Genomic DNA, 142,895 nt, shown 5'->3' with positions numbered 1-142,895 from the left:
GAGAGAGAGAGAGAGAGAGAGAGAGAGAGAGAGAGAGAGAGAGAGAGAGAGGGAGAGAGAGAGAGAGAGAGAGAGAGAGAGAGAGAGAAACAGAGAGAAAGAGGGAGAGAGAGAGAGAGGGAGAGCGAGAGAGAGAGAGAGAGAGAGAGAGAGAAACAGAGAGAAAGAGGGAGAGAGAGAGAGAGAGAGAGAGAGAGAGGGAGAGCGAGAGAGAGAGGGAGAGGGAGAGAGAGAGAGCGAGAGAGAGAGAGAGGGGGAGAGAGAGAGAGAGAGAGAGAGAGAGAGAGGGAGAGCGAGAGAGAGAGGGAGAGGGAGAGAGAGAGAGCGAGAGAGAGAGAGAGGGGGAGAGAGACAGGGAGAGAGGGAGAGAGAGACAGAGAGAGAGAGAGAGAGAGAGAGACAGACAGATAGACAGACAGAGAGAGAGAAAGGGAGAGAGAGATAGAGAGAGAGAGAGAGAGAGGGAGAGAGAGCGAGCGAGAGAGAGAGATAGAAGATGAGAGGTATGCAGATGCCAGAGAATGCACTAATGACCATCATTTGACCACCACATGTAAATAAGTCCTAGCGCATGTTCAGTCTATACTGAGTCCCAGCTGCTCCACAGCCCCCTGTTGTATTGTTAACTGCAACTGGTGTAGTTCTCATCCATACAGATGTGGGATCTTAATTTGCTCGCTCTTTTTTTGATAAAAAAAATTGAAAAAAATAATATTAATATTATAATTCATGAAAAAAAAATGTCAGACTTGATTTGACCTAACATAAAAATGTATTAACTCCTATTATAATCTGCATAACAATTCACATTTCCTGTTGCTGCAGGATTATTTTCCTGCTGTAGCAAACTGGCTTAAACTAAGATCCTACATCTGTGCTTGACTGAGCAGAGCGTGTCAGCCATTACACATTCAGGACCAGAGAGCTGTCTCTCTCCTTCAGAGCAGAACAACCTCAAGCATACCCCTGCCTACCTGCATAACTGTGTGCGTGCGTGTGTCCCACCTGGTTGCTGTCCACCTTGTAGCCGTGTTTCAGGCCGAAGGTTTTGCCCAAGGAGATGTTTATGGCATAACCCACTATGGCCACAGCAAACGCATCACCAACCACCGTACCCCACAGACTGACGTCAGGTAGACTGGGAGACTTCAGCCTAGGGATGAAGAGGAAGAGGAGGGAAAGGCCAAATAGAGAGGAGGATGGACAGAGGGAGAAGGAGGACAGATGGAGAGGGGAGAGGGAGGAGAGAGGAGGGGGAGAGGAGAGGTGAGAGGGGGAGATGGAAGAGAGAGAAGAGGGGGAGAGGGAGGAGAGAGAGGAGAGGGAGAGAGGAAGGAGAGGGAGAAAGGGAGGATAGGATTGAGGAGAGGGAGAGGAAGGAGGGAGGAGAGGGGGAAAGAGGATAGAGGAGAATGAGGAGAGAGGACAGGGGAGAGGGAGAACAGGGGAGAGAGAGGAGAGGGAGGAGAGAGAAGAGGGGGAAAGAGGAGAGAGGAGAGGAAGAGAGGGAGGAGAGGTGGGACAAAGGGGAGAGGGAGGAGAGAGTTGAGGGGAAGTGCCCCTGTACAGACCCCTTCCTCCATTACTGCCCCTGCTCCATTACTGCCCCTGTCCAGACCCCTTCATCCATTACTGCCCCTTGTCCAGACCTCTTCCTCCATTACTGCCCCTGTCCAGACCTCTTCCTCCATTACTGCCCCCTGTCCAGACCCCTTCCTCCATTACTGCCCCCTGTCCAGACCCCTTCCTCCATTACTGCCCCTGCTCAGACCCCTTTCTCCATTACTGCCCCCTGCTCAGACCCCTTCCTCCATTACTGCCCCTGCTCAGACCCTTTCATCCATTACTGCCCCTGCTCAGACCTCTTCCTCCATTACTGCCCCTGTCCAGACCTCTTCCTCCATTACTGCCCCTGCTCAGACCCCTTCATCCATTACTGCCCCTGTCCAGACCCCTTCCTCCATTACTGCCCCTGTCCAGACCCCTTCCTCCATTACTGCCCCCTGTCCAGACCCCTTCCTCCATTACTGCCCCTGTCCAGACCCCTTCCTCCATTATCCCCAACAAATCCCCTTGATTCCTGCCGCTGATGGTCCTCTAGGTCCTTCAACAGTGGTAACAGGTGTCGTGACAAATGTACACACACTCAATGACCCATATACAATGAATAATATTCTAGAGTTAATCATTAGGATGCCCCGGACCACATATTAGAGGTCATACAGTGCAGGTGCCTGGTCTTTCAAACACTGGCTGTGTAAACAGCGACGAGGGTGCTGTCTGTTGAGGCAGGAGGGTAAAAAACTACCTTCATTAGTCAGCATCTAAAGATTATGTAGAGATGATTAGCCAAACAAATAATCATTTGAAGGTATTTCATTTCATAACAATGCACAGGTATTGTGATAATGACTCAAATGAACCTAATTGATAGACGGTAAACCAAGTGATGATGTACTTGTAGGCTACTGGAGGTAAAACATCATTATAAAGAAAACAGTTTTACATTTGAAAGAATGAAATGATCAATTTAAAGTAAACCGTTGACAACTTGATCAAGTTGAATACCGATAAAATGCCTACAACAGCTGACCTGGATCAATAGAATTAGCGACTGCTTGACTTTGGTCTTTGGCAGTCCAGCAATCTGAAGACCAAATCAGCTAGTACACATTAACCTAAATGTCCCCAAAAGGCTAGGGCCGGCTCTGACTACATGTGTGGGTATGGATGTGGGTGGGTACACAGCCCCATGAGCCTTTGCGGTCCCTCATGATGAGTTCAGCCCCCACCCTATCAAAGTTGTCCATCCCTGCTCTAGGATGACTCCTTCTCAATGAGCTAAAGTACCTTCACAAAGTATTCATACCCTTCACTTATTCCACATGTTGTTGTGTTACAGCATGAATTCAACATGTATTAAATATATTTTTTACACACAATACCCCATAATGACAAAGTGAAAACATGTTTTTAGAGATTTTTGCCCAAAAAAGAATAGTAAAGTACAGAAATATCAAATTTATCCTGAACAAAAATATCAACACAACATGCAATCATTTCAAAGATTTTACTGAGTTACAGTTCATATAAGGAAATCAGTCAATTTAAAATATTATCCAAGGCCCTAATCTTTGGATTTCACATGACTGGGCAGTGGTGCAGTGGTAAGCCTTGGAGGGCAGTCAGGCTCAACCACTGGGGAGCCAGGCCCAGCCACTGGGGAGCCAGGCCCAGCCACTGGGGAGCCAGGCCCAGCCACTGGGGATCCAGGCCCAGCCACTGGGGATCCAGGCCCAGCCACTGGGGAGCCAGGCCCAGCCACTGGGGAGCCAGGCCCAGCCACTGGGGAGCCAGGCTCAACCACTGGGGAGCCAGGCCCAGCCACTGGGGAGCCAGGCCCAGCCACTGGGGAGCCAGGCCCAGCCACTGGGCAATCAGGCTCAACCACTGGGGACCAGGCCCAGCCACTGGGGAGCCAGGCCCAGCCACTGGGGAGTCAGGCCCAGCCACTGGGGAGCCAGGCCCAGCCACTGGGGAGCCAGGCCCAGCCACTGGGGAGCCAGGCCCAGCCACTGGGGAGCCAGGCCAAGACAATCAGAATGAGTTTTTCCCCACAAAAGGGCTTTATTACAGACAGAAATACTCCTCAGCATGGGGATATTTTATTTCAGCTCATGAAACATGGCACCAACACTTTACATGTTGTTGCGTTTACATTTTTGTTAAGTGTACTTAAGTATTCACATGCCTGAGTCAATACTTTGTAGAAGCACCGTTGGTATCGATTACAGCTGTGTGTAACATCTGCCCATTATTCTTTAAAAATTCTTCAAGCTCTGTCAAATTGGTTGTTGATCATTGCTAGACAACCATTTAAGTCTTGCCATAGATTTTAAAGTAGATTTATGTCAAAACTGTAACTCGGCCACATTCACTGTCTTCTTGTTATGCAACTCCAGTGTAGATTTGGCCTTGTGTTTTAGGGTATTGTCCTGCTGAAAGTTGAATTCATCTCCCAGTGTCTGAACCAGGTTTTCCTCTAGGATTTTGCCTGTGCATATTTCCATTCCATTTATTTTTTATGCTTAAATATCCATAACATGATGCAACTTATTATGTGACTTGTTAAGCACATTGTTACTCCTGAACTTATTTAGGCTTGCCATAACTAAGGGGTCGAATACTTAATGACTCAAGACATTTCACCTTTTTAAAATTGTATTAATTTGAAAACAATTTGAAAAACATAATTCCACTTTGACATTACGGGGCCACATACAACAAAAATCTAAATTGAATCCATTTGAAATTGTAGGTTATGTTTGATATCACCCTCCGATACTTTCTGTCCTTGCCCCTCCTTATGTTGTTCTGAGTGTAACCTTGACCAGGAGAGCACTCTGCCCCAACAGACCAGGTCACAGTCAACAACCTATAGCTACTGACACACACACACACACACATAAACACTCACCCTCTGGGGATCTCTCCAACCACGGCCACGTCGTATTGGCTGTTCAGGTTGCCGTAGTAGGAGATGAGTGTTGCTGCTACGATCTGTAACACACACACACACACACACACACACACACACACACACACACACACACACACACACACACACACACACACACACACACACACACACACACACACACACACACACACACACACACACATATATAGGTTGCCATGCTCACAACAACAAAGCATCTGCTGTTGTTTGCACGTGTAGGAACTTAAATGCATGCATGTGTGTAATTGTGAGTAAATCATTATCACAGACCCTGTGTGGGTTTGGAATTCAAGCAGAAACACAGGCCAATCATTGAACAGAGCTCATCACTTGAGAACATTTTATTGGATCAATGAGAAACCAAGCACTACCATGAACTGGAGGAAAACACACTAACTGGGTAGAATATTAACCCTTTGAGATGTACCAAGAGTTTCCAACTGAATCTAATTGATGATATCACAACAAAAATCTGGATCATTAAACTGAGAATAAGATGACTTCCTCTCAAAATGTTTAACAGGATGAGAAGACACTGTGTTCTGTTATGCTCCTTATATATATCAGCCATGATGACAGGATGCCCTCTAGTGGCTTTCCTTACAACACACATGTTCAGCGGACCAAAAGAGAGAGAGAGAAAGAGGAGGAAAAGACTTGACACGAGGATAGAAAAGACTTGACAGGAGGAAGGAAAAGACTTGACAGGAGGATAGAAAAGACTTGACAGGAGGAAGGAAAAGACTTGACAGGAGGATAGAAAAGACTTGACAGGAGGATAGAAAAGACTTGACAGGAGGATAGAAAAGACTTGACAGGAGGATAGAAAAGACTTGACAGGAGGATAGAAAAGGCTTGACAGGAGGAAGGAAAAGACTTGACAGGAGGATAGAAAAGACTTGACAGGAGGATAGAAAAGACTTGACAGGAGGATAGAAAAGACTTGACAGGAGGATAGAAAAGACTTGACAGGAGGATAGAAAAGACTTGACAGGAGGATAGAAAAGACTTGACAGGAGGATAGAAAAGACTTGACAGGAGGATAGAAAAGACTTGACAGGAGGATAGAAAATACTTGACAGGAGGATAGAAAAGACTTGACAGGAGGATAGAAAATACTTTACAGGAGGAAGGAAAAGACTTGACAGGAGGATAGAAAAGACTTGACAGGAGGATAGAAAAGACTTGACAGGAGGATAGAAAAGACTTGACAGGAGGATAGAAAAGACTTGACAGGAGGAAGGAAAAGACTTGACAGGAGGATAGAAAAGACTTGACAGGAGGATAGAAAATAATTGACAGGAGGATAGAAAAGACTTGACAGGAGGACAGAAAATACTTGACAGGAGGAAGGAAAAGACTTGACAGGAGGGTAGAAAAGACTTGACAGGAGGACAGAAAAGACTTGACAGGAGGAAGGAAAAGACTTGACAGGAGGATAGAAAAGACTTGACAGGAGGACAGAAAATACTTGACAGGAGGAAGGAAAAGACTTGACAGGAGGAAGGAAAAGACTTGACAGGAGGAAGGAAAAGACTTGACAGGAGGAAGGAAAAGACTTGACAGGAGGATAGAAAAGACTTGACAGGAGGATAGAAAAGACTTGACAGGAGGATAGAAAAGACTTGACAGGAGGATAGAAAAGACTTGACAGGAGGATAGAAAAGACTTGACAGGAGGAAGGAAAATACTTGACAGGAGGATAGAAAAGACTTGACAGGAGGATAGAAAAGACTTGACAGGAGGATAGAAAAGACTTGACAGGAGGATAGAAAAGACTTGACAGGAGGATAGAAAAGACTTGACAGGAGGATAGAAAAGACTTGACAGGAGGATAGAAAAGACTTGACAGGAGGATAGAAAAGACTTGACAGGAGGATAGAAAAGACTTGACAGGAGGATAGAAAATACTTGACAGGAGGATAGAAAAGACTTGACAGGAGGATAGAAAATACTTTACAGGAGGAAGGAAAAGACTTGACAGGAGGATAGAAAAGACTTGACAGGAGGATAGAAAAGACTTGACAGGAGGATAGAAAAGACTTGACAGGAGGATAGAAAAGACTTGACAGGAGGAAGGAAAAGACTTGACAGGAGGATAGAAAAGACTTGACAGGAGGATAGAAAATAATTGACAGGAGGATAGAAAAGACTTGACAGGAGGAAGGAAAAGACTTGACAGGAGGATAGAAAAGACTTGACAGGAGGACAGAAAATACTTGACAGGAGGAAGGAAAAGACTTGACAGGAGGATAGAAAAGACTTGACAGGAGGACAGAAAAGACTTGACAGGAGGAAGGAAAAGACTTGACAGGAGGATAGAAAAGACTTGACAGGAGGACAGAAAATACTTGACAGGAGGAAGGAAAAGACTTGACAGGAGGAAGGAAAAGACTTGACAGGAGGAAGGAAAAGACTTGACAGGAGGAAGGAAAAGACTTGACAGGAGGATAGAAAAGACTTGACAGGAGGATAGAAAAGACTTGACAGGAGGATAGAAAAGACTTGACAGGAGGAAGGAAAAGACATGACAGGAGGATAGAAAAGACTTGACAGGAGGATAGAAAAGACTTGACAGGAGGATAGAAAAGACTTGACAGGAGGAAGGAAAAGACTTGACAGGAGGATAGAAAAGACTTGACAGGAGGATAGAAAATACTTGACAGGAGGATAGAAAAGACTTGACAGGAGGAAGGAAAAGACTTGACAGGAGGATAGAAAAGACTTGACAGGAGGAAGGAAAAGACTTGACAGGAGGAAGGAAAAGACTTGACAGGAGGATAGAAAAGACTTGACAGGAGGAAGGAAAAGACTTGACAGGAGGAAGGAAAAGACTTGACAGGAGGATAGAAAAGACTTGACAGGAGGAAGGAAAAGACTTGACAGGAGGATAGAAAAGACTTGACAGGAGGATAGAAAAGACTTGACAGGAGGATAGAAAAGACTTGACAGGAGGATAGAAAAGACTTGACAGGAGGAAGGAAAAGACTTGACAGGAGCATAGAAAAGACTTGACAGGAGGAAGGAAAAGACTTGACACGAGGATAGAAAAGACTTGACAGGAGGAAGGAAAAGACTTGACAGGAGCATAGAAAAGACTTGACAGGAGGAAGGAAAAGACTTGACAGGAGGATAGAAAAGACTTGACAGGAGGATAGAAAAGACTTGACAGGAGGAAGGAAAAGACTTGACAGGAGGATAGAAAAGACTTGACAGGAGGATAGAAAAGACTTGACAGGAGGATAGAAAAGACTTGACAGGAGGATAGAAAAGACTTGACAGGAGGATAGAAAAGACTTGACAGGAGGAAGGAAAAGACTTGACAGGAGGATAGAAAAGACTTGACAGGAGGATAGAAAAGACTTGACAGGAGGATAGAAAAGACTTGACAGGAGGAAGGAAAAGACTTGACAGGAGGAAGGAAAAGACTTGACAGGAGGATAGAAAAGACTTGACAGGAGGATAGAAAAGACTTGACAGGAGGAAGGAAAAGACTTGACAGGAGGATAGAAAAGACTTGACAGGAGGATAGAAAAGACTTGACAGGAGGATAGAAAAGACTTGACAGGAGGATAGAAAAGACTTGACAGGAGGATAGAAAAGACTTGACAGGAGGATAGAAAAGACTTGACAGGAGGATAGAAAAGACTTGACAGGAGGATAGAAAAGACTTGACAGGAGGATAGAAAAGACTTGACAGGAGGATAGAAAAGACTTGACAGGAGGATAGAAAATACTTGACAGGAGGATAGAAAAGACTTGACAGGAGGATAGAAAAGACTTGACAGGAGGAAGGAAAAGACTTGACAGGAGGATAGAAAAGACTTGACAGGAGGATAGAAAAGACTTGACAGGAGGATAGAAAAGACTTGACAGGAGGATAGAAAAGACTTGGCAGGAGGATAGAAAAGACTTGGCAGGAGGAACGAAAAGACTTGACAGGAGGATAGAAAAGTCTTGACAGGAGGAAGGAAAATACTTGACAGGAGGAAGGAAAAGACTTGACAGGAGGAAGGAAAAGACTTGACAGGAGGAAGGAAAAGACTTGACAGGAGGATAAAAAAGACTTGACAGGAGGAAGGAAAAGACTTGACAGGAGGAAGGAAAAGACTTGACAGGAGGATAAAAAAGACTTGACAGGAGGAAGGAAAAGACTTGACAGGAGGAAGGAAAAGACTTGACAGGAGGATAGAAAAGACTCGACAGGAGGAAGGAAAAGACTTGACAGGAGGATAGAAAAGACTTGACAGGAGGAAGGAAAAGACTTGACAGGAGGAAGGAAAAGACTTGACAGGAGGATAGAAAAGACTTGACAGGAGGATAGAAAAGACTTGACAGGAGGATAGAAAAGACTTGACAGGAGGATAGAAAAGACTTGACAGGAGGATAGAAAAGACTTGACAGGAGGAAGGAAAAGACTTGACAGGAGGAAGGAAAAGACTTGACAGGAGGATAGAAAAGACTTGACAGGAGGATAGAAAAGACTTGACAGGAGGATAGAAAAGACTTGACAGGAGGATAGAAAAGACTTGACAGGAGGAAGGAAAAGACTTGACAGGAGGATAGAAAAGACTTGACAGGAGGAAGGAAAAAACTTGACAGGAGGAAGGAAAAGACTTGACAGGAGGATAGAAAAGACTTGACAGGAGGAAGGAAAAGACTTGACAGGAGGATAGAAAAGACTTGACAGGAGGATAGAAAAGACTTGACAGGAGGAAGGAAAAGACTTGTATGTAATGTTGTCTCTGACGCAGCCTTCTACTTGTAATGATCTAATAAACTCAATCAATCAATCAATCAATGATTGTGTGTCTAATGACACAGAGAGCGGTTAGGTATGGAGGACTTACCACTATGAGTTCTATGGGAATAGGCAGAGGTAGTTTCTTTTCATAACAGGAGTTGAGTTCTTTGACCACTATGAGGACCACCAAGGCCACTAGACTAACCACCAGGGCCCCAATGTTAGTCTCTGGCAGATGTCTACAGATGTCTATTAGGATCTAGAGAGAGAGAGAGAGAGATGGACAGTCAGACTGTTATTGCCTGCATCCACTAGGTGGAAAACTTGTACAACTTTGTCACGTCTGTCTGTGTCGGTGTGCGTGTGTGTCTGTGTGCTTGAGTGTGGATGTGTTGTGTGTACTCACATAGACCTGAGACAGTGGTCCGGAGAAGCGTGCAGGGTGGATACCAAAGATGTATTTGAGTTGTGAGACGACCACGTGTGTAGCTGCTCCTGTTGTGTAGCCACGTACCAGGGGCTCCGAAAGGTACGTCACCACGAACCCAAACCGCACCATGCCCAACAGGACCTGAAAGAGCCCACTCAGTACAGTGGTGCTGGCTGCTATCTGAACTCTGTAGGCGTCGCGGGCTGTCACATCCAGAACTGCTGTCCCGTTGGTTCCATTCAGGAATGTGAAGTCACTGTCTGGGGCCAGCCTCTCTGTCACACTGCCTATCATGATGCTGATCACAGCAAACGTTCCTGAGGAAAAACACCGCCTTAGTGAAACTCATTATTCCTCAGACCAATGATATTAAAACATTCACTCTCTAAAGTCTTTCTCCCTCTCTCTCTTTCTCCTCCTCTTTCTCCTCTCTCTGTCCCCACCTCTGGCTTCTCCTCTCTCTTTCTCCTCATCTCTCTGTCTCTGTTAAGGGAATTTGTATCAATAATGACTAATTATGTATACATTTCAATCAGGACTGACTAATCAGAATACTATTATATTACTGTATATGTATGAATTTTCTTTATAATCCTAGTACTGAATATAATGTGTGTAAATATAATCAAGAATTAGAACAATGACTGTCTGTTCCTTGGTAGAAATTACTGAACTTATAGCCAGACTGGCTAGAATGCTTATCTACACAGGCAGACCTTGGCTCTGTTCTTAAATTATCTTAATAGGGAGAGACGATGTGAGAACCATACAGCCATTGTACCGGAACGGAGATGACACAGGCTAGTACTAAAACTAATGACGTCATTTTCAGTTTATAACCTGTGGTAAAATGTATAATGGGCAGTACTCTCGAGAATAAAAGCTGCTGATTGACTTTAAGACTGGTCTCTGTCCATTTTATACAAATAAGAGCCTTACAAATTCTTATGAATTGACAGAGTGTTTAATTTCAATTGGGTATTAAAACAGAGGAATATTATTCATGTAACAGTCTCCCTCTCTCTTTCTCCTCCTCTCTCTTTCCCTCTCTCTCTTTCTCCTCCTCTCTCCTCCTCTCTTTTTCCCTCTCTCGCTTTCTCCTCTCACTTTCTCCTCTCTTTCTCCTCTCTCTGTCCCCTCCTCTCTCTTTCTCCTCCTCTCTCTTTCTCCTCCTCTCTCTTTCCCTCTTTCTCTTTCTCTCTCTGTCTCCTCCTCTCTCTTTCTCCTCCTCTCTCTTTCCCTCTTTCTCCTCTTCTCTCTGTCTCCTCCTCTCTCTTTCTCCTCCTCTTTCTTTCAATCTCTCCCTGTCTCCTCCTCTCTCTTTCCCTCTCTCTCTTTCCCTCTTTCCCCTCCTCTCCCTGTCTCCTCCTCTCTCTTTCCCTCTGTCTCCTCCTCCCCTGTCTCCTCCTCTCTCTTTCCCTCTCTCTCTTTCCCTCTCTCTCTTTCCCCATCTCTCTGTCTCCTCCTCTCTCTATCCCTCTCTCTCTTTCCCCTCCTCTCCCTGTCTCCTCCTCTCTCTGTCCCTCTCTCTCTTTCTCCTCCTTTCTCTTTCCTTCTCTCTCTGTCTCCTCCTCCCTCTTTCTCCTCCTCTCTCATCCTCTGTCTCCTCCTCTCTCTTTCCCTCTCTCTCTCTCTTTCCCTCTCGCTCTTTCCCCATCTCTCTGTCTCCTCCTCTCTCTTTTCCTCTCTCTCTTTCTCCTCAGTTTTCTCATCCTCTCTCTTTCCCCTCCTCTCTCTGTCTCCTCCTCTCTCTATCCCTCTCTCTCTTTCTCCTCCTCTCTGTTTCCTCCTCTCTCTGTCTCCTCCTCTTTCCCCTCCTCTCCCTGTCTCCTCCTCTCTCTTTCCCTATCTCTCTTTCTCCTCCTCTCTCTTTCCTTCTCTCTCTGTCTCCTCTTCTCTCTTCCCCTCTCTCTCTGTCTCCTCCTCTCTCTTTCCCCCTCTCTCTGTCTCCTCCTCTCTCCACTCTGTCTTACCTATGGAGATGTGTCTGGAGGTGCCAAGGATGCAGTAGACCAGTACAGGGTAGAAGGAGGTGTAGAGACCAAACACTGGAGGCACAGAGGCCAGGAGAGCATAGGCCATACCTAGGCAAATGTTACAGGAAGGTTATCATAGTCTTCACAAAATAGATAGTTATCATATATTCTCAAATAGGTCATGTAACTTTTAGGAATTTAACAGCCCAAAGAGATTAAACAATAACTTGAGATCAATTTATGTAAATCAGGCTTTTTCATACCTCAAACATTGGCATCAATCAATCAAATATATTTATGTAGTCATTTTCCATTAGCAGGAGATTTGGGAGATTTCCATGTGAGTTACACGTATTGCTGATCTCAAGGTATGATCGGGTCATGTGATCCGGCCCTGTTATTGGACCCTGTAATCTGGCCCTGTGACTGGACCACGTGACTGGACCATGTGATCAGGCCCTGTGACTGGACCACGTGACTGGACCATGTGATCAGGCCCTGTGATCGGGCCCTGTGATCGGGCCCTGTGATCGAACCCTGTGATCGGACCCTGTTATTGGACCCTGTGATTGGGCCCTGTGTGTGTGTGTGTTTGGTCAGACAGTAGATGTAGCACAGACCCTGAGGCAGGTGCATGATGCCAACGCTGATGCCAGAGATGAGGTCTCCCAGGCCGTTGTCTCTCACTGAGTAACGTGGCAACCATGACAGGACAGGCAAAGTGCTCAGCACAGAGCGCTTCAGCTTGGGCATGGAACACCTGACACCAGGGCGGAATGCATCATGGAGAGTTGGAGAAAAGAGGAATACAGTTTTGTTATCCATTTGTGACAACTGAAATGTGTCTGCTGAGTTTAACAGTTGGTGGAAAGGGCATGGGTATGCAACTCTTCTCCTGAAGCGCCACAGTGTGTGCAGGGTCTTGTTCTAGCCCAGCTCCAACACATATGATTTAACTAACCAGGATACTTAAAGCTAGGCTGGAACAAAAACCTGCACACACTGTGTCCCTCCAGGACCGGGGTTTACAGAGAAACCATGACAACTATCTGTACGGTTCTGTTTATCCGCCCAGTGAAAACAAAAGAGGTGTAATCTGTGTTTGGAATGTTCATCTGGATTATGTAGCTAAAGCTTTCTTGGCTTTGTCTTGTGTTTTTAATGTGTTCAATTTTTCTGACTTGATATATTAATATTTGGTGGCAGTGCAGTGTCATACTCTGTGATAGGTTAATATTTGGTGGAAGTGCAGTGTGATACTCTCTGATAGGTTAATATTTGGTGGCAGTGTAGTGTCATACTCTGTGATAGTGTTCCGCACTGTCACCAAATATTAACCTATGTTTCAGTTTCAAGAGGCCATCAGGGCTCAGGTCCAGAGGAAGATTAACTTTTCTCTTCAAGCCTCAATAGGTCACACGGCCTGGACCAGTCTGGATACAGTGCCTTGCAAAAGTATTCACCCCCTTGGCATTTTTCCTATTTTGTTTCATTACAACCTGTAATTGAAATGGATTTTTATTTGGATTTCATCTAATGGACATACACAAAATACTCCAAATTGTTGAAGTTGAAAAAATAACTTACAAATTCTAAAAAATAAAAAAGGGAAAAGTGGTGTGTGCATATGTATTCACCCCCTCTGCTATGAAGCCCCTAAATAAGATCTAGTGCAACCAATTACCTTCAGAAGTCACATAATTATTTAAATAAAGTCCACCTGCGATCTAAGTGTCACATGATCTCAGTATATGTACACCTGTTCTGAAAGGCCCAGAGTCTGCAACACCACCAAGCAAGTAGCACCACCAAGCAAGCGGCACTATGAAGACCAAGGAGCTCTCCAAACAGGTTGTGGAGAAGTACAGATCAGGGTTTGGTAATAAAAACATATCAGAAACTTTGAACATCCCACGGAGCACCATTAAACCCATTATTAAAAAACAGAAAGAATGTTGCACCACAACAAACCTGCCAAGAGAGGGCCGCCCACCAAAACTCACAGACCAGGCAAGGAGGGCATTAACCAGCCAGGCAACAATGAGACCAAAGATAATGCTGAAGGAGTGGAAAAGCTCCACAGTGGAGATTTGGAGTATCTGTCCATAGGACGACATTAAGCCGTACACTCCACAGAGCTGGGCTTTACGGAAGAGTGGCCAGAAAAAAGCCATTGCTTAATACCTATCTATGCTAGGTGGGACACTAGCGTCCCACCTGACCAACATCCAGTGAAAGTGCAGGGCTCCAAATTCAAACTACAGAATTGTAAATATTTATCATTCTTGAAAATACACATGCAATATGTCAAAATGAAGCTTATCTTCTTGTTAATCCAGCCGCGGTGTCAGATTTCAAAATGGCTTTATGGCGAAAGAAAACCATGCGATTATCTGAGGACAGCACCCCACCACACAAATGCATAACAGTCATTTTCAACCAGGCAGGTGGCGAGGAAAGTCAGAAATAACAATATAATTCATGCCTTACCTTTGAAGATCTTCTTCTGTTGGCACTCCAATATGTCCCAGAAACATCACAAATGGTCCTTTTGTTCGATAAACTCCTTTTTATATCCCCAAAATGTCCATTTATTTGGCGAGTTTGATTCAGAAAAACACCGGTTCCAACTCGCCCAACATGACTACAAATGATCTAATAAGTTACCTGTAAACTTTGTCCAAACATTTCAAACAACTTTCCTAATCCATCCTTAGGTATCCTAAAAGGTAAATAATCAATACAATTTAAGACGGAATATACTGTGTTCAATAGCAGATAAAATTAAAGTGGAGCGAGCTACAGGTCGCACGCCCCAAACAAAAGAGTCCACTAGGCTTGACTCTCATTCTGAATAGCCGTACTTCTTAATTTCTCAAAGGAAAAACATCAACCAATTTTTAAAGACTGTTGACATCTAGTGGAGGCCATAACTGCAACCATGTGCCTCATAAATCTAGTTTGCCATAGAAAACCAATTGAAAACACAGTGAACTCAAAAAGATTTTCCTGGATGGTTTGTCCTCTGGGTTTTGCCAGCCAAGTAAGTTATGTTATACTCAGACATAACAGTTTTAGAAACTTTAGAGTGTTTTCGATCCAAATCTACAAATATGCATATCCTAGCTTCTGGGTCTGAGTAGCAGGTGGTTTACTGTGGGCATGCTTTTCATCCGGGTGTCAAAATACCGCCCCCTATCCCAAAGACATTTAAAGAAAAAAATAAGCAAACACATGTGGTGTTCACCAAAAGGCATGTGGGGATTCCCCAAACATATGGAAGAAGGTACTCTGGTCAGATGAGACTAAAATTGTGTTTTTTGGCCATCAAGGAAAATGTCTGGCGCAAACCCAATACCTCTCATCACCCCCACAGTGAAGCATAGTGGTGGCAGCATCAGGCTGTGTTTCATCAGCAGGGACTGGGAAACTGGTCAGAATGGAAGGAATTCTTAATTTGTCCATTATTTTTTACCAGGTAAGTTGACTGAGAACACGTTCTCATTTGCAGCAATGACCTGGGGAATAGTTACAGGGGAGAGGAGGGGGGATTAATGAGACAATTGTAAACTGGGGATTATTAGGTGACCATGATGGTTTGAGGGCCAGATTGGGAATTTAGCCAGGACACCAGGGTTAACACCCCTACGATAAGTGCCATGGGATCTTTAATGACCTCAGAGAGTCAGGACACCTGTTTAACGTCCCATCCGAAAGACAGCACGCTACACAGGGCAGTGTCCCAATCACTGCCCTGGGGCATTGGGATATTTCTTTAGACCAGAGGAAAGAGTGCCTCCTACTGGCCCTCCCATCCAGGAACTGACGAGGACCAACCCTGCTTAGCTTCAGAAGCAAGCCAGCAGTGGTGTGCAGGGTGGTATGCTGCTGGCAATGATGGTTGGCGCTAAATACAGGGAATTTCTTGAGGGAAACCTCTTTCAGTCTTTCAGAGATTTGAGACTGGGACAGAAGTTCACCTTCCAGCATGACAATGACCCTAAGCATACTGCAAAAGCAAGGGGAAACATTTAAATGTCTTGGAATGGCCTAGTCAAAGCCCAGACCTCAATCCAATTGAGAATCTGTGGTATGACTTAAAGATTGCTGTACACCAGCGGAACCCATCCAACTTGAAGGAGCTGGAGCAGTTTTGCCTTGAAGAATGGGCAGAAACCCCAGTGGCTTGATGCGCCAAGCTTATAGAGACATAACCAAATAGTATTGCAGCTGTCATTGCTGCAAAAGGGAGGGGGGGTGAATAGTTATGCACGCTCTAGTTTTCTGCTTTTCTGTCTTATTTCTTGATGGTTTCACAATAACAAATATTTTGCATCTTCAAAGTGGAAGGCATGTTGTTTAAAATAAAATGGTTTTAAGGTTTTAAGGCAACAAAATAGGATAACTGCTAAGGGGGGTGAATACTTTCGCAAGCCACTGTAAGTCACATGGTATCCCTTGATCATGTAGTGCTTACTATATCATTTTGTAATATACTGTAGAATACTGTACTACACACTGTAGTATCCCTTAACCATGTAGTGCTTACTATAAAATGTTGTAGTATACTGTAGAATACTATATTAAATACTACAATATTATCTGCCAAAAACACTGTAGTAAATACTACGGTAATGTCCAATAAAACATATATTTTTTTAAACTATACTAATACTACATTATTCAATTTGCATATGCTCCACCCATACCCATCCCCCATGTCCACAATTGTGCCACCCATAAGTAAGAAACCTACATGCCAATTATAGACCATATATTGTGTTCCTTACAGGTTATGGAAAAGAGCAGAAGTGTTGAACTATCTGTCCAGACTCCAGTCCTACCTTCAGTTTATGGAGTATTTGCTCATGGTCTATCTTATATGTCAAAGATAATAGAACATAAAACACTAGTAAATACTAAAGTAATACCTGCAATAACACTACAGTAATTACTATAGTATTTATACTGTAATACACTGTACTACAGTCAAGTCCACAAAACCATATAGTGAACACTACATTAACGTCTGCAAAACACTACAGTGAATACTACAGTAAAGTCTGCAAAACACTACAGTGAATACTACAGTAAAGTCTGCAAAACACTACAGTGAACACTACAGTAAAGTCTGCAAAACACTACAGTGAATACTACAGTAAAGTCTGCAAAACACTACAGTGAATACTACAGTAAAGTCTGCAAAACACTACAGTGAATACTACAGTAAAGTCTGCAAAACACTACAGTGAATACTACAGTAAAGTCTGCAAAACACTACAGTGAATACTATAGTATACTAGTTTGTCCTCAAAAACACTACAGTGAATACTATAGTATACTACAGTCTGCGAAAATACTACAGCACATTACAGCAAAAAACACTACAGTGTAGTATACTTCCGCAAAAGCACTACAGTGAAAACTATAGTATGCAAATATAGGTTTACTACAGTATTTAGACCATAGTATACTGTAGTATTTTTCATATGGACAGCTGACCTGTCTTATCTTTCTGCACCTTTATCTGTTCTCTTCTTTCTCTCTCTGTGCCTCTCATTATCCTTCTCTCTTATCCTCTATCTGTTTTCTCTCTAATATTCTCCCTCTCTGTCCGACACAGACTGTCCCTCTCTGTCCGCTACAGACTGTCCCTCTCTGTCCGCTGCAGACTGTCCCTCTCTGTCCGCTACAGACTGTCCCTCTCGTTCATTCTGCTTCTATCTTACCTCTCCCTGCGTCAGTGGGATTGCATAATGAAAGATCATCCATTGCAACCATATAAAGGAGCACATCACACATTCAAACACACAACACACACACACACGCTCATCTACGTGCCTTACTCAACTGTCCTCAAATAACCTGGGCAGTAAATTGTAAACTGAAATCAACACAGACACATCCAAAATAGCTTTTGTCAATGCATGTTATTCATCTGCAGAATTAGTCAGCAAATAGTGAAACTGATGCATGTTCCTGCTCCCCACGTGCACTATCCTCCCTCCTCCCCCTCTCCCATCCCTCCTGCTCCCTCTCCTTCTCTTTTACCATATCGTACCTGAGGGAATCTTTCACCCTCTCCTTCAGGGGAGGTGTGGTGGAGTGTGTCCGTCTTCGGGCCACCTGGTCAAGGCAAAGCTCGTCCAAAACATCCCTCTCCACGTAAAACTTCCCAGCTCTCTGTTCTTCAACACCCATGGTTGTCTGCCTGTCTGTCTTCCAACACTGAGTGTCTTTGTGTTGATTGCTTTGTGTCTGTCTGTCTGTCTGGACTAGTCTGAAACACTGTGCAGGTCTCTCCAAAACATTACTTAGAAAAAAACACTGTTGGTCCAAAAAGTTAAAAATCTATTAGTCATAAAAGAGAAAAACCTCTTGGTCCAAAACAACAGTTGTCTGCCAATTACCAACAACTGTCCAACACCCTGATAAGAGTTACAAAAGCATGAAATAAGAAGTCCCACGCTCCTGGCTGTGTCTCAGTTGGTATCCAGTTTAGCAGAGTGTGGGAGTGACAGTCCTCTCCTGCCCTTATGAGGGAACACTTCACACCCCCACCCAAGCCAGTAGTGTGTGTGGTCTAACTTTACTATCTTTCGGGTTCCAGAAGTCCTCACAGGGACAGTAAAACAAGGACAATTCTAACAAGTGGTGACATTTTGTAGATAAAGGCTATTTTAGGCTTAGGGTCAGGTTTAGGGTTAGAATTAGGTTTGGGTTAGAATTATGGTTAGGAGTTACATTTAGGGTTAGGGTTACAATTAGGTTTGGGTTAGAATAAGGGTTAGGAGTTAGGGTTAGGTTTAGTTTTAGTGTTAGGGGTTTGGAGTTAAGGTAAGGGTTAAGGGTTAGGGTTAGGTTTAGTTTTAGTGTTAGGGGTTTGGAGTTAAGGTTAAGGGTTAAGGGTTGGGGTTAGGGTTAGGTTTAGGGTTAAGGGTTGGGGTTAGGTTTAGGGTTAAGGGTTAGGGTTAGGTTTAGGGTTAAGGGTTAGGGTTAGGTTTAGGGTTAAGGGTTGGGGTTAGGTTTAGGGTTAAGGGTTGGGGTTAGGTTTAGGGTTAAGGGTTGGGGTTAGGTTTAGGGTTAAGGGTTGGGGTTAGGTTTAGGGTTAAGGGTTGGGGTTAGGTTTAGGGTTAAGGGTTGGGTTTAGGTTTAGGGTTAAGGGTTGGGGTTAGGTTTAGGGTTAAGGGTTGGGGGAAAAAAGACTTTGAATGGGAGTAAATGTTTTGGTCCCCACTTGGTTTGTAAAACCAATGTGTGTGTGTATGTTTCTCTCTCTCAGTGTGTGTGTGTGTGTGTGTGTGTGTGTGTGTGTGTGTGTGTGTGTGTGTGTGTGTGTGTGTGTGTGTGTGTGTGTGTGTGTGTGTGTGTGTGGTCGGCAATGAAAGCACGGTGAAAGTGTTTACTCAGGCCAGTCACCCAGCTGTACTTTTTCCCTAGGTCATTCATCCTGGGCTGAGTTGACATCTCTACCTCCTCATGCACACATAAACACACACACACGTGTTTTTCAATTGTTTTCCTGAGTGTTATGTCCTGTTTTCACGTGCCATCCTTCAGAGTTCTTTGTAGTTCAAAAAAGTTTTTCTAAATAGTTTTTAACTGTAGGAATTGTTTTACCCATCAATCAATAAATCAATCAGTAAAGTATCTTCCCTCACACCCACAAAACACACTTGTAATCTGATTTAGTAGGAAGAGTATTTGCACTGTATTTGCAGCAGCTACTCTTCCTGGGGTCCACAAAAAAACATCAAGCATGACAAGTAACAAAGCACTGATACACTGATAGACAACGACAGTCACACTCATTTTAAATACAAAATATACAAACAATTCGGCAACAAAACATTATACAAACAATACAACAACAAAAATGATGTGTGTGTGAGGGTGTGTACCTCGCTTGTACCTCACAGTACCTCGCTTGTTTTTTAATCTGTTTTTTTTTCAAGGTAATTTTGCTGTTTGCTTGACTAATTTGAGATGGAAGGGAGTTCAATGTGATCATGGCTCTGTATAAAACTGTCCGTTCCCATGAATTCATTTTGGACTTAGTATTGCAATATACTGCCAGTTTTATTGGTAGTGATTGTCTTGTCTTGGCTCGGACAGACTGTACTACAAGGTTTAGACAGACTGAAGTCCAGATTAGGAGGAAGATGTTCCACACCTTCCTCCAGAGTTTCATATCCTACTGCGCAACACATCTTAACTCACAACCTCTGATAGAAATAAATACTGTCCAAAATATCATACAAATTAGGATTTGTTTTCGATCGGCTGTGAAATACCTCTCGGGTCAGTTTAAACGTGTGTGTTCGTAGTTAATGTTTACACAAGTAAGCTGGCAAACTCGTTGAAGCCCCTTTATCAAGTACCTTTCCAAACGTGCTATTGGAGTGTATTTGCATCTGGATTTGACCACAATGATTTGTTTGTTTAACCTCTATTGAACGTATAGACAGATGTTCCTTTGAGGTCTTTTCCAGGATGCAGTCTGTAGTATTTCTATGAGTAACTGAGGTTATAAATACATTCATGATGGATATGAGTAACTGAGGATATAATATCTTCATGATGGATATGAGTAACTGAGGTTATAATATCTTCATGATGGATATGAGTAACTGAGGTTATAATATCTTCATGACGGATATGAGTAACTGAGGTTATAATATCTTCATGATGGATATGAGTAACTGAGGATATAATATCTTCATGATGGATATGAGTAACTGAGGTTATAATATCTTCATGACGGATATGAGTAACTGAGGTTATAATATCTTCATGATGGATATGAGTAACTGAGGTTATAATATCTTCATGATGGATATGAGTAACTGAGGTTATAATATCTTCATGATGGATATGAGTAACTGAGGTTATAAATACATTCATGATGGATATGAGTAACTGAGGTTATAATATCTTCATGATGGATATGAGTAACTGAGGATATAAATACCTTCATGATGGATATGAGTAACTGAGGTTATAAATACCTTCATGATGGATATGAGTAACTGAGGTTATAAATACCTTCATGATGGATATGAGTAACTGAGGATATAAATACCTTCATGATGGATGGAGGACGGGGATCACAGCCCAGATATGAATGACTAGTTACAGCCAATGGTGGAACTGCATTAGACCACCATCTTTCATCCTCCGTTCTGCTTTTATTCTATCCATAGATAGTTGTGTACACACACACACATTTTAAATACTTTATTTGAATCCACCAATCAAATTGACTAAAAAACGATCCAAACATTTCAAAGGTCCCTATATGCATGGCCCTCAAGGGTACAGAAAGCACCTCCTTCTCCAAACAGCTAGGCTGCCCACGACAGCTGAAACAAAGCAGTATTGCTTTGCCCTAGTTTCTGTCAGGCCCGCAATCTGGAGGCCACGCACTGCAAGCCTGTGTACGTGGCCGAGACTGCCAAATATCAGAGCCACCAGCTAGCACCACCACCCGAGGCTGTCCAAGCGTGCCACGGGGAGCTGGTATTTAAGAAGCTTCTCTGCAAAGGTCTTCTCCATGTAGCCGTCCAATGAGCAGCGCACCTCCAAAATGAGCACCTCCAACCTGGCCTCCCCCCACAGCAACAATATCTGGTGTATTTGGCCCACAGGAAGAAACATAGTTATACCAACATCAAACCAGCATCACCTTACACAATGATGTTTATGCATGTGTGCTGTTGGTGAGACTACTTGTTTCACCTCGTTGGCTATCAGGTCGACAAGGCTAGCAATGTATAGCAATGTACAAATCCTTGTATGAACAGCAGCCATTCACAACATGGGAAATGGACTCCATTACATTTGACTCATGTAGAATACAACATGTATCATGGTTTACAGGGTACCAGAGTGCTAGATTATATTATGTTGGTAGAACTTGCAGCCTCACCTTAACAGTAAAGGTGAGAATGTCCTTACCAACGGCAGCATTCTGGTACATGGAATGGGAGACAGAGTGGTCAGCACAGTCCAGAGCAGTGAGTTTCCCCTGCAGGCTCAGGCCAGTCCAGTGTTGCAGTAGCTGCATCCATCTGATACCAAGGAGTGCCCTGGATGTAGGATGAGATGTTCAATCATAGGTGACAGAAGCCTCCACAACAACACAGCGATCTGCCGCAACTGCATCAGAGGAAGTCACTGGTTCAGTTTGAATTTCAGTCCGTGTCCATCTGAGCTCCACTCCAGTCCTGTTGCACAGGTCGTTGAGGTCCGGCCAGTCTGACCAGACTCCGAAGTCCACAACACAAGTGTCCAATTTTCCATTGGTCTTCCTCCTGAAGCCCAGGAAGTTGTCCTCAGTGTCCCTGACCAGTGGAACCTTCCTCCTGAAGCCCAAGAAGTTGTCCTCAGTGTCCCTGACCAGTGGAACCTTCCTCCTGAAGCCCAGGAAGTTGTCCTCAGTGTCCCTGACCAGTGGAACCTTCCTCCATAGGTCCAGAAGGACGGAGGCTCTCACATCGTCACTGTTGAGCATGTCCAACAGGTGAGGCAGTCTGGTAGCAGTGTAAATCCACTCAATATTCGGGACTTCTAAACCCCCCTCTCTTTGGCTCAGGAAGACACTGTCACGTGTGGTGTGTGTTTAAGCATAGCCACTTTCTCATCACCTGAACAGTTTTGTTATTCATTTCCCTCAGAACCTTCTGTGGGAGAGGCACATTTGTAAGCAGATGTTGAATCTTTACTAGGACCCCCTCTCTCACAGCTTCTAGCTTCATGACCACAGGCAGAGGGGAAATGTCAATCAAATCAAGCCTGGTTGAATACCAATGGACAAGCTTCTCAACTTGTTCCCCCTCTCTCGCCAGCAACATTAAACACACGTCCAAGAAGGGCCTCCCGAGTGGCTCAGTGGTCTAGAGAATCTGGGTTTGAGTCCAGGCTCTGTCGCAGCCGGCATCTACCGGGAGACTCATGGGGCGGCGCACATGGCCGGCAGGGATGTCCTTGTCCCATCGAGCACTAGGGACTCCTGTTGTGGGCCGGGTGCATGCTGACACGGTCGGCAGGTGTACGGTGACACATTGGTGCGGCTGGTTCCCGGGTTAAGTGGGCATTGTGTCAAGAAGCAGTGCGGCTTGGTTGGTTTGTGTTTCGGAGGATGCACGGCTCTCGACCTTCGCCTCTCCCGAGTCCGTACGGGAGTTGCCGTAATGAAACAAGACTGTAATTTCCAATTGGATTCCATGAAATTGGGGAGAAAAAAAGGTGTAATTTTTTAAAATGTTTTTTTTAAAACTTATGTCCAAGATAAACTATATGTTTTGTGATGAGAGTAAACTCTGATTGGTTTATTCGCTGGGGGCTTGTCAGTTTTAGACTTGAGTACCAGTGGTTACCTCTGCTGTGTCTTTCATACAACACTGCACATTTACTGTCTTTCAGTACCAAAGGCCAAAGACATCTCTAAAGTCCAAAAACACAGTGTCACACACACACACACACACACACACACACACACACACACACACACACACACACACACACACACACACACACACACACACACACACACACACACACACACACACTTGGTGTTTATCATGTATCGTCAGTCTTCAGGCTGTCCTGACCTGACCCCTGGCCCTGCATTGGGGCCTCAGTGTTCCTCAGTGCGTTGGCCTCACATTCCAAGTGTGTGTGTGTGTGTGTGTGTGTGTGTGTGGCAAGACATTAATGTGTGCCAGCACATTTTGTTTCCAAATGAATCTGTTTCGAGTCATGTCCTTTCATATCAAATGTGGGTTTAATTCAGTGAATATATTCGCTAAATACTGTATCTACACTAAAATAGTGTGGTGTATATCAAGAAACAAAATAAAATCCCATTCAGCTGGTTCCTGTCCATTCAAACCAAATGTGTGCATAATGAATAGGAGTTGGCAAATAAGGGAAGCGCCACCTATGTGTGTTATAAAACCTATAGCAAGAGCCCAGAGTTGTTCCTAGCTTTTCCTGGTCACATGATCAAGAAACGTTCTTGTCCCTAATCCAGTGGGGGACCAGGAACATCTCTGGGCTCTTGCTATAGGTTTTATAACACACATACAGTGCCTTGCGAAAGTATTCGGCCCCCTTGAACTTTGCGACCTTTTGCCACATTTCAGGCTTCAAACATAAAGATATAAAACTGTATTTTTTTGTGAAGAATCAACAACAAGTGGGACACAATCATGAAGTGGAACGACATTTATTGGATATTTCAAACTTTTTTAACAAATCAAAAACTGAAAAATTGGGCGTGCAAAATTATTCAGCCCCCTTAAGTTAATACTTTGTAGCGCCACCTTTTGCTGCGATTACAGCTGTAAGTCGCTTGGGGTATGTCTCTATCAGTTTTGCACATCGAGAGACTGACATTTTTTTCCATTCCTCCTTGCAAAACAGCTCGAGCTAAGTGAGGTTGGATGGAGAGCATTTGTGAACAGCAGTTTTCAGTTCTTTCCACAGATTCTCGATTGGATTCAGGTCTGGACTTTGACTTGGCCATTCTAACACCTGGATATGTTTATTTTTGAACCATTCCATTGTAGATTTTGCTTTATGTTTTGGATCATTGTCTTGTTGGAAGACAAATCTCCGTCCCAGTCTCAGGTCTTTTGCAGACTCCATCAGGTTTTCTTCCAGAATGGTCCTGTATTTGGCTCCATCCATCTTCCCATCAATTTTAACCATCTTCCCTGTCCCTGCTGAAGAAAAGCAGGCCCAAACCATGATGCTACCACCACCATGTTTGACAGTGGGGATGGTGTGTTCAGCTGTGTTGCTTTTACGCCAAACATAACGTTTTGCATTGTTGCCAAAAAGTTCCATTTTGGTTTCATCTGACCAGAGCACCTTCTTCCACATGTTTGGTGTGTCTCCCAGGTGGCTTGTGGCAAACTTTAAACGACACTTTTTATGGATATCTTTAAGAAATGGCTTTCTTCTTGCCACTCTTCCATAAAGGCCAGATTTGTGCAATATACGACTGATTGTTGTCCTATGGACAGAGTCTCCCACCTCAGCTGTAGATCTCTGCAGTTCATCCAGAGTGATCATGGGCTTCTTGGCTGCATCTCTGATCAGTCTTCTCCTTGTATGAGCTGAAAGTTTAGAGGGACGGCCAGGTCTTGGTAGATTTGCAGTGGTCTGATACTCCTTCCATTTCAATATTATCGCTTGCACAGTGCTCCTTGGGATGTTTAAAGCTTGGGAAATCTTTTTGTATCCAAATCCGGCTTTAAACTTCTTCACAACAGTATCTTGGACCTGCCTGGTGTGTTCCTTGTTCTTCATGATGCTCTATGCGCTTTTGACGGACCTCTGAGACTATCACAGTGCAGGTGCATTTATACGGAGACTTGATTACACACAGGTGGATTGTATTTATCATCATTAGTCATTTAGGTCAACATTGGATCATTCAGAGATCCTCACTGAACTTCTGGAGAGAGTTTGCTGCACTGAAAGTAAAGGGGCTGAATAATTTAGCACGCCCAATTTTTCAGTTTTTGATTTGTTAAAAAAGTTTGAAATATCCAATAAATGTCGTTCCACTTCATGATTGTGTCCCACTTGTTGTTGATTCTTCACAAAAAAATACAGTTTTATATCTTTATGTTTGAAGCCTGAAATGTGGCAAAAGGTCGCAAAGTTCAAGGGGGCCGAATACTTTCGCAAGGCACTGTAGGTGGCGCTTCCCTTCTTTTCCAACTCCTATTCAGTTATTTACATATTTCCATCCAGGGGTGGCAAAGACATAGGGGGAGATGAACAACTGCAGAACAAAAATAAGTCAGTCAGGCCTTCAACTTACTCTTGAAAGTTGTAATAGTAGAATGCACAAAGTGCAACTTCGAAATGGAGTAGTGCACCAGCAGTTTTCCTCCGGTCATTGCATACCTATTTATTAGGTATTAGGTATTGATCAATAGCCTAAGTCAGCTAACGTTTTTTTTTTAGCTAGGTTTTTTAGCCCATTGATTTTGTTGAGATGTTTGAGTCACATAGATATCACATATAAACCATAGCTACATGTGTAGAATAGCAGGAAATTAGCTTTAACACTGCAACCTGGGTAACCCTGCTCAAGTACTGTATGAAGGCAAGAGCATGAGCTACAATATGAACAACAGATGTCAAGGATATAGGACGGGATGTCAAGGATATAGGACGGGATGTCAAGGATATAGGACGGGGTGTCAAGGATAAAGGACGGGATGTCAAGGATATAGGACGGGGTGTCAAGGATATAGGACGGGATGTCAAGGATATAGGACGGGATGTCAAGGATATAGGACGGGACAGGCTTGGGTACAACTGACATGTTGCACACACTCACACTCAAACTCACACTCACACACACTCACACTCACACTCACACTCACACACACACACACACACACACTGACATTCCCTATGTGCTACTAGTGATGTACTGTAGTTGAGTGTAGCCTGATTATTGTGTCTACCGTGAGAGTTGTTATTTGAGCATTTTTGAACATGTCCACGGATGTTTTTGTTGCGGTGTCATTTGTACTGTCAGAAGGTTTGTCCCGTGGGATAACTAGGTAAAAGCACATAAACATAGGTGTATGTTGGTAAACATTAAAACATATATGTTCACATGTTCTTCTTGGAGTGACAGGTCATTAGCCTTTTTGTTCTTGTTCTTTGCTTTTTCATGGTTTATTGATACACAGATGGAGAGGGGCTCGTCTGAAAGCACCAATAAAACCAGTTTACTACAGAGCATGACTGAGCATGTAATGGTGCCTTGCAGACATTGTAGGGCAATGACAGAACAATATAATATACAGCACAATATACCGCAGGAATAAAGTCATTGCATAATGTTTTCAGACAGCATGTTTTTTTCAACACTGTATTATCTAATGCTCTTGACTGAAAACCAAGAAAAAAAATAACTGAACTTGATAACGGATTTACAAGGAACAATATCATAGAAGAAATGAGACGCATAGACTGAAATGACATGAAGACAGAAGCTTGTAAAATGCCATAAAGATAAATAGGAGCTTTTCAGTGTATGGGGCTAACAGTCATGTCACAGCATGAAACATTCAAATATCCTCATAAAACAGTTAAATGTAACATGTAAGACAAAGGTTTGTACGGAAGTCACAACTTATTTATCTCAAGATCACAACATAACAAAAGTTGTCTTGTCGAGATCACTAGATAAGCTCTATAAACAGGAGTGGATCAGTATTGATGATAGATTGACAGTCCGGCTGAGGCAGAGCCCACTGTGGATCAGTATTGGTGATAGATTGACAGTCCGGCTGAGGCAGAGCCCACTGTGGATCAGTATTGATGATAGATTGACAGTCCGGCTGAGGCAGAGCCCACTGTGGATCAGTATTGGTGATAGATTGACAGTTACGGCTGAGGAGGCAGAGCCCACTGTGGATCAGTATTGGTGATAGATTGACAGTCCGGCTGAGGAGGCAGAGCCCACTGTGGATCAGCGCATCCACTTTTATTTTGGTAAGGGATTAACCCAGGCAGAAATTGCATTATGTCTGTCAGTTATAGATGGCTTCCAGTTTTGGCTCCAATACAATCACATTTTAAAGACATGTAAAAGTACGGTTGCACTACTATTCTGAATGGATTGGATGTGAAATGTTCAGTGCAAGAAAAGGTCTGTGGTCACAGACTACCAATGAAAGTTTACCAAAGATTACCAGACTACCAATAAATGTTTATTTTAATCTCTTTAATAATTTTAACAGGGAGGTTGGCCTGTCAATAACAGCAAAAACAGTCACAAACAACAATTAACAAATAGTACAGAAAAACTAAACTGGTAAAACAGCTAAAGTGAATCACATGTTGAGGTTTCTAAATACTACAACATTTCATGAAGGCTGCAGTCTATTTGTCATTATAGTCACAAATGGTGGGCTAAATGATGTTGTGCTGAAGGACAGCTCTGCTATTCATCCAGTTAGAAAAATGATCTCAGATCAACGTTTCCCAAACTCGGTCCTGGGGACCCCAAGGGGTGCACGTTTTGGTTTTTGCCCTAACACTACACAGCTGATTCAAATAACCAAAGCTTGAATATGAGTTCATCATTTGAATAAGCTGTGTGATACTATGGCAAAAACCAAAAGGTGCACCCCTTGGAGTGCCCAGGACCGAGTTTGGGAAACGCTGGACTAGACACATACAGTTTGTTTGGAATTTGTAATTCCTCAGTTAGTCTTTTATTGTTGGAGCTTTGATAAGAAGGCCCCTGTACACTAGCACATGGTTACTTAACAGATCTGCCTCTGGTGCACTGTGACACCGCTGCGAATCTATTGTCAATACGTCCACTCCTGTGGGTGGCAGGTTCGAATCCCTGAGCTGACTAGATGAAAATAAAATCTGCCAATGTGCTCTTGAGCAAGGTACTTAACCTTAATTGCTCCTGTAAGTCGCTCTGGATAATTGCGTCTGCTAAATGACTTAAATGTATGGAGTTTATGTCGTGGGCTCGACAAAACAACTTTTATTATGTCGTGATCATGAGATAAATATGTTGTGATCACGACCTAACATGGGAATCCTTTTTAAATTCATATGTCCTCTGTGGACTTTCGTACAGTAGTAGCCAATCTCCTTCAACTGTACACTATTTCATTCTGACCTATTTGCCAACAACAATTCTTCTTTGTAGGTGAAATAATACATCAAATTGGAAAAATGCTTGAAATGACATTTTAACAGTACCACTAAGCACTGTGAATACCAACTATTATCAAAACGTTTAGTATATTTTGATACTGGGTGGAGCCATAGATAGTTTGATCGTTGCGGTTTCTGTAGATGCATCATGCATCAGAGTCAATGGGAGAAGTGCACAGATTTTCAGCAAAGCATTTAGCCCTGACTGAACTACAGCAGAGACACATGGCTCCCTTGCACTGATCTATTTAAAACCTGTTTACACACACACACACACACACGCACACACACACACACACACACGCACACACACACACACGCACACACACGCACACGCACACACACACACACGCACACACACACACACACGCACACACACACACACGCACACACACACACACACACAAACACACACACACACACACACAAACACACACACACACAGAGAGACAAACAGCAACCAAACAGTATTAGGGACAGACACAGCAACGGCCATTGACAGAGACACAACTCCATTCTCCACTATGATACAATGCAACTGACATGACTCCAGTCCTGAAAGAGAAGCACCAAGCCCTGGAGAGGTTGTCCTGCAGACTGCTGGTACAGTAGCTCTGATCAGAGTAAACTAATGTCATGGTATTGCTTCTTAATCTACCTCTACCGCTACAGCTCAATGTCTGTCGTGTGGGGTGTACAAGGAGCATGTCTGCCCTGGTGTAGTGTTACACACACCGTTGTGTCTATTTCTGATGTCCCCACTCTCTCTTCTCTCTCTTCTCTCTCTCTCTCTCTCTCTCTCTCTCTCTCTCTCTCTCTCTCTCTCTCTCTCTCTCCAGGGTTAGCAGAGCCATCTTCACCCTCCAAGGTGAGAGATGGACCCCCAGGTGATGGTGCCTGGTCAGGCTGAACATGGACTTCTTCTGCTGGGGCAGCTGGAGAGGATGTGGGGGGCCAGGGAACTGACTGACGTGGTTCTCCTGGCCGAGGGCATTCCATTCCCCTGCCACCGGGTGGTGCTATCCGCCTTCAGCCCTTACTTCCAGGTAAGATAATTGTGCTTGTTTCAATGAACCCCAAAATAAATATGACCATTTTACCATGGTGTTTACCATACTTCTTTTATCCCTCCAGGCCATGTTTACCTGTGGTCTGAGGGAGACCCGTGGAGGTGAGGTGCCTCTCAGGGACACTCCTGCCCAGAGCTTGGAGCTGCTCCTGGGGTACATGTACCGCGCCCAGCTGCCTCTCTCCCACGACAACACTCAGGGAGTGGCCGCTGCTGCCTTCCTGCTGCACATAGACGGGGCATTCAGGTGAGTTCAGGTGGCTACTGTTAGCCATAACACGACTAATACAATCACTACATTATGGTCACTATTACAGGTTGTGTCAGAGCTACATGTTGGACAGCATGGATACTTCCAACTGTGTAGGACTGTACCACTGGGCCAGAGACCTGGGGGCCGCTGACCTGGCAGACCTCGCCCTGAGATACTTGTGTCGTCACTTTGCCCAGGTAGGACCATATCATTCAGTATAATCTGAGTATAATTCTTCCCAACTGCCACAGTCATGTCCATTTCCTCTTCTCACCACAAGAGAGCAGTAGTTCCCTGCATCTGTCTACAGGCAGAATTAAACAGAGCGGTCTGACATATAAACATTTATTAAATGTATTACCTACTCTCACTCACAACGTCATCTCTTTGTATCACCTCTCTTCTCTTTCTCTCTCTCTCTCTCCCCTCCTCCCCTCTCCTTTCAGGTGTGTCAGGAAGAGGAGGTGTTGGAGTTGGACGCCCAGAGTCTGGGGGGTCTGCTGGGTTCAGACGACCTGAATGTGACCCAGGAGGAGAGCGTCCTGGAACTGGTGCTGCGCTGGGTGGAGAAGCGCAGGGGAGATGAGCAGAGTGAGGCCCAGGCCGTGGAGCTCCTCAGGCGGGTACGACTGGAGCTGATAGACCCCAACTTCCTCAGGAGGGCCAGGAGGAGAAACCCGGTGAGGATGGAAAGAGAAAGAGGAGGATGGAGAGAAGGAGATTTTAAAGCTATGTCCACCCTACTAATTGTAAGTGTATGGTTGCAGGTATTGCTCCGGGATGCGGAATGCTTCGGGATGATCGACGCGGCTCTTCAGACTTCTTATCTCTCTGTGGCGGCTGCCCCTCCTCGCCCCACCCTGCGTTACGGGATGGAGACCACAGACCTGCTCCTCTGCCTGGGGGGGACTGATGAAGGGGGCGTCCCAGCCCGCCGGGGGGGTCAGGCTGACCTCAGCTTATGCTTCGCCCCCCAGGCCAGAAGGACGTACTACATCCCCTCTCCAGTGAAGGGGACAGGGGCGATCACGGCAGGGGCGGTGACAAGGGACAACAGCATAGTGGTGGCTGTAGAAGAGGAGGACGAACACAGGACCAAGAGGCTGGGGATGTACAGGTGTGTGTGTGTGTGTGTGTGTGTGTGTGTGTGTGTGTGTGTGTGTGTGTGTGTGTGTGTGTGTGTGTGTGTGTGTGTGTGTGTGTGTGTGTGTGTGTGTGTGTGTGTGTGTGTGTGTGTGTGTGTGTGTGTGTGTGTGTGTGTGTGTGTGTGTAAAATACATACCTGTCCTCTGTTGTCTGCCCAGGTATGATCGGTCTTGTGAGGGCAGCTGGGAGGAGCTATGCTGGGTGGGGTACAGGGACATGTATGCCCTGGCGGCACTAGGTGATGCCCTCTACCTGCTGGGGGGACAGATGAAGGTCAGGAACCATTACATCATCACCAACAGTGTTGAGAGGTGGTCGCTGAGAAGGGGCGGGTCCTGGCTGAGCTTCGCTCCTCTGCCTCTCCCATTGGCCTGTCACTGTGTGGTCAGCCTCAAGGACCACCTTTACGTGCTGGGGGGCTGGACGCCACAGGTGAGCAGGAATGTCAGTCAAAAAACCACTCAATCAATCACATATAGGTTATATGATGCTTTTTATGCTTTTTTGTTACAAAGTGCAACTTGGGAAAAACTCTGATCCTCCTCCCTTCTCCCTTCCTCACCCCCATCCTCTCTCTCCACCCCTCCTTCGTCCCCCTCCAGTCGGACCGTCCAGACGATGAGCCAGACAGGCTGAGTAGCCGTGTGTTCCAGTTTGACCCAGGCAAGGACCGGTGGATAGAGTGTGAAAACATGAGATACTCACGCTACCGCTGTGGAGTCGCCACACTCAATGGAGAGATCTACATGCTAGGTTAGAGCACATCTTTCAATGGAGAGATCTACATGCCAGGTTAGAGCACGTCTTTCAATGGAGAGATCTACATGCCAGGTTAGAGCACGTCTTTCAATGGAGAGATCTACATGCCAGGTTAGAGTACGTCTTTCAATGGAGAGATCTACATGCCAGGTTAGAGTACGTCTTTCAATGGAGAGATCTACATGCCAGGTTAGAGCACGTCTTTCAATGGAGAATTCTACATGCCAGGTTAGAGCACGTCTTTCAATGGAGAGATCTACATGCCAGGTTAGAGCACGTCTTTCAATGGAGAGATCTACATGCCAGGTTAGAGTACGTCTTTCAATGGAGAGATCAACATGCCAGGTTAGAGCACGTCTTTCAATGGAGAGATCTACATGCCAGGTTAGAGCACGTCTTTCAATGGACGTTTTCTGTCTTTATTTTTCTCACTTCATCCAGATGGAGGCATGAGGGTCAAAACAGTTGGAACATAATAGTGAACGGAACATTTTTTATTTAACTAGGCAAGTCAGTTAAGAACAAATTCTTATTTTACAGCATTGAAGGTCCCCAAGAACACAGTGGCCTCCATCATTCTTAAATGGAGGATGTTAGGAACCACCAAGACTCTTCCTAGAGCTAGCCTCCCAGCCAAAGTGAGCAATCAGGGGAGAAGGGCCTTGGTCAGGGAGGTGACCAAGAACCCGATGGTCACTCTGACAGAGCTCCAGAGTTCCTCTGTGGAGATGGGAGGACCTTCAAGAAGGACAAGCTTTATGATAGAGTGGCCAGACAGAAGCCACTCCTAAGTAAAAGGCACATGACAGCCCGCTTGGAGTTTGCCAAAAGGCACCTAAAGACTCTCAGACCATGAGAAACAAGATTCTCTGGTCTGATAAAAACCAATATTGAACTCTTTGTCCTGAATGCCAAGCGTCACGTCTGGAGTAAACCTGGCACCATCCCTACCGTGAAGCATGGTAGTGGCAGCATCATGCTGTGGGGATGTTTTTCAGCGTCAGGGACTGGGAGACTAGTCAGGATCGAGGCAAAGATGAACAGAGCAAAGTACAGAGAGATCCTTGATGAAAACCTGCTCCAGAGCACTCAGGACCTCAGACTCAGGAGTGGCTTTGGGACAAGTCTCTGAATGTCCTTGAGTGGCCTAGCCAGAGCCCAGACTTGAACCCAATCAAACATCTCTGGAGACATGAAAATAGCTATACAGCAACACTCCCCATCCAACCTGATAGAGCTTGAGAGGATCTGCAGAGAAGAATGGGAGAAACTCCCCAAATACAGGTGTGCCAAGCTTGTAGTGTCATACCCAAGAAGAATCGATGCTGCAATCACTGCCAAAGGAGCTTCAACAAAGTACTGAGTAAAGGGTCAGAATAATGATATTTAATTTTTCAATTTTTTTAAAATAAATTTGCAAAAATGTCTAAAAACCTGTTTTTGCTTTGTCATTATGGCATATTGTGTATAGATTGTTGAGGGGAAAAAACAATTTAATCCATTTTAGAATAAGGCTTTAACATTACAAAATGTGGAAAAAGTCAAAAAGAGAATTTAGCAGTACGTTAAACGGGCCTCACAACCGCACACCACATGTACAGTGCCTTTGGAAAGTATTCAAAAACGACATTGAAGCCAGCTTACAGTAGAGAAATTAACATTAAATTATCTGGAAACAGCTCTGGTGGACATTCCTGCAGTCAGCATGCCAATTGCATGCTCCCTCAAAACTTGAGACATCTGTGGCATTGTGTTGTGTGACAAAACTGCACATTTTTAGAGTGGCCCTTTATTGTCCCCCAGCACAAGGTGCACCTGTGTAATGATCATGCTGTCTAATCAACTTCTTGATATGCCACACATGTCAGGTGGATGTATTATCTTGGCAAAAGAGAAATGCTCACTAACTGGGATGTAAACACATTTGTGGACACAATTTGAGCGAAATAAGCTTTTTGTGCATATGGAAAATGTCTGGGACCTTGTATTGTAGCTCATGAAACATGGGACCAACACTTTACATGTTATGTTTATATTTATTTTCAGTGCATATGTGTGTTCTCCAGGGGGTATAGGGTGTGAGGGGGAGGACCGTGGCCAATCTCGTCGCTGCCTGAGCTCAGTGGAGATCTACAACCCAGAAGAAGATACCTGGAGGTCAGGGCCAACCCTCCCCACAGCTCTCCTCTCTTTACGAACCAATGCCTCCAACATTGGGGAGGTGGACGGCAAGCTGTACCTCTGTGGCTACTACAAGGGGGCAGGTGAGAACCAAACACATTTACACTGATCAATCAATAAATGAATCAATCAATTATCAATCATATTTTGACAGGTCGCCATGAGATCATCACCAAGGAGATCTTAGAGCTGGATCCCAAGGACAACGTGTGGACGGTGGTGGAGCGTCGAGCAGCCATGCATGACAGCTACAGCGTCTGTCTGGTGGCCAACCTCAACCCCCGTGATCTCTCAACCCCGAGCTCTGACCATTGATGGACACAGGACAAAAATGGCCTACTCAGAGGAAGAGAAAACACAGAGACAATATTGCATAAAGAGGGACTCATGTTGCTCTAGGCCTACTCTATAACTTTGTTTCATCGTCAAGACATGATAGCCTATAAGCTTATAAGTACTGTATGTGGTATCCCTCAGATGAAAGGATAAGGTATGAAAATCAATTGCTCTGTAAACTTACTCTATAAGGACAGCCTAAGCTTTAGACCAGGGGTATTCAACTCTTACCCTATGAGGTCCGGAGTCTGCTGGTTTTCTGTTCTACCTGATCATTAGTTGGTGTCCCAGGTCTAAATCAGTCCATTAAATAATGCAGTAGAACTGGCAGTTGAGCTTGAGGGCTATAAACTACTAGCCTATCACACAGACTCTGCATGATGTGATGCCTGTACTAACATCTGAACTCTGTGTTTCAATAAAATACAAATTAAGACATTCAGGCTTTCCAAATATAAAATGTCTGGTCTGTAGGCCTATTTCTCTCCTTCCACAATACATATTCACAGTTTAACAATGTACTGGTCTTTAACTGATGTCCATCTCAAGCGTTTATTTTTCCGGGGAACGGAAAACAAACAAGTCTGATTGAACGGGTCATTCCTCGAGGACGTTGCTTACGTGCCAAGCATTCCTTCTCCTTCTCCTACTGTTCGGCATGGTCAGAAATAGGTCGGCGGAAAGCCCAAACGATCCTAAATTAGTGTGACGCTGCATGTTGCTATGACAGCTGGCATCGGTATGGACTGGGGCGGATCCACCAACCCAATGGGACCATGTGGTTCTCACTGCTGATTTGTTGTGATTTGTTTTCAGATAGAGGAAAGAGAGAGAGCGAGTATGAACAGCAGCATAAGAACGGGAGGCGAGACAAATGGAACAGGGGTTTCCCTAATGAGCTGATGTCTGGGATTATTAACCGAATACCCCTTTGACATTTAATGTCCTCAAGCAGAGTGAATCATTGATAGTAGCCTGGTGTTTTGTTGCTTCATCTATCTGCTATGAAACTAAGCAATTTGAGGCTTCCTTTAGTTGTTTGTAGGGATAAAGAAATATAACAAATCCTGTGTCAGTTTATGAAATATTTCCGCTGCCAAGTAGGCAACTAGTTGCGACAGGTGCGCACTGAGCGAGACCAGGATGGGCAGGCGGGAAATTCGCAGAGACCACCGCAGCAGCGTGATGAGCACTGAAGACCGGTCAGAACGGAGGGACAACATGCAGGACACGGCAGATACCGAAACCGGCGATGATGGCTCCGAGACCTCAAGTCTGGACAGCCGTCGTCTCCTCAGCGGGGACAAGCGCCCCAGCCACACCGGGGAAAGTGGCTCTATGCCGGTGGAAGTGAAGAAGCACCAACATAAACACAATTTGAAACACCGCTACGAGGTATTGGAGACGCTGGGAAAAGGCACCTACGGGAAAGTGAAGAGGGCGGTGGAGAGAACGACCAGGAAGACAGTAGGTGTTTTTGTTTGTTTTTCAATTAACTATGTCTCTGTCTATCTCAATCCTATACTGTCCTTCCTTTCCATGTGTTAGCCTTTTATGTCATATTATAACCTAAATGTTCACTTTACAGATATTAGACCAACTCATCATTGCAACCAAATGTTTCTGAATGTGTGCTGCCTTCTATGTTAGGGGTACCAAGGCAAAATATGCATCTGTTATTGACATTTTGTTTGTTACCTGTATCGTGCGTTTGCCAAATCATTCAAACAAAGGGACCCCAGATGATGTGTGTGTCTTGCCCTTGCCCTTGGCTGTGCCTGGAAGTCTCAGGCAGCTGTCCTTCAGTTATGTTTTGGTTCTTATCAGAATGATGTATTGTGTGTGTTATTAATTATTCATGTGTGATAGAGGACAGATTGTATGGGGAAGGTGTTGTCATCGGTCTAATGAATAGATGCGTACTTTGTGTGCCATCTGTAGTGGATTAGCTCATACCCGCTGCTATGCCAGGGATCAGGGGCCTTCTGAGGGCCTAGGCCACCTTCTCGTTATCTGACTCATTACCCTTGACCCCTCACACACTCTCACTGGCATGCACCCAGGCCCACACACAGACACGGAGGGCAGGCAGCCTAGCGGTTAGAGTGTAACCGAAATATGTAAACATCTGCAGTAACTGCCCTTCAGCGAGGTAGTTAATCCCACAACAACTACTCCCCAGACTTCATTGAAGACAGACATGGTGTTAAATGTGGAAGACACATTTTGGTTGAATGTATTCAGTTGTGCAACTGACTAGGTTTTCCCTTCCAAACACAGACCAAATGTAACAGACATAGTTCCATTCTAGGTGTGATAATGAAGGATTGGTTATTCTAAAGGGGAAAAGAACCATATGACATGCGCATTATATGATTTGCAATATGGCTATTGGCTATCTATTAATGTACCTGAGAAAAATAATACATTATGAGAGAGAGAATTGTTTTGTTTTAATGGTTTTGTTGCTCGTAGTTCAGGGTTTAATCCTTCAGTCTACTGTGAGCTGAAGACAAAGAGATAGATACCCCTTTCTGATTTTTAGTAAACAAACATGTTATTATAGAGATAATCTGATGGGATATCAGATTAGGAGACTAGCCCAATCCTGTCACTGTCTGCTACTGTACTGTACACCCAGTCCCTCTTTCCTACATTTACTGGAGAGCGGGGGATAAAGAATAGAGGGAAAGCGGGGGATAAAGAATAGAAGAGAGGGAGAGCGGGAGATAAAGAATAGAAGAGAGGGAGAGCGGGAGATAAAGAATAGAAGAGAGGGAGAGCGGGAGATAAAGAATAGAAGAGAGGGAGAGCGAGGGATAAAGAATAGAAGAGAGGGAGAGCGAGGGATAAAGAATAGAAGAGAGGGAGAGCGAGGGATAAAGAATAGAAGAGAGGGAGAGCGAGGGATAAAGAATAGAAGAGAGGGAGAGCGAGGGATAAAGAATAGAAGAGAGGGAGAGCGAGGGATAAAGAATAGAAGAGAGGGAGAGCGGGGGATAAAGAATAGAAGAGAGGGAGAGCGGGGGATAAAGAATAGAAGAGAGGGAGAGCGAGGGATAAAGAATAGAAGAGGGAGAGCGGGGGATAAAGAATAGAAGAGAGGGAGAGCGAGATGGTGGTAGAATTCCTTGAGCCAGTGGCCAGTGCATACTGAGAATTCCTTGAGACAAATTGACCATATTTTTAGAAACAGGATCAGGAGCTGTTGTCTGAGTGAAGAAGGACAGATGAAGAAGAGATGTGGTGGGGAGGGGGAAGATGTGGAGGGGGTCTATGGAAAAGGAGAGAAGGAAGGAATATAGAGGGGCGGGGCATTGACTCCAGATTAGGGTTGGAACAGACGGTCTGCTAATGGAGATGAGTCTGGGAGGGGGAGAGGGATGGAGGGAGAGAGTCTGGGAGGGGGAGAGGCTGGGAGGGGGAGAGGCTGAGAGGGATGGAGGGAGAGAGGCTGAGAGGGATGGAGGGAGAGAGGCTGAGAGGGATGGAGGGAGAGAGGCTGGGAGGGGATGGAGGGAGAGAGGCTGGGAGGGGGAGAGAGGCTGGGAGGGGGAGAGAGGCTGGGAGGGGGAGAGAGGCTGGGAGAGAGGCTGGGAAGGGGAGAGGGATGGAGGGAGAGAGGCTGGGAGAGGGATGGAGGGAGAGAGGCTGGGAGGGGGAGAGGCATGGAGGGAGAGAGGCTGAGAGGGATGGAGGGAGAGAGGCTGAGAGAGATGGAGGGAGAGAGGCTGGGAGGGGATGGAGGGAGAGAGGCTGGGAGGGGGAGAGAGGCTGGGAGGGGCGAGAGAGGCTGGGAGGGGGAGAGAGGCTGGGAGAGAGGCTGGGAAGGGGAGAGGGATGGAGGGAGAGAGGCTGGGAGGGGGAGAGTCTGGGGTATGTCAGTACAGTAAGCTTTGTTGTAGGTCACTTTCACTGACTGAATGTGGGACTGAATGTGCGCAAACTGCATTATTGGACATACTATAGGAGGGCAGTTGAACTCCCTCTTATGTTAGATATGGCTCTGCCACCCAGCAAGTACACTAATTCTATATTTGTACTAAATATGTTTAGACTCATGACTCCATCTCTTTCTCTCTCTGTGTCCCACTTTCTCTCTCACTCTCTCTCTCATACTCTTTCTCTCAGCACACACCCTAGTCATTGTCCTTTCAGGAATGCTGTGTGTTCCCGTAGGTGTCTAGAAGAGAGCAAAACCCAGAGTGTTCTTCCCTCCTTCTCTGTGCTCTGCTGGTCAGGTCTTAATGCCCCAGAGGAAGGCAGGAGGCAGGCCTGAAGTGACATCCCCCCCCCCCTGCCCCCAGTTCTCCTTCTGTTAACCCTGTGCCTCCCTCTTCCCCACTCCCTCATGCTCTCAGTTTTCCTTCTGTTAACCCTGTGCCTCCCCCCCTGCTCTCAGTTCTCCTTCTGTTAACCCTGTGCCTCCCTCTTCCCCACTCCCTCATGCTCTCAGTTCTCCTTCTGTTAACCCTGTGCCTCCCCCCCTGCTCTCAGTTCTCCTTCTGTTAACTCTGTGCTTCCCTCTTCCCCACTCCCTCATGCTCTCCACTGCCCCCTCTCACACCCCTTTTACGCCCTCAACCTCTAAGCCCTTTCACCAAATGCTAGCCCTCCCTCCTTTCCTCATGTAGTCTCCACTACCCCCTTCTCCCCCACCATTTCAATTCAAAGGGCTTTATTGTCATGGGAACCATGTTAACATTGCCAAAGCAAGTGAAGTAGATAATAAACAAAAGTGAAATAAACAGTAAACGTTACACTCACAGAAGTTCCAAAATAATAAATTACTTTTGAAATGTCTTTACGTATATACTGTTGAAGTCAGAAGTTTACATACACCGAGGCCAAATACATTTAAACTCAGTTTTTCACAATTCCTGACATTTACTCCTAGTAAAAATTCCCTGTCTTAGGTCAGTTAGGATCACCACTTTATTTTAAGAATGTGAAATGTCAGAATAATAGTAGAGAGAATGATTTATTTCAGCTTATATTTTTTTTATCACATTCCCAGTGGGTCAGAAGTTTACATACACACAATTAGTGTTTGGTAGCATTGCCTTTAAATTGTTTAAAGCCTTCCACAAGCTTCCCACAATAAGTTGGGATAATTTTAGTCCATTCCTCCTGACAGAGGTGGTGTAACTGAGTCAGGTTTGTAGTCCTCCTTGCTTGCACACATACTTTTTCAGTTCTGCCCACAAAGTTTCTATAGGATTGAGGTCAGGGCTTTGTGATGGCCACTCCAATACCTTGACTTTGTTGTCCTTAAGTCATTTTGCCACAACTTTGGAGGTATGCTTGGGGTCATTGTTCATTTGGAAGACCCATTTGCGACCAAGCTTTAACTTCCTGACTGATGTCTTGAGATGTTGCTTCAATATATCCACATAATTTTCCCGCCTCATGATGCCATCTATGTTGTGAAGTGCACCAGTCCCTCCTGCAGCAAAACACCCCCACAACATGATGCTGCCACCCCCATGCTTCACGGTTGGGATGGTGTTCTATGGCTTGCAAGCCTCCCCCTATTCCTCCAAATATAGCGATGGTCATTATGGCCAGTTCTATTTTTCTTTCATCAGACCAGAGGACATTTCTCCAAAAAGTATGATCTTTGTCCCCATGTGCAGTTGCAAACCGTAATCTGGCTTTTTTATGGCGGTTTTGGAGCAGTGGCATCTTCCTTGCTGAGCGGTCTTTCAGGTTATGTCGATATAGGACTTGTTTTACTCTGGATATAGATACTTTTGTACCTGTTTCCTCCAGCATCTTAACATGGTCCTTTGTTCTTGTTCTGGGATTGATTTGCACTTTACACACCACAGTACTTTCATATTTAGGAGACAGAACGCGTCTCCTTCCTGAGCGGTATGACGGCTGCGTGGTCCCATGGTCTTTATACTATGATTTTCCCATGATGTCAAGCAAAGAGGCACTTAGTTTGAAAATAGGCCTTGAAATACATCCACAGGTACACCTCCAATTGACTCAAATGATGTCAATTAGCCTATCAGAAGCTTCTAAAGCCATAACATACTTTTCTGGAATTTTCCAAGCTGACCCTCTGGAATTGTGATTAAGTGAAATAATCTGTCTGTAAACAATTGTTGGAAACATTAGTTGTCATGCACAAAGTAGATGTCCTAACCAACTTGCCAAAACTATAGTTTGTTAACAAGACATTTGTGGAGTGGTTGAAAAACAAGTTTTAATGACTCCAACCTAAGTGTATTTAAACTTCCGATTTCCACTGTATACAGTCTTGTAACGATGCGCAAATAGTTAAAGTTGAAAAGGGAAAATAAATCAACATAAATATGGGTTGTATTTACAATGGTGTTTGTTCTTCACTGGTTGCCCTTTTCTTGTGGCAACAGGTCACAAATCTTGCTGCCGTGATGGCACACTGGCATTTCACCCAGTAGATACGGGAGTTTATCAGAATTGGGTTTGTTTTTGAAGGACAGTCCATGACCTGGGTGGCTGGAGTCTTTGGCAATATTTAGGGCGTTCCTCTGACACCGCCTGGTGTAGAGGTCCTGGATGGAAGGAAGCTTGGCCCCAGTGATGTACTGGGCTGTTCGCACATCCCTCTGTAGTGCCTTGCGGTCGGAGGCCGAGCAACTGATGCTCTTGATGGTGCAGCTGTAGAACCTTTTGAGGATCTGAAGACTCATGCCAAATCTTTTCAGTCTCCTGAGGGGGAATAGGTTTTGTTGTGCCCTCTTCACGACTGTCTTGATGTGCTTGGGTGTTGGTGATGTGGACACCAAGGAACTTGAAGCTCTGAACCTGCTCCACTACAGTGCCATCGATGAGAATGGGGTGTGCTCGGTCCTCCTTTTCCTGTAGTCCACAATCATCTCCTTTTATGAAGGGCAATGGGTTCTATAACTGATTCAAGTATTTTTAGCCAGATCCTAATTGGTATGTCGAATTTTATGTTCATTTTGATGGCATAGAAGGCCCTTCTTGCCTTGTCTCTGAGCTCTTTCACTTCTTTGTGGAAGTTACCTGTGACCTTAGGCCGAGGTATGTATAGTTTTTTGTTTGCTCTAGGACAGTGGTTCCCAAACTTTTTATAGTTCCGTACCCCTTCAAACATTCAACCTTCAGCTGCGTATCAAATGTTGTTTTTTGCCATCATCATACGCCTGCCACACATACATTACACAATACATTTATTAAACATAAGAATGAGTGTGGGTTTTTGTCACAACCTGGCTCATGGGAAGTGTCAAAGAGCTCTTATAGGACCAGGGCAATAATAATAATATTAACAATAATAATAATCAATAATTTTGCTTTTTATTTAACCATCTTACATATAAAACCTTATTTGTCCATCAAAAATTGGGAATAACTCAAAGGTTAATGAGAAGGGTGTGCTTGAAAGGATGCACGTAACTCTGCAATGTTGGGTTGTATTGGAGAGAGTCTCAGTCTTAAATAATTTCCCACACACAGTCTGTGCCTGTATTTAATTTTCATGCTAGTGAGGGCCGAGAATCCACTCTCACATAGGTACGTGGTTGCAAAGGGCATCAGTGTCTTAACAGCGCGATTTGCCAAGCCAGGATACACTGAGCACAGCTCAATCCAGAAATCTGGCAGTGGCTTCTGATTAAATTTGTAAATCCACGGTAAGTGGACTGAAGGCAGGGCATGAAAGGGATAACGAATCCAGTTGTTTGTGTCATCTGTTTAGGGAAAGTACCTGCATAATTGTGCACCCATCTCACTCAGGTGCTTCGCTATGTCGCATTTGACATTGTCCGTAAGCTTGAGTTCATTTGCACACAAAAAATCATACAATGATGGAAAGACCTGTGTGTTGTCGTTGTTAATGCAGACAGAGAAGAGCTCCAACTTCTTAATCATAGCCTCAATTTTGTCCCACACATTGAATATAGTTGCAGAGAGTCCATGTAATCCTAGATTCAGATCATTCTGGTGATTAAAAACATCACCCAGATAGGCCAGTCGTGTGAGAAACTCGTCATCATGCAAGCAGTCAGACAAGTGAAAATGATCGTCAAAAAAGAAAACTTTAAGCTCGTCTCTCAATTCAAAAAAACGTGTCAATACTTTTCCCCTTGATAACCAGCACACTTCTGTATGTTGTAAAAGCGTTACATGGTCGCTGCCCATAACATTGCATAGTGTAGAAAATACATGAGAGTTCAGGGGCCTTGCTTTAACAAAGTTAACAATTTTCACTGTAGTGTCCAAAATGTCTTTCAAGCTGTCAGGCTTTCCCTTGGCAGCAAGAGCCTCTCAGTGGATGCTGCAGTGTAGTGTGTTCAAGTGGTGTCGGGAGCAACTGCTGGCACACGCGTTACCACTGCACTATGTCTCCCTGTCATGGCTTTTGCGCCATCAGTGCAGATACCAACATGAGCAGCAGCTCCGTTTGGCTTCATACAGTTAGTGGAATTGGGGGATTTTGGGGAGATGATGGGGGGGTGGGGTCTATTGGGTTGGTGGGTCCTGTGTTGTCTGTCCCATTGTGGTGTTGAGGTTGTGGTTCACCACCCTCCTCTGCCCACTGCCCCCTTCTCCCCCAGCATCCTTCACCCCCCTCCTCTGCCCACTGCCCCCTTCTCCCCCACCATCCTTCACCCCCCTCCTCTGCCCGCATGGCAAGTGGTACCGGAGTGCCAAGTTTAGGACAAAAAGGCTTCTCAACAGTTTTTACTCCCAAGCCAAGCCATAAGACTCCTGAACAGGTAATAAAATGGCTACCCGGACTATTTGCATTGTGTGCCCCCCCCCAACCCCTCTTTTTACGCTGCTGCTACTCTCTGTTTATCATATATGCATAGTCACTTTAAGTATACATTCAATGACATACTACCTCAATTGGGCCGACCAACCAGTGCTCCCGCACATTGGCTAACCGGGCTATCTGCATTGTGTCCCACCACCCACCACCCGCCAACCCCTCTTTTACCCTACTGCTTCTCTCTGTTCATCATATATGCATATCATATATGCATTATGATGTTTTCTATTTAAAATCATTACTGCCATGGTATTTTAATGGTTTCATGAGAATGACCCACGCCGAGGAACTTAACTTTCCACCTCCTCTACCTCCTTAACTTTCCACCTCCTCTACCTCCTTAACTTTCCACCTCCTCTACGTCCTTAACTTTCCACCTCCTCTACTGTCCCGTCGATGTGGATAGGGGGTGGTACTCTCTCTGCTGTTTCCTGAAGTCCACGATCATCTCCTTTTGTTTTGTTGACGTTGAGTGAGAGGTTGTTTTCCTGACACCACACTCAGAGTGCCCTCTTGTCGTTGTTGGTAATCAAGCTCACTACTGTTGTGTTGTCTGTAAACTTGATAATTGAGTTGGCGGCGTGCATGGCCACGCAGTCATTGGTGAACAGGGAGTACAGGAGGGGGCTGAGCACGCACCCTTGTGGGGCCCCAGTGTTGAGGATCAGCAAAGTGGAGATGTTGTTTCCTACCTTCACCACCTGGGGGCGGCCAGTCAGGAAGTCAAGGACCCAGTTGCGCAGAGTGGGGTTGAGACCCAGGGCCTCAAGCTTAATGATGAGCTTGGAGGGTACTATGGTGTTGATTGCTGAGCTGTAATCAATGAGCTGCATTCTTACGTAGGTATTCCTCTTGTCCAGATAGGGCATTGTGATGGCGATTGCATCGTCTGTGGACCTGTTGGGGCGGTATGCAAACTGAAGTAGGTCTAGGGTGGCAGGTAAGGTGGAGGTGACATGATCCTAGGGGGGCAACAGTGAGCGCTGTTACATTCAAATAGGTTTCGGTTTTGCTAAGGCATTGTGGATGGGGATGGAGGATGGGCATAAGCATATGCCTCTGATTTCAAAGGCTGATATTTTTGTTTTAATCTTATCCCAAACCGTAACCCTTACCTTAACCATTCGGATTTAATGTCTAACCTTAAGAATTTGGAGTTAATGCCTTATAGACTTTGAAATTTGACATTTTAAATAACTTTGAAATTTGACGTTTGAGAAACATGGATGAACATCTAATTCTGATGTGAGACTGTGAGAGCTTGTAGAGTGGAGAGCCTCATTCGGGTCCAAATATGATAATTAGGGCCCTCACGGATTCCAGGCATTAAAATGGAATTCAACAACATAAAAAATGTATTGATCTTTGTAGGGAATCTACTAAAAGTACTGTGTGGCTAAGTTGGTGCTGCTTTAAAGCAGTATCCAAATTTATATTGGCAGCAACCATGTAATGCTTTTACAACATACAGAAGTGTGCTAGTTATCAAGGAGCAAAATAATTTAAACATGGTTTAGAATCGAGAGACGAGCTTAAAGTTTTCTTTACTGACCATAATTTTCACTTGTCTGACTGCTTGCTTGATGATGACTTTCTCACACTACTGGCCTATCTGGGTGATGTTTTTTCTCGCCTGAATGACCTGAATCTAGGATTACAGGGACTCTCCACAACTATATTCAATGTGCAGGACAAAATTGAGGCTATGATTTAAGAATTTGAAGCTCTTCTCTGTCTGCATTAACAAGGACAACACACAGGTCTTTCCATCATTGTATGATTTTTTTTGTGTGTAAATAAACTCAAGCTTACGGACAATGTCAAATGTGATATAGCGAAGCACCTGAGTGAGTTGGGTGCGCAATTATGAAGGTACTTTCCCGAAACGGATGACACAAACAACTGGATTCATTATCCCTAGAAGGCCAGCATCCCGGAGTCGCCTCTTCACTGTTGACGTTGAGACCGGTGTTTTGAGGGTACTATTTAATGAAGCTGCCAGTTGAGGACTTGTAAGGCGTCTGTTTCTCAAACTAGACACTAATGTACTTGTCCTCTTGCTCAGTTATGTACCAGGGCCGCCCACTCCTCTTTCTATTCTGGTTAGAGCCAGTTTGCTCTGTTCTGTGAAGGGAGTAGTACACAGCGTTGTACGAGATCTTCAGTTTCTTGGCAATTTCTCACATGGAATAGCTTTAAGTTCTCAGAACAAGAATAAACTGACGAGTTTCGGAAGAAAGGTCTTTGTTTCTGGCCATTTTGAGCCTGTAATCGAACCCACAAATGCTGATGCTCCAGATACTCAACTAGTCTAAAGAAGGCCAGTTTTATTGCTTCTTTAATTAGCACAACAGTTTTCAGCTGTGCTAACATAATTGCAAAAGGGTTTTCTAATGATCAATTAGTCTTTTAAAATGATAAACTTGGATTAGCTAACACAACGTGCCATTGGTACACAGGAGTGATGGTTGCTGATAATGGGCCTCTGTACGCCTATGTAGATATTCCATTAAAAATCAACCGTTTCCAGCTACAATAGTAATTTACAACATTAACAATATCTACACTGCATTTCTGATCAATTTGATGTTATTTTAAGAGACAAAAAAGGTGCTTTCAAAAACAAGTATTTCTAAGTGACCCCAAACTTTTGAACGGTAGTGTATGTGAGAGTGGATTCTCGGCCCTCACTAGCATGAAAACTAAATACAGGCACAGACTGTGTGTGGAAAATGATTTAAGACTGAGACTCTCCAATACAACCCAACATTGCAGAGTTATGTGCATCCTTTCAAGCACACCCTTCTCATTAACCTGTGGTAAGTTATTCACAATTTTCAATGAACAAATAAGGTTTTATATGTAAGATAAAATAAAATAAAGAGCAAAATTGATTATTATTTGTGCCCTGGTGTAACGGTTTTCTATATGAGAAGGAGAGTCGGACCAAAATGCGGCGTGTCTATTGCAATCCATGTTTAATGAAGGAACACACTAAACACAAACACTACCAAAACAATAAACTTAACGAAAACCGAAACAGCCTATACTTGTGTAACCTAACACAGAACAATTACATCAGGACACTAAGGACAATCACCCACGACAAACTCAAAGAATATGGCTGCCTAAATATGGTTCCCAATCAGAGACAACGATAAACACCTGCCTCTGATTGAGAACCACTTCAGACAGCCATAGACTTAGCTAGAACACCCCACTAGCTACAATCCCCATACATACACACCACATACAAAAACCCATGCCACACCCTGGCCTGACCAAATAAATAAAGATAAACACAAAATACTTTGACCAGGGTGTGACACCTGGTCCTATAAGAGGTCTTTTTCACTTCCCACGAGCTGGGTTGTGACAACAACTCACTCTCATTCTTATGTTTTGTGTGTGTGTGTGTGTGTGTGTGTGTGTGTGTGTGTGTGTGTGTGTGTGTGTGTGTGTGGCAGGCTTACCAACATTTGACCCTGGTGCAAAAGAGGGGGACTATGAAAAGTTTGGGAACCACTGGCCTAGAGTAACATAAACGAATGAACTTTCATGTTCTTTGAAATAGTAGTTTTTTAGTTTTCTAATGTTACTTACAACTTTTATAAACACAACCAAATTATTATTCTTCACATAGGAAATATGAAATGGATTTATTACACTGTTAGAATGTTGATGTCTCATTTGACTGGAAGTGTTGGAAATTGGCTTTTGGCCTACTTTGTAGACTTTGTAGAATTATACAAAACATGTCCTTTACTCTATCTAAACAAATATTTTTTGTTATATTTTTACATGGGTATATTTCCACTAATATTTCTTCATGCAATTCATGCTTTACAATTGTTTATGCAATATTTGTCAAGGCTTGGTGTTTGTTTGTGCACCTTGCAGGTTGATATGCATCTGAAGCGTATGCTAAATGTGACACCCGGCAACATTCTCAACATTCTCTAGCGGGTATTTTTAGGCTGAAAGGTCAGGTGGTTCTAGTGTTGATTTGATTTTCAAGATCATGTGGGCTACGGCTGAGGACAGGAACAAGTACAAGAAGTCCCACCATCATTCCTGTCCCCAATAACTCTAAGGCTTCATGCCACAATAACTACCCGCCTGTAGCACTCACATCTGTAATCATGAAGTGCTTTGAGAAGCTGTTTATGGCACACATCAACTTCATCATCCCAGACATCCTAGACCCACTCAAATGTGCATACCGCCCCAACAGATCCATAGACGACTCAATCTCAATTGCACTCCACACTGCCCTCACCCACCTAGATAAGAGGAATAACAATGTGAGAATGCTGTTCATTCACTACAGCTCAGCATTGAACACCATTGTCTCCTCCAAGCTCGTCACCAAGTTTAGAACCCTGGGACTGAACACCTCTCTTTGCAACTGGATCCTGGACTTCCTGACGGGCTGACCGCCATGCTGACCCTCAACACGGGGGCCCCACAGGGATGTGTGCTTAGTCCCCTTCTGTACTCCTTGTTCACCCACGACTGCGTGGTGATGCACAATACCAACAACATTGTCAAGTGTGCTGACGACTAGACAGTGATAGGTCTGATCACTGGCGACGATGAGAGGTCAGTGACCTGGCAGTGTGGTGCCGGAAAGGGGGGGGCACAAACCCCTTCCACATCAACAGGGTTGTAGTACACACTCATGCACACTGACACTCCAACACACACACATAATATGCACATACATTCATATTGACTCAACACACGCACAGCCACTCACTTACAATCATCATATAGCCTATGCTGCTGCTACTCTGTTTACCCTATATCCTGATCACCTCACTATCACCTATACATACAGTGCCTTGCGAAAGTATTCGGCCCCCTTGAACTTTGTGACCTTTTGCCACATTTCAGGCTTCAAACATAAAGATATAAAACTGTATTTTTTTGAGAAAGAATCAACAACAAGTGGGACACAATCATGAAGTGGAACGACATTTATTGGATATTTCACTTTTTTTTTTTTTAACAAATCAAAAACTGAAAAATTGGGCGTGCAAAATTATTCAGCCCCTTTACTTTCAGTGCAGCAAACTCTCTCCAGAAGTTCAGTGAGGATCTCTGAATGATCCAATGTTGACCTAAATGACTAATGATGATAAATACAATCCACCTTTGTGTAATCAAGTCTCCGTATAAATGCACCTGCACTGTGATAGTCTCAGAGGTCCGTTAAAAGCGCAGAGAGCATCATGAAGAACAAGGAACACACCAGGCAGGTCCGAGATACTGTTGTGAAGAAGTTTAAAGCCGGATTTGGATACAAAAAGATTTCCCAAGCTTTAAACATCCCAAGGAGCACTGTGCAAGCGATAATATTGAAATGGAAGGAGTATCAGAACACTGCAAATCTACCAAGACCTGGCCGTCCCTCTAAACTTTCAGCTCATACAAGGAGAAGACTGATCAGAGATGCAGCCAAGAGGCCCATGATCACTCTGGATGAACTGCAGAGATCTACAGCTGAGGTGGGAGACTCTGTCCATAGGACAACAATCAGTCGTATATTGCACAAATCTGGCCTTTATGGAAGAGTGGCAAGAAGAAAGCCATTTCTTAAAGATATCCATAAAAAGTGTCGTTTAAAGTTTGCCACAAGCCACCTGGGAGACACACCAAACATGTGGAAGAAGGTGCTCTGGTCAGATGAAACCAAAATTTAACTTTTTGGCAACAATGCAAAACGTTATGTTTGGCGTAAAAGCAACACAGCTGAACACACCATCCCCACTGTCAAACATGGTGGTGGCAGCATCATGGTTTGGGCCTGCTTTTCTTCAGCAGGGACAGGGAAGATGGTTAAAATTGATGGGAAGATGGATGGAGCCAAATACAGGACCATTCTGGAAGAAAACCTGATGGAGTCTGCAAAAGACCTGAGACTGGGACGTAGATTTGTCTTCCAACAAGACAATGATCCAAAACATAAAGCAAAATCTACAATGGAATGGTTCAAAAATAAACATATCCAGGTGTTAGAATGGCCAAGTCAAAGTCCAGACCTGAATCCAATCGAGAATCTGTGGAAAGAACTGAAAACTGCTGTTCACAAATGCTCTCCATCCAACCTCACTGAGCTCGAGCTGTTTTGCAAGGAGGAATGGGAAAAAATGTCAGTCTCTCGATGTGCAAAACTGATAGAGACATACCCGAAGCGACTTACAGCTGTAATCGCAGCAAAAGGTGGCGCTACAAAGTATTAACTTAAGGGGGCTGAATAATTTTGCACGCCCAATTTTTCAGTTTTTGATTTGTTAAAAAAGTTTGAAATATCCAATAAATGTCGTTCCACTTCATGATTGTGTCCCACTTGTTGTTGATTCTTCACAAAAAAAATACAGTTTTATATCTTTATGTTTGAAGCCTGAAATGTGGCAAAAGGTCGCAAAGTTCAAGGGGGCCGAATACTTTCGCAAGGCACTGTATTTACCTGTTACAGTGCATTTGGAAAGTATTCAGACCCATGGACTTTTTCCACATTTTGTTACGTTACAGTCTTATTCTAAAATGGATTAAATAAAATAAAAATCCTTGTCAATCTACACACAATACCCCATAATGACAAAGCGAAAACAGTTTTTCAGAATTGTTGCTAATTTATAAAAACGAAAAAACGTATTTACATAATGATTCAGACCCATCGCTATGAGACTGATGCATCCTGTTTCCATTGATCATCCTTGATGTTTCTACAACTTGATTGGAGTCCACCTGTGGTAAATTCAATTGATTGGACATGATTTGGAAAGGCACACATCTGTCTATATAAGGTCCCACAGTTGACAGTGCATGTCAGAGGTCAAAGGAATTGTCCGTAGAGCTCCGAGACAGGATTGTGTCGAGGCACAGATCTGGGGAAGGGTACCAAAAAATGTCTGCAGCATTGAAGATCCACAAGAACACAGTGGCCTCCATCATTCTTAAAGGGAAGATGTTTGGAACCACCAAGACTTCCTAAACTGAGCCATCCGGGGAGAAGGGCCATGTTCAGGGAGGTGACCAAGAAGCCGATGGTCACTCTGACAGAGCTCCAGAGTTCCTCTGTGGAGATGGGAGGACCTTCAAGAAGGACAACCACCTCTGCAGCACTCCACCAATCAGGCCTTTATGGTATATTTCTGTAGCCAGACGGAAGCCACTCCTCAGTAAAAGGCACATGACAGCCCGCTTGGAGTTTGCCAAAAGGCACCTAAAGTACTCTCATACCATGAAAAGAAGATTCTATTTGGGAGAAACTCCCCAAATACAGGTGTGCCAAGCTTGTAACATCATACCCAAGAAGACTCGAGGCTGTAATCGCTGTGAAGAGTTTACGGAAATATTAGCGTCGTAGCTCTTATTGCGGGACTTTGACTGTGGGAAATCACCTCCCCAGTCACCCTATTGTGCATATTGACATTCATATTGCAGTGTACAGCCTTACCTAAAGATTTGGGATCAATGAAATGGGATATCAGCCTACTCAGTACCCAAGTGCTTTTTTTCCCCAAAGTCCTCCTCAAGAGTTATTAGGCTCAAAAACATCCACTTTGTACAGTTTTTCCTCTGGAATAGTGTTCAATTCACGTAGGTTGACTGGTACAATAAATGTGGCTCAATTCACAGTTGTTTCAGAGTCCCGCAATAAGAGCTACGACGCGAATGTTCTGTGGGTGTCACTGAGTAGACTGATACCCCATGTCATTGATCCACAATCTATAGGTAAGGCTGTACAGTGAAATAAGTATGTCCCCAATGAAATTCTAAAGTCTAATACATCCAATGTGATTTCAACAGATCTTTGTCAAATTAACAAAGTATTGTCTTTTGTTGAATTTATATAAGAACATTCCAACCTCGTTTCACATGATCTGTTGTTCCATTATGGCATGATTTCACTATATGTATTATTTGCATGACTTTCATTTTGAAGGCAACCCTCAAATTCCACTATTGTGGCTAATCCTTATTGTGGCTAGCTATGGTCGGACCCACATCGACCACCATTAATCAAATAAAAACTGTCTTATAAATGTATGGGTATTTTAGATGACGACACTTAGCTCGGTAGTTAGCTAGCTAGGTTGTGTCGTTTTGCTATGTTTTTGGGGAAGAACATTGTGTGCATCCATCAGCTAGCTAGCTTTTTTACGACCAGCACTGTCCAGAGCTTGGGGAAGTGTGTCTGCGCTCATCCGGCAGCGGCACGGGCGCCAGACAAAAACCTTTACCAGCATCATAGCATACGTATGGGTGAATCGTTGTGACATGGAATACGAGTTATAGTGTCATCAATGTGTAATAACTATGTAAAAATATATGAGCGTGTTAAATTATTATGTGACGTACAGTCATATTCGGGTCAAGCTTATTTTACATGTCAGATAGCGTTAATTGACGTGTATAAGACGTGTATAAGACCCAAATGGCGTTCCATACCCGACAGAGCTGTGGTGGCTGAACCATATACTCTGGCACATGTATCTATCTAGTAATACCTGTTATTCATGGTCCTCCCGGATCAGCCTTCAGTATTTTACACAAACAAATGATTGAAATGATCCACATATTTTTAGAGGTCATTCAGATACTTTGACTAATAGTTCAATGAACACAGGCATGCGCTCACACACATGCATTCTCTCTCTCCCTCTCTCTCTCTCTCTCTCTCTCTCTCTCTCACACACACACATACACACATACATACATACATACATACATACATACATACATACATACATACAATCCCCTACATGATCAGATGAGACGTGGAGTCTGTAGGGAAACTCCGAGGTGTGGTTACATCATTGTTCTCTCTAGTGGGACATTACCCTGCTAGCACGTCCACACAGTTTACAAGACATGGATCTCTGGTGGCTGATCAAGCAAGCATGAGTATCTAAGTCAGAGAGTCCCTGGAGTGTGTGTGTGTGTGTGTTTTGTAACTGTTGGCCCAGAGAGCGTGTGAATACCATCTTCTGATGTCCCAGAGTTCTTTCCGGCAGCTGAGAATTCTAGAACTGTGACCCAACTGGAAGAACAGTGGTCCTCAGAGAGCGAGAGAGTGCTAGCTTTGAGAACCCTAGTGGTTGATATAATGCCACAGGGTTGAATAACTCTTACGTATCAGGTTGACGCTTCACACAAAACATTTTCAGGGGTGTGTGTGTGTGCCAGGGGTTTTGGGGGTTGAGTGTGTGTGAGATTAAGTGAACAGTGTGTGAACACTGCAGCCTCTGCCTGCAGTCACCCTTCACCCCTAAACCCCAAGTTTCACCTCTACCCAGGGACTTCTGTGTTTGCAAACTTGTGAATTGTGTGATTGTCAGTGTTTGCCTGTCTTCCTTAACGAGGCAAATTAAGTTTGAACGAGATAAGGAAGAGTGAATGAATTAAGTGTTGGCCGAGGATTTAACTAGTCAGGAATCTCTTGTTGCTGGGACCAAACCCTGGACAGACGAACAACAGGGACAAATAAAGTATCACCATGGTTACGCCTGGATCATGGTAAGGCTGGGAATTTCCAGGGACCTCAAGATACGATATTATCACGATACTTAGGTGCCGATACAATATGTATTGCGATTCTCACGATGCTATATGTATTGCGATTCGATACTGTGATTTTATTGCAATTCGCTGTTTCCATCAAATTGCTCACTCACCATGTCTGTTGCAGAGGGAAAAGAGAGCCATGAGAAAACTAGTTTTGATTAGTCATTGAAATAAGTGCTGAAAACAAATTGGCTCCCTGTTTAAAAAGAAGATGAAGAACAAGCTATGAAGGAAACATACTGGAGTTTTGGTGCATGTATAGCCAACTAGCGCAAAAATAATATTGCAATATTGTCAAAACTATACAATATATTGTCAAAAATAATATCCCGATATGTAACTATCGATTTTTTTCACCCATCACTAGCTCACAGTATGTGATTTTTAGCCTACGCTATAAACCAGATAGAAGAAAGACTACTCTATAGACCAGAAGAAAAGAGGTTGCCAACGTTACCCAGTGACACTGTGTTCATTGATTTATGAGCATCATCATATTGACTATGAAGGAACTTTGTTTGTGCAGATGTGCGTCACCTAGCAATGTCTAGCATTGTATCGTTTGTGTGTGTGCCTGTGCCATTAACATTCTTAAGTGTGTCTGTCTGTGTGCTGTGTTTGTAGCTCGGAGGTGTGTGTAACCGTAATGAAGTCTAACGCTGTGTGTGTGTCTGGTGTTGTGTGTTCTCAGGTGGCCATCAAGTCGATTCGTAAGGAGAGCATCACTGATGATCTGGACAGAGTTCATATCCAGAGAGAGATAGAAATCACCTCCGCCCTCAAACACCCCTACATCATACGCTTCCACGAGGGTGAGAATACACACACACGCACACACACACTGAAAGGAAAACACGCATACGTACACACACAATGTAACCTTTCTCTGTGCTCTCCCTGTGTAGTGTTTGAGAGTCGTGATAAGATAGTGATAGTGATGGAGTACGCCAGCAGAGGGGAGTTGTATGACTACGTCAATGAGAGGAGGAGACTGGTGGAGACAGAGGCCAGAGACATCTTCAGACAAATCACCTCCGCCGTGCACTACTGCCACACGGTAAACACACACATGCATGCTGCACAGGCTCACACAGAAATGCATGAGCGTTCGCACGCACACGCAATCATTGTATTTCAATTAGCATAATTATTTGCTAAATAATGTGATGAATCCTATATCCGCGTGTGCTGCAGTTTCTCTTTTCAGTAGTGACGGGGGGAATACTTTATACAGTTACAGTGCCTTAATTAAGAAAGTATTCAGTTCCCATTACTTTTTCCACATTTTGTTACAAAGTATGATTCAAATTAAAATGTCATTTTTTTTATACAATCTACACAAAATACTCTGTCAAGGTCGAAGATTATAATTTTTTATTTATTTATAATGTAAAATAAAACACTAATATATCTTGATTAGCTATTGGCTAAGTATTCAACCCAGAGTCAATACATGTTAGAATCACCTTTAGCAGCAATTACAGCTGTCTTTCTGGGTAAGTCTCTTAGAGCTCTGCACACCTGGACTGCACAATATTTACCCATTTATTATTATTTTTAAACTCTTCAAGCTCTGCCAAGCTGGTTGTTAATCATTGCTAGACAGTGGTGGTGCAACGGATCACAAAACTCACGGTTCCAAAAATACCGATTTCCGATTGTTATGAAAACTTGAAATCTGCCCGAATTAATCGGCCATTCCGATTAAACGGTCGACCTCTACAGGGATGTTACTGGTTGATGACATACGCCGCACGTTATATTGGCATACAAGACAAGTGGACGGGCACATTAAGAGACAAGCTGCTGTTGCCCAGCGGGTTCTTTTGATTGGTTGGAGGAACAAAATCAGTGTACTACAGTGCCTTGCGAAAGTATTCGGCCCCCTTGAACTTTGCGACCTTTTGCCACATTTCAGGCTTCAAACATAAAGATATAAAACTGTATTTTTTTGTGAAGAATCAACAACAAGTGGGACACAATCATGAAGTGGAACGACATTTATTGGATACTTCAAACTTTTTATTCAGCCCCTTTACTTTCAGTGCAGCAAACTCTCTCCAGAAGTTCAGTGAGGATCTCTGAATGATCCAATGTTGACCTAAATGACTAATGATGATAAATACAATCCACCTGTGTGTAATCAAGTCTCCGTATAAATGCACCTGCACTGTGATAGTCTCAGAGGTCCGTTAAAAGCGCAGAGAGCATCATGAAGAACAAGGAACACTCCAGGCAGGTCCGAGATACTGTTATGAAGAAGTTTAAAGCCGGATTTGTATACAAAAAGATTTCCCAAGCTTTAAACATCCCAAGGAGCACTGTCCAAGCGATAATATTGAAATGGAAGGAGTATCAGACCACTGCAAATCTACCAAGACCTGGCCGTCCCTCTAAACTTTCAGCTCATACAAGGAGAAGACTGATCAGAGATGCAGCCAAGAGGCCCATGATCACTCTGGATGAACTGCAGAGATCTACAGCTGAGGTGGGAGACTCTGTCCATAGGACAACAATCAGTCGTATATTGCACAAATCTGGCCTTTATGGAAGAGTGGCAAGAAGAAAGCCATTTCTTAAAGATATCCATAAAAAGTGTCGTTTAAAGTTTGTCACAAGCCACCTGGGAGACACACCAAACATGTGGAAGAAGGTGCTCTGGTCAGATGAAACCAAAATTGAACTTTTTGGCAACAATGCAAAACGTTATGTTTGGCGTAAAAGCAACACAGCTGAACACACCATCCCCACTGTCAAACATGGTGGTGGCAGCATCATGGTTTGGGCCTGCTTTTCTTCAGCAGGGACAGGGAAGATGGTTAAAATTGATGGGAAGATGGATGGAGCCAAATACAGGACCATTCTGGAAGAAAACCTGATGGAGTCTGCAAAAGACCTGAGACTGGGACGTAGATTTGTCTTCCAACAAGACAATGATCCAAAACATAAAGCAAAATCTACAATGGAATGGTTCAAAAATAAACATATCCAGGTGTTAGAATGGCCAAGTCAAAGTCCAGACCTGAATCCAATCGAGAATCTGTGGAAAGAACTGAAAACTGCTGTTCACAAATGCTCTCCATCCAACCTCACTGAGCTCGAGCTGTTTTGCAAGGAGGAATGGGAAAAAATGTTTTTGATTTGATAAAAAAGTTTGAAATATCCAATAAATGTCGTTCCACTTCATGATTGTGTCCCACTTGTTGTTGATTCTTCACAAAAAAATACAGTTTTATATCTTTATGTTTGAAGCCTGAAATGTGGCAAAAGGTCGCAAAGTTCAAGGGGGGCGAATACTTTCGCAAGGCACTGTATATAAAACAGTACTACGTACTACGTATTCTAAAATGTTGGTATCATGAGTATCATAACATTTTGGTACCGATATATATATATATATATATATATATATATATATATATATATATATATATATATCTAATTAAATGTCTGATTGTTCAAATTTGTACCCATCTACCAATAGGTGCCCTTCTTTTCAAGGTATTGGAAAACTTCCCACACTGAGATCAGCTTTAGGGAGCAGTAGTATGGTGTGTGTATGGTGTGTGGGCGGGTGATTTTAGCACATATTTATTGTTTAACGAGAGTTCACCTCATGTTGAGGCAGTGCTCAATGTTGGTTGCAATTAACCCACTTAGTGTAAAACGGAGCAACAGGCAAACCTGGTACTGCTAAGCCACAGGAGGCTGGTGAGGGGAGGACGGCTCATAATAATGGCTGAAATAGAGTGAATGGAGTGATACTAAAACATTTGTAAACCATGTGTTTGATACCATTAATTCTGTTCCAGCCAATACAATGAGCTTGTCCTCCCCAGTTAAGGTGACACCAGCCACCTGTGAGCTAATCCCAAAAAATCCTGATCACGGCAGTTTCTCTTCTCAGGGTGTGAAATGAAGCAACAGGCAAACATTGCACAGCTAAACCCACAAAATCCTACTCCTAATACCAGAGGAAAACCTTGTGGGTAAAAGGAGAATTACAGTTGAAGTCAGACGTTTACATACACTTAGGTTGGAGTCATTAAAACTTGTTTTTCAACCACTCCACAAATTTCTTGTTAACAAACTATAGTTTTGGCAAGTCGGTTAGGACATTAGGACATTTTTCCAACAATTGTTTACAGGCAGATTATTTCACTTAAAACTCACTGTATCACAATTCCAGAGGGTCAGAAGTTTACATACACTAAGTTGACTCTGCATTTAAACAGCTTGGAAAATTCCAGAAAATGATGTCATGGCTTTAGAAGCTTCTGATAGGCTAATTGACATAATTTGAGTCAATTGGAGGTGTACTGTGGATGTATTTCAAGGCCTACCTTCAAACTCAGTGCCTCTTTGCTTGACATCATGGGAAAATCAAAAGAAATCAGCCAAGACCTCCACAAGTCTGGTTCATCCTTGGGAGCAATTCCCAAACGCCTGAAGGTACCACGTTCATCTGTACAAACAATAGTACGCAAGTATAAACATCATAGGACCACACCGACATACCGCTCAGGAAGGAGACACGTTCTGTCTCTTAGAGATGAACGTACTTTGATGCGAAAAGTGCAAATCAATCCCAGAACAACAGCAAAGGACATTGTGAAGATGCTGGAGGAAACCGGTACAAAAATATCTATATCCACATTAAAATGAGTCCTATATCGACATAACCTGAAAGGCCGCTCAGCAAGGAAGAAGCCGCTGCTCCAAAACCGCCATAAAAAAAGCCATACTACAGTTTGCAACTGCACATGGGGACAAAGATCGTACTTTTTGGAGAAATGTCCTCTGGTCTGATGAAACAAAAATATAACTGTTTGGCCATAATGACCATTGAATGTGTTTGGAGGAAAAGGGGGAGGCTTGCAAGCCGAAGAACACCATCCCAACCGTGATGAATGGGGGTGGCAGCATCATGTTGTGGGGGTGCTTTGCTGCAGGAGGTACTGGTGCACTTCACAAAATAGGTTGCATCATGAGGCAGGAAAATTATGTGAATATATTGAACAACATCTCAAGACCACAGTCAGGAAGTTAAAGCTTGGTCGCAAATGTGTCTTCCAAATGAACAATGACCCCAAGCATACTTCCAAAGTTGTGGCAAAATGGCTAAAGGACAACAAAGTCAAGGTATTTGAGTGGCCATCACAAAGCCCTGACCTCAATCCTATAGAACATTTGTGGGCAGAACTGAAAAAGCGTGTGCGAGCAAGGAGGCCTACAAACCTGACTCAGTTACACCAGCTCTGTCAGGAGGAATGGGCCAAAATTCAAAATTATTGTGGGAAGCTTGTGGAAGGCTACCTGAAACGTTTGACCCAAGTTTATCAATTTAAAGGCAATGCTACCAAATACTAATTGTGTGTATGTAAACTTCTGACCCACTGGGAATGTGATGAAAGAAATCAAATCTGAAATAAATCCTTCTTTACCATTATTCGGACATTTCACTTTCTTAGTTTATAGAATTGTGTCGTGGTAAAAGTTAAAAAGCTAAATTTCCTAGTTGGTGCAGAAATGGAGGAAATAGGAGACTTAGGAAATAGTGAACACCTATTGGCAGAGTTTTGGGATAAAGCTCTTCAGTGGAATAAACCACATGCATGTGTGCACACCAGAGCTAGCTCATAGCTGATACTGCTTAACACCAGATGGCTAAATTATCCCCCAATCTCAAACCACTACATTTGAATGAAGAACAAAAAAGACCCCTCGCTATTTTAGCTTTGGAGCTCGATGCTGCATCCTCTAGTTGTCTGACCTCAAATAGTGTTCTAAAATAGACATGAGTGTTCCGGAACGCGTGAATTATTTAGAATGCTTCTGAGGTATGCAGCTTTAGCAGGAAGTATTTAGGCTTCAGGGGAAAATGAAAGTTTTTAAAAGACACGCCACATAAACCTCTCTCTTTCCCTATTCATGTCTCAGTCTCTCCCTCCCCCCTCCTCTTTATCTTATTCGCTCTCTCACGTTCACTCTTCGCCTGAATTGACCTCTGCTGTGCTATTCATATTTTCCTGTAGCAAACTCTAATACCCCCTCTTTCTCTCTTCAATATCGTTATACTACATTAGCGAATTCATCTGTACATGTTGGGTTTGTTATGGAGCTGGATTGTTAATTGTGATAATACAATGAAAGACAGAAGGAGGGATAACTGAACAATCCAAAATAATTAAGGAAAGCTAATTGAAAGACAAACTAGGAATCGACTAACAAACACAGACAAGGTTTACACACACTGACTGTATACTGTTGACCATTCACCAGTACTGTATGCTCGTGGATTAATCATTGAATCAAACACTCATATCATGAGAATGACCTTTCAATGTCAATTAGACAATTACATTTTCATCTCTCCTCTTTTAAGCTGTTCTTTTGTACTCTTCATCTGTTCCCTATTTCTCTTGAATCTCTATACAGCAACTGTGTTACAAAATGATTGATATCACACACAAAACACAAACACACACTGGACCTCCACTTATGTATTCAGGCCATGTTTGTGTAAATGTCATCTGCTCTCTAGTTCCTAAATCAACACAGCAGTGTCTTCCTAGAAAAACATCAAGGGGGTGAAGAATCTGTGCGTGTGTAAAGATCTGTGTGTAATAGTGGTACTTTACTTGATTGTCTCTTTCCCTCTCCTTCAGAATGGTGTGGTCCATCGAGATCTGAAGCTGGAGAACATTCTACTAGACCAGGACCTGAACGTCAAGGTGAGAACACACAAAGAATTTAAAAAATGTATTGGTTAAAATCGAACCCTCCTATTGGTATATTGAAAATGTGATTCTACAGATTTTCCCGCTTATGGTTCAGACCTTGTGCCTGTCATCCAGTTAGTGAAAAGGGTAGTTATTTTAAAAGGACATGCCTGCATTGGCCGGGAATCGAACCCGGGCCTCCCGCGTGGCAGGCGAGAATTCTACCACTGAACCACCAATGCTGAGCTGCTATGATAGTTTATTCCAGGTCTCACAACACAGTGGGGGTGGTGTGAAGCAGAAGGGAGGAGTTGAAAATAGGAGAGAACGACTGGAAGGGGTTTAAAGAAACATAAAGGACAAAAATGTAGAGAAGTAGTTTGAAAATAGGTTGATATAGCTCATGCACTTAGATTTGTGTTTCTGGGTATTTTCAGGAGTTTAAATTCAAGTGTGTAGCGAGATCCTGCTTATACCCCAAAATAGTCCACACATTGGCCGGGAATCAACCCGGGCCTCCCGAATGGCAGACGAGAAGTTTACTACTGAACCACCAATGCTTTGATATATCATTCTATGGGACAGAGTATTTCTAACAGTCAGGGTGAAGTGAAACAAAATGTTGAATTAGTATTTAACTATTCGGCTCGAAGGACCATTAAAAACAGATGTCGTCTTTAATTAGCTTTTTGTTGTTGTTGCATGATAGACCAGTTATAGGTAGTACAATGTATTTATAGTGCCCGTCTTATAATCACTTGTATTTTTTGCATGGTAGACTAGTTTTAGGTAGGTACAATGTGTAGTGTTTTTACATGGCCTAGCACCTAGAGCCTGTTTATGACAAGGATTTGAAAATAAACTTGAGCGATACCCGAGTGATCTAAAATAATTTTTCTAGAAGTTTATCCATAATGAATGAGTTTACAAATGTAATCCATATGAAAGGTTATCAGAAATGATGTAACATGTAGACTACCATGTAAAAATACACTATATGGCCACCATGCGCAATGCCAAGCATCAGCGTAAAGCTGATTGGACTCTGACTCTGGCAGTCTGACGGACCATCTGTGTTTGGCAGATGCCAGGTGAATGCTACAGTGCCTTGCGAAAGTATTCGGCCCCCTTGAACTTTGCGACCTTTTGCCACATTTCAGGCTTCAAACATAAAGATATAAAACTGTATTTTTTTGTGAAGAATCAACAACAAGTGGGACACAATCATGAAGTGGAACAACATTTATTGGATATTTCAAACTTTTTTAACAAATCAAAAACTGAAAAATTGGGCGTGCAAAATTATTCAGCCCCCTTAAGTTAATACTTTGTAGCGCCACCTTTTGCTGTGATTACAGCTGTAAGTCGCTTGGGGTATGTCTCTCAGTTTTGCACATCGAGAGACTGAAATTTTTTCCCATTCCTCCTTGCAAAACAGCTCGAGCTCAGTGAGGTTGGATGGAGAGCATTTGTGAACAGCAGTTTTCAGTTCTTTCCACAGATTCTCGATTGGATTCAGGTCTGGACTTTGACTTGGCCATTCTAACACCTGGATATGTTTATTTTTGAACCATTAGTCCCTTAGTTCCATTGAAGGAAAACGTATTTCCCTTTTTCTCCCCAATTGGTAGTTTGTCTTGTCCCATCGCTGCAACTCCCGTATGTGCTCCGCCTCATCGGTCTCCAGGTAGCGGCCGGCTGCGACACAGGCCGGTATCGAACCCGGATCTGTAGTGATGCCTTTAGCACTGCGATGCAGTGCCTTAGCCGGCCCTTTCCTGTTTCAGCATGACAATGCCCCCATGCACAAAGCGAGGTCCATACAGAAATGTTTTGTCAAGATGGGAGTGGAAGAACTTGACTGGTCTGCACAGAGCCCTGACCTCAACTCCATCGAATACCTTTGTGATGAATAGGAACACCTAATGCCAGGACTAATTGCCCAACATCACTAATGCTCTTATGGATGAATGGAAGCAAGTCCCTGCAGCAATGTTCCCACATCTAGAGGAATGCCTTCCCAGAAGAGTGGAGGCTGTTATGGCACCGACAGGGCGCCTCGCCTCGAGCTCCGATAAAACGTTGCAGATCTAATTTTCTCAATCCGTTTGTTTCATGCATTACTACATACATTCAGGTAGAACTTTTGGAATACGAAACGCTAGATACTCACCATCCACCCGACCTCGCCGAAGTCCCTGAGACAGCAGAACAATGGACTAGCTTCTTCTGCGAGGAGCCAAGCTGCTTGGGAATCCTACCGTAGAGTACATCTACGGTCTTAGTGAGATTAAGACCCATCCTCCATTACTGAGCATACTACTCGCCAATGTTCAATCATAAATTAACAAACTTGAGTAAGTCAGAGAGAGGATATTTTTCCAGATGGACATCAGATCCTGCAACATACTCTGTTTTTCTGAAACTTGGCTTTCCTCTGACATCCAGACAGATTATATACAACCAGCGGGTTTTACAGTTTTTTGGGGGGGATAGGAAGCGGGCTCTCTGGCAAGAGCAAGGGTGGCGGGCTCTGCTTTATGACCATTAACTCATGGTGCGAAGGGGTAAACATACAAGGAACTTTATGCTCCGCCGACTTTTACCTTCCTGGAGAGTTTACTGGGATTATCGCCATGGCTGTGTACATCCCGCCCCAAGCTGACACCAAAAAAGCTCTCAAAGATCTTCATTGGACCCTGAACAAACTGGAGACTGAATTCCCTGAGGCAGCGTTCATTGCTGCAAGGACTTTAACAAAAGTAATTTGAGAACCGTGCTCCCAAATTATTACCAACACATCAACTGTCCAACTTGCATAAATTCTACTCTTGACCACTACTACACGCCTTTTCAACACGGGTATAAACACGGATATCCCGTCCTCCTTTCTGAAAATCTGACCATGACTCCATCTTGCTTCTTCCCGCCTACAAATAAAGACTTGAGGGAAATTCCGGTGATCAGGTCTGTATAGCTTTGGTCTGACCAATCAGAATTCACAATGAATACGCCACCTCAGTCACCGGATTCAAACAAGATAGTTCAGACGTGACACGGGCAACCGAATGCACCATTGGGTGCACACTGCCTGCCCTACAGGACACCTACAACGTCAGGTGTCGCAGGAAGGCCAGGAAAATCACCAGGGACACCAGCCACCCAAGCCATGCCCTGTTCTCCCAGGTTCAGTCACTCAGACGCGGGCAGTACAGGAGCATCATGGAAAAACTGAAAGACTGGCAAATATTTTCAACCTTCAGATCATCAGGCTGCTGAATTTTCAACCTTCAGATCATCAGGCTGCTGAATAGCCAACACTATTCAGCTACCTACCCCACCTCCCCTCTGCTACTCCCCCATGGACATTCCCACACACCTTTAACTCTCACTGACCTTACCTGCTACTCCCCCATGGACATTCCACCCCCTAACAGTTTTTACTCTGCCCCCACCCCAACGACATTCCTCCCTGTTGCAGTTGTTAATATGTATATTATTACTTTTTTGTTTTATTTCACTCAATGGTCATTCTGCTGCTCCCCCTGTGGTCATTCTGCTGCTCCCCCTGTGGTCATTCTGCTGCTCCCCCTGTGGTCATTCTGCTGCTCCCCCTGTGGTCATTCTGCTGCTCCCCCTGTGGTCATTCTGCTGCTCCCCCTGTGGTCATTCTGCTGCTCCCCCTGTGGTCATTCTGCTGCTCCCCCTGTGGTCATTCTGCTGCTCCCCCTGTGGTCATTCTGCTGCTCCCCCTGTGGTCATTCTGCTGCTCCCCCTGTGGTCATTCTGCTGCTCCCCCTGTGGTCATTCTGCTGCTCCCCCTGTGGTCATTCTGCTGCTCCCCCTGTGGTCATTCTGCTGCTCCCCCTGTGGTCATTCTGCTGCTCCCCCTGTGGTCATTCTGCTGCTCCCCCTGTGGTCATTCCCCCCACTCCCTCAATGGTAATTTTTCTGCTCCCTCTGGTCATCCCCCCCCCCCCCCCCCCCCCACCCCTTCAACAGTCTTTACTAGAGGTCGACCAATTAATTGGAATGGCCGATTAATTCGGGCCGATTTTTCAAGTTTTCATAACAATTGGTAAAAGGCATTTTTGGACACCGATTATATTGCAATCCATGAGGGGACTGCATGGCAGGCTGACCACCTGTTACGCGAGTGCAGGCAGCGAGGAGCCATGGTAAGTTGCTAGCTAGCATTAAACTTATCTTATAAAAAACAAATCAATCCTAACATAATCTCTAGTAAACTACACATGGTTGATGATATTACTAGTTTAACTAGCTAGTCCTGCGTTGCATATAATCAATGCGGTGCCTGAAATTGTGTCACTTCTCTTGCGTTCATCTCTAAGCAGAGTCGGAGTATATGCTGCAGTTTGGTTTGCCTGGCTCATTGCGAACTGTGTGAAGACCATTGCTTTCTTCCTAACAAAAACTGTAATTAATTTGCCAGAATTGTACATAATTATAGCATAACATTGAAGGTTGTGCAATGAACAGCAATATTTAGACTTAGGGTTGCCACCCGTTTGATAAAATACGTAACGGTTCCGTATTTCACTGAAAGAATAAACGTTTTGTTTTCGAGATGATCGTTTCTGGATTTGACCATATTAATGACCTGCGGCTCGTAAGTCTGTGTGTTATTATGTTATAATTAAGTCTATGATTTGATATTTGATAGAGCAGTCTGACTGAGCGGTGGTAGGCAGCAGCAGGATCGTAAGCATTCATTCAAACCGTACATTCCTCCGTTTGCCAGCAGCTTTTCGCAATGCTTGAAGCACAGCGCTGTTTATGATTTACCAACTCCCGAGATTAGGCTGGCACTAGTCAAAGGTCTATGAAATACAAACGGTATAGAGAGAAATAGTCCTATAATAACTACAACCTAAAACTTCTTAACTGGGAATATTAAAGACTCGTGTTAATAAAAGGAACCACCAGCTTTCATATGTTCTCCTGATCTGAGCAAGGAACTTAAACGTTAGCTTTTTTACATGGCATATATTGCACTTTTACTTTCTTCTCCAACACTGTGTTTTTTGCATGTTTTTTGAACATGTTTTATTATTTATTTGAGACTAAATAGATTTTATTGATGTATTATATTAAGTTCAAATAAAAATGTTCATTATTCATTCAGTATTGTTGCAATTGTGATTATTACAAATATATATATATATCTCGGCCGATTTAATCGGTATCGGCTTTTTTTGGTCCTCCAATAATCGTTCGACTTCTAGTCTTTGCTCTGCCTCCACACCAAGGGACATTTATTAATTAATCACTGTATATAGTGCTACTTCTATATTGTATTTATTACAATTTTCATTATTTTATTTCACTAGCCCTGCATGTTGAAGCTCGAAGCCTAAGATTTTCACTGTACCCTTCAATTACACCTGCAACACTGATAATGGAATTAGATTTTCAAGGAGGTGTCCACATACTTTTGAACATGTAGTGTATGTAAACAAATACATGGTACTTATTTATATATTGGGACAAAATGTACTTATGTGGGTAGACCCCAATATGATAGACCCCCCCCCCCCCCCCCCCAAAAAAAAATGACCCATGCATTGGCCGGGAATCGAACCCGGGCCTCCCGCGTGGCAGGCGAGAATTCTACCACTGAACCACCAATGCTTTAGTGGAGCAAACCCCTCCCCGGGAGTAATATAACAGATCGGATGAAGTGAATCAGAAGTTGAAATATGTTGATTTTGTATTTAGCTATCCAGATCGAAGGACCATTAAATGAGAAGCAGTAAAATGTAATTAGAGTGTTATTACATAGTACTTACAGCCTGTTTGCAACGAGGATGTGCAAATAAAATTTGAGATTCCAGACTGATCTAAAATAATGATTCTAGAGGTTTAGCAATAATTCACTTGTTGACAAATGCAATCCAAAAGAAAAGTTAATCAGGTGAAATTTAAAGTACTTATTTCGGAGTAAATCCTACGATGCTTAACTTTTCCTACATTTGTTTACGTTACAGCCTCATTCTAAAAAGGATTAACCAGTTTTTTTCCCCTCATCAGTCTACACACAATAGCTGCATGATGAAGGCTAAGATTTTCACTCTACCCTCCAATCACAGCTGCAACTGTGTACATGTGACTAGTAAACAATCTGAATTCAAATCAGCAAAGGGGGACCAACTCCATATTAATGCCTATGATTATGAGATGTTCGATGAGTAGGTGTCCACATACATTTGGCCATGTGTTGTATGTAAGCAAATACATGGTAGTTATTTATATATTGGAACACGGTTGGACTGAAATTTTAATCACTTATTTCTGTAAGTAGATCCTAAAATACTTTTGAAAAAGATACACATGCATTGGCCGGGAATCGAACCCGGGCCTCCCGCGTGGCAGGCGAGAATTCTACCACTGAACCACCAATGCTTTGATAGAGCAATATTTCGAGCCCAATACCCATATAATAGAAAGCACAAAGGGGATGACTGGTCAAGTTGGAGGATGGAGCAGATGGGAATGAAGGCATGTGAAGAATGTAAAGTTGTTTTTTTGAAAGGTGGTATGATTTATGCCTTATTGTGGACATCAGCCTGTTTACGACATGGGTTTGAAAATAAACTTATTTGAGATATACCAGAGGGATTTAAAAATAATGATTCCAGAGCTATAGCCATAATTAACTTGAGTTTCAAATGTAATCCATGTGATCATTTATAAGGAAGCATGTAACATGTAGCTGCTATTTAAAAATGTGTAAATAAATACATGTACTTATTACTTCTATGAGAATATTCAACAACACTTCAAAAAATATCCCTGCATTGGCCGGGAATCGAACCCGGGCCTCCCGCGTGGCAGGCGAGAATTCTACCACTGAACCACCAATGCCTTAGTCATGTAATTTTCTAGACTTTTGAGTTTGAATGGAGCATGCATTTTGCTCTGTCAGCGTGATTTGTGTTTGTTTATTTCACTTTTGTTTATTATCTATTTCACTTGCTATGGCAATGTAACCACATGTTTCTCATGTCAATAAAGCTATGAATTGAAGTGAAAGAGAGGGAGGGAGAGAAGGGAGATATAGACTGGGTGATTGGAACAAAGTTAGTCAGACACTCAATTCCACTTCCCTAGACCTCTTTCTGGACCATTGAGGATGAGTGAGAAAATGCAGTTGCATGGCATATAGTAATAATAGTTCATCCTTCCTGTTAATATATATTAATTACGTAAACAAGCATACATGACTGTTCCATGCGCAAAACCCTCTCACAGACATTGTCATCTGCTCTCATCATAGCATAGTTAATTGCCTGCTGATTGGATATAAACAGCAGATGGGCTTCCCATTGTATTCAAACTGTTTGGGTAGGTTTTAGAGTCCAAGAACATTCACACCTGGCCTAATGGGTAACCAGTTGACTGGACTTCACAGAGATATGAAAGTTGACAAAAAACTGAACTGAACACATTTGGCATGTTTTTTCTATTTTTATTGCAACTGGGATAAACCTATAGCATACAGTAAAGTGTTTCTTATATTCATATATTATATCAATATCAAATGAAAAAATGCAGCTGATATGGACTTTCCATATCGGTGCCAATCACTACAGATTAATGTTTGAGACAAATACTTATTGATCATTGATTTGACAAGGACCATGTTCTTTGTATGCTGCACCAGAGTTCTCATTGTTAGTTTTAGCTGGCAAGCTGGAAAACACAATAAAATAACTCCGTGTTGACTGAAAGCCAAAGCTGTGAAATGTGCTGCATTGTGAAGGCATGCGCTAAGAACCTGCCTAAAGACATGGTGTCAGTTCCTATAACCCAGCCCTGAAGTCATTCCATTCCTTTTATGGCCGGTACTCCCCTTATATGGTTGCACGGCGCGAGGGAATACACGGAATCTGCAAATCTGGGAAAGCAGAGGGTTTTAATAAAAGTCACACACACACTGGCTAAGAGTTAAAGAAAACAGACTACGTACTTTTCTCTCAGCAGCTTCCATACTTCCTCACCACAGTGGGTATTATTCAGACCAATGCGGAAAATGCCATTCTGTATGGTATGCATGAGATAGACAAGGGAGGAAGTTTCCCTTAGACACTGATTCAAGGCCAGTTTAGCATATTCTCCTCTAATGGTTGAAGCTGGAATCATTAATAGGCGAAATTGCCACTTCCGTTTTGGATATTACAACAAAGACGTTACTGCAAACAGTTGCATGCGCAATAGGACAGCAGAATATGCACTGCACATTTTGTTCCTATGCTGTAGAATGCTCCTTTCCTCACATTTTTATTTTACCTTTATTTAACTAGGCAAGACAGTTAAGAACAAATTCTTATTTACAATGATGTCTAGACCTGAATCCAATCGAGAATCTGTGGAAAGAACTGAAAACTGCTGTCTCTCGATGTGCAAAACTGATAGAGACATACCCCAAGCGACTTACAGCTGTAATCGCAGCAAAAGGTGGCGCTACAAAGTATTAACTTAAGGGGGCTGAATAATTTTGCATGCCCAATTTTTCAGTTTTTGATTTGTTAAAAAAGTTTGAAATATCCAATAAATGTCGTTCCACTTCATGATTGTGTCCCACTTGTTGTTGATTCTTCACAAAATACGCACGCTTTACTGCCGGACAAGATATCTTTGATTTGGTCTCACTCTCCAGTATTATGAACACCAACAACAGCTAGTTTGCAGTCTTTCCTGCCTCAGTTTGAAGTGATTGTGTTAGCTTTGTTGTTGGCTAGCTCCTATAAACAAGTGTCCTGACGAGTGAGCACATTTTCTATGCCATGCGAAATCTCGCCTCATTAGCTCATTGTTATGGATGTTTCCAAATAAACTCAGCAAAAAAAATAAACGTCCTCTCACTGTCAACATCATTTACTTTCAACAAACTTAACATGTGTAAATCTTTGTATGAACATAAGATTCAACAACTGAGACATAAACTGAACAAGTTCCACAGGCATGTGACTAACAGAAATGGAAATGGAATAAGGGTCAAAATCAAAAGTAACAGTCAGTATCTGGTGTGGCCACCAGCTGCATTAAGTACTGCAGTGCATCTCCTCCTCATGGACTGCACCAGATTTGCCAATTCTTGCTATGAGATGTTACCCCTCTCTTCCACCAAGGCACCTGCAAGTCCCCGGACATTTCTGGTGGGAACGTGCCCTAGCCCTCACCCAGACCTGCTCAATGGTATTGAGATCCGGGCTCTTCATTGGCCATGGCAGAACACTGACATTCCTGTTTTGCAGGAAATAACGCACAGAACGAGCAGTATGGCTGGTGGCATTGTCATGCTGGAGGGTCATGTCAGGATGAGCCTGCAGGAAGGATACCACATGAGGGATGAGGATGTCTTTCCTGTAACGCACAGCGTTGAGATTGCCTGCAGTCCAATGATGCTGTGACACACCGCCCCAGACCATGACGGACCCTCCACCTCCAAATCGATCCCGCTCCAGAGTGCATGCCTCGGTGTAACGCTCATTCCTTCAACGATAAACGCGAATCCGACCATCACCCCTGGGGAGACAAAACTGTGACTCATCAGTGAAGAGCACTTTTTGCCAGTCCTGTCTGGTACAGCGACGGTGGGTTTGTGCCCATAGGCGACGTTGTTGCCAGTGATGTCTGGTGAGGACCTGCCTTACAACAGGCCTACAAGCCCTCAGTCCAGCCTCTCTCAGCCTATTGCGGACAGTCTGAGCACAGATGGAGGGATTGTGCGTCCCTGGTGTAACTCGGGCAGTTGTTGTTTGCCATCCTGTACCTGTCCCGCAGGTGTGATGTTCAGATGTACCGATCCTGTGCAGGTGTTGTTACACGTGGTCTGCCACTGCGAGAACGATCAGCTGTCCGTCCAGTCTCCCTGTAGCCCTGTCTTAGGCGTCTCACAGTACGGACATTGCAATTTATTGCCGTGGCCTCATCTGCAGTCCTCATGCCTCCTTGCAGCATGCCTAAGGCACGTTCACACAGATGAGCAGGGACCCTGGGCATCTTTCTTTTGGTGTATTTCAGAGTCAGTAGAAAGGCCTCTTTAGTGTCCTAAGTTTTCATAACTGTGACCTTAATTGCCTACCGTCTGTAAGCTGTTCGTGTCTTAACGACCATTCCACAGGTGCATGTTCATTAATTGTTTATGGTTCATTAAACAGCATGGGAAACAGTGTTTAAACCCTTTACAATGAAGATCTGTGAAGTTATTTGGATTTTTATGAATTGTCTTTGAAAGACAGGGTCCTGAAAAAGGGATGTTTATTTTTTGGCTGAGTTTACATGTACCTAGAAAACACCATAAACAAATGCAAATGCAGCTACTGTTGTTATTTTGGCTGCACTGTTTGGTGTGAGTGTTAGCTAGCTAGCACGCAAGGGATACGTACGTTGCCAGCCAGTATGGCAATGCAACATTTAGAAGGAATGACTGGGTCTGATCCATAGATACAGAACAAAGACTGAACGACTGGGTAGCGTCTCTAGCAACCCAAACGATAGAACGAACCAGCAGCCGGCTTGGGTAGCCCTAGATTTGTGTCAGGACTATATCTTGTGGAAGGATGAAATGGTATGAATAAATTCATCAACTTCGTCTCAGGCCTACCAACACTCCAATATATCCTTTAAACACCGGGTTCTCGGGCCTACCAACACTCCAATATATCCTTTAAACACCGGGTTCTCGGGCATTATCACTTAATTGGCCAATCCTTGCATATCATTTTCATATTGTTATTTGACGCGACAAAGTGTTATTTGACGTGTATCTTTTTTGACACGCAAAGACCCAAATGGCGTTCCATAGTATGTCAGGGAACAATTGTTCTTGTAAAAACATTAGGATTAGTTTTGACCATTTTGATTGACTTTACTTCATTTCACCATGCCAACCAGATACTTTTATGGTAGGTAAAGTGAACATTTCTGGAAATGTGTCTTCATTTGATGTTATGTTATATCCCTCTGCTGATGGCATGACAACCTGGTTGTAAAACAGAACATTTGAGAATTATTTCCATCTAAAGATAGTATCTGCCTTGCAAATGATTTTGATTGGGCCTAATATTATGATGATACTGTTTTGACAACCTGTAAGCACCTATAATAGTCAGTTGTGGAAAAAGTACCCACTTGTCATACTAGAGTAAAAGTAAAGATGCCTTCATAGAAAGTTACTCAAGTAAAGGTGAGTCACCCAGTAAAATATTACTTCAGTAAAAGTCCAAGTATTTGGTTTTAAATATACTTAAGTATCAAAAGTAAATGTAATTGCAAAAATATACTTATGTATCAAAAGTACAATTATAAATAATTTCAAATTACTTTTATTAGGCAATTCAAACAGCACAATTGTCTTGTTTTTTAAATTAAATGATAGTCAAGGGCACACTCCAACACTCAGACAATTTACAAATGAAGCATTTGTGTTTAGTGAGTCTGCCACGTCAGAAGCCGTAGGGATGACCAGGGATGTTCTCATGATAAGTGTGTGAATTTAACCATTTTCCTGTCCTGTTGAGCATTCAAAATGTAACAAGTACTTTTGAGTGTCAGGGAAAATTAATGGAGTAAAAAGTACATTATTATCTTTAGGAATGTAATGGAGTAAAAGTAAAAGTTGTAAAAAAAAATGTAATAGTAAAGTACAGATACCCCCAAAATGACTTAAGTAGCACTTTAAAGTGTATTTACTTAAGTACTTTACACCACTAATAGTTTTCCACTGAGCCAGTGTCTCTATAGTGATAGGTGTACAGTATGAGGGGAGATGCAGCAGGTAGCTTGCATACCTTCCAAGCCTCTGATAATAGTTCAGCTAATCCTCAGGCACGTGTGGGCAGAGGAGATATGGAGAGAGGCGGTGTGTGTGTTTGTGTGTCAAGGCAAAAGAATGCCTCTTCTAAGAACTAGAGGATACTAAATGAGAGCAGGAATGGCATGCAGGCTTAACTCCGTCCGCCTGACTCGTGCTGGAGCCAGGTAGAACACACACACTTCCCCAATTATGATATAAATCAACTGTAATACATTTTTATAAACACACATGTAGAGATGTAGGGTCTTAATTTGATCAGGAAAAATAGATTTTATAGTATCGCATTTATAGTATCGCACTTCTCATGTACCCTACTTTTGGCCAGCTAACAGCCTAACCACTTCTCATGTACCCTACTTTTGGCAAGCTAACAGCCTAACCACTTCTCATGTACCCTACTTTTGGCCAGCTAATAGCCTAACCACTTCTCATGTACCCTACTTTTGGTCAGCTAACAGCCTAACCACTTCTCATGTACCCTACTTTTGGCCAGCTAACAGCCTAACCACTGATCATGTACCCTACTTTTGGCCAGCTAATAGCCTAACCACTGATCATGTACCCTACTTTTGTCCAGCTAACAGCCTAACCACTGATCATGTACCCTACTTTTGGCCAGCTAACAGCCTAACCACTTCTCATGTACCCTACTTTTGTCCAGCTAACAGCCTAACCACTTCTCATGTACCCTACTTTTGGCCAGCTAACAGCCTAACCACTTCTCATGTACCCTACTTTTGTCCAGCTAACAGCCTAACCACTTCTCATGTACCCTACTTTTGGCCAGCTAATAGCCTAACCACTTCTCATGTACCCTACTTTTGGCCAGCTAACAGCCTAACCACTTCTCAAGTACCCTACTTTTGGCCAGCTAATAGCCTAACCACTGATCATGTACCCTACTTTTAACCAGCTAACAGCCTAACCACTGATCATGTACCCTACTTTTGGCCAGCTAACAGCCTAACCACTTCTCATGTACCCTACTTTTGGCCAGCTAACAGCCTAACCACTTCTCATGTACCCTACTTTTGTCCAGCTAACAGCCTAACCACTTCTCATGTACCCTACTTTTGTCCAGCTAACAGCCTAACCACTTCTCATGTACCCTACTTTTGGCCAGCTAACAGCCTAACCACTTCTCATGTACCCTACTTTTGGCCAGCTAACAGCCTAACCACTGATCAAGCAACATTATGGACTAAATGTTAAAATCCTGTTACAGCGGGAATATTTTGCTACGACAATACAGTTCCAATTAAGATCCTACATTAAGATCCTACATTAAGATCCTACATTAAGATCCTACATTAAGATCCTACATTTTGCTGCGAAGAGACAGAATCAATAGATCATTTATTCTGGTATTGCCCCTGTGTAGGTTGTTTCTGGTCACAGGTTCAGGAATGGTTAAAAAAAATCCCAACATTCACTTAAAATGAACCTTACAATTTTATTTATCTATTTAACCTTTATTTATACAGGTTTTTCTCATTGAGATAACGTATTTTATTCAAGAGAGACCTGGTCCAATAGCAGCAGGGGAAACAACGTTTCAGACAAAACAACTTACATACACTAACACAACATTATACAAAACTATAAACAAACAACAAACGAACACTACAAATACCAGTGTTGGGCGATTTGGAAAGCCATAGTCAGTCAATAAATAACTTTTCCTAAAAGTATTATCTCACAATCTGTTGATAATTTACGATTTGAAAGGTAAATTTTTTTTGTAAAACATCACCGTACAATTGAAAAATATATGGCACATGGAAACCAAATGAGGGTTGTCTATGGTGATAGGTGGCATGGGCTGAGAGTGACTGAGGGGCGGGATTAAAGAGCTGAGGTCTATGGTGATAGGTGGGATGGGCTGAGAGTGACTCAGGGGCGGGATTAAAGAGCTTATGTTTGGTCATGTATTTCTGTTATGTGACTGCTTTATATAAAAGTACCATGAATGTAAAATGTACGTTTGTAAATGTAGCAAAAAATCTGTAAAAAAACGAAAATATTTGTCCTCCGTGGATTGGTTAACAAAAATAATTAAAAAAGATCCTACATCTGAACAGTACATACACACACAACAGAAGGTGCATGAGGAGGTAATTGTGTGTAAGGTCAAGGGTAATTTGGATCTAGGATAGGCAATAGGTCTTTCTATTGTCAGTGCCACTAGGGAGCGTGTGTTAATATTCACTCAAGATCGCAATGACGATCCTGGTCCTCAGGCTACAGTCTGGCACCCCTGGGCCCTCACCCTTCTGAGGGCCTGTCCTGATACATGAGTGTTTGTTGGATGCTGTTCTTGGCCCTCTCCTCTATCCTCTTGCTTGCGTTGGCCAAACCTGACCACACGTCTATTTCTGGCCCTTTGAAAATAACTGAATGGAGTGTTGTGGTGGGTTGTTGTGTTCTACCACAAGGTTAATACAGGGAAAGCACAGTCACCGGGATGGAATTTGTAACGTGCGTGTGTGTCTGTGTTACTTTATCACAGACTAATTAGCCCATTACATTATCATTATGTGTGGTTCTTGACTCCACGTAATAGCAGACAGCAGTCTGGCCTGGGGTCTACAGTACAATATGTCCCTGATGTTATCTCATGACATTAAGTATCAATTCAGTATATCGTGTCACTTCAGTCACTGGTGCTCAGCTGTCAAACTATTTTATAGAAATATTAAAATTAGATTTCTTTGTTCAATAGCTAACCTAAAATGCTTCTCTCTCCCTCTTTCTCTCTCCTCTCCTCTCTCTCTCTGTCTCTCTGTGTCTGTAGCTGGCTGACTTTGGCCTGTCCAACCGCTTTAAGAAGGACAATTTGCTCCAGACGTACTGTGGGAGTCCTCTCTACGCCTCCCCAGAGATAGTCAAGGGACTGCCCTATCATGGCCCAGAGGTGAGAGGACAACACACACACACACACACACACACACACACACACACACTTACACCGTTTCCCTGTGTTTCTCCTGGGTCTGTGTCAGGTGGACTGCTGGGCAATGGGAGTCTTGCTGTATGCGCTGGTGTACGGCAGTATGCCGTTTGACGGGGCCAGCTACAGAGCGCTCACAGAGCAGATCAGCCAGGGACGCTACCGCAGACCAAACCCTCCCTCAGGTAAGCCTACACATCACCTGCAGTCTCACAAGGAACTGTAAACCTGTTAGTCCATGACTGTCCTGTAAACCGTCGTATTGTACTGAGCCCTGCCTGTGTCTGTCCCCTCCACACAGACGCCTGTGCCCTGATTGACTGGCTGCTGACGGTGCGTGTAGAGGAGAGGGCCACAGTGGAGGACATAGCCAACCACTGGTGGGTCAACTGGGGCTATGAGGACAGTGTATGTGACTGCCCCTCATCCCCCCACCAGGACTGCCCCTCCCCGCTGCTCGCACGCTACATCGACTGGCAGAACCGGGTTGCCACGGCAACCAGTTGCCCGAGCTCTGACCCTTCCGCTCACCCTCACCCGTTCTACTTCAGCTTCCCCCTGAAGGGTGATCGCGGGGGAGGGGGGAGGTCGAGGGGGGAGAGGTCAAGTTTAAGGAAGTCGCGTAAGGTGAACACTATTCCCCAGAATGCACTGGGAGCATGTAGTCCAGTTTGTACGACAACTGCCATCAACACCACCACCACCACTGCCGCCTCCATTTCCTCTTCCTCCAAAGGCCAGGTCGAGAGGAAGAAACCAAAGGGGATTCTGAAACCCCAGCGGAGCTTTGATTCAACCTTCCTGCCCTCTCCTAGAATGATGGGGGAGAACTCCTCCGCCAAGCCCTGCAACCTGCCTCCCCAGCCCCACAGAGCTCACACACACACTCACTCACACAGTGATGGTCTGTCCACAAGCCTGCCTGCCCCCTCTATGTTCTCCCATTCCTCCTCCAAGATGCCCAAGAAGGGGATCCTAAAGAACCTGTATGGTGGTGAGTCAGGGTACTGCTCATCCCCAGAGAGAGGTATGTCTGGAGCGGGCACAGGAGTACGAGGTAGAGGGGTTGATGGAGATATGTGCTGCTCTTACGATCCCCACTCCCGCTCACCCAGCTCAGAGCACAGTCCAACAATGCGGACGGAAGCAGTGAGAAGGAGGAAAGGCATTCTAAAGCGCAATGGCAAGTTCTCACACAGCCTGGACCTCCCTGATGCCCTTCATCCCTCCTTATCCTCAGCTCTGGCCCATTTCCCTGAGGCGCTGCACCAGCTCCATCAGGCTTCCGGGGGCAGCAGACCCCCCAGCGTGGTGAGTGAGGACAGCCTCCTCTCCTCCGATTCTTTTGACCTGCTGGACCTCAGCGCCCAATCACGCCGCAGGATCTTCTCCCGGGGCACCCAATGCAGTGCTTGCAGCTCAGAAGAGGAACTTGAGGACCCGGTAGCAAGGGCGGCAGACGGGATTGGATTAGGAAGAGGGCGGGGCAGAGAGGAGGAAGATGAGATGTCATTGGAGGAGAGACAGGAGATGCTAAGATAAGATAAAGGTTGTGTTCCCCTGCTCAACCAATGGTTGCATGCCACATCATCGACTGTCCCGTCGGGCACCAGATTGCTATAACATAGGATGTGGGTAGCTGATACATAAAATACCTATCCAGGTGTTGTAAGATCTGGCATGAGTCATTAACGCCTGGGTAGAGCAATGTGCCCACAATATGATAAGCCCAAGAGATGACTGGACGCTTGTAATATCAGTTACTGGTGCTGTCTGATAGGCCCAAATTACTGGCAGACTTTGTCTTTGCTAACCAAATGACAAATAACAATAAAGAATTCAGCGGAAGCACCTAGACAACCTGCAGTGATCGTATGTTGAAGGAAGGTCATCAAGAAATTGTTCATTTCATCAAGATCAGTTACTGATTGGAATGGATTGAGACTGCTGTCCTAGTGATGGGATAAAACACTGTTGGATTCTTTAACTGTGTGAATGAAGCCATCGCTGACTTTAAGGACTCCTATGTGAACTAACAAAACACTGTACAGGAGACCACATGGCATTCCCAATCTGGCCCTCATACCATCATGGCCATCAAATCATCCCCTACTTCCAGTTGGATCATTCATCCCCTCTCCTCTCCCCTGTAACTATTCCCCAGGTCGTTGTTGTAAATGAGAATGTGTTTTCAGTCAACTTACCTGGTAAGATAAGGGTAAAAAATAAAATGTCTATGGAATCCTGTGGACACGAAGCTAATGTGCAATGTTAAGACATAGTTAAAATTGTTCCTTTAATTCAAGCATGCTGTTTGCAGCATCAGACTGCATGGGCCAAATATACTGTATAATATACCCATTTTATGTGTTAATTCTAAGTCCCTTTGGTTAAAACAATGATCTAAATGTCTGTACAGTGTATGTCTTTGACTGGGGTGAAACCAAATGGTGTCAACGTGGATGTGTTATCTCTGTGCCACAAGACATGTAATATTACTCTTATTTCATCTGATTTCACCGACAGCATGAGCCTTCGGATATATATATGATCTCTGAGGTCACAAGACAAGACTGATGACTGATGGTCACAAGACTGATGACTGATGGCATTTTACCATGGAATGTGATCTTATGGTCAAACAGACTGGAAGATTGAATGAGACTTTGAGGATTTTAAATCTGGGATCTGTGCGCTGGAAAAGTGTAAGGGTATGTGATTACATTTGACTGGGAGGCAAGGAGGTAGTTACATAAAGTATTATTGCTTTGGTTTTTGGATTGGTTCAACCGTTTTGGTACTGTGAAAGAAAAAATTAAATACAAGGAATGATGAAAATGAATACTTTTTTTCTGGAAATAGGCCTAATGTTTTCTGCTGTCTCACTTCCTTCAGAATGAGCAACGACCAAAAAGCACATTCATTTATCATAAATTGCAGGAAGTGTTTTGAGGTATTAATAACTTGACTGATGTGTCCCTGGCACTTTCACAGATGTCTGGAGGTCTAGAAATAAGATGCTGAGAAAACATTGTGAGCCACTGGAGATGACAGATTAAACACGCATATACTGGATACAAAAATAGGAGCTTTTTAAAATACAATCATGATAGTGATTAGAAAACGCCTGTCTAATACCGAACAGAACATCCATTTTTAGACACTTCTCTGGTCTCTGCAGTGGAGAGGCCTTTTCCCTGGGTTGGCCATAAGTAGGGGAACATTAGGGGGAACAGAGCGTTGTGTTTATAATGTGCCACTAGTGGTTGTTTTTGATCGATAGCAGAAACCCCATTCTGTCCCTCTACACAAAGACATATCTACTCTAAAGTCCATTTCCATGTTCTGTTCATTTGCTATGATTAGAAACCATCTGAAGTAGTGCACTCTACTGACTGGAGTCACAAACACAAAATTACTAATGCCTTACCTCTCTGTTGCAAATGCTGTCCATACCACAATCCCCTCTATGGAGCGAATCTAGGTCATAGTCCAGCCAAACCCTCACCATGTCACCTCATGCCATCAGAACGACTGACCCAAAGGCAGCCATTTTAATCTCAGGTTGACTCGTGTGTTTTTGTTATCTGCATCAGAAAAGGATGGTGTTGCTTAAATGGCTAATCCTATTCTTTTCAGGGAGACTTGATGATGTCATGGCTCAGGCAACACTAAACTAACATTTACCCAAGAATGGGGGTAAGAATAACATTCAGCTAAGCAACACAGAACATCTGAATAATGGATTGTATGCAGTGAGAGTAATTTGTCCCTCTCTTTAGTATCATCGTCAAGAATCTTTTCCATTAACTTTGGAGCAGTGTGTTTATCTACTTGATACGTACAGTGCCTAGCAAAAGTATTCACCCCCTTGGTGTTTTTCCTCTTTTGTTGCATTACAACCTGTGATTTAAACTGATTTTTATTTGGATTTCATGTAATGGACATACACAACATAGTGTATGAAAAAAAATAACTTGTTTTAAAAAATTGTAAAAAATAAAAAAAACTTGAAAAGTGGTGCATGCATATGTATTCACCCCCTCTGCTATGATGCCCCTAAATAAGATCTGGTGCAACCAATTACCTTCAGAAGTCACATAATTATTTAAATAAAGTCCACCTGTGTGCAATCTCAGTATCACATGATCTGTCTAATGATCTCAGTGTATATATACATCCACAGAAATACATCCACAGGTACACCTCCAATTGACTCAAATGATGTCAATTAGCCTATCAGAAGCTTCTATAGCCATGACATAATTTTCTGGAATTTTCCAAGCTGTTTAAAGGCACAGTCATCTTACTGTATGTAAACTTCTGACCCACGGGAATTGTGATACAGTGAATTATAAGTGAAATAATCTGTCTGTAAACGATTGTTGGAAAAATTACTTGTGACATGCACAAAGTAGATGTCCTAACCGACTTGCCAAAACTATAGTTTAACAAGAAATGTGTGGAGTGGTTGAAAAAACAAGTTTTAATGACTCCAACCTAAGTGTATGTAAACTTCTGACTTCAACTGTATATATATATATATATATATATATCGCCCAATGAAATGCTTTCTTGCAGGTTCCGTCATGACAATGCAACAACAATAAGAAATAATCAAATATAAGAATAGGAACATAAAGTAAATGGCAGTAGAATAGAATAAACATTTTATCATAAGTATAGTATAATACAGGAAGGTTTAGTTTATAATCTAATTGTTACACATATTGGGAAAGGGGGGGATGGGGTCAGGTGTTTAAATTGAGCAGTATAACAAGAGTCTGGTAGGAGCAAATGTGATGTGTGTGAAGCATGTGTGTGTGTGTGGGGGGGGGGGTGATGAATCAGAGCTGGTGATCAGTCCAGTTCAAGTGTTCAGCAGTCTAACGTCTTGTAGATAGAAACTGTCTTTGAGCCTGTTGGTATCAGACCTCATGTTCCAATACCCAGAGTTGTATAGCTTTTTCTGACCCCTCTCTTTGGGTGATACTGTGAGGAATCACAGGATGTGTTATACAGGTACACTGGACCATTTTTGGATTGAACAGAACACCAACATCCTTCATTAAACACGTCAGCGACATGTTAGGGGACGTCAGTTGACGGAGTAGACGTCCAATCACAAACACTGCAGGCTGAGGTTGACTTGTGTACATAACGTGAATATATAACTCAACCTCGGCTTGCAGTGTTTGTGAGTGGAAGTCCACTCCGTCAACTGACGTGTTTAATGAATGATGGAGTCCAGGCTGAGGTTGTTGTTGACAACCTTTCAAAATAGCTCTAGACTTCACATCAGGACAGAGCCATAACGTTACGTAACAACATCCCCCTTTAAAATGTTGAGTTCATGTTCAGCTGACAGCTACAATGAGTAGTGGCATCAACAGTCATTGACCATGGAACTCTAACTATGCAATGGTCCTTCAATGTTCCTGTCTCCAGGGCCATATTTCCATTACACATCATTATTTAGAAAAACCTTTGGACCCAAAACCACACATAGAAGCATAGCCACAGTTTGTCCTTTCCAAACATTAAAAAGGATTCAAACTGCTTCATTTGAGAAATTAGACTTAGGGCGATGAAAAAAACGATAATAATTCAGGAACATACACAGGAACATGAAGAGATTGTCTAATTTCCGGGGGTATGGCTATTCATGTCTGAACTGGCTTTTCAAGCTGAGTGGCAAATGCCAGATTTTGCACCATTTTACAGTTTCTGACCAAAGTCCTAAATCTGGCAACTTTGACAGTGTATGGAGTCAGGGTAAATAGTTTAAACCCTTTTGTCTTCGGTGATTGCCAAGTCTTGAGGTCAGATCATTGTATTGGACTGAAGTGGTTCTGTTAGGTTAGTGTTAAGACATAGACAAACACACTATCCAGGATACACTTCCACACTCCATCCCCCAGGGGCAGCAGCAACCTTGTCCAAATACTGAGCCTGGTTGATAAGCACATCATGTGTAACCAATTAGGGGGATTGTTAGTGATTGTCCCTAGACATAACAAGTCAGGTTACAGACCAGTTAACTAGACCGTAGACCCCTAGACATAACAAGTCAGGTTACAGACCAGTTAACTAGACCCTAGACCCCTAGACATAACAAGTCAGGTTAAAGACCAGTTAACTAGACCTAAGACCCCTAGACTTAACAAGTCAGGTTCCAGACCACTTAACTAGACCTAAGACCCCTAGACTTAACGAATGCAGAAAAATCAGTAGGCTAGTTATGAGTTTCGTAACACAATCACAATCTGGGTTTCTAGGCCTGAGATCATCTTTGTGGAATCCTGACTCTGTTTGTGTTGCTTTGCAACTGAAATGTCACGTGATCTTATATTTTTATATTTTCCGTTTATTAATCAGTCAATCCGTTTGTCCATTTTTCATAGGTCTTTAAGGTATGAGCATCAGCTAAATGCATTTCACACAAATTTGATGAAGACTAACAGCCCAAGTAGTAAGTAACAGAACGTGCCAAGTAATAACACGTGTCAATTTGGTAACACTGGCACAGAACCAGTGGTGGAAAAAGTACCCAAATGTCATACTAGAGTAAAAGTATAGATACCTTAATAGAAAGTTACTCAAGTAAAAGTGAAAGTCACATTAAATACTTAAATATCAAAAGTAAATGTAACATAAGTATCAAAAGTAAAAGTATAAATCATTTTAAATTCCTTATATTGAGCAAGCAGGCAGCACCATTTTCTTGTTTTTAAAATGTATGGATAGCCAGGGTCACACACTCAGACATTATTTACAAAATATGCATTTGTGTTTAGTGAGTCCGCCAGGCCAGGCGCAGTAGGGATGTTCTCTTGATAAGTGTGTGAATTTGACAACTGTCCTAAGCATTCAAAATGTAACGAGTACATCTCCTTCAGGGATGGAATCCTGCCGAGCACCGGCCAGCCGGCTGTGGAGCTGACACAGTGGCGAAACTTCCACCAGACCAGCGTGGGGTCCGGCTTCTGGAAGAAAAAGGAAAAGTAGGCGGGCGTGGGTTCCCCAGTAGCTTGTGTAGGTTTGCTACTTGCTTGCTAAGAGTCGCTCCTGTAGTCCTCCGCAAGCAAGCAGTTGCTACATTGAAAGTCAGCACAGTCCAGGAACAAAGCAAAGTAAACACAGCTCCTGCAGCACTGGAAACGTTCAATAGTGGCCACCATTTGAGACCGCCGAGCCAGCTAGGCTAGCTGGGCTTTCATGTCTCTCACACTATGCGGAATCTGGCAGGTTCCCGGGACAGATAGTAGCGCTCACAGCAATAGCCCAACAGAGCCGCAGGATCCAAAATAAAATACAAGTATATGAAAACACTGTCAGCTTTTAAACCGAGGTCTTTACTTCAGGTTTCAGCGTTCAACAACAACAAACATATGTTGTGTGTGTATGCATGCGTACCTACAGTGCATTCGGAAAGTATTCAGACCCCTTGACTATTTTCACATTTTGTTATGTTACAGCCTTATTCAAAATGTTTTTTTTTTTATCCTCATCAGTCGACACACAATACCTCATAATGACAATGGAAAACATGTTTTATAGACATGTTTGAAAATCTATAAAAAAAGAAAAAACAGAAATACCTTTTAACATTAGTATTCAGACCCTTTGCTATGAGTCTCTAAATTGAGCTTAGGTGCACCCTGTTTTCATTGATCATCCTTGACATGTTTCTACAACTTGTTTGGAGTCCACCTGTGGTAAATTCAATTGATTGGACATGATTTGGAAAGGCAAACACCTGTCTATATAAGGTCCCACAGTTATCAGTGCATATCAGAGCAAAAACCAAGCCATGAGGTTGAAGGAATTGTCTGTAGAGCTCCAAGACAGGATTGTGTTGAGGCACAGATCTGAGGAAGGGTAACAAAATATTTAAGCAGCATTGAAGATCCCCAAGAACACAGTGGCCTCCATCATTATTAAATGGAAGAAGTTTGGAACCACCAAGACTCTTCCTAGAGCTGGCCTCCCGACCAAACTGAGCAATCGGGCGAGAAGGGCAATGGTCAGGGGCTGACCAAGAAGCCGATGGTCACTCTGACAGAGCTCCAGAGTTCCTCTGTGGAGATGGGAGAACCTTCCAAAAGGACAACCATCTCTGAGGCACTCCACCAATCAGGCCTTAATGGTAGAGTGACCAGACGGAAGTCACTCCTCAGTAAATGGCACATGACAGCCCACTTGGAGTTTGCCAAAAGGCACCTAAAGGACTGAATGCCAAGAGTCACATCTGGAGGACCCTGGCACCATCCCTACGGTGAAGCATGGTGGTGGCAGCATCATGCTGTGGGGATGTTTTTCAGCATCAGGGACTGGGAGATGATGAACGGAGCAAAGTACAGGAGATCCTTGATGAAAACCTGCTACAGAGCACACAGAACCTTAGACTGGGGCGAAGCTTCACCTTCCAATAGGACAACGACCCTAAGCACACAGCCAAGACAGCGCAGGAGTGGCTGTACTTGGACTTGAACCCCGATCGAACATCTCTGGAGAGACTTTAAAAATAGCTGTGCAGCGACGCTCCCCATCCAACCTGAAAGAGCTTGAGAGGATCTGCAGAGAAGAATGGGAGAAACTCCCCAAATACAGGTGTGCCAAGCCTGTAGCGTCATACTCAAGAAGACTCGAGGCTGTAATCGCTGCCAAAGGTGCTTTAACAAAGTACTGAGTGAAGGGTCTGAATACTTATGTAAATGTGATATTTCAGTCGTTTTTTAAAAGAAATGTGCAAATAATTATAAAAACCTGTTTTTGCTTTGTCATTCAAATCAAATCACATTCTATTAGTCACATGCACCTAATACAACAGGTGTAGACCTTACAGTGAAATGCTGGTATAGAGGTCCTGGATGGCAGGAAGCTTGGCCACAGTTATCCCCATTATGGAGTATTGTGTATAGATTGGGGGGGGCATTTAGCATTAATTCCAGCCATTTAGCATTAATTCTTCTTTCTGCAAGAATGGGGGATTTGATTTGGGCAAACTGTAAAATGGGCTTTGTTGATGACCAGTCATCCATACCTTCCAGATAACTCACAATAATAACCGCAGTCTCACCTCACTCTCTCAGCCTTTTAAAAATTAATTATTCATTGATTGATGTATATAAAAAAAAAATGCATCTTTGATCTACAACCCCTCAAGGCAAGCATCATGCTATAAGCTCCTATTGGAGCTTTGGACCTCCTTTGGACAAATTATGGTTTAGTTTGGTTCAGAACAATCATGTTATTCCATCTGCCTTCTAGCCTGGTACACGGTCCAACGATATTTGCTTTAGCCAACTCCTCTGGCTGTCATTGCCTTAATGACAGTAAATGCCTACATATGAAAGAAAATGGCTTAATGCTAGCTAGCATTATCTTCCCTATGGACCAGTACACTGATCGTAAAAGAGAAGAAATGTCTCTGTCTACTGGTGAAATACACTCATTACAACTCTAAAAGACAGCTGAGCTGGGGCACAGAATATAGGAGAATGTTGTGTAATATCATTTTAGTCTAATATATATATATTTTTTTTTTACGAACTACAAAAACTTTCCTCCAGTCCAGGCATCTTGTTAGTCCACATTTGGGCGGGTTTTTCAGGGACAGGCAGTCGTGCACGAAGACATCCGCCCAGATTATTTTTGACCAATGACGTCCTGTACACAAGCCTCATTACTATTACAAAGATTTTTTTTAAATAGAGATTATCTCTGTGAATCACTTCCGGATTTTATCAACGCAATGACATGAACTATTTTTTTTTTTGTACACAGTTAATATTTCACAGAGTAAATGTTACATACTTTGTCAAAGTCAGCTCTGCTTCCAATGGCTATTTGCGAAGAAGACAATGTTGTTTTCTATGTCCGCATGGCATGCATACTGTAGTATCATGGGACTGTCAAATTACTTTGCATCTTCGTCTCTTTATACGATCTTTGATCGCTCCTCCCTCCTTCTGGTCTGTCAGCCCAGTAAAAAAGGTACCTCGTTTCGGAAAGAGAACCCATTTAGTCGACAATTTAGTAGAACGCACCATAGTTTAAAAATAGTTCGCGCGGAAAGAAGTCCCCAGTACCGGCTCTACTGTGTTACTGGCACCGTTCAATCACCGATCATTATGGATGTTCGAAAGCGTCCCAGAGAAGATTTGCCGAATACTAGTTGTAGTGATCAGTTCAAACCCCCGGAGAAGCGGGATTCTGAGGCGGCGTTGCAGGATTTCGGGCAGTGGGGTGTCGAGGACGTTTGTAGATACCTGCGTCAAGAAGGTCACTTGAAATGGGAGGATGCATTCAGAGGTTCGTTTTTTTCAATCAGTGTTTTTGCATATCTTCGCTAGCTAACTACACATATTTGATTGAACAAGCCAACGTGGCTTGAATGGTTGAAACTACATTGTGATCCGTGAGGGTGTCAAGCGCACCCAGAAGGACTACATTGTCCGTTGAACTACAGTACCTTAGCTAGACTAGCAAATTCTTATCACTTAAACTACGCACACACGGTTCTGGTTTTATGCCATGCAATTGACCTGTGACATTTTATTCTCATTGTGCATATTTACACATCGTTAATGACTGACACAGAGGAAATATGACCTGTTACTTGTGTTTTTGTTCTTCCCCCACACAGAGCAAAAGATGACAGGAGTGGGATTACGATACCTCACAGAGACACTTCTGGATAAAATGGGTATAGTGTACGTGTGGTGGTATTATGTTGGGTGTGGTGGTGGTATGCAAATCTTCAGTGGCATGGCAATCAAATGTGCACCAGACCCTCTAATAACCTTGGTTTATTAGAGGGTTTATTTTATGTTTTTCAGTCAATGCCTTGGGTTGTGTTGGTGCTTTTATGATTATGAAATTGAACACACACTTTCTCTCTTCTCCTCAGGCCTCTAGGCACCCGGTTGCAGATCCTGCACAGTCTGAGGAAGCTGTGGCAGATGGCAGCAGTGACCACCAAGGTAACACAGACGGCACAACTAACCCCTGTTATCCTTTTCAAAGGCTAGAGAGTGAATGAAAGACAAAATGAGGGAGACGTATGTGTGAGAAATTATGTATTTACCTGCTTTGTTTAATATTAATAGTTAACAATTATGCTTAACATTGGTCAAGAGATTTTCAGAACTTACAATACTATGCTTAAGAAAGGATGGTTCCCCTCTCTTCTTCCTGCAGCTGGTCTGGGAATATCGTCAAGGACATGGTGCGACGATCTGTTATTGTTTCCAACCTTCTGGGATTCTGTTCCACTTGGTCACACGGCATAAGACAAATACCCTCTGAGAGTGACCACAGTTTCTCAGTCCACCCTGTTCTTCTCATATCTTTCAAGGGCACAGCTGTGTGGAGATATGAGGTGAACAGAGGCTGGCTTGAACAGAGAGTACGTTATAACTTGTTCGTGCGCTATGACCCGAGACACATAGCTCATCATGCACTGATCTGCCGGGGAGGGGTGGAACCAGCCACTTATATATTTATTTTAAATATTCACAGTTCACAGAACGAACAGTTCTCTTCATAGGCCCACAATTTTAGAACAAGTGTGTGTTCTTTGATTATCTTCATCAGAATGTACTCCCATGAATCTCAGTTCCACCATAAATGTTTGATAATGTCCATCAGTTATGTCCAAATATTTATTTTGTTGGCGTTTGGTAAACAAATTCCAAAGCGTGTTTAGGTCACGCCGAACGTCAGAAGAAAAGTTCAAAAGTTCTGTTGCAGCCCGTAGAAACATGCCAAACTAAGTATGGAATCAATCTTTAGGATGTTTTTAACATAAAACTTCATTAATGTTCCAACCGGACAATTCCTTTATCTGTACAAATGAAGTGGAACGTAACCTTTCACGTGAGCGTGCCAGACCGAGGCTGTGGCACTCTGCCAGACCACTCACTCAAAGAGCTCTTATGAGCCCCTCCTTTAGAGTAGAATCCTCAAACCAGATTCTAAATACTGTTGACATCTAGTGGAAGCCTTGAAGTGAAACATAACTAATATCCCACTGTATCTTCAATGGGGGCTGAGTTGAAAAACTACAAACCTCAGATATCCCACTTCCTGGTTGGATTTTTTTCTCAGGTTTTTGCCTGCCATGTGAGTTCTGTCATACTCACAGACATCATTCAAACAGTTTTAGAAACTTCAGAGTGTTTCCTATCCAAATGTACTAATTATATACATATTCTAGCTTTTACGGCTGAGTAGCAGGCAGCTTAATTTGGGCACGTTTTTCATCCAAGCTACCCAATACTGCCCCCTACCCCAAAGAAGTTAAGAACACATTCTTATTTTCAATGACTGCCTAGGAACAGTGGGTTAACTGCCTTGTTCAAGGGCAGAACGACAGATTTTTGTCTTGTCAGCTCAGGGATTTGATCCAGCAACCTTTTTGTTACTGGCCCAATGCTCTAACCGCTAGGTTACTGCTGCCCTTATATAAGACATCAGCATTTCCTGTATTGTCAGGCTTTCAAGATATTGTCGTGACGTTGTATTGGTTAATGTGATGACTGTTGCTCATCGAATGATTACACGTTTTTAATTACGTGATTAACTGAATCAAGCAATTATTAACTCATTAACCTGTTAACCAATTATTAACTCATTAACCTGTTAACCAATTATTAACTCATTAACCTGTTAACCAATGATTAACTCATTACCCTGTTAACTAATTAACTGGGGCACCATGGGAAAACTAGTTTTTATTGAGTTTCTATTTCCCAAATTAACTCAAAGAATATTGATTTTACAACAGCCGCTTTAACCAGTTTCCTCTATCAGTCTCATAATCTGAACGTCGTATAGCCCTTGCATCTGCACGGACCCGGGTCTCACCAATGAAATCGTACCACACCAATCTTAATTTAATATTTATTTACTAAAAAGCTAAAAGGATGATAAAAGATACACATAGACAAAACACATTATAGGCTATTGATTAGAACTTAGTATAATGGGCCAACACACTATGGCGCGTTACCCACAATGGGAGTTTCAAAAGAGAAAAAGGAGTACACGAGAAATATACATTTGGGTGAATTTGTCAGCTATGCTATTCTGACCCTAACCTTGCCTCAAACTGCCGCTCTTATGGGTCAGAATATAATGATGTAATTACGTGGGAATGATCTCTGGCGATTCTCTGCGTAGGCCTTCAGCTGTTCAAGGATGCACTTCTCCTGCACACCTCCCTGCTCGTCCTCCCGGTGTCAGTGTCCCTTTTGGCCTAGGAGTCTGTTCCCTTTATTTCATGTTTTTAATGTTCTGAGGCTGGTTCTCCATAGTGACAGGACAAAGGAATTTGTCTGTGGCCTGAGATTTACAAGGGGCGTGGGGCCGTAAACCCCCCCCATGTCTTCAGACCCACAGCTCCCTCTGTGGTTGAGAGATAATCTGTACGGTTGTGGTCTCCTGTAACCTGACCTGATCAAGACAGTCATGACAATATGTACCGCCATCTATTCCCGAGAGAGAAAGAGGAAGACTATTAGTAGAGTCCGTAAGAGTATCAGCAATAACGTGTATTATTGTCTCCTGTAGGTGTTTAATGACCCCATCCATGGCCATGTAGAGATGCATCCTCTGCTGGTCCGTATCATGGACACCCCTCAGTTCCAGAGGCTCCGCCACATCAAGCAGCTGGGAGGAGCATATTTCGTCTTCCCTGGGGCCTCCCACAACCGCTTCGAACACTCCATAGGGTATGATTGTGGGTGCTTGAGCACTCCATAGGGTACAAGTGTGTGTGTGTGTGTGCTTGAGTACTCCATAGGGCAGGGTTGGGTAATAATTTCGTATTGAGGGCCGCACAGATTTTTAGATGTTCAAGAGTGGCCTGGGTAAAAAAAATAAATAAATGTTTTACCCCAAATTAATAACCCCCCCTTAAGCAAAAATAAAACACATTTTTATCTCAAACCTCCCCTGGGCAGGATTGAATGTGATCCGGTCCGCGGGCTGTATGTTGCCCACCCCTGCCATAGGGTAGGGTTAGATTTCTGAATATACAGTGCCTTCAGAAAGTATTCACACCCCTTCACTTTTTCCACATTTTGTTGTTTACAAAGTGGGGTTAAAATTGATTAATTGTAATTTTTTGTCAATGAAGCATGTTGGTGGTTTATTTTTAATTCTTCGGGCTCTGTCAAGTTGGTTGTTAATCATTGTTAGACAGCCATTTTCAAGTCTTGCTATTAGAATTTCATGCTGATTTAAAAAAAAATAAATAAAAAAAAAATATTTTTTAAATGTATTTTTTAAAGTCAGAACTGTAACTAGACCGCTCAGGGACATTCAATGTTGTCTTGGTAAAAAAAAACTCCAGTGTACGGTATATATGGCCTTGTGTTTTAGGTTATTGTCCTGCTGAAAGGTGAATTTGTGTCTGTAGAAAGCAGACTGAACCAGGTTTTCCTCTAGAATTTTGCTTGTGCTTAGCTATATTCAGTGTATTTTTATCATTAGTCCTTGCAATGAAAAAATACCCATAACATGATGCAGCCACCACCATGCTTGAAAATATTAAGAGTTGTACTGTTGGATTTGCCCCAAACATAATGGTTTGTGTTCAGGGCATAGGGTACATTTCTTTGCCACATTTTTGGCTGTTTTATTTTAGTGCCTTACTGCAAGCAGGATGCTTTGTAATATTTTTATTCAGGCTTCCTTCTTTTGACTCCATCAATTCAGTTAGTATTGTGGAGTAAATACAATGTTGTTGATCCATCCTCCGTTTTCTCCTATCACGGCCGTTAAACTCTAACTGTTAGTCACCATTGACCTCATGGTGAATTCCCTTAGTGCTTTCCTTCCTCGCCGGCAACTGAGTTAGGAAGGACGCCTGTGTCTTTGTAGTGATTGTGTGTAGTGACTGTTTTACTCATCTACAAGTAGGTGCCCTTGGCGAGGCATTGGAAAATCTTCCTGGTCTTTGGTTTAATATGTTTTGAAATACACTGCTCGACTGAGGGACCTTTATACATGTGTTCAGAAAGTATTCAGACCCCTTGACTTATTCCTCATTTTGTTACATTACAGCCTAATTCTAAAATGGATAGTTTTTCAGTCTACACACCAAACCCCATAATGACGAAGCGAAAACAGGTTTTTAGAATATTTAGCAAATTTCTTAAACACGCCTTATTTACTTAAGGATTCAGACCCTTTGCTATGAGACTAGAAAGTGAGCTTGGGTGCATCCTGTTTCCATTGATCATCCTTGAGATGTTTCTGCAACTTGATTGGAGTCCACCTGTGGTAAATTCAATTGATTGGACATGTTTGGATAGGCAGATATCTGTCTATATAAGGTCTAACAAACCAAGCCATGAGGTCGAAGGAATTGTCCGTAGAGCTCCGAGACAGGACTGTGTCAACACAGATCTGGGGAAGGGTACCAAAACATGTCTACAGCATTGAAGGTCCCCAAGAACATGGTGGTCTCCATTTTTTTTTTTAAATTGAAGCTGTTTGGAACCACAAATACTCTTCCTAGAGCTGGCAAAACTGAGCAATCGGGGGAGAAGGGCGTTGGTCAGGGAAGTGACCAAGAACCCGGTGGTCACTCTTTCAGAGCTCTGGAGTTCCTCTGTGGAGATGGGAGAACCTTCCAGAAGGACAACCATCTCTGCAGCATTCCACCAATCAGGTCTTAATGCTAGAGTGGCCACACGCCAGCCACTCGTCAGTAAAAGGCACATGACAGCCTGCATGGAGTTTGCCAAAACGGCAACTAAAGGACTCTCAGATAATGAGAAACAAGATTCTCTGGTCTGATGAAACCAATATTGAACAATTTGGCCTGAAATGCCAAGCTTCACATCTGGGGAAAACCTGGCACCATCCCTACAGTGAAGCATGGTGGTGGCAGCATCATGCTGTGGGGATATTTTTCAGAAGCAGCGACTGGGAGACTAGTCCCGATCGAGGGAAAGATGAGCAGAGCAAAGTACAGAGAGATCCTTGATGAAAACCTCCTCCAGAGCACTCAGGACCTCAGATTGGGGTGAAAGTTCACCTTCCAACAGGACAACGACCCGACGCACACAGCCAAGACAATGCAGGATTGGCTTCGGGACGAGTCTCTGAATGTCCATGAGTGGTCCAGCCAGAGCCTGGACTTGAACTCAATCCAACATCTCTGGAGAGACCTGAAAATAGCTGTGCTGCAACCCTTCTCCTCCAAACTGACAGAGCTGGAGAGGATCTGCAGGGAAGAATGGAAGAAACTCTCCAAATACAGGTGTGCTAAGCTTGTAGCGTCATTCCCAAGGCTGTAATCGCTGCCGTCAGGGCTTCAACTAAGTACTGAGTAAAGGGTCTGAATATTCGTCAATGTGATAATTAAGGTGTATTTATAAATAAAAATAGCGAACATTTCTAAACCTGTGTTTGCTTTGTCATTATGAAGTATTGTGTGTAGATTAGTGAATGGGGGGGGCGTTTTAATCCATTTTAGAATAAAGCTGTAACGCCATAAAATGTGGTAAAAGACACTGGCATATTTTCCAAATGCACTAGATAATTGTATGTGTGGGGTACAGAGATGAGCTAGTCATTCAAAAATCATGTTGAACACTATTACTGCACACGGAGTCCATGCAACTTATTATGTGATTTGTTAAGCACGTTTTTACTCCTGAACTTATTTAGGCTTGCCATACCAAAGTGGTTGGAATACTTATTGACTCAATACATTTCAGCTTTTCATTTTTAATGAATTTGTAAAAATTGAAAAACATGATTCCACTTTGATGATATGGGGTATTGTGTGTAGGCCAGTGAGAGGGGGAGATCAAAATGAATCTACTTTGTAAATAGTCTGTGACACAAAAAAATTGTAAAAGTCAAGGGGTGTGAATACTTTCTGAAGGCACACTATTTTTTATAAAAAATAAAAAAGCAATATTACTAACAACAGATGAAACACATTTTGGCCAATACATCCGTGTAATATTATTAATCTACAATGTATGTTCTTATTAACCCTGGGAAACATCAGGGATATTGGTATCCACAATACTTATCAACTAAATCCTTATTGTATTCCCCCCATTTATGTACATAAATGCACTGTAATTTTATCTTTAAAACTGCAACGTTTTCTCTCTGCCCCATGACAAAATGTATAGTTTTGCAGAAATGTAGCGTAAACTGCAGAAGTTATAGTAGTACTCCTTGAATGGCTACCCAGTGGCATGGTGGTCTACGACACTGCATCTCAGTGCAGGAGACGTCACTGCAGTACCTGGTTTGAATCCAGGCTGCATCACATCCGGCCATGATTTGGAGTCCCATAGGGCGGCACACACTTGGCCCAGCGTTTGCCGGGGTAGCCCATCAATTTTGTGTTCTGATTATGAGGGGGCCCTTGATAAATTTGTTATCACAATAAGTTTGAAAACCCTGCCGTAGAGTATGAGTGTATGCATAGGCGGAATGTGAGTTTGAGGAAGCCATTTTTTTTCTAATAGTGAACGATTGCATGCATGCATCTATCAGACTAATGTAAAACAGTCTTCTATTCCTAATGTGTTGAGTAGATTTTAGTCATAAGTTAGGCTAATAATGTAACTCAATCGCTATTAGCAAAACGGACAGTTCTGAACAATGCTTGCATGAGCATGTAGTGCAAATCAAATAGAATTTTATTGGTCACATGCGCCGAATACAACGGGTGTAGACCTTACAGTGAAATGTTTACTTACGAGCCCCTAACCAACAATGCAGTTAAAAAAAATACTGATAAGAAATAAAAGTAACAGGTAATTAAAGAGCAGCAGTAAAATAATCATAGCGAGACTATATACAGTGGGGTACCGGTTAGTTGAGGTAATATGAACATATAGGGTTAGTTATTAAAGTGACTGCATAGATGATAACAACAGAGTAGAAGTGGTGTGGAGAGGGGGCAATGCAAATAGTCTGGGTAGCCATTTGATTAGATGTTCAGTAGTCTTATGGTTTGGGGGTAGAAGCTGTTTAGAAGCGTCTTGGACCTAGACTTGACTCGGTACCGCTTGCCGTGCGGTAGCAGAGAGAACAGTCTATGACCAGGGTGGCTGGAGTGGAGTCTTTGAAAATGTTTACGGCCTTCCTCTGACACCGCCTGGTATAGAGGTCCTGGATGGCAGGAAGCTTGGCCCCGGTGATGTACTGGGCTGTTCGCACTACCCTCTGTAGTGCCTTGCAGTGATGCTCTTGATGGTGCAGCTGTAGAACCTTTTGAGGATCTGAGGACCCATGCCAAATCTTTTTAGTCTCTTGAGGGGGAAAAGATTTTGTCGTGCCCTCTTCACAACTGTCTTAGTGTGTTTGGATCATGTTGGTGATGTGGACACCAAGGAACTTGATGCTTTCAACCTGCTCCACTGCAGCCCCGTCTATGAGAATGGGGGTGTGCTCGAGCCTCTTTTTCCTGTAGTCCACAATCATCTCCTTTGTCTTGATCACATTGAGGGAGCTGTTGTTGTCCTGCCACCATACGGCCAGGTCTCTGACCTCCTCCCTATAGGCTTTCTCGTTGTTTTTGGTGATCAGGCCTATCACTGTTGTGTCATCGGCAAACTTAATGATGGTGTTTGTGTCGTGCCTGGCCATGCAGTCATGAGTGAACAGGGAGTACAGGAGGGGACTGAGCACGCACCCCTGAGGGGGCCCCTGTGTTGAGGATCAGCTTGTCAGATGTGTTGTTACCTACCCTTATCACCTGGGGCGACCCGCCAGGAAGTCCAGGATCCAGAGGGAGGTGTTTAGTCCCAGGGTCCTTAGCTTAGTGATGAGCTTTGTGGCCACCATGGTGTTGAACACTGAGCTGGAGTCAATGAATAACATTCTCACAGGTGTTCCTTTTGTCCAGGTGGGAAAGGGCAGTGTGGAGTGCAATAGAGATTGCATGAACTGTTGGGGCGGTAATCAGAGACGTTTCTTCTCCTTTCTTAGCATGGAAAAAATGTGGTCTTTTTATTAACACATTTCATGCAATTCTACTGACTGGAGACGCAGGCAACATATTTTTTCATATGACAAATTAGTAGCCTACTCTGCTGACACTGACAAACAGACCATTAAAAACGACCTCTTCTTGAAGGCGACTACATTCTGAAAGTATTCAGACTCCTTTTGTTACGTTACAGCCTTGTACTAAAATTGATGAAATCGTTTTTTTTAGCCCTCATCAATCTACACACAATGCCCTATAATGACAAAGCAAAAACAGGTTCTGGACATTTGTGCAATTTGTTTTTTTAATAACAAAACAGAAATACCTTATTTACGTTTGTATTCAGATCCTTTGCTATGAGACTCGAAATGAACCTCCGGTGCATCGACTGCATCCAGTTTGCTGAGTAGAGTATTGGAAGCTATTTTGTAGATGACATCGCCGAAGTCGTGGATCTGTAGGATAGTCAGTTTTACTAGGGTAAGTTTGGAGGCGTGAGTGAAGGAGGCTTTGTTGCGAAAATAGAAAGCCAATTCTAGATTTGATTTTGGATTGGAGATGTTTAATATGAGTCTGGAAGGAGAGTTTACAGTCTAGCCAGACACCTAGGTATTTGTAGTTGACCACATATTCTAGGTCAGAACTGTCCAGGGTAGTGATGCTTGTCGGGCGGGTGCGGGCAGCGAACGGTTGAAAAGCATGCATTTAGTTTTACTGGCGTTTAAGAGCAGTTAGAGGCCATGGAAGGAGAGTTGTATGGCATTGAAGCTCGTTTGGAGGTTAGTTAACACAGTGTCCAAAGAAGGGCCAGAAGTATACTGAATGGTGTCGTCTGCATAGAGGTGGATCAGGGAATTGCCAGCAGCAAGAGCGACATCATTGATTTTTATATATATATATACACAGACAAAAGAGTCTGCCTGAGAATTGAACCCTGTGGTACCCCCATAGACTGCCAGAGGTCCAGACAACAGGCCCTCTGATTTAACACACTGATGGAGGCAAGAGTGTGCAAGGCGGTATTGATTGTGCCGCTGTCTGTCACTCAAATGTTTGAGCGACAGACAGATGTTTTTCTTGACCTGTGCATCTACAATAAACTTTCATTCATAGGCCATAAAAGGAGCTCCGCCTAGCAGAAACATCTTTGTGTTAGCAACTCTTAATTATGAGCTTATAAGGGAATAAAGTTAAGGGACATCACCCTGGGCGGGGTGAACCTCAGTAAGGGATAAAAAGGGAAAACACCATCTTTTGAACTGAGTGTATGTATGCTCTGGGTTACAATCCTTATTAAACAAACTAACCTCTGATCAAATAAGTTTCCTGTGGTCGCTTGTATGAACAGGGCAGAAATCCCTAACAGTATAGGGAAAATTTGAGTATCATGTAGTAGCCTAAACTTATCGATGTGACATTGACCTGAATGAATGAAATATGAATGATAGTCATCCAATATGCTGTAATAGAAATAAGGTAATGCTCATTAAAAAAACGGTGTCCTCCCTCATCTTAAACGGCACCAACCGCCACTGGAGTACTTATCTAGTCCATTTTCTTTGAGGGAAGCTTAGGTTCCACCCTTCTCCCAAAGTGTATAGCCTATGCTTACACCAATCATATGCTTTTAAATCCATAATGGGAAGTGTGCAAGTGCACACTTCTGGAAAAGCGTGGAGAATTGGGATTCAGCCTATGTGGTTTTGAGGCCCTATCCTGCATTTAAAAGGCACAACAGAAACTGGCCTAGTTGCTTTTCAGACCTGGTTGCCTGGCAGGTTTAATCGGTTGTACAATGGTTATTAATTGGTTGTGTTGTGGTTATGTGTTTTCAGGGTGGGCTACCTAGCAGGTCGGCTGGTCCAGGAGTTGAATGAGAGACAACCGGAGCTCCTCATCTCCAGTAGAGACATCCTGTGTGTCCAGATTGCTGGGCTCTGTCACGACCTGGGTGAGTCTCACTCTCTCCCTCCTTCCCTCCCTCTTTTCCAATCTTATTCTGTTGAATGTGATCTCTTTCCAGGTCATGGTCCTTTCTCCCATATGTTTGATAGCATGTTCATCCCCAAAATGCATCCAAAGTCCAAGTGGAAGGTAAGACTACAGTCTGAATAACCTCCTCTTTCTTGTCATAGCCTTCTCTCCTCATCTTCCTGTGTGGGCGCGAGAATGTCCATGTCACATGTATATGTATGTATGTGTGTGTGTTACAGCATGAGAATGCGTCACTTGCGATGTTTGACCATCTGGTGTCTGTGAATGCCTTGGAGCCAGTGATGAAGGATCATGGCCTGGTCCTACCTGATGACCTGGTCTTCATCAAGGAACAGATTGCTGGACCACAGAACACTGTCCCTCTCAGACAGGGGGTGAGTCAGGAACACTGTCCCTCTCAGACAGGGGGTGAGTCAGGAACACTGTCCCTCTCAGACAGGGGGTGAGTCAGGAACACTGTCCCTCTCAGACAGGGGGTGAGTCAGGAACACTGTTCCTCTCAGACAGGGGGTGAGTCAGCTAGCTAGCTAGTCAATCAGCCTCAATCAATTAAGAATTTAAGCATCAATCAACATTTTGTGAAGTACTTTATGAATATGATTTACTGATGGTTACTAGCAGTGTATTGACTACAGGTTGAATTCAAACTCTTGAACTTCTGGATATGCTAATTAGCATTAGCTTGTGAAACTACTGCTAACCTACCAGTGGCTCCAGGTCATCTATAAGTCTTTGCTAGGTAAAGCCCCGCCTTATCTCAGCTCACTGGTCACCGTAGCAACACCCAGCATGCGCTCCCGCAGGTATATTTCACTGGTCCCCAAAAGCCTTTCCTTCCAGTTCTCTGCTGCCAATGACTGGAACGAATTGCAAAAAGAGACATATCTTCCGCTCTAACTTTAAGCATCAGCTGTCAGAGCAGCTGATCATTGACCAACCGATCATTGCACCTGTACACAGACCATCTGTAAATAGCCCAACCAACTACCTCGTCCCCATATTGTTATATATTTTTGCACCCCAGTATCTCTACTTGCACCTCATCTGCACATCTATCACTCCAGTGTTAATTCTAAATTGTAATTATTTCGCCACTATGGCCTATTTTTTTTTCCTTACCTCCCTAATCTTACTACATTTGCACACACTGTATATATATTTTTTATTTTGTGTTATTGACTGTATGTTTGTTTATCCCATTTGTAACTCTGTTGTTTTTGCCGCACTGCTTTATATTAGCCAGGTCGTGGTTGTTAAATAAAGGTGAAATAAATCAAATAAACACTCCGGTTAAGTATCCCTTGAACTAATAATTTAGAGTTACTGTACATGCTCGGATTTCAAAGGATTAGTCTAATTCTGAGTCTGTTGTCTTTCCACAGTGGCCTTATAAGGGCCGTCCAGAGGATAAGTCTTTCCTCTATGAGATTGTGGCCAACAAAATGAGCGGCATCGATGTGGACAAGTGGGACTACTTCGCCAGGTGAGTCCCCCAGTTGGAGTTGATCTCTCTTAGAAACCATCATCAGTTACTGGAGTAAGCTATATAGAGTACCACAGTATGTGTCATAATACCCATAAAACCTAGCGGTCAAACAGGGAAATGGTTCTAATCCTTTTTCCCGTAAGGGATTTTATAAACACCTAAAGTAAGCGCTGTGTTTCGTTCTGATAACTGTGTAAATCTCTCGAGGACAGGGTGACTTTTATCAATATATTTGCCTGTATTTAGAGCCGACTGTTGATAAAAGTCACCTTGTCCAAGAGCTTTACATGGTTATCAAAACACCACACCAGGGTAAGCCTACAGGAAACACAGCCCTTATTTTAAGTGTTTCTAAAATCCCCTATTGGGAAAAATGATTGGAACCATTTCCTTGTTTGACCATTAGGTTTCATGGGTAATATGACCCCTCCACTGTGGGGCTCTATTAGAGATCTAACAATACATAGGACCACTGGTGTACACTACCGTTCAAAAGTTTGGGGTCACTTAGAAATCTCTTTTTTTTTAAGAAAAGCAAAAAGAAATGTCCATTAAAATAAAATTATTTCAATTTTCAATCTCTTATAAAATGAGTTAAAGTTATGTATAGTAAACCTAGGTGTAAAATAGTAAATAATGGCTACATCTCAGAAAATGTTAAACTCTCTAGAGGAGTAAAACAAGGTTGTCCACTATCGGCATATCTATTTATTATTGCCATTGAAATGTTAGCTGTTAAGATTAGATCAAACAATAATATTAAGGGATTAGAAATCCGTGGCTTAAAAACTAAGGTGTCATTGGACGCTGATGATTCATGTTTTCTTTTAAAACCACAATTAGTCTCTCCACGGCCTCATAGAGGATCTAGATACTTTTGCTATTCTCTCTGGATTAAAACCAAATGATGATAAATGTACTATATTACGTATTGGATCACTAACAAATGCAAATTGGACATTACCATGTAGTTGACCAATTAAATGGTCTGACGGAGATGTGGACATACTCGGTATACAAATCCCAAAAGAAAAATGATCTCACTCCAATACATTTGCTGCCATGGAAAGGAAAATACCTGTCTATTTGTGGAAATATCACCCTGATTAACTCTTTAGTCATATCAGTTTACCTATTTGCTTATGGTTTTACCTACACCTGCTTTTTAAATTATATGAACATAAAATATTACATTTTATTTGGAACGGCAAGCCAGAAAATTAAATATATATATGAATTTCGGAGGGCAGAAATTATTAAATATTAAAGCATTAGACCTCTCACTAAAGGCATCAGTCATACAAAAGTTATACTTCAATCCAAACTGGTTCTCTAGTAAATTGTCTCATCCTATGTTGTCACAGTGCTGACTGTTTCCCGTCGCCTGCAGCAAAAGCCTCTAATCCCGTCCTCTAGCTAGGCAGAGTACTGTAGGATTTTAGTCACTTCGGTGCAACAAGGGCCTCTGGCTAGGCAGAGTACTGTAGGATTTTAGTCACTTCGGTGCAACAAGGGCCTCTGGCTAGGCAGAGTACTGTAGGATTTTAGTCACTTCGGTGCAACAAGGGCCTCTGGCTAGGCAGAGTACTGTAGGATTTTAGTCACTTCGGTGCAACAAGGGCCTCTGGCTAGGCAGAGTACTGTAGGATTTTAGTCACTTCGGTGCAACAAGGGCCTCTGGCTAGGCAGAGTACTGTAGGATTTTAGTCACTTCGGTGTAACAAGGGCCTCTGGCTAGGCAGAGTACTGTAGGATTTTAGTCACTTCGGTGCAACAAGTGCCTCTGGCTAGGCAGAGTACTGTAGGATTTTAGTCACTTCGGTGCAACAAGGGCCTCTGGCTAGGCAGAGTACTTTAGGATTTTAGTCACTTCGGTGTAACAAGGGCCTCTGGCTAGGCAGAGTACTGTAGGATTTTAGTCACTTCGGTGCAACAAGGGCCTCTGGCTAGGCAGAGTACTGTAGGATTTTAGTCACTTCGGTGTAATAAGGGCCTCTGGCTAGGCAGAGTACTGTAGGATTTTAGTCCGGTGTAACAAGGGCCTCTGGCTAGGCAGAGTACTGTAGGATTTTAGTCACTTCGGTGTAACAAGGGCCTCTGGCTAGGCAGAGTACTTTAGGATTTTAGTCACTTCGGTGTAACAAGGGCTCTGGCTAGGCAGAGTACTGTAGGATTTTAGTCACTTCGGTGTAACAAGGGCCTCTGGCTAGGCAGAGTACTGTAGGATTTTAGTCACTTCGGTGCAACAAGGGCCTCTGGCTAGGCAGAGTACTGTAGGATTTTAGTCACTTCGGTGCAACAAGGGCCTCTGGCTAGGCAGAGTACTGTAGGATTTTAGTCACTTCGGTGCAACAAGGGCCTCTGGCTAGGCAGAGTACTGTAGGATTTTAGTCACTTCGGTGCAACAAGGGCCTCTGGCTAGGCAGAGTACTGTAGGATTTTAGTCACTTCGGTGCAACAAGGGCCTCTGGCTAGGCAGAGTACTGTAGGATTTTAGTCACTTCGGTGCAACAAGGGCCTCTGGCTAGGCAGAGTACTGTAGGATTTTAGTCACTTCGGTGCAACAAGGGCCTCTGGCTAGGCAGAGTACTGTAGGATTTTAGTAACTTCGGTGCAACAAGGGCCTCTGGCTAGGCAGAGTACTGTAGGATTTTAGTCACTTCGGTGCAACAAGGGCCTCTGGCTGGGCAGAGTACTGTAGGATTTTAGTCCGGTGTAACAAGGGCCTTGCCGTGCGCTCCTACCAACTCTTCTATGTATTTGTAATGGCCCTTCGTGTGAGTTGGGTTTGTTCCTTCTTTCACGTTGTCACTCCCTTATTTCCCGGTCTAGTGTGGGGCCTTGGATAGATGAGTACTTTATTTCTTTATGTTTATAGATTCTTCCTATACTCCCTTGTGTCTTCCTCTTTTATATATCAATACCTAATAACTAATCTTCTGTTAGTTATTATGCTCGTCAGCTAGTAGTCACTTGGAAACTAGTATTGCTATATGTATTTGACTTTGCCAAAGATATATTATTGTCCACACAATGATATATTCTTTAGTGCAATCACGTTAACCTATAACCAGGGTCACTTTCTGTTCAGTGTCAAAGGCGTTTGCTCTCCAGATCGTTAATCTGGCCTAGTTGTCAAAGTTTCAAGCTTTTATTAAGTCACTGTTTTTTGTCTTATACACATTATTACAATTCAATGGTTCTACAGTCCCAATACATCAATAATGCTCAATCAATCCTTAATGCGCTATACTATGCCAAATAATATTGCAAATGTAAATGGCTTAACACACTACTTCTAACTCTTAAACAAAGCAAACACCCATATATTTAAAGCTCTATTCCCTTGGTCCTTCCCCAAACTGCTCTTTATAAGAGTACTAATATTTTTGCAGCCCCTGCTGTTTTATAATACTATAATTTTCTTATTTAGTCCGAATTTCCTATGGTTACACTTTTTACTGCCTACTGTTTAGATATTGATTCTTTTGTATCGACCCTCGGCTACTACGAGGCTTACATATTTCTGGGCTTTTTCCATCTTGCCAAACTGCAATTGTCATTGACACACCAAAGATGGAACTTGTTGCTCCCTCACGCTGTTGAGGGGTATAGTTCTCTCTTTTGCAACCTTGTTCTCTTATTCTTTTTATGTGGTGTGAGCTTCCAGTGTACAACACAATTCTTTAGATATACCAGTCAATAGTTTGTTCGTGCCTTGATGTCAAAGTAGTCAATACAAACAGTAATTTACCTTGTCTGATGATTCTCTATGATGTCCAAATCATATGGGTTGAGGATCATGCCTAGGCACTGATCTCTCCTCCTTGTATACCTCTTTTAGACACTCAGTTTGGGGGAAGATGTTTGGGAGTGCAAGCTATCTTAACACAGTGTGCCAAGATTTTTTATTTATTTTATTTTACCTTTATTTAACTAGGCAAGTCAGTTAAGAACAAATTCTTATTTTCAATGACGGCCTAGGAACAGTGGGCTAACTGCCTGTTCAGAACGACAGACTTGCCAGCTCGGGACATTATGTCCTTGCCACTTTTTGCTCAAGATTAAGTAGCACTTAGTCCAATGTTGGGCATCAGTGCTGAAGGAACTAAGTATTCTTCCGTTGGGGCATTGGTTTGGTAGGTCTGTTCATACCACTCCTCCTCAGTCTTCCTGTAGGTTGGTTCTTGTTTAATGCCCAGTACTTGTAGTTCCTGTGCATTTGGCTCCCTCTGCTGGTCACTTGCTGTTGTGGCAGTTTCTTTCATTCCTCAGTCAATAGTTGGTCTTAGAGCCCATGAATGTGGCTCTGGATCTGGACCGGCCACTGAGGGAGGGTCTGATCTTTTTTGGCTTTTGCTACAATGTTCAAGAAGGGCCTTTTTCTCTTTATTCATATTACACCGGCCCACTTTCGATTGATCCCAGCTCTGCAGATTCTGCTGTGAGGCAGTCATATTAGATCATTTATTTTGGTATTGTCCATATGAGGCTCGTTTTTGGTCACAGGTCCAGGAATGGCTGAAGAATTGCAACATTTGCCTTGAACTAATGCTGCAGATAGCAATACTGGGTGATTTGAAAAGCCATAATCAATAATATAATAATTATTTTAGCAGAAACAAATATTTTTAATTTACAATCTGTAGAAGCTATGAGAATAGGAAGGTTCAAGTCGTTTGAAGGTTTGCGGGGAATAATAATAAAGGTATATTCTTTACAAAAGTATGTATGTCTATATAGGTATGTGTATGTAGGTATGTCTATATAGGTATGTGTATGTAGGTATGTCTATATAGGTATGTGTATGTAGGTATGTCTATATAGGTATGTGTATGTATATGTATGCATGTGTGTATGGATATTTATTTATTTATTTATTTATTTATTTATTTATTTATTTACCAAAAACATATATCCCCCAATTACATTGATGGAACCAATATTCTTTCTGCAATATTTAGCTGATCCACCAACAAAATGTTTTTTTTACATGTGCGCCTAATCTCAGCTCGTTACCTGTATAGAAGACACCTGGGAGCCAGAAATCTTTCTGATTCAGAGGGGGTCAAATACTTATTTCCCTAATTTAAAATGCAAATTTATAACATTTTTGACATGTGTTTTTCTGGATTTTGTGTCTCACTGTTCAAATAAAACTACCATTAAAATTATAGACTGATCATTTCTTTGTCAGTGTGCAAACGTAGAAAATCAGCAGTGGATCAAATACTTTTTTCTTGTATATGTAGATCTTAGAAATAAGTCAGGGCAGGATGGATATATAGGTCTATAACCTTTTGGGTCTATAACAGAGTGCCCCCCTTTTGAAGAGGGGGATGACCGCGGCAGCTTTCCAATCTTTGGGAATCTCAGACGATATGAGAGGTTGAACAGGCTAGTAATGGGGTTGCAACAATTTCAGTGGATAATTTTGGCAGAAAGAGAGGGTCCAGATTGCCCGCATTCAGGGCTCCAACCACCCAATTTATAATAGGGAAAAAAGTGCACTTTGGGCAACTTTCCATCTATAATCTCTCTCCCTCTCTTTCTTTCTCAAATATGTTTTATTGTAGTGCAGAGGAAATTAATACAAATGTACATTTTGTTTAGTGAGCTCTTTAAAAAAAATAAATAACATGTTTTACTTAAATGACAACAGGAACATACATTACATCAGGAGTATAACGGCAGGACAGCAGTTTAAACACATTTAAACAAAATGGGTACTTAAGCAGTATTAATAAACTGAAGACCAAACCAACACTCTCTTTCCCTCCCCATAGGGACTGCTACCACCTGGGCATCCCGAATAACTTTGACTACCATCGCTTCCTCAAGTTTGCTCGTGTGTGTGAGGTAGATGGGAAGAAGCAGATCTGCACCAGAGAAAAGGTGAAGGCTTGGCCCTAGATTTCACATCTCATTCATTCCCTTCATTGTTATGTTTTCATTTACCTTTTCATTGAACTTGGTGAAGTAATGAGGTATTAGCCTAGTTTGGTGGTGATGTAGACTAGGCCCAGCTATCGACTAGCGTCCTGTCTTGGGGGTGTACATGTACATCAAGCTGCCTCACACTACAGAATCAGGAGATGGGCTCCTGCCCTATGGGCCGCTCGGACAAGGTCACTTCCGTTACCAGTGATATCCATGTGTGTTGTCCACATACAGGAAGTGGGTAATCTGTACGACATGTTCCACACACGCAACTACCTCCACAGAAAAGCCTACCAGCACAAAGTGGGACACATAATAGAGACAATGTAAGTGCTCTCACATGAACAGCTATTCATTCTACTGTTAAATATCTAGCTGACTTACGATCTCTTATATAGTCATACATACAGGTTCTCAGACATTCAGGTGCTTTTCTGCTGTATGTTATGGATTAAAAATGACATGTTTGATTTAAGTGCGTGTGTGCCTGTCTGTATTGATTCAGGATCACAGAGGCCTTCATCAAGGCAGAACCCCACATCCAGATTCAAGGTTCAGAGGGAAAAATGTTCACCATCTCCACAGCAATAAATGACATGGAGGCCTACACTAAACTCACTGGTCAGTTCAACCTCATAGAAATATAATATGTAGAGTGGCTCTGGTCTTGTCTACTCACTCTCATTATATGGTTCAAACCTCTTTGGTTGTCAGGTTTTTATTTTCTAGGTGTCATGGCTGCCCTAACAGGCTGGATTTGCCAGACCTGGTTCTCTGTCACGTTCATGTCCATAATCACTGCCTGGGTTTGGTTTGCATGATTAACCTCTTCTCTTCCCACGCTCCTTGTCCCTCTCCTGTCTCCTCTCCTGGTCTCTCTCCGTCCCCTCTCCTGGTCTCTCTCCGTCTCCTCTCCTGGTCTCTCTCCGTCCCCTCTCCTGGTCTCTCTCCGTCTCCTCTCCTGGTCCCTCTCCTGTCCCCTCTCCTGGTCTCTCCGTCTCCTCTCCTGGTCTCTCTCCTGTCTCTCTCCCCCCTCTCCATGTAGACCATGTGTTTGAGCAGATCCTGTACTCGTCATCCTCTGAGCTGGCAGAGGCCAGAAAGATCCTCCACAACATCACCTGCAGAAACCTCTACAAGAATATGGGACAGACCCAAGCCAAGAAACGTGTGGAGGTCTCACAGGTGTGTGTGTGTGTGCATGTCTGGGGGATGGAGGGTGAATATCCTCCCATGGCTTTCTAGGTGAGCTTTTTTAGAAGATCCATATTATGTGCCTCTCATCCTCCTCTTTTCTTGCCCAGGAACAGCTCCAGAAATGGGCAAGTGAATTGGCGACGTGCAGGCCTGAGAGCGACCTCCAGGGCGTCACTCTAGAGCCAGGGGACTTTGTAGTCAATGTGAGTGTCCAGTCTTTTCACCTCACTCAGGGAACTGATCGAAGACACAGGTCACATAACAAGCCCGTCTATAGATAACCCTTTATTATCGTTGGCTTTATTGGAAATATGTCAATCAATAAAATGTATTTTTATAAAGCTCTTTTGACCTCAGCAGTTGTCACAAAGTGTTTTACAGATATTCAGCCTAAAACTATAAAGAGCAAGCAATGCTGATGTAGAAGCACGGTGGCTAGGAAAAACTCCCTAGAAAAGAAGGAACCTAGGAAGAAACCTAGAGAGGAACCAGGCTCTGTCCTCTTCTGACTGTACCAGGTGGAGATTTAAGAGGACATGCCATGAAGGCCAGATTAACCACCATCAGTTTTTTTGGGGGGGTTATTTAACAACTAATTGACCAACGTTGGTTTAATAACTTGATTTCTATTTAGTTCTATGTTTTTTGTGAACCCAACATGCCGTTTCTCTAGAGAGAAATCAAATCCTTCTCAATGAAAAAGCTCAAATATTTTTCGTCATTATTTCATAATGCATTTGTTTTACAAAAATGATTGATAGCGAAAACCGGGACTCTTTTTTAAATAACCGAACCGACCTAGAAAAGCACTAATCGCTCAGCAATACTCTTTATCTATCTGTCGCTCTCTCTTTCTGTCCCTCTTTCTTTCTCTTCATCAGATCATCAACATGGACTGGGGTATGAAGGAGAAGAACCCCATCAACAACATGCGTTTCTACTGTAAGAATACCCCAACCAAAACCACCCAGATCAGCAGGAACCAGGTCAATGCTACAATTCACTCTCAAATCTTTTTAGAAATAGTCTGTTCTTTTTGGATCTTGAAAACATTATTTTACATGATTGTTCTCCCCTGTAGGTGTCTCAGATGCTGCCAGATCAGTTTGCTGAGCAGCTGATCAGGGTCTACTTTAAGAAGAGAGATGAGAAGACCGTGGAGGCAGCTAAGATTAACTATGTCAAGTGGTGCATGGACAACAACTTCTCCAAGCCTCAGGTCAGGAGGCCTCTTATCTCTTTCATTTACTGTATGGATCTCTATCTCAAACTGTTAGCGTTGTGTGGGGAAAATCACATTTATTTATAAAGCCCTTCTTACATTAGCTGATATCTCAAAGTGCTGTACAGAAACTCAGCCTAAAACCCCAAACAGCAAGCAGTGCAGGTGTAGAAGCACGGTGGCTAGGAAAAACTCCCTAGAAAGGCCAAAACCCTGGCCAGTCCTCTTCTGGCTGTGCCGGGTGGAGATTATAACAGAACATGGCCAAGATGTTCAAATGTTCATAAATGACCAGCATGGTCAAATAATAATAATCACAGTAGTTGACGAGGGTGCAACAGGTCAGCACCTCAGGAGTAAATGTCAGGTGGCTTTTCATAGCCAATCATTAAGAGTATCTCTACCGCTCCTGCTGTCTCTAGAGAGTTGAAAACAGCAGGTCTGGGACAGGTAGCACGTCCAGTGAACAGGTCAGGGTTCCATAGCCGCAGGCAGAACAGTTGACAGATGATGACATTCGAGTGCAAGGCTAAGCCAGCTAGCTATGACCAGCTTACCTGCATCACACATAATCAATCAAAAACATGCTTTTGTATGTTGTTTGTATGCTTTTTGTAGTCCATCAGCTGGGTCACAAAGTGATTATACAAGAACCCTGCCAAAAAAACCAAACAGCAAGTAATGCAGATGTAGAAGCACGGTGGCTAGGAACAACTCCCTAGAAAGGCAGGAACCTAGAAAGATACCTAGAGAGGAACCAGGCTCCTAGGGGTGGCCAGTACTCTTCTGGCTATGCCAGGTTCATAGATGACCAGCAGGGTCAAATAATAATAATCACAGTGGTTGTAGAGGGTGCAACAGGTCAGCACCTCCATGAGTAAATGTCAGTTGGCTTTTCATAGCCGATCATTCAGAGTTAGAGACAGCAGGTGCGGTAGAGAAAGAGTCGAAAACAGCAGGTCCCTGGACAAGGTAGCACGTCCGGTGAACAGGTCAGGGTTCCCTAGCCACAGGCAGAACAGTTGAAACTGGAGCAGCAGCACGACCAAGTGGACTGCGGACATCAAGGAGTCATCAGGCCAGGTAGTCCTGAGGCATGGTCCTGGGGCTCAGGTCCTCCGAGGAAAGAGACAGCGAGAATTAGAGGGAGCATACAGGACACCGGATAAGACAGGAGAAATACTCCAGATATAACAGACTGACCCTAGCCCCCCGACACAAACTATTACAGCATAATTACTGGAGGCTAAGACAGGAGGGGTTGGGAGACCCTGTGGCCCCATCCAACTATACCCCCGGACAGGGCCAACCAGGCAGGATATAACCCCACCCACTTTGCCGAAGCACAGCCCCCACACCACTAGAGCGATATCTTCAACCACCAACTTACTACCCTGAGACAAGGCCAAGTATAGTCCACGAAGATCTCCCCCACGGCACGAACCCGAGGGGGGAGCCACACCGGACAGGAAGATCACGTTAGAGACCAACCCACTCGAGTGACACACCCCTCCTTGGGACGGCACGGAAGAGTACCAGTAAGCCAGTGACTCAGCCCCCGTAATAGGGTTAGAGGCAGAGAGAGGGGAACCGGCCAGGCAGAAACTGCAAGGGCGGTTTGTTGCTCCAGAGCCTTTCCATTCACCTTCACACTCCTGGGCCAGACTACACTCAATCATAGGACTTACTGAAGAGATAAGTCTTCGATAAAGACTTAAAGGTCAAGACTGAGTCTACGTTTCTCACATGGATAAGCAGACCATTCCATAAAAATGGAGCTCTACAGCAGAAAGCCCTGCCTCCAGCTGTTTGCTTAGAAATTCTAGGGACAATTAGGAGGCCTGTGTCTTGTGACCGTAGCATACATGTAGTTATGTATGGCAGGACCAAATCGGAAAGATGAGTAGGAGCAAGCCCATGTAATGCTTTGTAGGTTAGCAGTAAAACCTTGAAATCATCCCTAGCCTTCACAGGAAGCTAGTGTAGAGAGGCTAGCATTGGAGTAATGTGATCAAATTTTCTGGTTCTCGTCAAGATTCTAGCAGCTGTGTTTAGCACTAACTGAAGTTTATTTAGTGCTTTAGCCGGAGAGTAGAGCATTGCAGTAGTCTAATCTATAAGTGACAAAAGCATGGATTCATTTGTCATTCATTTGGATTAAGTTTCAGATTTTTGCAATGTTACTTAGCTGGAAAAAAGCTGTCCTTGAAACAGTCTTGATATGTTCGTGAAAAGAGAGATCAGGGTCCAGAGTAACACCAAGGTCCTTCAGTTTTATTTGAGACGACTGTACAACCATTAAGATGCATTGTCAGATCCAACAGAAGATATCTTTGTTTCTTGGGACCTAGAAATAGCATCTCTTTTTTTTGTCCTAATTTAAAAGTAAAAAATTAAGTTAAACTTCCTTTGTCTGAAAACTAGGCTTCCATGGAGGGACATTTTGGGGCTTCTCCATGTTTTATTGAAAATGTACAGCTGTGTATCGTCCGCATAGCAGTGAAAGTTAATATTGTTTCCGAATGACATCACTGAAATGGAACCTTGAGGACACCGAAACTTACAGCTGATTTGTCTGACGACAAACTGATATCTTTCCGACTGATAAGATCTAAACCTGGCCCGAACTTGTCCGTGTAGACCAATTTGGGTTTCCAATCTCTCCAAAAGAATGTGGTGATCGATGGTATCAAAAGCAGCACTAAGGTCTAGGAGCACGAGGACAGATGCAGAGCCTCGGTCTGACGCCATTAAAAGGTCATTTACGACCTTCGAGTGCAGTCAGTGCTATGATGGGGTGTAAAACCAGACTGAAGCGTTTCGAATACGTTGTTAGTGTTCAGGAAGGCAGTGAGTTGCTGCGCAACAGCTTTTTTTTTATTAATTGAGAGGAATTGGAGATTTGATATAGGCTGATAGTTTTTTATATTTTCCTGGTCAAGGTTTGGCTTTTTCAAGAGAGGCTTTATTACTGCCACTTTTAGTGAGTTTGGTACACATCTGGTGGATAGAGAGCCGTTTATTATGTTCAACATATGAGGGCCAAGCACAGGAAGCAGCTCTTTCAGTGGTTTAGTTGGAATAGGGTCCAATATGCAGCTTGAAGGTTTAGAGGCCATGACTATTTTCATCAATGTGTCAAGAGATCTAGTATTAAAAAACTTGAGTGTCTCCCTTGATCCTAGGTCCTGGCAGTGTTGTGAAGACTCAGGACAACTGAGCTTTAAAGAGGAGTCTGTAACTTGCTTTCTGTTTGTGTTCGCGTTTGTTTAGGACGGAGATTCGATTGCACCGGAGCTCACCCCTCTGAAGCGAAACTGGGCCCACAATGATGATGAGAACGATGATGAATTGGATAGCCAGGGAGGAAGAAGCAGGGCTGCAGTCAACATTGGACAACAGAAGGCAAAAGCCAGACTCTTTTAGGAGGATGAGAAAGAGGATCTGTCTGTTTACTTCTTATGGCAGTTGTCACCAATCCTGGTTCTGGAGAGCTACAGGGTATGCAAGGTTTTGTTCCAACCCAGCACTAACACACCTGATTCAGCTAGTCTAGGTTATAATGATTCATTGAGTAGCTGAATCAGTCGTGTTGATGCTGGGTTGGAACAAACCGTTGCATACCCTGGTGCTCCCTAGGACTAGGGGTTGGGGACCAACGATGGTGGATAAATTATGTCTTGCTCAGGCCATTTACCGTTGAAAGACAATTGTCATTGTTCTCGTCTTAAAGGAAAACTCCACCCAAAATGCTATTTTCATATTTGTCATTAGTCCATTGTTGATACGGCACCAATTGTTTTGCATTTCTCCAATCAAGTTAAAGATATCTAACTTTCGAAATACAGAAATACAGCTGTATGATTTATTTTGCATCGTATGATACAAAATGCAGCATCATACTGGCTGTATTTTGAAAGTTATGCAGTATATCTTGAGAACTTGATTGCTGACTTGCAAAACATTTTGGGAGTATATCAACAATGGTCTAATGAAACAAATACCAAAGTATAGTTTTTGGGTGGACATCAATGGGATAGCAGCTGGGTCTGGTCTGCTTAGTTCATTGACTCTATATGAACCAGAGAATATTAGGGAGTTGGAGATCAGTGTCTAGGAGCAACGTCCAGAAGAAGACCTTTGGCTCAGGGTTCTGTTCACGCTCCGTTCTGTTAGGGATTATATCATATAGTCTTTATTTTATTCGCTTTTTATCTTGTTTTATTTTAAGCATATGTTATAGGTTAAGTGTGGTTATTTTGCCTTATTTAATTATCGATGTCATTGGTATTGCATTGTGTGAGTGTGAAAATACTTCCTGACTTTCAGATTCCTGACTTTTCTCTGAATATGCATCTTGATGTGCCATGATCATACAGGCATCTTTCAGATAGCCTAGCAGCAACTGTTACATATTTATACAACCTGATGAAAGTTGTTCTCAAACCCTTGTGGGACAATCATGCTTGTTTTACATTGTAGCTGAGTATTTAATTGTTTCATGGTATTGTATCACCATTGTTTGTCTTTCAGGGCATTGTCTTTCTTATAAGCATGGTTTCTACAAGGTTTTAGTTTATATATAGGCACCCACCATAGCTAGCCTGGTCGTTGACATACATACAGTATGTTTGGTGAGGTAGGGGTTGACTAAAGCACATAAAGATCAGAGATCTGTCTAGTGTATATTTGATTATTTTCCTAAAAGTGGCCACTTGAACTGACAGAGATGGGTCACAGTGTGCAGTGCAGTGTGGGTAGTGTAGTCAGTTATGCATACACAATGCATGCAGTGTGTGATTCAGACCTGAAACTTTTTTGGTTTTGATTTGGACTGTTTCTGATTAGTGTGGTGTTTCTCTAAGTGCTGCGGTATCACATTGTGTCTTCATCCATGTTACCTTTGTGAGTCTGGCTGTTCTCTTCATTTAAACAATATAAACACAATGTTTACCATACAGTCTGCATCAAGATGAGTCCACAGCTGTTGCTCATTGATGGGATGTTTGTTGATTTAATTATGTGCTTCGTTTTAAAAAATATATAATGAAAGACAAATCGTCGAGACAGTCAACGTTTGAGGGATTTTATGATACAGAGTACAACTGTCAAAAGCTGTGAAATACAACTATTTTCTCTGCCTGGCTATCTGAGTGATGTTTTCTTAGAGCTCTGTGTAGATGTCTTTTGGCATAGGTCTGAGATTAGCATTCCCTCACTAAATCCTCCCATTCGAGGGGTGAACTCAAAGCTGACGTGATGAGTTCTGTGTCTGAACGTCATCCAGTGTTTCACATCTTTCTCCACTAGAGGGCGGTAAGACATCCCCTTTCCATAGAGGGGATTTTCTGCAAAGCAGAAACGGCTCTGGCAACAATCACATATCTAAGTATGTATACAATACATGGCTCACTGACAAAGGGATACACACACCGAAACACAGACACACTTAGACTGTAATACCAGTCAGTCTGAGTAAGGATTTTGCAGGAAAGGATTGGCTGACTGTCCTGGCCCGTGACTGCTGTGGAAATTACAATATTCTATTTCTAGTTGTAGTCACAGAGGAATGAACTTCTGTTGTTTGGACAGGAAAGTTATATTACAGGAAGTGGAGGTAAAACGCTACCCTGCTACACGCACATACTCTTCCATTACACATCCTGTGGCACTGATTCTCAGAGCCAGCCGAGGAATATCCACCCCTCCCTCACACCACCACAAGGCCAACTGCCTGCTATAGTATTTTTATAATCTTCATCCTCCCTGACCTGTTGCTCCCCTCCTGGCGCCAGTGGTCTCAGACCCCCCCCCCCCCATATCCCCCTGTCTCACACACAGACTCAGCCCCCCCCACCATCCCCCTGTCTCACACACCACCCAGCCCCTCCATGGATAATTGAGACCAGCTGTTGCAAGGTGCCTTCCCTCCACCCCCTCCACCCCTCCGTTACCCTCCTGCTGCACTTGCCTCTCTGGCAGATTGGATTGGTATTTGTAGACCCCTTCTTGCTTTTCCAACACACACACAAACACAATCCTCCCATTCCATAGGCCTCTAACTGTGCTTGTCAATACCCATCAATTGTGATGATTGATTTAAAAATGTGATTGTATTACCTGCATACTTGTGTGAGAGGCTGCTTTCCTTGTGTTTGTCATTGATCCCCTGTACATTCTGAAACTCACATAAACCAATATTAGACATTACTGATTTACACTCACAAACACACTGGGGGTGAAGGTATGGGGGAGCTGATCTCCTCAAGCCCTGACACAAATGGTGGCAAAACGCTAGCCCACGACACTCTGGAAGGTATGGGGGAGCTGATCTCCTCAAGCCCTGACACAAATGGTGGCAAAACGCTAGCCCACGACACTCTGGAAGGAATGGGGTGGGTATGTATTCCTGCACATGACTGGTTCCCAGCTGGTCCTATGGGGCCATAGCTACTGTGTGTGTGTGTGTCATGGCCTCTCATTGGGGGGTGAGACGTTGAGGCTCCAGACCCCCATGGTAGGATTGCTCAGGGAGTCTGCAGGGATCCTGCTACTTTGATGCCCCCACCCCCTGCCAGGACGTTAATGAGGGACTGTGGAGGATCTGACTGGAGCAGTGATGTTGTGTATGTGGTACAGAGAGAGAGAAATAGGAGTAGAGTTGTGGAGAATAATACATATAGAAGGAGAGGAATATAAGAGTAACTTTACAAAGCATTCAGTCCTTATCTGGTTAAACACCTAATCCCTATCTGTCAACCTATTAGGGTAAAGCGCAATTGATTTGGACACGAAACCAAATTGACTTTTGGAACTGAATTCCAGTTTAGAAAGAAAATAAACATTTGAATATAAATTACACTTTTGAATTGAGTGAATAGACATTGGAATGGAATTGACCCCAATGCTGCAGTACCTAGCTTGGTAGACCGTTGTAGCTCAGTTGGTAGAGCATGGCGCTTGCAACGCCAGAGTTGTGGGTTTGATTCCCGTGTGGGACCAGTATGATAATGTATTCACTCACTACTTTTAAGTTGCTATTGATAAGAGTGTCTGTTATATGACTCAAATGGACATCTAGAAGCTGAGAGACTGATGGTGTATGTGCGTGGGAGTTTTTGTCTGTTTAAAGTGCGGCAGTGCAGGTCCAGGCCAGCATGTATGGCAAAGGACTGGGACTCAAAACAGGTGCTCTCTTTCTTTCTCTTTCTTTTCATCTTACTCTTTTTTCAGTCATTCTCTCCATTTCTCTCTCCACACCTGCTGAGGCGTGGAGAGGGAGGGAGGATGGGGAGCGAGGGTGGAGGCTGAGCTTAGGGGGGGGCAGTATTGCTTTATTAGTACTTTCTTTACCTCCCTCCTTATCCCCTCTTTCCCTTGATGTGAGGTGTCAATTCTAGGTTGATTAGATATTTGTTGCTCATTTAGCGCTCCAGTGAGAGAGGCAGGAGGGAAGGGGAGAGGAGGGAAGGAGAGTGGGAGTGAAATGGGGAGAGGAGTGAAAACCTGTTAATGGAGAGACTGTTAGAGTGATAGTGAGAAATGCTTAAGTCACCTCTGTTTAAAGAGAATATAAATGAAAGACAAGTTGGCTAAATGTCCCGATATGCTAAAGTGGAGGTTTCCTGGCTTCTTAGCATCCTGTCCTGTGTCCCGCCTTGTGTATCAATGACTCTAATCAATTAATCATGGAGCAACACTAATGCATTTGACACAAACAGCAACCATAAGAGCAACGCAAACCCCTCCAAACTCTCAAAAGAGCAAGCCAAGGAGAGTGTTGCTAGGAACAAATCCTACATGTACATTGTATCTCCAAGGTTGATGGGGCCTTAAAACAGGGGAGGTGGAGCTGGGCCACTTTAGACAATTTGTTGCGTTAAATCATTATATATATAAATTGTTCATATAGGCTGTGACTTTAAATTAATTAAATACCAATGACTCAAAACATTACTTATTAGTGCCTTTTTAGAAACATGAGTTTGGGTTTAGTCTTTGGCTTCAAGCTCATGCGATGGTGCCTGGAGAGAAGGCCAGCAGTGGAGAATATCCTCTCCACACTTGCAGAGCCACTGGGGATGCAAAACACCCTTTGGCCACTCTTGCCAGGCTGGGCAGAGATGCAGAGTTGTTAAATAAAAAAAATCTATAGGTATCTCTCAAGGTTTTCAGGCAAAATAACCCAATCAAAACAGAAAGCTCCTTGACCATGGAAATATGCCAGGCATATTAGGACAAAATCATTTAATCTATAGATAATAGAACAAAAATTAAGGAAATGTTTAAGAGATCAGATTTTTTTGTTTATAAATACTTTGCTGCTGTGACACAGTTATCTTCCCACCTTGTTCCTTTTTTTTTTTAGCTTGTGCAGGTAGTAAGTAGACCACAGGAGGCTGGTGGCAATTTCATTGGGGAGGACGGGCTCGTGGTAATGACGAGTGGTATTGGTGGAATGGTATCAAGTACATCAAACACATGGTGTGCAGGTGTTTGATGCCATTCCATTTGCTCCGTCACATACATTATTATGAACAGCCTCCACTGAAGTACACCGTCATGCCTTCAGGATATGTGTCTTTTCAGATTCCACAATGACTATTTAGTTGTGGACACTACATCACCACACTCCCTCTCTTGCTCTTGGTCCTTGTTTTTATAAATCCTCTTGATTTTGCACCTTTGTGTTTTATCAGTTTCTTTATGAAAATATTTAGTGAACTCCATGACAGTAGCTAAAGCAAAGGGCTATAGCAGCACACAAGTAGACTACAAATGCATGCACTCGTGAAGTGCTCCATGCTCCAGTCAAATGGGGCACACTCCAGCTCCGCTCCATGCTCCACTTCACACTCCAGCTCCGCTCCATGCTCCGCTCCATGCTCCACTTCACACTCCAGCTCTGCTCCATGCTCTGCTCCATGCTCCACTTTTTACGCTCCACTTTATGCTCCACTTCACGCTCCATGCTCCGCTCCATGCTCCACTTCACACTCCAGCTCCACTCCAGGCTCCACTTTACTCCACACTCCACTCCATGCTCCACTCCATGCTCCACTTTACTCCATGCTCCACTTTATGCTCCACTTTATGCTTCACTTCACGCTCAGCTCCTGCTCTGTGCTCCACTCCATGCCCCGCTCCAGCTCCACTTCTCTGACATACTCTGATGAGGGCACATCTGGAAAAGCTTTTGCACAGACCTAAATTGTTTGGTTGCTGTGTGTGTGTTTGTGTGTGTGTGTGCGTGCGTGTGTGTGTGTGTGCGAGCGTGTGTGTGTGTGTCTCTGCGGGGGTCAGTGGCACCGTGTCCAGGCAGTCACGTGGGAATCCTCTCAGCACTGTCCTGGGGGGGGGGGGGGTGTTTTCCTTTGGGTTCAAGAAAACAACCTGTCAAGTAATGACTTCAACGTCTGAGGGAGAAGAGGGGGAGTGAGGGGAGGAGGCGGGGATGAAAGGGGGATAAGCCTATGTACCTGGAAATTACTCTCTCTCAGCTGGTCCTGAGTGTGTGTGTGTGTCAGATGAACTAATTTCATCCTATTTAAATCTTAAATACAAGCCATATAATTATGTAAAAGGAATAGGTATTCAAAATAGGAAAGCATTGAAATACAATGACCATAGTTCCTCATATTAGTTCATCACACTGGCAATGTATTATTTTATAGAAAATATAGCTCTATAGCGCTTTTTATAAATATAACTCTTAACCATTTCATGTTAAGTTACCTGAAATGACTAGCTAGCTAATTCACTAGCTCGAAAAGATGTTTGTTGTCTACGACCTGTAAGTATGGTATTGATTAATATAGTCATGAAAAGTACTGTAATGAAACAGCAGGGAGCAGGTCTCGAACCCACGGCCTTCGAGCCCGAGGTCCGGCGTGCTATTGACTGTGCTGTAAAAGCATGCTCGTGCGGCAGGGACGATTTCCGCAATGAAAACCCAGGTTAAGTTACTTCAGAAAGTTTTCACACCCCTTGACTTTTTTCACATTTTGTTGTGGAACAGCCTGATTTTTCAATTGATTCAATGAAGATTTTGTGTCACTTGCCTACACACAATACCCCATAATGTGAAAGTGGAATGTTCTTTTTCTGAATATTTACAAATTCATTTGAAATGAAAAGCTGAAATGTCTTGTGTCAATAAATATTTTGTTATGGCAAGTCTAAATGAGTTCAGGAGTAAAAATGTGCTTAACAAGTCAAATAATAAGTTGCATGGACAGTTTTAATGCAGTTTTAATGTTTAACATTTCTGAATGACTACCTCATGTCTGTACCCCACACATTATCTGTCCCTCAGTCGAGCAGTGAAAGTTTAACACAGACTCAATCACAAAGACCAGCTATGTCTCCCAATGCCTCGCAAAGGGCACCTATATAGAATTATTGCCACCAACAAAATGTTGAATATTTGGGGCATAAAATTATCGAAGCTCTGCAGATTTAGTTGTTATACAGAATCAATAAACCATTTATTTTGGTATTGCCCTCAGGTAGCCTGTTTCTGGTCTCAGGTTCAGGAATGGCTGAGAATACAAAACATTGATCTAAAATTGACCCTAGAAATAGTACTGTTAGGAGATCTGGAGAGACCGGGTCAGTCAATTCCTAATATACTAATACTCTTAGTAAAAGTATTTATCTTCAACTCTCTGTGGATTCTATTCAATTAGATAGATTGAAATTGTATGTTAAACATCACAGCATAGTTGAAAGATACACACTACTGTTCAAAAGTTTGGGGTCATTTAGAAATGTCCTTGTTTTTTAAAGAAAAGCACATTTTTGTCCATTAAAATAACATCAAATTGATCAGAAATACAGTGTAGACATTGTTAATGTTGTAAATTAATATTGTAGTTGGAAACGGCAGATTTTTAATGGAATATCTACATAGTCGTACAGAGGCCCATTATCAGCAACCACTCCTGTTTTCCAATGGCACGTTGTGTTAGCTAATCCAAGTTTATCATTTTAAACGACTAATTGATCATTAGAAAACCCATTTGCAATTATGTTAGCACAGCTGAAAACTGTTGTCTGATTAAAGAAGCAATTAACTGGCGTTCTTTATGCTAGTTGAGTATCTGGAGCATCAGCATTTGAAGGTTTGATTACAGGCTCAAAATGACCAGAAACAAAGAACTTTCTTCTGAAACTCATCAGTCTATTGTTATTCTGAGAAATGAAGGCTATTCCATGCGAGAAATTGCCAAGAAACTGAAGATCTTGTACAACGCTGTGTACTACTCCCTTCAAAGAACAGCGCAAACTGGCCCTAACCAGAATAGAAAGAGGAGTGGGAGGCCCCGGTGCACAACTGAGCAAGAGGACAAGTATATTAGAGTGTCTAGTTTGAGAAACAGATGCCTCACAAGTCCTCAACTGGCAGCTTCATTAAAGAGTACCCGCAAAACACCAGTCTCAACGTCTACAGAGAGGAGGTGACTCCGGGATGCTGGCCTTCTAGGAAGAGTTGCAAAGAAAAAGCAATTTCTCAGACTGGCCAATAAAAAGAAAAGATTAAGACGGGCAAAATAACACAGACACTGGACAGAGATATGGCTTTTTCTTTTCATTTCACAAGGCCAAATGTACACTGGAGTTGCTTACCAAGACAACACTGTTCCTTGAGTGGCCTAGTTACAGTTTTGACTTAAATCATCTTGAATATCTGTGGCAAGACTTAGCTGTCTAGGAATGATCAACAACCAACTTGACAGAGCTTGAAGAATATTTTAAAGAATAATATTGTAAAATCCAGGTGTGCAAAGCTCTTAGAGACTTACCCAGAAAGAGTAGTAGCATGAATCGCTGCCAAAGGTGATGATAAAATGTACTGATGGATTGACTCAGGGGTGTGAATACTTACCCAAATTAGATATTTCTATATTTAATTTTCAATAAATTTGCAAACATTTCTAAAAACATGTTTTCTCTATCATTATTGGGTATTGTGAGTAGATGGGTTAGAAAATAGATTTAGAATTCAGGCTGTAACACAACAAAATGTGGAATAAGTTAAGGTGTATGAATACTTTCTGAAGGATTTTCTTTGGTCCCCCAAAAATTCCTGCTTACATTGCTCTCGTGCAATGACGTTCATTGAGCACTAGAGACATCAATTGCTAATTCATGTCAAGGTTCTGGCGATATTGTTCCATCGTTTTCGTTTTTGTAGCCTGTTGTGCTATCATGCCAACTCCTTGTCACTAATTCTCATTCCAAAAATGTTTAGCTTTACAGCGAGCAGTGGCTCACTCATGTCAGTCATGGCTCCTCTCAGCCATTGATTGATGTGATTGTCTTTATTGCCTTGGCTGGTCAGTGGAGAGTGGTTTAGTATTGTGGTGGATAGAGGTGATCTTAAATGTCACAGAGTTGGAGAAAGCAGATGGAGACAGGGTTGTGTTCAGTCCGTCACAGCCCACTGACCAGCCCACTGTGTGTGTGTGTGTGTGTGTGTGTGTGTGTGTGTGTGTGTGTGTGTGTGTGTGTGTGTGTGTGTGTGTGTGTGTGTGTGTGTGTGTGTGTGTGTGTGTGTGCGTGCGTGCGTACAGACACAAGTCTCTGCACAGACGGGCAGGTGTTAGGGACAGGAGGTGCCGTGTGGCCTGGGGGCGTGGTCAAGTGGTGACACACCTGTCCCTACTCGCACAGGAGGGTCCTGTTACATAGGAACACACACACCTGCATCTTCCCTGCCATTGGCTCTGACATGCAAATGCCAAGAGTAGCTTTCGTTCAGGCAGTGTATATCACTTAGCCATGAAAATCCAGTCCATTTTTCTCAGTAACCCTAGCCAAGGAAAACATGCCAGGGTTAACTCTATATGCCTTTCACACTATCATCACGTTGGAGACTGAGAGAAGTATGACATATGAGAACAATGATGTTACGTATAATCCTGGGTGTGTGAAAGAGAAGAGAGAGAGGACGGGGAAGAGAGGAGGAATGAGAGGAAGGGGGAAGGACAGGTTCTTGGTCTGATTTAGGTCTTCATCTACCATGAGATACATTTCCATTTGAGTCATTTAAGATCTTCCCGGGTCAGTAAGGATATTGTTACGTCTGATGCTGTGCTATAGGGAGGAAAAGGAACGCCTCATATGGATCCAACTAAAGAAGGTTGAACAATTAAAGTGTCATTGAAGCGAAGTGTAAGACTGTGAAGGAGGCCGAAGGTTCCAATCGTTTCATTCAGTATAAGAATGAGATGAAGTGTAAGACTGTGAAGGGGGCTGAAGGTTCCAATCGTTTCATTCAGTATAAGAATGAGATGAAGTGTAAGACTGTGAAGGGGGCTGAAGGTTCCAATCGTTTCATTCAGTATAAGAATGAGATGAAGTGTAAGACTGTGAAGGAGGCTGAAGGTTCCAATCGTTTCATTCAGTATAAGAATTAGATGAAGTGTAAGACTGTGAAGGGGGCTGAAGGTTCCAATCGTTTCATTCAGTATAAGAATGAGATGAAATGTAAGACTGTGAAGGGGGCTGAAGGTTCCAATCGTTTCATTCAGTATAAGAATTAGATGAAGTGTAAGACTGTGAAGGGGGCTGAAGGTTCCAATCGTTTCATTCAGTATAAGAATGAGATGAAGTGGGATTAGACAGTGATGTCATAAATCTCAACATTCCTCAGGAAGGAATGTGCTCACTACGAACCAAATGGATCTCCAACTAAACTGTCAATCTTAACCTGTGTGCGTGTGTTTGCATGCGCGTGTGTGTGTGTGTGTAAGGGGACACCGGTGTGTGGCTTTAAGATGCTGTAAGAACTTGGAGATGGTTGGATAAGCGTCTGGCCTGGAGGTTTGGATTTCAGGCAGGTGCATTTGTGTGCCCTTCGGCTGCCCGAGGGACAGGATGAGACGGGACAGGAGAGGAGGAGGGTGGGGGAGTGGGAAGGAGGAGGGAGGTGGGGGATGCAATCTGTGCTCACTCACAGACAGTCATTCAAGCTCTCACTCACTCACTCACTGATCCCACTGGGCACAAACTGGTTGAATCAACGTTGTTTTAATGTAATTTGTAGACGTATTGTGATATGGAATCCACATGGAAAATACATTACATTTTGAAAAAGTTACCAAAGTTTACTGTTGTTTTGAGAGTGAAATTTGAACCAAAGGATTATGTCATCATTGTAACCAATTTTCAAAATAGAAATACCTTGTATAAAAATATGTTACATTTGTGCCTTTGAAACGTCAGATCTACTACTTTATATCCACTATCAGGGGAAAAAAACTATAGGTTGGGCAGCACCTCCTACTGGAGAGTTGATCTATGTACAGCTATTCATTTGGTCTCCCAGTCAGGGTTTTAACTAAGCCCAGCTCTGCTTCGCTTTTATATTTGTCACTTACAGTGCAATCGTGAGAATGACTATTGAGAAATATATTAATAACTAAATGTATTCACTGTTGCTATCAAAGTCATTCGAAAGGGCAGGTTTAACAGAGCAAATGAAATGTAACTATTATTATCAATGATACTCTTTAAGCCTATGTAGCATTTGCAAAAGTATGAAATAACACATATGGAATCATATAGTAACCAAAAAAGTGTTAACAAATCGAAATATATTTTATATTTAAGATTCTTCAAATAGCTACCCTTTGCCTTGATGACAGCGTTGCACACTCTTGGCATTCTCTCAACCAGCTTCACCTGGAATGCTTTTCCAACAGTCTTGAAAGAGTTCCCACATATGCTGATAACTTGTTGGCTGCTTTTCCTTCACTCTGCGGTCCGACTAATCCCAAACCATCTCAATTTGGTTGGTCGGGGGATTGTGGAGGCCAGGTCATCTGATGCAGAACTCCATCACTCTCCTTCTTGGTAAAATAGCCCTTACACAGCCTGGAGGTGTGTTGGGTCAATTTCCTGTTGAAAAACAAATGATAGTCCCACTAATCCCAAACCAGATGGGATGGTGTATCGCTGCAAAATGCTGTGGTAGCCATGCTGGTTAAGTGTGCCTTGAATTCTAAATAAATCAGACAGTGTCACCAGCAAAGCACCCCCATACCATCACACCTCCTCTTCCATGCTTTATGGTGGTAAATACATATGCAGAGATCCTCCGTTCACCCACACTGCATCTCACAAAGACACAGGATTGGAACCAAAAATCTCAACATTTCCACCGGTCTAATGTCCGTTGCTGGTGTTTCTTGGTTCAAGCAAGTCTCTTCTTATTATTGGTGTCCTTTAGTAGTGGTTTCTTTGCAGCAATTTGACCATGAAGTCCTGATTCACACAGTCTCCTCTGAACAATGTTGAGATGTGTCTGTTACTTGAACTTTATTTGGGCTGCAATTTCTACTGGCTGGTTACTCTAATGAACTTTCCTCTGCAGCAGTTTAACTCTGGGTCTTCTATTCCTGTGGCTGTCCTCATGAGAGCCAGTTTCTTCATAGCACTTGATGTTTTTTGCGACTGCACTTGAAGAAACTTTCAAAGTTCTTGAAATTTTCCGGATTGACTGACCTTAGTGTCTTAAAGTAATGATTGACTGTTGTTTCTTTTTGCTTATTTGAGCTGTTCTTGCCATAATGTGGACTTGGTCTTTAACAAATAGGGATATCTTCTGTTTACCCCTCTACCTTGTCACAATACATCTGATTGGCTCAAACGCTTAAGAAGGAAAGAAATACCACAAATTAACTTTTAAGGCACACCTTTTAATTTAAATGCATTCCAGATGACTACTTCATGAAGCTGGTTGAGAGAATGCCAAGAGTGTGCAAATCTGTCATCAAGGCAAAGGGTGGCTATTTGAAGAATCTCAAATATAAAACCCTTTTTTGGTTACTACGTGATTCCATGTGTGTTATTTCATAGTTTTGATGTCTTCACTATGATTCTACAATGTAGAAAATAGTGCAAATAAAGAAAAACCCTTGAATGAGGAGGTGTCCAAAAACTTTTGACTGGTACTGTATTTGGGTTTCAAGCGGTGGTGGATTTAAAATGTAATCTTCAAGTTAATCATTGATACTTTTGTAATATAGTGTATGTGGACACCCCTTCAAATGAGTGGATTTGGCTATTTCAGCCACACCCATTGCTGACAGGTGTATAAATCGAGCACACAGCCATGCAATCTCCATAGACAAACATCGACAGTCGAATGGCCTTACCGAAGAGCTCAGTGACTTTCAACGTGGCACGTCATAGGGTGCCACCTTTCCAACAAGTCAGTTACTCAAATGTCTGCCCTGCTAGAGTTGCCCTGTTCAACTGTAAGTGCTGTTATTGTGAATTGGAAATGTCTAGGAGCAACAACAGCTCAGCCCCGAAGTGGTAGGCCACACAAGCTCACAGAACAGGACCGCCAAGCGCTAACGCATAAAAATCATCTCACTACCGAGTTCCAAACTGCCTCTGGAAGTAACTTCAGCACCAGAACTGTTTGTTGGGAACTTCATGAAATGTGTTTCCATGGCCGAGCAGCCACACACAAGCCTAAGATCTCCATGCACAATGACAAGCTTCGGCTGGAGTGGTGTACAGCTCGCCGCCATTGAACTCTGGAGCAGTGGAAACAAGTTCGCTGGAGTGATGAATCACGCTTTCCCATCTAGCAGTCCGATGGACGAATCTGGGTTTGGAGAACTGCCAGGAGAACTCTACCTGCCCGAATGGTAGAGTTGGTGGACGAGGAATAATGGTCTGGGGCTGTTTTTCATGGTTCGGGCTAGGCCCCTTAGTTCTAGTGAAGGGAAATCTTAACGCTACACCAAACATTGACATTCTAGATGATTCTGTGCTTCCAACTTTGTGGTAACAGTTTGGGGAAGGCCCTTTGCTGTTTCAGCATGAAAATGCCCCTGTGCACAAAGCGAGGTCCATACAGAAATGTTTTGCGGGATCAGTGTGGAAGAACTTGACTGGCCTGCACAGATCCCTGACCTCAACCCCATCGAACACCTTTCGGATGAATTGGAACGCTGCCTGTAAGCCAGGCCTAATTTCCCAACATCAGTGCCCGAACCTCACTAATGCTCTTGTGGTTGAATGGCAACAATGTTCCATCATCTAGTCGAAAGCCTTCCCAGAAGAGTGGAGAATGTTATAGATGCAATGGGGGGACCAACTCCATATTAATGCCCATGATTATGGAATGAGATTTTCGACAAGCAGGTGTCCACATAGTTTTGTTCATGTATTGTATGTTGGAGTCATGTCTCCATCTCAACCAAGAATCAAAGAATCAAAGTTAAAGAACGTGACTAAATCAAATCAAACTGCATTTAAAGTTACATTTGATTTGATTTAGTCCTGTTCTTTGACTTCTTGGTTGAGATGGAGATGAATCCAACATATCAATGTATCATTTGTAGACCAACTGGATGTTGAATTGAGTTTGGTTGTCAACGCAACCAAACATCAACATTTGAAGGAGATTTATCTTCTGCTTGGATAGTTCTATCTGAGCCCCTGACTTAGTCTGCTTTAATTCCAGTTAGTCTACAAATTAATAATAGATATGCTGGATTCACGTCTCCATCTCAACCAAGAATCGAAGTTAAAGAACAGGACTAAATCAAATCTCCTTCAAATGTTGATATTTGGTTGCGTTGACAACCAAACACAATTTAATGACACTTTGGAAATACAGTATATACCCTATTGACTTGTCGACAAGTTATCAAATGATATGTAGGTTTCACGTCTCCAACTAAACCACAAATAACAGTTAAAGAATGGAATTAAGCCAGATGAAACTATCCAAACATAATTCAACCATCATTTTGTAATACACTAAATAGCCTAAAGTTAAGGCTAAAGTATCAGTAACACGTTCATGGCCACATTTTGTGGTAAGCCTACTGTGACTATAAATGTCTTATGTAATCCTAAAAAGTGTGCATGTTCAAGATAGCAAGCAAAGGTCGCAGGTCTGTGGAGATCTTCACAATGACTGTAATAACCTGTGGAGAATTTGATCAGCATTGATCACTTGCACCACGTACTTTAATGTAGTCTCAACTGTAATCCCTGTCATTTGGTTGTGCTATTAGTTGAATCACAGTGATAACACATTGTGTATAAATACAAAATATCTGACATTGTTTTCCTATTTGAACTTTGTTGTGCTTTTAAATGGTTGAAAGCGCAGTGATAGCACATTTAGACAACTAAACCAAAAATCTTTGTTTTTGATGACATTTTTGGGAATTTTAAAACAGTCTACCTGTAGTGAAGCTGCTCGACATTACATTCAGTCATCCAGCAGACACTCCCATCTAGAGCAACCCACAGGAGCAACCAGGGTCAAGCGTCCCGCCCAAGGGCACATGAACCGATCCCTCACCCAGTTGAATCAGCCACCTTGAATCTGGGACGCAAACCAGCCACAAGCTCCCAACCACCAGGCCAACTATCCAAGATCCCCCCCCCACAGTATTTTAAAATTGTTTATTTAACCGTTATTTAACTAGGCATGTCAGTTAAGAACTAGTTATTTTTCATAATGATGGCCTCCCCTGGCCAAACCCGGACGACTCTGGGCCAATGATCAGGTCTCTTCATATCTCCCAACAATACTATTTGTAGGGTCATATTTTTTTATTTATTTTATCTGACATTGTTTTTCCATTGGAATTGGGTTGTTCTTTTGGATTGTTGAAAACATAGTGATAACACATTGGGAATTCAACAAACTTCTGGATGTTGTTTTATATTGTTGAAAACATAGTGATAACACATTGGGAATTCAACAAACTTCTGGATGTTGTTTTATATTGTTGAAAACATAGTGATAACACATTGGGAATTCAACAAACTTCTGAATGTTGTTTTGAGCGGGTGAATAAAGGTTGAAATCTCGTTGATCAACATCTCAACCAAATAATACCCCCAAATCTACATTGAAATGACGTACGTGGTGTGCCCAGTTGGATACACACACACACACACACACACACACACACACACACACACACACACACACACACACACACACACACACAGACACACACACACACACACACACACACACACACACACACACACACGTGTCACCCTCTTATCCCCCAACCCCTCACGCCCCAGCCTCACACCTACCCACCTCAGCTACCTTCACCCGGCCCAATCCCTCATGGAGAGGAATGTCGGAACAATAGAATTGTCCTGGCCCCTCCCTGCCCCAGCCCCAAGCAGGTCCTGACAGGAGAACAAACGTGCACCTTGCACCTCTCAGCACAACCGGTGGCGCCCCCTGAGACACATACCTCAATACCTGTGGCAGAGAGGGAGAGAGAAGGGAAGAGAAAATCTCACTCTATACGCGAATCAGCCTCTCTTTCTATACATTTCATCTATGATAGTACTGCTTTTATCCACCTGACTTCTGTTGTTTTCTTCCAAATATCTCCACAATTATTTTCTTATGTTCTCCTTCACCGTCTCTCTCTCTCTCGCTGTCTCTCCCACTCATGTCATGACATGCTGTAGCCTTGGCCTATGTGTTTGTTTGGTAGTTTGACACCTCCGTCAGAGCACAGTGTTGGATCCCCTCTAGCTCTCCCCTGCTCTCCTTGGTCCTACACAGTGTTGGTTCCCCTCTAGCTCTCCCCTGCTCTCCTTGGTACTACACTGGGGGTGAGCACTGTCTGTTTTCAGAAGCGTGACCACTCTATTCATTCCCTTTCTATGACTTGAGGTTTCTTTTGAGGTGGCTGTTTGTTAGATTAGGGTAATGGGTCGCTGATAGTCCATTTATCAATTTATTAATCTATTAATCATTTCTCCCTGTCTGTCCTTGTATTTATACTTGTCCATTCACTCCTTCAACAGGGAACAGAGGACAGTGAGGGTCTGTACTTGGGAAGAGTGACACAACCCTAACCTCATGTCTCATTGGAGAGGTGGGCAGGAAATGGTGTGTACCCCCTCAATGGGGTCATGTCCTGTCCTTGGGTAGAGCAGCTTGTATTTGTCCTGAGATGTGTAGTTGTGTGTGTGTGTGTGGTTGTGTGTGTGTGTGTGTGGGGGGGGGGGGGGGGGGGGGGGGGGTCACAGACAGATTAGGGACTGTAGGAGAACCAAAGGAGGGACAGAGTGAAAGAGCGAAAGACAGTAGTGTGTCCTTTTTCTCTACTTGGCACAGACACAGCTACAGCATCCCATGACAGTGATCAGATCTGCATTACAACATGTTCTATTCCTCAACCAATACAACACATCTTTCGACCTCCTGCTTCCCCTCGCTCGCACGCTCTGACAAACCTTGACCATTTCATCATCTGTGTCTTTCATCATTCCTCTCTTTCTCTCTCTATGTTCCCCCTTCTCTCTCTCTATCTCCCCCCTCTCTTTTTCATTCCTCCTCTCCCTTTTTCCCTTTCTCCCTCACTCCATAATGAGAAATGTTTCTAAAGCTGTTGGGTCTGCACTAAAGTCCAGTAAAGCTCCATTGTGTGCAGGTATGGTGAGTATTGGGCTTGTAACTATGTTAGTAGTAATTCTAACCCGGTGACAAAGCCCTCCTGGCTGGAACCTGATCCCAGTGACTCAGCCACCAAACCCCATTGAGTCAGTCCTGGCTAGCTCAAAAACACTAGTCTTTTTAGACATAGGCTGAACTCTGCTGTGACTTATTGATGTGCAGTGGTATACCCCCCACCTCCTTCACACATAGGTACATCACACACACATACACGCACGCATGCATGAAAGCACGCACACACACACACAAACACACACACATACACACACACACACACTTATACACATACACACAGGTATACACACACAGACATGAACACAAACACACACACACACTGATGTGCGACCCCGCCCAGATGTTTTTTATCAGTGCTGCCGGATTGGTGCTGTTTATACAAGCCTGACAGCTCACTTCCTGTGTCCCAAACAGAGAGAGAGAGAGAGAGATTACTGCAGTAGAGGAGAGTTAAAAGAGGGGGACAGAAACAGAGAAGCCATCTCCCTCTCTGTGTAAAGTAGGTCAGCAGAACATGCTGCATTATCTAACCTGAACTGAACAACACAGCTATCTCAAGGAGATGTTTCTCTCTGTTTATCTGCATTATCTAACCTGAACTGAACAACACAGCTATCTCAACGAGATGTTTCTCTCTGTTTATCTGCATTATCTAACCTGAACTGAACAACACAGCTATCTCAATGAGATGTTTCTCTCTGTTTATCTGCATTATCTAACCTGAACTGAACAACACAGCTATCTCAATGAGATGTTTCTCTCTGTTTATCTGTTTATCTGCATTATCTAACCTGAACTGAACAACACAGCTATCTCAACGAGATGTTTCTCTCTGTTTATCTGTTTATCTGCATTATGTAACCTGAACTGAACAACACAGCTATCTCAACGAGATGTTTCTCTCTGTTTATCTGCATTATCTAACCTGAACTGAACAACACAGAAACATCTCAATGAGATGTTTCTCTCTATTTCCTGTTTCTGTTTCTCTCCCTCTATCCATCCTTCTGTCTCTCTCTCATACTGACACACACACACACACACACAGTGTGTTTCAGAAAAGAAGGCTGTATTGTGTGTCTGTCAGTAATGGTTCAGGAATGTCACATTAGTCAGGCGCTGCATGTGTGACTCGGACATAAAAACACACACCGACATCACAAACATGATCTCTCTCACACACACACACACACACACACACACACACACACACACACACACACACACACACACACACACACACACATTACACACACACACACACACACACACACACACACACACACACACACACACACACACACACACACACACACACACACACACACTTAGAAATACACAAGCATCTCCAGTGATCTCACTGCCTCAGAGCTACAGGGTAACAGGGTGCCTCCTACACAGACACAGACAATAGCCCAAATATGCCCCTCTGGCTGGCTGGCACAGCTTAGGTTTCATCGATGGAGAAAATAACACTGTTTTTTTTACAAAAATAAATATAAAACTTGAGTCAGTACTTGCACAATTATGTGCATACATATGCTCGCTGGGTGCCAGTGTCTGTGCGTGTGACAGACAGATGCTGTTGCCACCAGACACTCAGCCCAGCGGGGGTTCTATTACCTCTGACTATTGAGGAAAATGTCTAGTTAGAGTCGTGTTAGGCCTACTGCCAAAATGGTTGACATGACAAGTGTCATTTTTAATACGACTCCATTACGTCATCCTCTACCACTCAACAAAACATGCACACCCACATGTGCACATACACAGAAGTTCCATCCATACAACCTACCCACCCACGCTCCTCTCTCTGCCCAGCTAACCTGACACCGTCGGGAGATCAAGCATAGTTCAGTCCCCCCTGCCCTGGCTCTCTCTCTCTCTGACTCACCATCTGTGTGGACCCACTACACCAAACTCCCCCAAACTCACACTCACACATGCCCATAACCCTATAAAAAACTGAGAAAAAAAATTCACGCACACCATCTATCCACTACACCAGACTTTGGGATCATTTTCCAAGGTGGGGTGGCTCTATTTACATTACACACAAATGAGGGAACCTGAGCTCCTTCTGGCCCTGTTGTGGCCCTTCTCGCCCCCCAAAACACACACACATACACACCCCATCGCCAGTCCCAGCTATGGGTAGAAACACACCGTTACCTCAGAAAGACTGCATGGGTGAGGAGGGCAGGGCATACTGCACACATACCCTACCCATGTGTGGGGGGTTAGTTAGGGGTTAACAGGCATAGGCTGAGGGATAGTCAGTCAGGGGTTTAGCCAGGATGTAGTATGAAAGGCTGGAGGCAGGGAAGGGGGTCAAATGGGCCATATGTGGGAGTGTACCAAGACCATGGGATAGCTGGGGTTAGACCCTGTAGCTGGGGGTTATCAAATCAAATCAAATCAAAGTTTCTTTGTCACGTGCGCTGAATACAACAGGGGTAGTAGACCTTACAGTGAAATGCTTACTTACAGGCTCTAACCAATAGTGCAAAAAAGGTGTTAGATGAACAATAGGTAAGTAAAGAAATAAAACAACAGTAAAAAGACAGGCTATATACAGTTGCGAGGCTACACTGGTTAGTCAGGCTGATTGAGGTAGTATGCACATGTAGATATGGTTAAAGTGACTATGCATATATGATGAACAGAGAGTAGCAGTAGGGTAAAAGAGAGGTTAGCGGATGGTGGGTGGTGGGACACAATGCAGATAGCCCGGTTAGCCAGTGTGCGGGAGCACTGGTTGGTCGGCCCAATTGAGGTAGTATGTACATGAATGTATAGTTAAAGTGACTATGCATATAATATAAACAGAGAGTAGCAGCAACGTAAAAAGAGGGGTTGGGGGCACATAATGCAAATAGTCCGGGTAGCCATTTGATTACCTGTTCAGGAGTCTTTTGGCTTGGGGTTAAAAACTGTTGAGAAGCCTTTTTGTCCTAGAAATGGAACTCCGGTACCGCTTGCCAGGTGGGTGGGGTCTTTGACAACTTTTAGGGCCTTCCTCTGACACCGCCTGGTGTAGAGGTCCTGGATGGCAGGCAGCTTAGTGATGTACTGGGCCGTACGCACAACCCTCTGTAGTGCCTTGCGGTCAGAGTCCGAGCAATTGCCGTACCACCATGTTGTAGCTGTAGAACCTTTTTGAGGATCTCAGGACCCAATCTTTTTAGTTTCCTGAGGCTTTGTCGTGCCCTCTTCACAACTGTCTTGGTGTGTTTGGACCATTCTAGTTTGTTGTTGATGTGGAGGAACTTGAAGCTGCAACCCCGTTGATGAGAATGGGAGCGTGCTCGGTCCTCCTTTTCCTGTAGTCCACAATCATCTCCTTAGTCTTGGTTACGTTGAGGGATAGGTTGTTATTCTGGCACCACCCGCCCAAGTCTCTGACCTCCTCCCTATAGGCTGTCTCATCCTTGTCGGTGACGTGTTGGAGTCGTGCCTGGCCATGCAGTCGTGGGTGAACAGGGAGTACAGGAGGGGACTGAGCACACACCCCTGGGGAGCTCCAGTGTTGAGGATCAGCATGGCAGATGTGTTGCTACCCACCCTCACCACCTGGGGGCGACCCGTCAGGAAGTTCAGGATCCAGTTTCAGGGATGTCCCAGGAACCTTAGCTTAGTGATGAGCTTTGAGGGTACTATGGTGTTGACCACTGAGCTGTTAGACACTATAGCTGGTGTTAGACCCTATAGCTGTGGTTAGACCCTATAGCTGGGGTTAGACCCTATTTATTTATTTTACTAGGCAAGTCAGTTAAGAACAAATTCTTATTTTCAATGACGGCCTAGGATGATGACGGCCTGTTCAGGGGCAGAACGACAGATTTGTACCATGTCAACTCGGGGGTTTGAACTTGCAACCTTCCGGTTACTAGTCCAACGCTCTAACCTCTAGGCTACCCTGCCGCCCCTATAGCTAGGGGGTTAGGTGCTATAGCTGGGGTTACACCCTATAACTTGGGTTAGACCTTATAACTGGGGTTAGACCTTATAACTGGGGTTAGACCCTATAGCTGGGGTTAGACTCGAGAGCTGGGGTTAGATGCTATAGCTGGGGTTAGAGGCTATAGCTGGGGTTAGACTCTATAGCTGGGGTTAGGTGCTATAGCTGGGGTTAGATGCTATAGCTGGGGTTAGAGGCTATAGCTGGGGTTAGACCTTATAACTGGGGTTAGACCTTATAACTGGGGTTAGACCTAATAACTGAGGTTAGACCCTATATCCGGGGTTATACCCTATAGCTGGGGTTAGTCCCTATAACTTGGGTTCAAACAGGGTTTAGCTTACAATGTCTAGGGGCAGTGATGGTAGAGCAGAATGCAGACACACTGTGATGGTAAAGCAGAATGCAGACACACTGTGATGGTAAAGCAGAATGCAGACACAATGTGGCTCTAGCGGCCAGGACCAGAGACTGCCTGGCTTATCATACAGCCTGCAGCTTGAGTCGAGCTGGGGGTTAATGCTCTGCTGGTTTAGCCTAGCTGTGTCCAGCTGTATCCAGGCCTGCAGCAGTACAGTGCAGTATGTGGGTCAGGAGGGCTTCTCAAACTCTGCTGATTTCAAGCTACCTCCTGCCTAGGGGCCAACTATCTCTCAGCTGGAGCCAGGCACAGGTTTTCAAAAGATCATTGTCTCTCTTTGCTGGTCTCTCACTCTTTAATCTCCCACCCCAATAACTCAGACACACCTGTAGGATTGTCAAACATTTGCCTGACGACAGTACTTAGCACATTTGAACAGAGTGTCGGGGGGTCTCTTTTGTGTTCAGAGAGCAAAGACCTTGAAGTCGTCAGCCACTCAACCTTGTTAAAATACTCCAAACCAGAAGGTGGCAATAGCCTTGTTTGGCAATGCATGTGTGTGTGTGTTTGGCTTAGTTTTTGGTATAGATTCCAATGTTAGCTAGCTAGCTGCACGAACGTTGCTATTTTGTAGAACCCCTTTGCTGATACTACCAAGATGGTCACAGCTCGAGAACTACCTAGCAAGATGTCGAAGAAACAATTTCATTCCCCATAATCCCTACTGCCAGTGCCAGCCCATAGCTAAATGTTTAGCTTGCTAGCTAAGGTTAGCATATTCACTAGCTAGAACAACTTAGCTAGCTAAGGACACTGCAGTAACTTGGCAGCTAACAGAGGCAGCTGTTTTATGGAAACTAATCCATTGTGATTTAATTATAATGTCAATAGTAGCTACAGTAGTAAAATAGCTTGGAGGGAAAATGTAGTGTTGTGTGCATTGCGTCTGTGTACTACTTAGCTAGCTAACATCCTATAGCCTACATTGCATATGAAGTGTGACTGGCTCATGACATTTAACCATGGATTTACGGAGGAAATGCCCTGATTTTTCCTTTTTGTTGTCACTCCAGTTGGCTTCCCCATGTGGGGTTTTGTGCTCTCTGATTGGCATCAAGTAGAAATGGCAGGTTCGTCGCTACCGGGTCAGCACGCAGCAGGTACCACTTTTCTTATAGCAAGAGAAGGAATGGCCTCCCACTGTTACAAGTACCTATAGGCAGTTTATCAGCAGTGAGATTCTCGGTGTGTTTCATGCTTAACCTCTCACTCTTTCTCCCTCATCCAAACTGCTCTCTCTCTCTCTCTATCTCTATCCACCTGCAGTCAGTCCATTCATGCACCCCTCCAGAACATGTGTTGTCCATGTGTTGTTGGCTCAGCAGCCACACACATGTGTATGTGCTCAAACACACACTGCCCTGTGTAATCTGTGCTGAAAGCCTGGCAGGTGTGTGCAGGTGTTCCATACATCCCTCGACACCAGGGACTCAAACATGTCTGCATTCTCACACACACTTGCATACAGACAGAGACAGACACATAGACACAGACAGAGACACCGACAGAGACACCGACAGAGACACAAACAGAGACACAGAAATAGACACAGACAGAGACATAGACAGAGAAACATACAGGGACATAGACAGAGACACAGAGACAGACACATAGACAGAGACACAGACAGGGACACATACAGAGACACAGACATAGACAGAGACACCGACAGAGACACAAACAGAGACACAGCCAGATACATAGACACAGACAGAGACAGCGACACAGACAGATACAAAGACATAGACAGAGACATAGAGAGACAGAGACACAGAGAGACAGACACAGACTGAGACACAGACAGAGGCACAGAGAGACAGAGATACAGAGAGACAGAGACACAGACTGAGACACAGACACAGAGAGACAGAGACACAGACAGAGGCATAGACAGAGAGACAGAGATACAGACAGACAGAGACACAGAGCAACACACTGACACAGAGATAGAGCATAGCACAATTTACAATGACTAACTAAAGTACTATATCAACATGTATTACCCCTACCTACATGTACAAAGTACCTCTAAAGTACTATATCAACATGTATTACCCCTACCTACATGTACAAAGTACCTCGACTAACCTGTATACAATATACAATGACTAACTAAAGCACTATATCAACATCTATTACCCCTACCTACATGTACAAAGTACCTCTAAAGTACATAATCAACATTTATTACCCCTACCTACATGTACAAAGTACCTCTAAAGTACTATATCAACATGTATTACCCCTACCTACATGTACAAAGTACCTTTATTGTGTAACTTGTTTTTTTATTTACTTTATTTACTAAATATTTTCTTATATCTGCATTGTTGGTTAAGGGCTTGTAAGTAAGCATTTCACGGTAAGGTCTACACCTTGTATTCTTGTATTGTATTCTTATTTTTATATATATATTTAAAAAATGTAACCTTTATTTAACGAGGCAAGTCAGTTAAGAACAAATTCTTATTTTACAACGACGGCCTACCCCGGCCAAACCGTAACCTGGACGACGCTGGGCCAATGTGACAAATAAAATGTTAAATGGTGTGGGAACAACAATACATGTATAGTTTTAGTTGCAAAATAATATTTGAACGGAGTGAAAAGGAATGGAAACCATGTATTTGATACCATCCCACTAGTTCTGCACCAGCCATTAGCATGGGCCCATCCTCCCCAATTAAGTTGCCACCAACCTCCTCTGCCAATAACAGACCAAGAACAGATTTAAGACAAAGCTTTATTTACATATGGCAAGCAGTGGAAAGGACCGTCTCTGCTGGTTTAGGAATCATATCAACACAAGTTATTTGTACCTATTGGATATAGGACTTAGACTGCCTTTGGTTCGGTTACCTATTGGATATAGGACGTAGACTGCCTTTGGTTCGGTTACCTATTGGATATAGGACTTAGACTGCCTTTGGTTCGGTTACCTATTGGATATAGGACGTAGACTGCCTTTGGTCATTCTGATATGGTCAACTGACTTGAGATCAAAGCACACAAATCCCAATGGCCTGGTTCTGGCAAATGTTATATAGGTGAGGAGTGTGGTGGGGAGGTGTAACTGGGGAAAAGGTGCCGAGGGAGGATTAGAGGGGTGAGGGAAAAATATTGAGAACTTGGGGGGGTGGGGAGTTAGTCAGGGATAAGTGGATAGGGTCTGGAAGAGATGGACTAGGAGATGTGAGGGAGAGGAAGGAGGTAAAAACAGAGGGATGAAGAGGTTGTGATGGGAAGGAGGTGAGGAGATAAGGGAAGAGGAGATAAGGGAGAACGGGTGAGGGGATGAGGGGTGAGGAGGGAGAAGAGATGAGGGTCAACTGTTGAGGTCAGAGCTAACACATCTCTCAGTACCCTGCCTCCACAGAACACCATACAGACAGCTGTCCACACACACACCTGTCCCAATACATGTATGCTATGTATGTGGACTATGAGAGACGGCATTCACTTTCTACACACACGCCAGCAGCTGCACTATGGTCACAGTCCCGGACCAGCCGGCACCGAGGGGTATGCTGGGAATTAACTACATGTCCAGCTGCTCCCTCCACACACATATTCATTTGATTGACCTCACAGTCAACATCACGTCTCTATGCATAACAACAATATGAAAAACATTTACTTGTTTTCAATTGTCAAGTGTTTTTGCGTGTTTTTTTTACAAATGGAAGGCACTTCGGAATTCAAAAGAGTTCACTTATAGGCAACACCCTCCCATCTCTGTCCTTCAGGCCACAAGGTTGCTCAATGGGTGTGCCTAATACCCCTCCAAATTGATGGATGACAGTGTTTGGGGATCCATCCCCCTCTAAACATTGTCTGAGTGGTCCTGGGTCCTGGAACCCACTTACAGTCTGTATCGCAGTAAACATCCCTTATGGGGAATTGATCAACCGTGGCATCTTCGGCCAGACGTTCTAAGCCGCTGGGTCAGTGTGTGTCTAGGAGGCAGGGCAGCAGCCAGAGGCCGTGTGTTTGTGTAGCAGGGACATGCGGCTGAAGGTGCGAGAGCAGGAACCACACTGGTACTTCTTCACCTCAGAGTGGGTCTGCATGTGGGCCCGCAGGTTGGAGCGATCCGCAAATGCACGGTTACAGTGTTGGCAGGAGAACGGGCGCTCACCTGAAAGGGAGAGAGACAGATGTTAGGAGACTTGTCTTGATAAAGATTGTGTAACCAAAACATCAACGATGTGCAATCCCCTTTGCTGAGTCAAGCCTTTGATTGACTTCTTTCCTCGCATAAACACAGAGATAAGATAGTGTCACAAGGAGCAATAACATGTGTTTACACCTCAGGGGACATTAATGAATATCAATGCCTGGCTAATCCCTAAGCTTCAGCCAGTTTGAACTGGAAATGTCAACCTACCAGACCCCCACAGAAAAAGGGGTTTATTAGTCACATGCACAGGGTCGCAGATGTAATTGCAAGGTACAGTGACATTCTTAAGCTCCAACAGTGCAGGTCCAAGAGAAGTGAGTGAAACAATAAAAATAGTGAAATAAATACGTGTTATTACTATGTAATTACAATGTGTACAACTATCCAACAGTGTAGTAAAGACCCCTATAACAATCCCAGTGCCATAAGAATGTAGAGGGTAAGACTGACCAGTGTGCGTGCGGATGTGTCCTCTGAGCAGCCAGGGTCTGGAGAAGGCCTTTCCACAGGTGGTGCACATGCAGGGCAGGGTATGTGAGCGGATGTGCATCTTCAGAGCCCCCAGGCTGGTGTACTCCTTTGGGCAGTTTTTGCAGTGGAAGGCTGGTCGAGGCAAGGCCTCGCTGGGTATGGAGCTGATCTCGCTGTGGGTGAGCTGGTGCCTGGAGAGGCCTGAGGGGCTGCTATAGGTCTTGCTGCAGTGGAGGCAGTGGTAGATGTGGTGGGGGGGTACAGGGCTGGGGGGGTCTGATGTGCGCCCTGCCTCCTCCTCATCCTCCCCACTGCTACTGGAGGGGGAGCTGCTGAGGTCCAGAGGACCCGTGAGGGAGACAGGGGACACAGGTGCTGGGAGGGCGTCCATGTTGAAGAGCAGGGTGGTGGGGAAGTAGGTCAGCACGGAGCTGTTGCCCCTCATCGGGAGCTCAGCAAGAGGATAGCACTCTGGGATGACTGCTGGGAGAGGGGGGAGAGATGTTTTAAATGTTTAGAGAGAGCTGGAGGGGGTGAGAAAGAGTCAGTTAAATCTAATTACACAGGTAACTTGTTTTCCTTCTCAGTGTCTTGTTACAGTCAAACTCAAGTGTTCCATGCAGTCCTGTTCCAGCCATTTGACTCGATTAGCAAACTTCCCAATTCACCATAGACACAGACCGAGACACATAGAGGCACCATAGACCACAGAGAGATGGGACACAACTCTGTCACACACACTTAAATGCACCAATAGAAAATGTGAACCCTTTCCTGTTAAGCGTCTTGTGCACCTTGTTACACACTAGGTGCCAAGGTTGACACAACCGTATTCACACACTAGCCATTACTGTCCGTCTGCCTCTCTGGCTCCTCACCAAATAGGCCTATTAAGCCAGATCTCATCTCATAGATGTAAATGGAAATCCAGAAAACTCAAATAAACATAATATGTTAAGTTTGGTATGGTATGGTTACTTATAAGACAGAAGGTTACTTAAGGCAAAAATGAAAGTAGGTTGGTCGGTTGTGGTGGACGCAACTACTTAGTATTTTGCAACTACTTAGCATGTTAGCTAACCTTTCCCCTAACCCTTTAACCTAACCTTAAACCTAGCTAATATTATTACATTATCATACATTTAGCAAATTCGTAACATACATACGAAATTGATGATGACGTCCACGTAACATACTATTTGAAGTATCCCGGATTTACTTTTACTATGTTACATCTACTCCTGAGTCCAGGTTGCAGCAGCGCTATTTCCGCAGTTTATTGACACCGGATTGCCAAAACACTGGAGGGGACGTGATCCCGACTGTTAAATGGGTTCAAGAGGATGTATCAACGGAAAACGTTCTATTTTTTTAGTTGAGCGCTCACCAAGGTGAATTCGTGATATCGAACCGTTATGAGGTGCACTTCGGGTGCACTTGCTGTTAGGATACATTACTTAAAATCTAGGCTAACCTCGATTAAAATATACATGTGTTCTCATAGTCATTTTAAGAAAAATAGCTCACAACTTTGTGCAGAATTAGACGTTTTGATTTAAACAATTTACCATTCTGGCTTTCCAACTCGCTGTAATTCGGCCTCTTGTTGGTGAAATACTTCTTGACAAGGAATGACCGAGGCATCTTTGCACGCCTGGAATATTTATGTTTTTGCAGATGAAGAATGACTTCTGCTCTTTCCTTGCAGGGTGGTGCCCGTCTCCCAAACCTGTCAGGGAAGAAATCACAGCGTTCCAAGACACTTCACTATGCACCACTCAATGCTGCACACAGAAGCTGTCCACTCCAAAAGTCCAAAGATACTTTCTTGTTTCCAAAGAGGCGCGATTGTTGATAAAATGATGATTCAATCGATCACCAGATAAAAGATAAGTTGGAGCTTGGGAGTCTGTCCCCTGATATAGCAGCTGAGGGGGGAGAGGGGGTGGGCAAGGATATCCCCGCCTCAAGACACACCCGCCCCAAAATACGCGCCACTAGGATCCTTGCTGACCGCAGGTGCCCGATCGATGATGGACGCACTTGGCTTGCAGACCAGAATCTATTCACATTACAATCCAAAATTGCTAAATGATTGCAGACGAAGCGCATTCCGAAGAAGATTGTGCAAATACTTAAATGTCCTGTTGTCACCTGTCTGCACGGGTCGCACGGTCACTGATGATGACTAATTCGGCTTGCTACAACAAACGAAACAAATATTTAGCAGAAATTACGTTTAAAACAGTATTATAGAATGCATACACTATTTCCTATTTATTTCCTTATTTTTTTAAATCGCTAATTACCCTCACCATATTGTATTTATTGAAAAAAAATAGACAGGCCTAATTGAATCAGAACGTTATCTTCAAAACACCGTTTATAAACCCACAAGAGTTTGTTGAACGCTCTCAGGTGACATTCCATGTACCCTGCCTAATAGAAATGGGCCTAGAATAAACGCTGTTACTCAGATGATTGCTCCTAAGTGAAGCTGGAGCGTCCTCTGTTGGAACAAAGCAACACAGCCACCGAAACTATAATGTGTGTCACTGGACACCTTATCATGAACTATTAGTTCAACAACAAATTCAGATGTAGGCCAACTTTTTATATAGTCAATCCTGCACAACTGCGTGTTTTTACGGAGCCATTGAGGGGGTATGGGGCTGTGTGTTATAGCCTATAGTCAACTGTGCTTTGGTTAAAAATGGACTCCAACCTCCCTGAATTATCCACGTACAATGGCAGCATTTACGCACACACAGGCAAGGAGACATTTGTATTAACGGACTGCAGACAAGCGCACCGTTCTCCTCTTTCCACACAAAGAAGCGTGCTCTTCATTCATGCTCTCCACTGCAGGAGCTCTGCGGGAAACCACCCGACTGCATGAAAAGAGGCGCTGTTCTCTCGCATGTGTTCGCAGTGGGACCGGGAGGGAAATTAACCGAGCCGACAGGAACAATATGACGCCGTAAAACCTCGCTAAAGTGCCCAAGGTGCCATGAAATTCACTGACCGGGTCAACCCCCAGAAGAGGTTACACACAGAGACACTGTTTGACACTTCTGTGTGCCATATATTTAATTGGTTTGTGTCAGGGTGTTGCCTAAGTAAGTTAAACTTTGTAAAACAAAAACTGTTCAAGGCAACAGTTAAACATAGAAATAAAATTAGGCCTGTAATTCAATGTAGTTTAGGCCTTGTTAGTTAGTAGGTTAGACATCCACAGCTACCTAGGCCGGATAGAACCAGATAACTGGTGGTGTTGAGGTGCCAGTCGCCCTGTCCATTAGGCGTGAATGTAACGGTTCTAAGTGGCCCTGTTTAACATAACGAAAGGGGGGCCAAATGTCATATGCCATCTTGCGCCGAGTGAAGGGGTGAGGGGTGTACACCTGTCTATAGACGGCATTGTTCTGGAACCCAGGAATGTCACCGCAACAGCATGCCTGATGGTTCACACGTCGTTAGCGCGCTTGTTCACACCGACTCCGTGCAGACTGGGGGTCATGGGGGCATGGCAGCTTTAAAAGCTAATAGCGTAGACACAAGAAAGTTGTAGAACTATACATCATTCAAATATGACCATTGTAGGTACATATGTGAAGGTACTATTATCCAAAGTGTGCCACACAGAAGCTGCGCTTTTGTGTCAATCAAGTGTACTTTAGGTAACTTTAGGTTTTATGCGTTTGTTTTTCAGGTGGAGCTTTTGGGTGCTTTGTAGGCCTATAGTGGGTTTGTGTTTTTGTGTGTGTGCATAGCCTATGTGGTGGTGGGGGAGGTGTCTTGCTTTCTACTATCTTGCTTTTAGGAGTTTATCCTTTAGGTCTTTATCCTTATGGTAGCCTATATTGTTTACTTTAATCTGACATCATTAGCAGGTAATTTATTTGCTAAATCAAATCAAATTGTATTGTATTTGTCTCTCTTCAGCCTCTCTTCATCCTCTCTTCAGCCTTTCTTCATCCACTCTTTAGTCTCTCTTCAGCCTTTCTTCAGCCTCTCTTCATCCACTCTTTAGTCTCTCTTCAGCCTCTCTTCATCCTCTCTTCAGGCTTTCTTCAGCCTCTCTTCATCCACTCTTTAGTCTCTCTTCGGCTTCTCTTCAGTCTCTCTTCAGCTTCTCTTCAGTCTCTCTTCATCCTCTTCATCCTCTCTTCAGCCTCTCTTCTCTATCAACGCCACATTCAACAATTTTACTTAGTTACAGTTCATATAAAGAAATCATTCAATATAAATAAATTAGGCCCTAATCTATAGATTTCACATGACTTGTCAGGGGTGCAGCCATGGGTGGGCCTGGGAGGTCATAGGCCCACCCACTTGGCAGCCAGGCCCACCCATTGGTGAGCCAGGTCCAGCCAATCAGAATGAGTTTTTCCCCACAAATTGACTTTATTACAGACAGAAATACTCATCAGCACACCCCCAGACGATCCCACAGGTGAAGAACCCGGTTGTGGATGTCCCAGGTTGGCATGGTTACACGTGGTCTGCGGTTGTGAGGCCAGTTGGACGTACTGCCAAATTCTCTGAAATGACGTTGGAGGCAGCTTACGGACATTCCTGTAGTCAGCATGCCAATTGCACGCTCCCTTGAAATGTAAGACACCCGTGGCATTGTGTTGTAAAACTGCACATTTTTAAAGTGGCCTTTTATTGTCCCCAGCACAAGGTGCACCTGTGTAACGATCATGCTGTTTAATCAGTTTTTGGTATGTCACACCTGTCAGGTGGATGGATTATCTTGGCAAAGGAGAAATGCTCACAAACAGGGATATAAACAAATTTATGCACCAAATTTGAGAGAAATACGCTTTTTGTGTGTATGAAACGTTTCAGGGATTTTATTTATTTCAGCTCATGAAACACGAGACCAGCACTTCACATGTTGTGTTTATATTTTTGTTCAGTGTAGATAGGGAACGAAGGCGAAACAGAGGGATAGAGAGGAAACAGAGAGAGCTACTCCTGGTATGCCTTCTCCCTGTACAAGACACTAAAACACAAAATACATGACCAATCAATATGAACATCCACGGTCAGGCCTTCTTGTTGCAGTTGATGCCTGACTGATTGCAGTGGGCACCATTATGTTTAAAAGATTAGGATGTATGGAGAAAAATGGTTTATTAAATTGAAAAGAAACTCCAACAGATGGTGATCATGATGCTCCACGGATTGGATCTTATTACTAACGTTCCGGTCTCACAATCGACCAATCATCAACCTTGATGCAACCTTCGCCATGATGGAACATCAAGAGCTGAGTTCCTTTTCCATTTATAATCTAGAGAGTCATACAGATGCACAACAAAACAAGATGAACTTGTTATTTTCCATGAATAAGTCAAATAGGGTACCTACATTGAGTTCTTAGAGAGGGCACAATGAGATCAGGGTTTTCAATTAAAATGTCCACTCATTTTCTTTTACAATGTAATAATAATTTGCCCCCTTATGCAGAGCTGACATGACAGACAGACACATGACTATACATTGAGTGTACAAAACATTAGGAACACCTGCTCTTTCCATGACCAGGTGAATCTAGGTGAAAGCTATGATCTCTTATTGATGTCACCTGTTAAATCCACTTCAATCAGTGTAGATCTTGGGTGTCAAACTCTGGCCCGTGGGCCAAATTTGGCCCGCGGGGTAATTATATTTGGCCCGCGAGACAATACCAAATTACTACTAGAGCTGGCCCGCCGGTATTATACAGCGCATTCACCACTAATACTACGAATCCCATAATGCTCTGCTGTTTTCGCGCGCCAATCAGGACAGGACCCAGAAACGCTCTCTCCTCTGTGACAGTAGTCATAGCAACATAGACGCTACAACTGTCAGCGAGCTAACCCTTCCCAAAAATGGCGAAAAGAAAGGCAGAAAACAGGAGCTTTCTGGACAAGTGGGAGGCAGAATATCTGTTTACATATGTAAAAGACAAACCTGTTTGTCTTGTTTGTGGAGTCAACGTGGCTGTAAGTAAGGAGTACAACATTAGACGACACTATGAAACGAAACACCATGACAAATACAAGGACCTGGACATGACTCAAAGGAGCCAGAAAGTAGAGGAGATGAAAATAAGTTTGGTTTCACAACAGAATATGTTTAAAAAAGCCACATCACAAAGCGAGGCTGCTGTAAAGGCTAGTTATATAGTGGCAGCAGAGATCGCAAAATCAGCCCGGCCCTTTAATGAGGGAGAGTTCATGAAAAAGTGCATGATGAAGGTTTGTGACCTCGTATGCCCAGAGAAAAAACAAGCATTTTCAAACGTGAGCCTGAGCAGGAACACAGTAGCTGATCGCACATGTGATCTTGCCACCAATCTGTATGACCAGCTGATGGAAAAGGGAAAAGATTTTGTTGCGTTCTCCCTCGCTATGGATGAGAGCTGCGACGCATCTGATACTGCTCAGCTGTCAGTCTTCATCCGTGGAGTGGACTCAAATCTGTGTGTTACGGAGGAGCTATTAGGATTCAAATCAATGCATGGCACAACCACAGGAAAGGAAATCTTTGAGGAGGTTTCCAAATGTGTAACTGAAATAAAGCTGCCGTGGGATAAACTCGTTGGATTAACGACAGATGGTGCGCCAGCGATGTGCGGTAAAAAGAGTGGACTGGTGGGCATGGTTCGGGAGAAGATGCGGGAAGAGAACTGTGCAGGTGAGCTAACTGTTTGCCACTGTATCATACATCAGGAAGCACTGTGTGCCAAAGCCCTAAAGATGGAACATGTTATGACCACAGTAACACAGGTAGTTAACTTTATAAGAGCCAAAGGTCTAAATCACCGCCAGTTTAAATCTTTTCTGGAGGAGTGTGGTTCGGAATACGCAGACGTGCCGTATCACACAGAGGTGAGATGGCTAAGCAGAGGAAAAGTACTGAACAGATGTTTCGAGCTGCGTGAGGAAATATGTCAATTCCTGGAAACCAAAGGGAATGATACAGCAGAGCTCCGGGAGCAAAAGTTCCTGTGTGAGCTGGCCTTTCTCTGTGACATCTCGAGCCATCTCGATGCGCTGAACCTGCAGCTTCAGGGGCGGGGGCGCATCATCACATACTTGTACGCTGCAGTGAGGGCCTTCAAAACTAAACTGTGCCTGTGGGAGAATCAGATGCTGCAAGGAAACCCTTGCCATTTTCCCTGCTGCCAATCCATAAAAGCGCAGATCTCTACCGCCGTGTTCCCATGCGCACAGTTTGCTGAAAAACTCAGTGTTCTCGCAGCTGAGTTTAGCCGGCGATTTGCCGACTTCGATGCCCAGAAATGCAAGTTTGAACTGCTTAGTAATCCCTTCACAGTTGATGTGGAAAATGCACCAACCAACATCCAAATGGAGCTGATTGAACTCCAGTGCAACGACACGCTGAAGTCAAAGTATGATGCTGTGGGCGCCGCACAGTTTCCAAGGTTCATCCCTGACACAATGCCTCAGCTCCGCACCCAAGCTGCTCAGATGCTCTCCATGTTCGGCAGCACTTATCTATGCGAGCAACTTTTCTCCTCGATGAAGATGACCAAAACAACTCACAGGAGACGTCTGACTGATGAACATCTTCGCTCGATACTGAGGATTTCTTCAGCTCAGAGCTTGAGCCCAGACATTGATGAACTAGCATCCAAGAAGAGATGCCAGGTATCTGGCTTGGGCACATCAGATTAGACCAGTGTGCAATAATTAACATTTTCTTTATGCACTTTTTCTTGCTACAAGGCATGGGCTTGAATGGTTGATTGATTTATTATAATTTTATTTGTAAAATTATTAGCCAGTGGAAAAAGTTTATTTTGGTATTTAAATCAGAAGGCTGCAAATAGAAAAGAGGCATACAATTTTTATTTAAATTTTATTTATTTAATAAATGAATGCCATTGATGTGTTTTTTCATTTGAAATTCGATTTTGCATGTCTCCACTATTAAATTATATATTGTATGGTAATAAGCGATGCTTGTTCCATATTCAATGTTAAAGCAAAACTTGTTTGGGTCCATATTAAAAGGTTAATTTGTTCAATGTTGGCCCGTGACTTTGTTCAGGTTTTACATTTTGGCCCACTGGGTATTTGAGTTTGACACCCCTGGTGTAGATGAAGGGGAGGATGCAGGTTAAATAAATATTTCCAAGCCTTGAGACAATTGAGAAATACATGTGTGCCATTCAGAGGGTGAATGGGCAAGGCACATTTAAAACGAGGTATGGTAGTGGGTGCCAGGCACACCGGTTTGAATGTGTCAAGAACTGCAACGCTGCTGGGTTTTTCCACACTCAACAGTTTCCCTTGTGTATCAAGAATGGTTCAACACCCAAAGGACATCCAGCCAGTTGACACGACTGTGGGAAACATTGGAGTCAACATAAGCGAGCATCCCTGTGGAACACTTTCGACACCTTGTAAAGTCCATGCCCCAATAAATTGAGGCTGTTCTGAGGCCAAAAGGGAGTGCAATTTAATATTAGGAAGGTGTTCCTAATGTTTTACACTCACTGTATTTCCATGTAGTG

At 43.4% G+C, this 142,895-nt stretch overlaps 5 protein-coding genes and 4 non-coding genes across 14 annotated transcripts in view; 3 read left to right on the top strand and 6 right to left on the bottom strand.

Moving 5' to 3' along the window:
- LOC110492539 (solute carrier family 26 member 6) overlaps nucleotides 1–18,201 on the bottom strand; it is a 24,668-nt gene extending 6,467 nt beyond the window's left edge. For 2 of the 3 annotated variants that reach the window (XM_036947546.1, XM_036947547.1), the window contains exons 1-7: nucleotides 17,731–18,201; nucleotides 12,290–12,429; nucleotides 11,667–11,777; nucleotides 9,670–10,010; nucleotides 9,370–9,522; nucleotides 4,478–4,560; nucleotides 1,006–1,153 (exon numbers count right to left, since the gene is read on the bottom strand). In XM_036947546.1, coding sequence (XP_036803441.1) covers nucleotides 1,006–1,153; nucleotides 4,478–4,560; nucleotides 9,370–9,522; nucleotides 9,670–10,010; nucleotides 11,667–11,777; nucleotides 12,290–12,429; nucleotides 17,731–17,870 — 1,116 coding nt within the window. In that variant the 5' untranslated portion in view covers nucleotides 17,871–18,201. Of the gene's footprint in view, nucleotides 1–1,005; nucleotides 1,154–4,477; nucleotides 4,561–9,369; nucleotides 9,523–9,669; nucleotides 10,011–11,666; nucleotides 11,778–11,932; nucleotides 12,259–12,289; nucleotides 12,430–17,730 lie in introns of those variants that run through there. The other variant, XM_036947548.1, reaches the window with a different exon arrangement.
- Nucleotides 18,202–28,788: 10,587 nt separating this feature from the next.
- On the top strand, nucleotides 28,789–34,570 carry LOC110492537 (kelch repeat and BTB domain-containing protein 12). Its single transcript, XM_036947545.1, has 10 exons — nucleotides 28,789–28,991; nucleotides 29,228–29,434; nucleotides 29,523–29,704; nucleotides 29,775–29,907; nucleotides 30,157–30,390; nucleotides 30,478–30,827; nucleotides 31,015–31,288; nucleotides 31,459–31,609; nucleotides 33,682–33,879; nucleotides 33,951–34,570. The coding sequence occupies exons 2-10, from the start codon at nucleotides 29,264–29,266 to the stop codon at nucleotides 34,109–34,111; spliced, it is 1,854 nt and encodes a 617-aa protein (XP_036803440.1). The 5' UTR covers nucleotides 28,789–28,991; nucleotides 29,228–29,263; the 3' UTR covers nucleotides 34,112–34,570.
- Nucleotides 34,571–34,859: 289 nt separating this feature from the next.
- On the top strand, nucleotides 34,860–77,953 carry LOC110492536 (NUAK family SNF1-like kinase 1). The gene is made up of 7 exons (XM_021566940.2): nucleotides 34,860–35,599; nucleotides 53,191–53,311; nucleotides 53,405–53,556; nucleotides 59,168–59,233; nucleotides 73,858–73,977; nucleotides 74,066–74,198; nucleotides 74,315–77,953. The coding sequence occupies exons 1-7, from the start codon at nucleotides 35,276–35,278 to the stop codon at nucleotides 75,553–75,555; spliced, it is 2,157 nt and encodes a 718-aa protein (XP_021422615.2). The 5' UTR covers nucleotides 34,860–35,275; the 3' UTR covers nucleotides 75,556–77,953.
- On the bottom strand, nucleotides 59,393–59,463 carry trnag-gcc. The gene has a single exon. It is a non-coding gene; the product is annotated as a tRNA-Gly (tRNA).
- Nucleotides 64,803–64,873, bottom strand: trnag-gcc. The gene has a single exon. It is a non-coding gene; the product is annotated as a tRNA-Gly (tRNA).
- Nucleotides 65,574–65,644, bottom strand: trnag-gcc. The gene has a single exon. It is a non-coding gene; the product is annotated as a tRNA-Gly (tRNA).
- Nucleotides 66,036–66,106, bottom strand: trnag-gcc. Its single transcript has one exon. It is a non-coding gene; the product is annotated as a tRNA-Gly (tRNA).
- A 5,969-nt stretch (nucleotides 77,954–83,922) lies between the features above and the next one.
- Nucleotides 83,923–109,978, top strand: LOC110492535 (deoxynucleoside triphosphate triphosphohydrolase SAMHD1). Of its 2 annotated transcripts, none has more exons than XM_021566938.2 (16): nucleotides 83,923–84,330; nucleotides 84,665–84,731; nucleotides 84,929–85,001; nucleotides 87,592–87,752; nucleotides 94,828–94,943; nucleotides 95,016–95,086; nucleotides 95,206–95,361; nucleotides 96,370–96,470; nucleotides 102,260–102,368; nucleotides 102,648–102,739; nucleotides 102,919–103,034; nucleotides 103,459–103,598; nucleotides 103,724–103,813; nucleotides 104,492–104,596; nucleotides 104,692–104,829; nucleotides 108,106–109,978. In XM_021566938.2, the coding sequence occupies exons 1-16, from the start codon at nucleotides 84,150–84,152 to the stop codon at nucleotides 108,256–108,258; spliced, it is 1,869 nt and encodes a 622-aa protein (XP_021422613.2). In that variant the 5' UTR covers nucleotides 83,923–84,149; the 3' UTR covers nucleotides 108,259–109,978. The 2 variants fall into 2 exon arrangements, with proteins under 2 accessions (XP_021422613.2, XP_021422612.2); XM_021566937.2 differs by having other exon boundaries at nucleotides 83,948–84,330; nucleotides 103,718–103,813.
- Nucleotides 109,979–132,430: 22,452 nt separating this feature from the next.
- snai1b (snail family zinc finger 1b) lies at nucleotides 132,431–136,309 on the bottom strand. Of its 3 annotated transcripts, XR_005036580.1 has the most exons (4): nucleotides 135,925–136,304; nucleotides 134,336–134,839; nucleotides 132,645–133,843; nucleotides 132,431–132,564 (listed from the first exon to the last, which is right to left on the bottom strand). XR_005036580.1 is itself a non-coding variant. In XM_021566936.2 (3 exons), exons 1-3 carry the CDS (start codon nucleotides 135,998–136,000, stop codon nucleotides 133,662–133,664), a joined length of 759 nt encoding a protein of 252 aa, XP_021422611.1. In that variant the 5' UTR covers nucleotides 136,001–136,309; the 3' UTR covers nucleotides 132,431–133,661. The 3 variants fall into 3 exon arrangements, 2 of the variants coding, with proteins under 2 accessions (XP_021422611.1, XP_021422610.1); XM_021566936.2 differs by having other exon boundaries at nucleotides 132,431–133,843; nucleotides 134,336–134,836; nucleotides 135,925–136,309; XM_021566935.2 differs by having other exon boundaries at nucleotides 132,431–133,843.
- Nucleotides 136,310–142,895: the final 6,586 nt, after the last annotated feature.

The sequence above is a fragment of the Oncorhynchus mykiss genome, chromosome 16 (assembly GCF_013265735.2).
Source record: "Oncorhynchus mykiss isolate Arlee chromosome 16, USDA_OmykA_1.1, whole genome shotgun sequence".
NCBI lineage: Eukaryota > Metazoa > Chordata > Actinopteri > Salmoniformes > Salmonidae > Oncorhynchus > Oncorhynchus mykiss.
This window is presented reverse-complemented; position numbering and strand designations above follow the sequence as displayed.

What these genes read in the sequence shown, in the direction of transcription:
- snai1b (XM_021566935.2), bottom strand. Translation starts at nt 136,000, where the DNA reads ATGCCTCGGTCATTCCTTGTCAAGAAGTATTTCACCAACAAGAGGCCG. An exon ending in CGAGTTGGAAAGCCAGAATG is followed by an intron (nt 134,840 to 135,924) that starts GTAAATTGTTTA and finishes CCCCTCTCCCAG; the next exon opens with CAGTCATCCCAGAGTGCTAT. An exon ending in ACACATCCGCACGCACACTG is followed by an intron (nt 133,844 to 134,335) that starts GTCAGTCTTACC and finishes TCTCCCTTTCAG; the next exon opens with GTGAGCGCCCGTTCTCCTGC.
- LOC110492535 (XM_021566937.2), top strand. Translation starts at nt 84,150, where the DNA reads ATGGATGTTCGAAAGCGTCCCAGAGAAGATTTGCCGAATACTAGTTGT. An exon ending in TGGGCTCTGTCACGACCTGG is followed by an intron (nt 94,944 to 95,015) that starts GTGAGTCTCACT and finishes ATCTCTTTCCAG; the next exon opens with GTCATGGTCCTTTCTCCCAT. An exon ending in ATCCAAAGTCCAAGTGGAAG is followed by an intron (nt 95,087 to 95,205) that starts GTAAGACTACAG and finishes TGTGTGTTACAG; the next exon opens with CATGAGAATGCGTCACTTGC.
- LOC110492536 (XM_021566940.2), top strand. Translation starts at nt 35,276, where the DNA reads ATGGGCAGGCGGGAAATTCGCAGAGACCACCGCAGCAGCGTGATGAGC. An exon ending in ACCAGGACCTGAACGTCAAG is followed by an intron (nt 59,234 to 73,857) that starts GTGAGAACACAC and finishes CTGTGTCTGTAG; the next exon opens with CTGGCTGACTTTGGCCTGTC. An exon ending in TGCCCTATCATGGCCCAGAG is followed by an intron (nt 73,978 to 74,065) that starts GTGAGAGGACAA and finishes GGTCTGTGTCAG; the next exon opens with GTGGACTGCTGGGCAATGGG.
- LOC110492537 (XM_036947545.1), top strand. Translation starts at nt 29,264, where the DNA reads ATGGACCCCCAGGTGATGGTGCCTGGTCAGGCTGAACATGGACTTCTT. An exon ending in CACATAGACGGGGCATTCAG is followed by an intron (nt 29,705 to 29,774) that starts GTGAGTTCAGGT and finishes TCACTATTACAG; the next exon opens with GTTGTGTCAGAGCTACATGT. An exon ending in TGTGTCGTCACTTTGCCCAG is followed by an intron (nt 29,908 to 30,156) that starts GTAGGACCATAT and finishes CTCTCCTTTCAG; the next exon opens with GTGTGTCAGGAAGAGGAGGT.